This window comes from Nannobrachium achirus (genome assembly GCF_963921795.1).
Source record: "Nannobrachium achirus genome assembly, chromosome: 13".
Lineage (NCBI taxonomy): Eukaryota > Metazoa > Chordata > Actinopteri > Myctophiformes > Myctophidae > Nannobrachium > Nannobrachium achirus.
In genome coordinates, this window is record NC_137833.1 from 41073963 (window position 1) to 41218141 (window position 144179).

The 144179-nt window shown below is 42.0% G+C and overlaps 7 protein-coding genes across 8 annotated transcripts; 2 read left to right on the forward strand and 5 right to left on the reverse strand.

The window, feature by feature from the left end:
• Positions 1 to 24664: 24664 nt before the first annotated feature.
• degs1 (delta(4)-desaturase, sphingolipid 1) lies at positions 24665 to 33881 on the forward strand. Its single transcript, XM_080739743.1, has 3 exons — positions 24665 to 24883; positions 30133 to 30875; positions 31453 to 33881. The coding sequence occupies exons 1-3, from the start codon at positions 24802 to 24804 to the stop codon at positions 31597 to 31599; spliced, it is 972 nt and encodes a 323-aa protein (XP_080595869.1). The 5' UTR covers positions 24665 to 24801; the 3' UTR covers positions 31600 to 33881.
• Positions 33882 to 35285: 1404 nt separating this feature from the next.
• Positions 35286 to 61713, reverse strand: nvl (nuclear VCP like). Its single transcript, XM_080740385.1, has 24 exons — positions 61591 to 61713; positions 60809 to 60917; positions 60082 to 60152; positions 59903 to 59955; positions 56280 to 56370; positions 56093 to 56150; positions 55742 to 56002; positions 54432 to 54567; positions 54246 to 54322; positions 53947 to 54081; positions 53388 to 53489; positions 53162 to 53279; positions 52366 to 52510; positions 48314 to 48587; positions 47482 to 47703; positions 46408 to 46512; positions 45302 to 45364; positions 41924 to 42043; positions 41193 to 41292; positions 40943 to 41049; positions 40639 to 40715; positions 39712 to 39800; positions 39478 to 39575; positions 35286 to 35533 (listed from the first exon to the last, which is right to left on the reverse strand). The coding sequence occupies exons 2-24, from the start codon at positions 60875 to 60877 to the stop codon at positions 35489 to 35491; spliced, it is 2616 nt and encodes an 871-aa protein (XP_080596511.1). The 5' UTR covers positions 60878 to 60917; positions 61591 to 61713; the 3' UTR covers positions 35286 to 35488.
• Positions 61714 to 62688: 975 nt separating this feature from the next.
• On the reverse strand, positions 62689 to 70529 carry LOC308297311 (uncharacterized protein; the record flags this gene model as incomplete). Its single annotated transcript, XM_080740724.1, has 5 exons — positions 70060 to 70529; positions 66469 to 66580; positions 64522 to 64618; positions 63778 to 64040; positions 62689 to 62862 (listed from the first exon to the last, which is right to left on the reverse strand). Exons 1-5 carry the CDS (start codon positions 70092 to 70094, stop codon positions 62689 to 62691), a joined length of 681 nt encoding a protein of 226 aa, XP_080596850.1. The 5' UTR covers positions 70095 to 70529.
• On the forward strand, positions 64939 to 65211 carry LOC308297009 (barrier-to-autointegration factor-like; the record flags this gene model as incomplete). The annotated part of the gene is made up of 1 exon (XM_080740390.1): positions 64939 to 65211. The coding sequence occupies one exon, from the start codon at positions 64939 to 64941 to the stop codon at positions 65209 to 65211; it is 273 nt and encodes a 90-aa protein (XP_080596516.1).
• Positions 70530 to 73551: 3022 nt separating the features above from the next.
• LOC308296495 (uncharacterized protein) lies at positions 73552 to 81482 on the reverse strand. Of its 2 annotated transcripts, none has more exons than XM_080739781.1 (9): positions 81182 to 81482; positions 79340 to 79458; positions 78370 to 79054; positions 77982 to 78134; positions 77051 to 77636; positions 76653 to 76726; positions 76402 to 76501; positions 76174 to 76304; positions 73552 to 75855 (listed from the first exon to the last, which is right to left on the reverse strand). In XM_080739781.1, exons 1-9 carry the CDS (start codon positions 81404 to 81406, stop codon positions 75268 to 75270), a joined length of 2661 nt encoding a protein of 886 aa, XP_080595907.1. In that variant the 5' UTR covers positions 81407 to 81482; the 3' UTR covers positions 73552 to 75267. The 2 variants fall into 2 exon arrangements, with proteins under 2 accessions (XP_080595907.1, XP_080595906.1); XM_080739780.1 differs by having other exon boundaries at positions 78370 to 79084.
• Positions 81483 to 82492: 1010 nt separating this feature from the next.
• Positions 82493 to 87125, reverse strand: fam98a (family with sequence similarity 98 member A). The gene is made up of 8 exons (XM_080739976.1): positions 87031 to 87125; positions 86158 to 86306; positions 85703 to 85837; positions 85100 to 85284; positions 84878 to 84958; positions 84177 to 84293; positions 83876 to 84043; positions 82493 to 83726 (listed from the first exon to the last, which is right to left on the reverse strand). The coding sequence occupies exons 1-8, from the start codon at positions 87066 to 87068 to the stop codon at positions 82968 to 82970; spliced, it is 1632 nt and encodes a 543-aa protein (XP_080596102.1). The 5' UTR covers positions 87069 to 87125; the 3' UTR covers positions 82493 to 82967.
• A 5309-nt stretch (positions 87126 to 92434) lies between these two features.
• Positions 92435 to 123140, reverse strand: rasgrp3 (RAS guanyl releasing protein 3 (calcium and DAG-regulated); the record flags this gene model as incomplete). The annotated part of the gene is made up of 16 exons (XM_080740280.1): positions 92435 to 93686; positions 96247 to 96632; positions 97801 to 97950; positions 98967 to 99003; positions 100363 to 100510; positions 104071 to 104186; positions 104771 to 104884; positions 105525 to 105605; positions 106567 to 106845; positions 108213 to 108329; positions 111757 to 111930; positions 115853 to 116000; positions 118790 to 118921; positions 120905 to 120967; positions 121538 to 121640; positions 123068 to 123140. 16 exons carry the CDS (start codon positions 123138 to 123140, stop codon positions 93678 to 93680), a joined length of 2130 nt encoding a protein of 709 aa, XP_080596406.1. The 3' UTR covers positions 92435 to 93677.
• Between the last annotated feature and the right edge of the window lie 21039 nt (positions 123141 to 144179).

The following is a 144179-nucleotide window of genomic DNA, read 5'->3' on the forward strand; positions in this document are numbered from 1 at the left end:
GCTATGACTGCTCAGTGCTCACCTGATGACCACAGTGGTTCTCAAAAATCTTTATCTCCAGGATCCACACAATGGGCCTGATTCACCAATAAGTTCTTAACTTTTCCTCTTAAATTTCATCCTAAGTGAATTCCTGAGAGAGAGAAAGAGAGAAAGAGATTTTATACTGTAGCAGAGGGGTCTTCAACGTTTTCAGGCCAGAGACCCCCAAACTGATGGGGAGATGGAGCAGGGTGGGGTTACAACATATATTGTGCTGTATATGTGAGGGGGTGGAAGACAGCGTTATTCTTTTTTCGTTAAAATGTATTTCTTTGGAAACTCTTGTGTTTTATTATTATTTCTGTTAAGTGAATGCTATTTTATATGTTTCCCTTATTATACATTTCCTTATTTGCTTGTGTTAATAACGTTATTTCTCCCTACATGAAACTCCCCTTCTGATATATGTGTGTGTGAAGAGCCTGATAGGTTAACCAGCGGCCGCTACTCGGCCAATGAGAAGAGACTGACGTCATGCCCGGCCAATGAGAGGCTAGTGTCGGGCAGGGGGCGGCCTTTATAAGTGGGACTCTGTCACTCTGTTACTGAACGTGAAAGGAGGAGGACGTGTGTGTGAGGCAGGTGAACAGGCAGAGGTGACCAGTGTTATGAGGGACTGAGGACAGACACAGGAGGGCATGAGCAGTGAGCCCTACCTAGAACTATTGATGATGAACTTGAGTGAGCCCTACCTAGAACTATTGATGATGAACTTGAGTGAGCTCCACAGTGCAACGCAGTGAGTCAGACAACACGGTGGCCCAGCAAAACCGGTGAAGTTCCCGCGGACCATCTATCCTGACCAGGCGAGCCGAGACGAGCCGCTCCATCCGAGCTGACTAGAGGGGTCGCAGTGGTGACAGTGGTGTCGTGCGCAATACCCGCACTGGCAGCCATTGGCTGCCTCCGTGTGAGTAGAGAATCTGTGCACCATTTGTCTCTTCAAGCCACTGACCTGAGTTATGCCAATAAGTTAAAGAATACAAGGATACTGGCCTATTTTCCTTGTTCGCAGATACGAAGGCCTGAGACGTAGATGTTACTGAAGAGTTGCTGTGTCCCTCTACACGTCTTCTACTCACCCTGCTTATTATCATAATTATTATTATTATTATACCTGCCTGCGCCTATTAGTATTATATATATAACACACGTCCTATTTGAGCTAATGATTTGCAATATTCATATTATTATATATACGCCTTAAATTGCTAAGTGGCGAATATTGCACCCGCACTTTAATTGTGCGGTGGGAATTGATAAAGGGAGGAAATTACCCGGGTTGTGATCTTATTGTTGGTTGTTTTTTAGGTTTTTTAGTTAGAAGCGCTATTTAGGAGTGTTAGGGTTTTATTTGTGTTTTGAATGGTTTTATGGCGTATAGAAGCCCCTGTATTTTAGATAATAAAGAATTTGTTATACCTTTGGAAATCCTGTGTCCGGCTCCTTCTCTCCTGGGTTTATATTGCTCTGAACACCTGAAAAACGTACCTGTGTGTCTTAAAAGGGTTATTATTATATATCTCCTTTTCCTCTTTTATAGAGGTGGCGTTGTCGGAAGTCTTATAATTATATATGGAAATGCTAATGATAATACTGAAATAATACACTTGAATCAAAAGGTGTGTACTATAATTATTTATTTGCAAATCCAAGAAAGTAAGGTGTTGACAAAGAGTACCAGTTTATTCTGGCTGTTAATGTGAGTCTGGCCACTCTTACATTTGACGTGGGTCGGCAGGATCGGGTACAGAGCAATATAAAGGAGAGATTGAACAATTGTGTGTGATTTAAACTTGTGGTTCGTAATGATGATGATGCCGGTTTACCCAGGCGCCCCCTGGCTGCCAACGTTTAAAGGTACGGAGGGCGAAACGAAATATAGAGAATGGAGGGTACAGATTAGAGGGCTATTGAGCACCCAAGATGTCACAGAGGTAAAGAAAGTTGCTATCTTACTACAAACCTTAACTGATGAGGCTAGACGGCAGGTCAATGTATTGGATGACGGAGATCGAGACACAGTAGAAAAACTGTTTGCTTATTTAGACAGTGTGTATAAAGAAACGGTCCCTGTCTCAAAAGTACGCTCACAATTTTATAGTTGTACACAGCGCTCAGGGGAAAGTGTTAATGCGTTCATTCTAAGATTGAGAGAACTGTTTTGTGGGTTGCGACGATACGATGCCGCTACAGCCCCCTCCGATGCCGTTCTCCGAGATCAGTTTCTCCAGGGGTTAGCTGAGGGCCCGCTTGGCCAAGCCCTGTGCATATATGCTCGACGTCATCCCGACGAAGACTTCGCCGCACTACGACAGGAGGCCTTGACCTTGGACGTGGAACATGGAGGTACGCCAGCTACTGAAATTGTTTGTCATGCTATTAACCCAGTAACTGTCCCTGTGCCATCACAGACCTCTGCTTGGAGAGAGGAACTGAAGCGAGAAATAATGGAGGATGTCAAAACACAGATGAAGGGGTTTACGAAGGAATTGATGAACGAAATGAGACCGCTCATGCAAGCCGCCGCTCCAGCTGTGCGCCCCGCGCCGCCGCCACCACAGCCAGCCTACGTGCCACCGCCGCGCCGTTATGCACCACCACAGAGAAATGAATGGGACAGGGAAGGCAGGCCCATCTGTCGACAGTGTAACCAGCCGGGCCATATAGCTAGATGGTGTGCGAACGGCCAGCCGCCGTTAAACTGAGTTGTCCTGTCGCCGCGGTCCAGTCGACAGGAGGTGAGTCATCTGTGCTACGAACCAGGGCCAATGATGTGTTTATTGGGCAATGTCCCACGGTTAATGTGCTAATGGGGAGCGTTCGATTACAAGGGCTGCTTGATACGGGGTCACAAGTCACTTTAATGCAACAGAGTTTATTTACTGAACACTTTTCCCAAACTGATTTAGGGACGGGGCCGCTCGTTTTTAAGTTACGGGCAGCAAACGGGCTGGATATACCCTACACTAATTATGCGGTATTTGATCTAGAATTGGAGGGAGTACGAATCCCGGGGAGGGGGGTCGTCATTGTTAAAGATGAACACTGTACGCAACCGCTCATTATTGGCATGAATGTAATAAGTGCATGCTGGCGTACTCTGTTCAAATGGCCTGGGAGGGTTGCTTTTCCCCCGCGCCAAGCGAATTCTCTATGGAGAGATGCGTTTGCTGCCTGCCAGCGCATTGAAACGGTGACGAATGATGATGGCTCCTTGGGCTATGTGTGGCCTGGTCGCCGTCAGAAGATACGAGTACCTGCTCAAAGTGAAGTGGTTGTATGGGGACGCACGCGCCGGGGCCCGCAAGGAACTGACTACGAGGCGTTAGTGGAGGCCTTGACGGACAGGCACCAGCTGGGGGTGGCGCGCGCCTTGGTCACTGTGCGGGGAGGGCGGGTTCCTATTCGCCTCTGTAATCCCTTTCCCTATAGTGTCACCGTGGGACGGTACCAGAAGCTGGGGAAATTGTATCCGGTCCAGGATGCTGATGTCCGGGGGGACCGGGACCTGAGTCTGTCCATGTCTGCGGATGGCCTGGTGGAGGTCGCCCTGGTGAGTGCCACGGAGGACGGACCCGTGCGCACTCTGTCCCAGGAGCTCCAGGGGCTCGCCGATCGAACTGATCTACCCCAGGGGGAACAAGAGGAACTGCAGGCTATGCTGACGAAGTGGGAGAAGGTGTTTGCTGTACATGACGAGGATTTTGGACAGACGGAGGCAGTACAACACCAGATCCATACCGCTGACGCTGCGCCTATACGTGAGCGACACCGGCCGCTGCCGCCCGCCATGTATAAAGAGATGAAGATCTTGCTAAGTGACATGATGGACAAGGGAGTGATCACTGAGAGCTGTAGCCCGTGGGCCGCGCCGATCGTTCTGGTGAAGAAAAAAGATGGCAGCTGGAGGTTCTGTGTCGACTACCGTAAGCTGAATGCAGTAACGCACAAGGACGCGTTTCCCCTGCCGCGCATCGAAGAGACGTTGACGAGCTTGACTAAGGCCCAGTGGTTCTCGACTCTTGACTTAGCCAGTGGATATTGGCAGGTGAGCATGGATCCACGGGATCAAGAAAAAACTGCCTTTACGACCCCTTTGGGGTTATTTGAGTTTAAACGAATGCCCTTTGGGCTGTGTAATGCGCCAGCCACATTTCAGAGACTTATGCAACACTGTTTAAGTGGCCAAGTGGCCGAGTCTTTATTAGTTTATTTAGATGATATTATTATATACTCCCCTGATTTCTCTTCTCATCTACAGCACCTGGATCGCGTGTTCCAGCGGTTATGGAAACACGGGCTTAAACTGCGCCTGGACAAATGTAAGCTGCTACAACGTGAGGTGAAGTTTCTGGGCCACGTCGTGGACCGAGAAGGAGTGCGGCCGGACCCAGACAAATTAGTGGCAGTCCGGGGGTGGGCCACTCCAACGACGGTACGGGAGGTTCGTGCGTTCTTGGGCCTCGCAGGTTATTACCGCCGGTTTGTGGAGGGCTTTGCTGCCATTGCACGGCCACTAAATAACCTGTTAATTGGGATCTCCGTTGATAATAAGTCCTCACAGCAGCTGATTAGGTGGACCACTGAATGTCAAAATTCATTTAATGCGTTAAAGAGTGCCCTCACTCAAGCTCCTGTACTGGCGTATGCGGACTATGATCAACCTTTTGTGGTTTATACAGATGCGAGTAACCAAGGCCTGGGCGCTGTGTTGGCTCAAATGCAAGATGGGAGAGAACGAGTTATTGCTTATGCAAGCCGCAGTTTGCACCCCACTGAACAAAATGATGCTAATTATAGTTCCTTTAAACTAGAATTATTGGCTCTTAAATGGGCTGTCACGGAAAAGTTTAAGGATTATTTGGCTGGAGCTCATTTCACGATTTTCACAGACAATAACCCGGTGGCGCATCTCCAGACAGCTCGACTAGGAGCCATAGAGCAGCGTTGGGCGGCGCAATTGGCGTCGTTCACGTTCGATATCAAGTACCGCCCAGGAAAAAATAATGCTAACGCTGATGCCTTGTCCAGGTTCCCCGTACAGCCTACGACAGTTGCGGCGGTGGAGCTGACGCCTGCAGCCACGAACAGCCTTGGTGAGTGGCAGAGCGCGCAGAGACAGGACAAGGATATCCAAATGGTGATGCGGTGCGTAGAGAGGGGCACGCACCCCACCTTGACGGAGAAGAGGAATTGGACGAGAGGGGCGGTCCAGTTATTACGGCAGTGGACGAGGCTGCGCGTGGAAGGGGGGGTATTGTATCGTCATGTGACTGACCCTTATACCCAAGAAGAATACTTACAGATTGTTTGTCCCAATTCCAGGCAGGAGGAGACGCACGCTGGTGTGGATAGGACTCTAGCACAGCTCCGCAGGCGATTCTATTGGCACGGCATGGAGGGGGAGGCACGTCGCTATCATCAGGGGTGCGTTAATTGTGGCTTACAGAAAACTAGGATGGAGCCTAGGGCTCCTTTACAGCCGTTTGAAGTTTCCTACCCTCTAGAAGTGGTGGCGATTGATTTTCTCACGTTGGGGCGACCAGCAGACCCCTGTCAGAATATCCTTGTAGCAACTGATTTATTCACTAAATATAGTTGGGCTATTCCGACACGTGATCAAACTGCTCAGACCACTGTCCGTGCGCTATGGACCCATGTAATCCAGCCTTTCGGGTGTCCAGCTCGTTTTCACTCGGACAGGGGGGCCAACTTCGAGTCCGCCCTTATGCAACAATTATGTAATAATTATGGTATTACCAAGAGCCGTACGACGCCCTATTATCCGGCCGGAAATGGTGGCGCGGAACGATTTAATCAAACGTTACTTAATCTGTTACGTTCTTTGGATGCTGACAAGCACGGCCGATGGCCTGAGCATCTCCCCGAACTGGTTCACGCTTATAATAACACTCCCCACAGTGCCACTGGCTATGCCCCAACGTTTCTGATGTTTGGTCGCCATCTGCGACGCCCCGTAGATGTAGAGCTAGGAGTGCAAGCTCAGCAAAATAGGCTTACTGTAGGAGACTGGGTCCATGATCACAGACGGAAACTAAATGACGCTTATCGTACTGCAGGGCATAGGATGGGAGGTATGGCCGAGCAGAGAAAGCGCATGTATGACAAACGGGCGGGTATCCCACCGTTGGTACCGGGTGAGCGAGTGTGGGTGAGGAATCGGAACAGACAAGGCCAAGGGAAGCTGGCTTCATGGTGGGACCCCGAGCCGTTTGTAGTAGTGGGCACGGTAGGAGATGCGGGGGTGGTGTATAGGATTCGGCCAGAGAAGGGAGGGCGGGATCGAACGGTGCACCGAAACGCTTTGAAAGTCTGTATAGCGCCTCGGGAGCTGGGTGGAAGCGTTGAGCCGGTGTCTCAACCACCAGCGACTGGACCAGTCTGGAGGCAGTGTTATGGGTTCTTCCCCACGGCTCTGCGCCGTTCGGGGAGAGTAAATTTGGGACAGCCACCACAGCGGTATAGTCCGGGTTAAGCTATAGCTGCAGGGACTGCCAGCGATTTAAGTAGGGGGGAGTGTGAGGGGGTGGAAGACAGCGTTATTCTTTTTTCGTTAAAATGTATTTCTTTGGAAACTCTTGTGTTTTATTATTATTTCTGTTAAGTGAATGCTATTTTATATGTTTCCCTTATTATACATTTCCTTATTTGCTTGTGTTAATAACGTTATTTCTCCCTACATGAAACTCCCCTTCTGATATATGTGTGTGTGAAGAGCCTGATAGGTTAACCAGCGGCCGCTACTCGGCCAATGAGAAGAGACTGACGTCATGCCCGGCCAATGAGAGGCTAGTGTCGGGCAGGGGGCGGCCTTTATAAGTGGGACTCTGTCACTCTGTTACTGAACGTGAAAGGAGGAGGACGTGTGTGTGAGGCAGGTGAACAGGCAGAGGTGACCAGTGTTATGAGGGACTGAGGACAGACACAGGAGGGCATGAGCAGTGAGCCCTACCTAGAACTATTGATGATGAACTTGAGTGAGCCCTACCTAGAACTATTGATGATGAACTTGAGTGAGCTCCACAGTGCAACGCAGTGAGTCAGACAACACGGTGGCCCAGCAAAACCGGTGAAGTTCCCGCGGACCATCTATCCTGACCAGGCGAGCCGAGACGAGCCGCTCCATCCGAGCTGACTAGAGGGGTCGCAGTGGTGACAGTGGTGTCGTGCGCAATACCCGCACTGGCAGCCATTGGCTGCCTCCGTGTGAGTAGAGAATCTGTGCACCATTTGTCTCTTCAAGCCACTGACCTGAGTTATGCCAATAAGTTAAAGAATACAAGGATACTGGCCTATTTTCCTTGTTCGCAGATACGAAGGCCTGAGACGTAGATGTTACTGAAGAGTTGCTGTGTCCCTCTACACGTCTTCTACTCACCCTGCTTATTATCATAATTATTATTATTATTATACCTGCCTGCGCCTATTAGTATTATATATATAACACACGTCCTATTTGAGCTAATGATTTGCAATATTCATATTATTATATATACGCCTTAAATTGCTAAGTGGCGAATATTGCACCCGCACTTTAATTGTGCGGTGGGAATTGATAAAGGGAGGAAATTACCCGGGTTGTGATCTTATTGTTGGTTGTTTTTTAGGTTTTTTAGTTAGAAGCGCTATTTAGGAGTGTTAGGGTTTTATTTGTGTTTTGAATGGTTTTATGGCGTATAGAAGCCCCTGTATTTTAGATAATAAAGAATTTGTTATACCTTTGGAAATCCTGTGTCCGGCTCCTTCTCTCCTGGGTTTATATTGCTCTGAACACCTGAAAAACGTACCTGTGTGTCTTAAAAGGGTTATTATTATATATCTCCTTTTCCTCTTTTATAGAGGTGGCGTTGTCGGAAGTCTTATAATTGTGGGCTCGCCTGGAAGGCGAGCACACGTATGTTATCTTCATTATTTATAGTCAGTCAGTATCTCCTCAAAACTTTGGCGCGATTCATCTCTTAAACGCTTACACCTTTCAACACCATTCAAATTTTTATGTGTTCAGATTACTGAGGACACGTGTGCTTGTACTTTTGGTTTTGAAATGTTTTGTAGTATAAATATAAAAAAATAAAAATGTTTAACTTTAAGCACCCAATGCATTTCCAATGGGTTTAGTAGAGTGTAGAGAAGGATAATAGACCCATGTTTATGTTAAGGCGCTGTGGCTGCAGTGTTCACACTTCAGATATGCTATCTATATCATTGCGTTCACACAGGTCTGCTCTCTGATTTGATCCAAATGTCTAAGCTGTGTGATGTATAAAACTATAGTTATAGTTAAAACTATAAATAAATGTCCCTCTCCACTCTACTGATTACACAGCTGTGATCAAGAATCAAGTCCGGGCGATGGGATGTAAATCCCATAGCCATATATCCTAGAGCCCGCAGGGACAGTCAGCCATATTAGTGGTTGTTGTTGGTTGTCAGGGAGATATCAAAACCAATGCATTTCCAAGTCAGATCCACAAACACAATAAAAGCCATGCTCCACTCCTCAGTCTGGAGTGGCCACATAGAAGAACGCCTTGGTTATAGACATAGTGGAGGACAGATGTGATCTGGGATTGTTAGCCTACAGTATATGCACTCAATATACTCCACTACAGTTGGAGTCCATTTGACAGTTGCTGGTTCCCAAACACAGAATCAAAAATGTAGATCTAGAACACATAGAATATGTACAGTACAGTAAGGTTCAGTAGAGTACAGTAAAAGTACAGTAAGGTTCAGTAGAGTACAGTAAAGTACAGTAAGGTACAGAAAGGTACAGTACAGAAAGGTACAGTAGAGTACAGTACAGTAAGGTACAGTAAAGTACAATACAGTACAGTAAGGTACAGTAGAGTACAGTAAAGTACAATAAAGTACAGTAAAGTAGAATAAAGTACAGTAAGGTACAGTGGAGTACAGTAAAGTACAGTAGAGTACAGTAAAGTACAGTATAGTAAGGTACAGTAGAGTACAGTACAGTAAGGTACAGTACGGTACAGTAGAGTACAGTATAGTATAGTACAGTAAGGTACAGTACAGTACAGTAAGGTACAGTAGAGTACAGTACAGTAAGGTACAGTAGAGTACAGTAAAGTACAGTAAGTTACAGTAGAATACAGTAAAGTACAGTACAGTACAGTAGAGTACAGTAAAGTACAGTAAGTTACAGTACAGTACAGTACAGTACAGTACAGTACAGTACAGTAAGGTGCAGTACAGTATAGTAAGGTACAGTACAATACTGTAAGGTACTGTACCTTACAGTACCTTAAAGTATCCTATTTGTTGGGTTGGAATCGAGCCCACACTGTTTCGAAGGAACAGTATTTCTAGTTATATATGGAAATGCTAATGATAATACTGAAATAATACACTTGAATCAAAAGGTGTGTACTATAATTATTTATTTGCAAATCCAAGAAAGTAAGGTGTTGACAAAGAGTACCAGTTTATTCTGGCTGTTAATGTGAGTCTGGCCACTCTTACATATATGCAGCGCTGCCAACATTGGACTGTCAGAATCCAGGAGATGTATTTCTGTGCTGGTGAATTTTGCGAGTATGATACTTTTATCAGGTTACTAGCATTGGAAAATGATGGGTACAATTTTGAGCTTGTAGATCGGATTACGGATTGAAGAAAGAACACATTAACATTCATTCATGTAGGCTACACTCCTATTATTTAATGCTGGAGTATTTCAACTTAACTTTACAAACTGAAGGCAATCATACGAAAGAACGCTTGAAGAGTAAAAGACCATTGCAAATTCTCTGTATACTTGCCCGTTTAGATGGAAACAGACAGATCGCAGGTTCAAGTCCCATGCTGTCAAGGTACATGGAGGACCATTGTGTCCCTCCCCCTGTTTCCTGAGAAGTAAAGGCACTATCTGGCAGTGTGTGACATCATGTCCTATGGACTAGGCCTATTGTCGCTCTTCAGGGAAAGTATACAAATATTTAAGGTGTTTTTTTTTATTTTTTTTTATATATATAGAGGGCAATTATGATGTATCGAGGCATATTAGATCAAACTCTCAGTGCAGAGCTCTCATGTTCAAATCTCAATCCTCCTACAGATGATGGCTGTGATACTTAGTCCTTCTGTTGAGAGAGATGTTGTAGTGGTTTAAAGATCAGACTCTCAGCTCAAAGGTTTTAAGTTCAAATCCCAGTCCACCCTGAGTTAATTGCTGCAGAACTTTGACCTTTTCATGGCTAAAATACAAGAGAACAAGTCAAAGGCACCAGGAGATACTTGTTGAGGGCCTGAAGGTGCCATGGCGTCAAGGTACACAGAGGTCCATTGGTGAAGTTCAACTGGCTTTTTTCAGGTGACTGTCAATTCTTGCAATCCAGAAAAAAAGTCAGTTGAATTTCACCATTTAAAACTTCTTCCTGCAAAAGTATAGCTGGACAGAGTTCTTTCAGACATAACCCTACACCTTTACTTCTCAGGTAACAGGGGGAGGGACACCCCTCCCGATGGTCCTCTGTGTACCTTGGGCATGGGACTTGAACCTGTCTGAAACAGAGGACCGGGACAACCGATCAAGCGCACCACACCATTGAGCCAAGGCACCTTTGGCCCTCAACAGGTATCTCCTGTAGCTTTTGAATTGTTGTCTCCACCAGCCGAAGGCAGGGGGAGAGTATGTTCTCGCCCCTGTCCGTGCGTGCGTCCGTCCGTGCGTCCGTCCTCCAAGTTTGTTACCAGCTAATCTTCGGCGCCGTTGGCCCTGTCGCAAAATGAGCACACACACTCCCTGGATGCCAATTCAGAACCTCTGCCCCACATTTTTCAAATGGCCCTGTTCTAGCGCCACCAGGAGGCTAATTTGTGCAAAACTACCTTTTGGCCAGTACTCCTACAGATTTTGTCCAAAAATCACGCAAATCGGTAGACAGTATCTCTACAGTATCTGTCTGATAGTCCATATTCCATCCTGATTGGCTGAGAGTGGCTTTCAAAGTTTGTAAGATTGGTCCGTTTTGGACAAAATGCCTCAAATCACAAACTGGTCTACTGCCTGTTCATCACCGCTACAGACCTACAGTACTTCATCATGTTCTGGCGGTAAGCAGGCTCTGATATTTTTCTCAGTAATTTCATCAATAGACTAGAAAGAAGAAGTGTGGTTGCCGTGATGTGAGTCACACTTGAATTCCGCCCTTGTCGTTTTATGCCCAAAAATGTCTTATTTTTATTATTCCCAGTGTATTTTTCCACCCCAAAAAATACAATTCATTAACTTTAAGCCTTGGTTTTCATTTCTGTGATTTTCTGAGTGAGTGTGTCCGAACAGTTCTCTCCTGAAAAGGGGACTGGTGTGATGTCACACCAGGGCCCATTTCCTATTGGACCCCCTCGAGAAGGGGGCGGTACTTTTTGGGAGGCTATATTTTATTGAGACTAGTATAGGCCTATATAGTTTTCCACAGGCCCAACTCCACACCACTCCACACCACACCGCCCACTTGTGTCAGGTTTTCCACTACAAGGAACTGGGTAGAGTGGTGTGAAAGTGGTACTTAACAGGGTACTAAAACAGCTCCACTCTCGAGTGGGTCCGGCCTGGGCTAAGTGAGGCCAAATCAGTGACGTACGTATACACTCTGCTGATACTGATTGGTCAGTCTCACGGCTAAGCTGTGTCTTTCAACACAACAACTTGAGACAGATTTTAGTATGCAGTCACGGCTGCAAATCAAATATAAAGGCAAATCCTGTTTGTTTTATATATCTGTTTATAAAGAGGTCGATTAGGCAGAATTGTGTTCTCCAACCCTGCAGTTGAGATACCACGAAGCACCAAGAACATAACCAACACAAACAGTGGACATAGGCTATATCTATCGCCGCGAGTCGCAATAATCAACGTCCAATGCGTCGGCAATCCGTTATTTTATATAGATCTTAATGAGATGTCTCCTGTTTGTATTTGTAACTGCAGGTGTTGAAAAGAATCTACAGTAGCCTACATGTACTGTACTGTAGCTTAGCATGTATGCTAGCGCAACTAGCCTCTACTCTTCTTTGTGTAGTTTGGCCAATAAAGTTATTATTTGACTATGTTCACCCCGACGTTAGTCGTCGCTATAGGGTTGCCACCCGTTCCGTATAATACGGAATCGTTCCGGAACGCGGTTTGTTCCGTATTTAACCAAATGCCCCATAAAGGTCTGTCACACAAACCTCAACACAGAATTTAACAATAATGAATGAATTAAAAGTAAAACACAGGAAAAGACAGCAAAAGGAGGGAGAGGCACGAAGGACCGCCTGTGAGGCGGCTCCCCGGGCGGCTCGCAGTCGCTGCGGCTGTGGTGCGCTCTACGCTCTGCCTATAGTGGGGTTCCGTGTACATGTAATTTTTGGTTTTCATTTTAAATTTGTGTTAAAGTTTATTTTTCACTTCCAATTTGTAGATTATGATCTATAGAACAATTTTGGTTCGAGTGTCAAGACAGTAGATTGTAGACAGTAGACACTTTATAAAATAGGCTATGCTCAGGTTTAGGCTAGTGAAGCCTATTCAGCCTAAAGTAAAAATGTTCAATGTTCATAAAATAGGCTATGCTCAGGTTTAGGCTAGTGAAGCCTATTCAGCCTAAAGTAAAAATGTTCAATGTTCATTGCTAATAAAGCACTTTAAACTTTAAGTATATGACTTAATGGTTTCTTGACTACCTTCTCTTTACTGACCACCAAGTGACCCATACAAGAGCCAGGTTCAAATCATTCATACATTGCTTTATTTCATACAAAATTAACTTATTCATATTTTAGAAACAATTGGCCACTTCAAACTGCAAAACAATATAGGTTATACCATGTTGTGTGTTATAGTTATAACTATTCTATGCATTTCATGGGTTTGGGACTGCATTTTTTCGCCGGCCGGCGGCTGTGCCACGCGCACGGAACGCACGCACCGCGTGTCCGGAAGAGGTGTTCCTTATTTCAATTTCTGAAAGGTGGCAACCCTACGTCGCTATCCACGATTTTCCTACGCCCCATAGTGCATTGCGCAGAAGTTTGCGCCGATCTTCCGCCGCCGATTTACAAGCTCACAACGGGTTGCATCTGCGACGCGACGTGAGCTTGTATGTCTGCTGTTAAACCCGGAAGTTTGGTCCTGATAGTCTCCAGTAAACCCCCGGGGAAAATTGTGGATAGTTGTAAAGACTCTGTATGTTGAAAGGGGCGTCGATTTCTTTCGGGAGCGGAGGGGAGGAGGGGGAGAGGGGAGGAGGAGAGGAGGGGGGGGTACAGTAGTGGAAAACCTACATAAAAAATGCGGTGTCGTGCCGTGTCGTGTAGTGTCGGGCTAAAAACTGGTATGGAAAATGGGCTTATGAGGTGGAACCATGAGGTAAAGTGGTACTAAAATTGGAACGATACAGAGAAGATAAGTATGGTGCCATGCTAAAATTGGAACGATACAGAAAAGATTAGCATGGCGCCATAGTATCAAAGACAAATGTGGTCTAGAACCGCAAACCGTGAGCTTGCAAACCACTGACATAGGTCTGCTGCCACAGAAGCATGGAGAAGCTTTGTAAATAACTGTCACCATAGTAGATAGTCAGTAGCATGGCAGAGCACACAGGTCTATATCATTTAACTGTTGATATGTGTTCTGTATTGCTTAATGTTTGAATGCAAACTGTTAGAGAAATGTAACATTTGGCTAGTGTTGTTAAAAATCCTTGTATTATTTTGTAGCATTGTTTCAGTGTGTCCTGTTGTTTGTTAAGTTTTACTTTATTCTTGTGTTCCTTATGTTCTGTAGGCATTATCGTTCCTATTTTTCCTGTTCTACTCTGTTACTGTCTTGTCTCACCTCCCTGTGCTTGCTAGTTTTCTCCACCTGTGTCCTGTTAGTCTCTTAGCCAATCCCTGTGTTGATTGTCAGTTGTGTTCACCTGTGTCTGGTTAACCCTGTGAGTATTTAAACCCTCAGTTTCTTGAGCTCTCTGCCAGTAGTTAAATGTTTGCACAGTGTTCAGTAGCTATCTTCAATTAGATCTGCTCTGCCTCTTGACTAACACTTGAGTCACACCCTGACTAAAAGGGGTTTAGTATGTTTTATGGGAGTAATCTATGAAATATGTCACTTTACGTCATGCTAAAAAAATAATGTCATACTTTCTTGTGAGGCTAAATTGTTTGCAGTACAGCTATCAGTTGTTTGTTTAAATAATTGGTGTTTTTTGCAATAAATACATAAAATGGAAGTGGTAGTTTTCAATTTACAGCTCAAAGCAATGCAGTTCAGAGGTTTTCTCGAATAAACGTAATTTAGCTAATCAATGAAGCTATGGTTATAATACCACATTGAGAAACTAGTTGCAAACATAGTTATATTTTTTTATTCAAAAGTGAAAACTGCAAATGCACTTGATTTAACAAAAAACATTTAAAAAAATAACTTGGTTGAAACTGCTATAGTCTGTCTTGATCATCTGAATTAATAAATGTGCTTTCAATGAACGTGTAAATCTGGATGTTCTAATAAGATGGTTTTAAAGAACAACCTAAATTGCAGTTGTCATAATGAACCCTGGTCATAAGAGGGTGTATCTAGTAGATTCAGTCACTCTGTCAGGGGTAGAGGTGTTTGCTGTGGATTTTCATCTATTGACCTGTCGGCTCTCCTTTTCACTTTAAATATAACCTCCAACATGTCATTAGTGTGAAAATCCTGGTGGTGCAGTGGTAAAGCAGAGGACTCACAACCTGAAAGATGTGGGTTTGAATCTCACTACTGGAAAGTCTTCAACTTTGGTCTTTTTAAGGCGAAGAGCATGGAATCAGCCCACCGCCCTCGTCAACCCCTCTTTTAGCTCTGGTAGGAGAGGGAGGGGCCCAACCTCTTCTTCACGCCCTCTTTTAGCTCTGGTAGGAGAGGGTGGAGCATAGATAAAGCTTGCCTCCAGGGGGAGGAGTTTAGGAAATGTACATATTAATTATATAATTACATGTTTACATATTAATTATATAATTACATGTTATTGTATGATCTGTTTGAGGTGATGGTTATTGTTTAATTGTGTCTTTTCCCCATTGCAATTTTTATCTCACCTTTTATTATATTTATTATTTTATTGAGGCTTTTGAAGTTTTTTTTTTTTTTTGGCTTTGAGTTTTGTTTGAGCTTTTGAGTTGTTTTATTTGGGTTGACTTTTAGTTTTGTTTGAGCTTTGAACCTACGACGTTTGATAGATGAACCTTTGATTCATCTTTTGAGCCACGCTGGCATAGGAGGACAATCGGGAATGTTATATTTAACCCACCTTTTAGAATTCAAATAGACAGTGAAAATGTTTATCTTGAGTTTCGAACCCCAGACCTTCCATATATAAACCCTAGACTTATGTCTTGTGCCATGCTGACATGAAGAATCAATCAGGAAAGTAATATTTAACTCACCTTTTAGAATTCAAATGGACAGTGAAAATGTTTATCTTGGGTTTCGAAACCCCAGATCTTTCATATATAAACCCTAGACTTATGTCTTGTGCCATGCTGACATGAAGAAATAACCAGGAATGTAATATTTAACCGACCATTTAGAATTCAAATGGAAAGTGAAAAATTTGAAGTTGAGTTTCGAACTCCAGATCTTTCATATATAAACCCTAGACTTATGTCTTGTGCCATGCTGACATGTAGAAATTACCAGGAATGTAATATTTAACCGACCATTTAGAATTCAAATGGACAGTGAAAAATTTGAAGTTGAGTTTCAAACCACAGATCTTTTATATATAAACCCTAGACTTATGTCTTGTGCCATGCTGAATCAAATCAGGAAAGTAATATTTAACCCACCTTTTAGAATTCAAATGGACAGTGAAAATGTTTATCTTGGGTTTCGAATCCCAGATTGCCATGCTGACATGGAGAAATAACCAGGAATGTAATATTTAACCGACCATTTAGAATTCAAATGGAGAGTGAAAAATTTGAAGTTAAGTTTCAAACCCCGGATCTTTCATATATAAACCCTAGACTTATGTCTTGTGCCATGCTGTCATGGAGAAATAACCAGGAATGTAATATTTAACCGACCATTTAGAATTCAAATGGACAGTGAAAGATTTGAAGTTGAGTTTCGAACCACAGATCTTTCATATATAAACCCTAGACTTATGTCTTGTGCCATGCTGAATCAAATCAGGAAAGTAATATTTAACCCACCTTTTAGAATTCAAATGGACAGTGAAAATGTTTATCTTGGGTTTCGAACCCCAGATCTTTCATATATAAACCCTAGACTTATGTCTTGTGCTATGTTGACATGGAGAAATTACCAGGAATGTAATATTTAACCGACCATTTAGAATTCAAATGGAGAGTGAAAAATTTGAAGTTGAGTTTCGAACCCCAGCTTTCATATATAAACTCTAGACTTATGTCTTGTGCCATGCTGACATGGAGAAATAACCAGGAATGTAATATTTAACCGACCATTTAGAATTTAAATGGACAGTGAAAATGTTGAAGTTGAGTTTTGAACCCAATAACTTTCATATATAAACCCATGACTTATCTTTTGAGCCACGCTGGCTTGGAGAACCAATCAGGAATTTAATATTTAACCCACCTTTTAAAATTCAAACAGTGACAAATTTGAAGTTGGGTTTCGAACCCCAGATCTTTCATATATAAAACCCCGACTTATGTCTTGTGCCATGCTGACATGAAGAATTAAATCAGGAAAGTAATATTTAACCCACCTTTTAGAATTTGGATGGACAGTGAAAATGTAGCTTGGCGTTGCCAGCCTCCTTCACACACTTCGTCATGGGGTGGAATTCAGTTCGAGCTGGAACCCAGGCTAGTGAAAATGTTCCATCAGGAGCTTTGAACCCCAAACCTTTGAAGTACGAATATGTAATCGACAACCTAATACTTAACCCAGCTTTTGCCACACCAACCCTAACCCTCAAATGCACTTAAATAACATATTTAAAAAGAACTTGGTTGAAACTGCTATAGTTTTACTTTTGATAATCTGAAACTAAGAATTTGTGAAATATGGGTGTTCTAATAAGATGGTTTTAAACAACCTAAATTGCAGTTGTAATAATGAACCTTGGCCATGAGAGGATGTATCTAGCAGATTCATATGTTTCATTCTGTATTAATCATAGTGTATTTATATTTCATAGTGAATTTATTGAGGCATTTTTATTTTTTTCTTGTACCCCATCACACGTTTGATTTCATCAGCTATCTTACTGAGGCTTTTGAGATTTAATGTTGAGTTGCTTGGCTTGATTTTTTGTTAGTTTTGTTTGAGCCTTGAACTAATGTCCTTTGGTATTAGGCCTAATCTATCTAACCACTTTATAGAATTCAAATGATCAGCGAAAATATTTGTCACAAGATGGTGCTGACTGTGGTTCCTCAGGTTACTGACCAGGTTTGTAAAGTAGCGGACTGGCTTTTCATTTAATGGTTTTGTCTGCATCATTAACGAGCTGTGTGCTGATTGGTTTGTTACAGAACGAACTGCCAGACACCCAGGCCAAGTTCCCTGCTCTTCGCTGCCTCCATGTTCTCTGTCAGCCTGGCGTCGTACCACTGCTGGCTGGTCTGCAAGAACAGATCCACTCTGGGTACGGGTGTGTGTGTGTGTGTGTGTGTGTGTGTGTGTGTGTGTGTGTGTGTGTGTGTGTGCGTGTGCGTGCGCGTGCGCGTGCGCGTGCGCGTGCGCGTGCGTGTGTGTGTGTTACTATAGTCTACTTGTGAGGACCAAATGTCTCCACAAGTATATACAGTATAATAATTTGAGAAACAGTCTTTGTGAAGACCATTTTCCTGGTCCTCACAATTTAGGCATTTAGCAGACACTCTTAATCCAGAGCATCTGCCAGATACATTTACAACTAGAAGCAGTGCTCTTCCGAGCACAGGTCTCCACCAGGTCAGGTAGGTCCTATCGCCAAAATAAAAGTCTGGTTTTCCGAGGCTAGGTAGGTCCTGGTGGCACTAAAGGCATGTGAAAAGGGTGCCATGTCTTATTTGGCCTTTAACGGAAATGTGAACGCTGCATGCATGATTTGAGGCATTTTGAGCCAAAAATTAGTTTGGCAAAAGTCGACCTGCTGGTGGCGCTATAACAGGCCAATGTGAAAAGAGTGGCATTTTTTCCTTGAGCTAGTGGGAATGTGCGTGCAGAATTTCTCTGTACTCACAAGCTGCGTTCATGATTTAAGTCATTTTGTTCAAAATGGACCAATCCTGCAAACTTTGGAAGCCAATGTTAGCCAATTAGGATGGAATATGAAATATCGGACAGATCCATCTTGATCACATGACTATAGAGATACGGTGTACTGATTTGCATGATTTTTCGATAAAATCTCAAGGAATAATAGGAAACAATACGTTTTACAAAAGTCAGCTTCCTGGTGGCGCTATAAAAGGCAGATATGAACTAGAAGCAGTGCTCTTCCGAGCACAGGTCTCCAACAGGTCAGGTATTAACTATTGTGGCCTCCTGGTGGCGCTACATGTGAAAAGGGTGCCATGTCTTCTTTGGCCTTTAACGGTGACGATCACATGACTGTTGCGATACTGGCAATTTCATTACAATTGCACGTTGTGTTCATGATTTGAGGCATTTCGTTCGAAACGGATCAATCCGTTTTGGCCTCCAAAGTTTGGAGGCCAATCTTAGCCAATCAGGATGGAATATTTAATATGGGACAAATCCGTCTTGATCATATGACTGTAGAGATACTGTCTACTGAATTTTGTTAATTTTGGGTAAAATCTGAAGGAGTAATATCCAAAAATGTGTCTTACATAAGTCGGCCTCCTCGTGGCGCTATTAAAGGCTGATTTGAAAAATGCAAGGAAAGGGTTTTTCCTTGGCCTCTAGGGAGTGTGCTTACAAAGTTTGAAACTGATCGGTGGAGTTCACAAAATGGCCTGTTAAACGCCACCATGAGGCTGATTTAAAAAATTTGAAGTGACATTTCTTCCTCTGCCTAGTGGGAACGTGTGTGCACGATTTCATGATAATTGTCTCCACCAGCCGAAGGCATGGGGGAGAGTATGTTTTCCCCTCCGTCCGTCCGTCCGTCCGTCCGTCTGTCCGTGCGTGTGTGCGCGTGTTTTTGTTGCAACGTCGTATTTCGGCGTTTACGGGGTCTGACCAAACAGGTAAAATTAAGCTGAAGACCCTAACTTCCGTCTTCTTGCAGCGCAGAGGTCGAAACAACGTCCGTCTTCACAAAATGCAGCACAAGTACGTGGAGGCGCGCGCACACGCACACGCACACGCACACGCACACACACACACACACACACACACACACACACACACACACACACACACACACACACACACACACTAATATGATGTATTTTCTACAGACTACATACCTCTGTCCTCTACCCACCAGGTGGCGACCGACGCGCCGTCCATTCGTCATGCAAATGAGGTCGAAGTCAGACTTTCCTACCACCTATGCTTTCCACCGAGAAGGAAAGCGGTGGAAAGCATAGGTGGAAAGCCTCTGCACTGTGCCATTTCCTACTTGGTCAAGTTTTTCTTTTTTTTTTTTATAAATCTTTATTCAAAAGTCATGACATACAAGTCAATACAAAACAGACAGTGAAAGACAGAAAATACTTCTCACTGGTCCTGAACTGTCAACCTTTGGTTATCAAGGCAGAGTTCTTACCTCTGTGCTATAGAGCCATAGTAAGTCAGCAGAGGACAACAAAGTTATTAAAGGACAACTTTAGTTTTTTACAACAAGGGTTCATATTTTAGATAGTAACTAAATAATATAAAAGATGAGTGTTAAAATTATTTAATTTACTTCTTTCTATTGTTTTTGAGATTCTTATTTCAGTGTTTGGGGGCATGCGTACAAGTGGCTAAACATTTTACACAGAATAAGCCCATTCCCAAGATGCAATGCAACCTTTCATGGTTGGATGTGACTTATGGGGGCTAGAAGTGTTACTGTAAATAGCAATAAAGAAACTGCTGGCTTATTGTGTCTAAAAATACATATTTAGACACTTGTACGCATGCCCAAATGCGTACGCATGCCCCAGATTTTAGCACCTTAAACACGATAAAAAAATAGAACGAAGCAAATGAAAACATTTTAACACTCACTTTTTCTTTTCTCTAATTACAATCTAAAATATGAACCCTTGTTGTAAAACCAGTAAGACTCCCTAATCGGGAGATAAGCGACCGTTGGTCGCTTATCTCCACAAATATCACAACCTCCACCTCTCACGTCATACGGGTAGCTATAGTTACACCTGGAATGTTGAATCTCCATATATGGAGATAACCTACGCATCACACAAAGTCTGACCTCACCAGCCCATACTTGGGCATGGACGACTTATATCTCCATATACGGAGATGGCCATATATGGAGATACGATGACATCACAGAGTCCACAGCTGATGATGTGGCGTGATGTCATACAATACACAAACAAGCCCTATATAAAGGGGCAATTCTCACCAGGGAAGAGAGCATTGCCTGGAATGTTGAATCTCCATATATGGAGATAACCTACGCATCACACAAAGTCTGACCTCACCAGCCCATACTTGGGCATGGACGACTTATATCTCCATATACGGAGATGGCCATATATGGAGATACGATGACATCACAGAGTCCACAGCTGATGATGTGGCGTGATGTCATACAATAAACAAACAAGCCCTATATACTGATGCGATACGATGACATCACAGAGTCCACAGCTGATGATGTGGCGTGATGTCATTCAATAAACAAACAAGCCCTATATACTGATGCGGAGATATGAGCAGGGCAAAGGTGTGACGTGTGACGTGTGACCGACCGACGGACGGACGGCCGGTGGAGGTTTTCATAGTAAACTGCTCCCTGACGGTCGCAAAAACAAAGTTTTCCTTTAATCTCATACAATTCGGAAGCCTAAGCTTTCTTTTCATAATTTAAAAGTTTTTTTTCCATTTAGGTAGACAGTGAAAGACAGAAAATGTTCATAAAAGTGTCAAAGGACATTCATTTTTGCCATTTGTCATGAATGATGATGAAGTATTGGGTCATGGGTGATGTATTGCCAGATAGCAACTAACATAAAACACATTTTAAAGCTTGTTTTAGCTTGTATCCAAGTAGATGAGAAGAAAGAACGTGCTGTCAGTAGACCCTAACATCAACGCTGATTGGCTCCTTGGTGGAATTTCCACCGAGGAGGAATGGATGGATTTTTTCAGTATTGATAACTTGTCTTTTGTGTTTGTGTTGTTCTGTACTGTATTGTCTGTTTTGTATTGTCTTGTATTTCATGACTTTTGAATAAAGATTTATTAAAAAAAAAAAAAAAACTTGACCAAGTAAAAAAAAATCACCAAATTCTCCTCCTCTGAGGAATGGCACAGTGCAGAAGCTTTCCACCTATACTTATAGGTGGAAAGCCTCTGCAGGGGGTCAAAGGGCGGGTTCAAAGGGCACCCCATTGAATATAGAAATATCACTGCACATGCATGGTCCCAATTTACCAGGATGATTCTATCTGCTTTCTGTTCTTTAAAAAAAAAAGTTATTCTCTTTGTATTTATTCTGCCAAGGAAAGCACCCCCAAAGAACACAGTACAGGAGTTTGAACTACCATCCTCTGGATTATGCAGTACAGCATCTCAACATATTGAGATATCTGCTAGTTGCTATTTCTTTACTTTCTTATCTGGGTATCTATATTCTATCACACACTAGTTGGTGGTGCCTGCACAAACCTTAAAGTCACACTACAGATATCATACAAGTTATCCTCTGCCCCACTTTAACGGGACACTTGACTCTGCTTTCTGTTCTGTTTTTAACTTGTTCTTCTCGAAGTCAGTCTGCAAAGAAAGCTTCGCAGTAAGAAGTAGGGTGGATTTGAACCGTTGACCTGTAAATCACACAAGTGACGTCTCTACTCCCAAGACAAATCTGCGATGCCCTTATAGCCAAAAATGTTCCATATGGCATGTTCTAACTGTGTGCCAAATGTCATGCTTCTTTCATAAAGTGCACGATTTTTGCCTGAAACGCTCTTGGACGGGGATTTGAACATAATGGCAGTGAGATTGTGGTCTCAAGATCAAACTCAGTGCAGAGCGCCCATGTTCAAATCCCAGGCCTCCTACAAGTCATGGCTGTGATACTTGTATCTTTTCAAGGTTAAGATACAAAAGGTGTACTAAAAATAAACCAGGAAATATCTGCTGAGAGAGATGGTGTAGTGGTTTATAGATCAGACTCTCAACTCAGAGGTTTCAAGTTCCAATCCCCGTCCACCTTGAGTTCGTTGCTAACTTTGACAATTTCAAGTCTAAACTACAAGAGAATAAGGTATCAGATATTTCACTGGCACAGCGGGATATACCGGGCCCGAATTCAAGACAGAGGATCGCTGTCGTTTGAAATGATCACCGATCAACCCCCCGGCCACGAGTTCTGATCTTATGCAATATCTGCTTTGTGTGCGGGGGCTTTAACACATAAGTACCATGAAATACCTGTTGAAGCCCAAAGGTGCAGATTTAGACAATGGTATATATTGTAGGCTCGTCTCTTTGTTAAATCACCCTGCGGTGACATTAAATGTTGTCAAGTGTGAATTTGGGGGTTATTTTGAATCGATGCATGCCCCTGCGTGTGAGAGGCATGACACTGGTCAGAAAATATATGGGGCGGTGCATACGTGCGTGATTATTATCTGTGTGTTCATTTTCTTACATAGGCCTAGTTGTCACAGCTTATTCTCAGGCCCAAAACGATCTCAAAAGGAAGTGAAAATGACAGAACAGGATGCAGTTCCTGAACATAATTATGAAGTCCTGTTCGATATGGGCTTAATATTGATGACATCAGGGAACTCCATATATGGACATAAAAGGGTTATGTTAGTGTGACATCACAGTGAAGCCAGAGTGTGATGTCAGAGCAGCAAACCCATTCTGTTAGAGTGGTTTCTCTGACATCACAGTGACATCTGAGCATGATGTCAGAGCGACAAACCCATAGAACAATGTCAGGCGTTGTAGACAGAGATACATACGGACAAGCTGTGACCGTTCACATATTAATCTGCGACCTACGGTCGGTCGCAATGGGGCTTTTAAGCCGTGACATCATTTTGTAGGCAGAGAAGAATCTGACCCCAGAGCATTTTCTGTCCCTCGCTATTTCAAAAAACAACGACTAAAAAATAACGACTAAAGTATAATTCTAACACTTTCCTTTCAACAACAAAGAGAAGAAAAATGTGTAAATAGTAAGAATAGTAAAAAGATGGGGGCAGAAATTCTCCTCTGCCTACAAAATGATGTTATACCTAACAGCCCCATAGGACCGGTCGCAATAAGACCTCGAATCACCATGCAGAATTTAGTAGTACCTGATGAAAGCTTGGTTTTGTAGTTACTGTACTACTACTACTACTTTTTGCCAGACCCATGAAATGGGTAGGCCTACATAAGCAAATGTCGGTCTGTCTGTCCGGGTTTTCTATATAAAGGGTATATATGATGATGACATGATGATGACATACCTACAAAAGGCATGATGTCATAAATGATGATGACAGACAGGGGGTCTGGCACAACCAGGTTGACCTGGTCTAGTTTATTTACTATAGGCCCTGGCAGGAATTTCAGGGAGGCCATGAAGGCCATGGCCGTCGTTGCCCCTCAGTTTGGCCTTGTGCCCCTCCAAAAAAATAGAATGTCCTGAGACCACAGTGGCCTTAATGCCCCAGCCCAGCTGACTGTACTACTTTCTCCTCTGTCTCTGTCTATATGTAGACACCAGTGTCTTGTTGAGTCCCCATTTTGAAACCAATCCAGTATCTTTGATTTGTGCAGGGCTGAGCATCAGATTGTAAATACCCATTTATTTATTTCACAGCAGATATTCTACATGTTAAATGTAACCCTTAAATTCAATTAATTATTTCAATGGACTCAAATCTTGTTTTATTTGATGGCCTTTCTGCCCTGGCATTTGGCCTTTGTGCCCTCAAAGGATTTACAACCCCAAAGGCAGAGTGGCCTTGCCCCTAAAATGATCAAATTCCACGCCTGCTATAGGCCTATCTACTGCATAGTAGGCTAATGTGTTCTATCCGTCTGTCATTCAATGTTATATGAGATACTTCAATGGTTTCCTATGGAAATAAGCTTAGTCTTTTCTAGGATCTCCTTTTAGTTTAGCTCTGGTCCATCGCGTCATGGACCAGAGATACTTTTAGTTGACCTTGTACCAGTGAACTGTATGAAACTGTACCTTTTTCTATGCAAACTTCTAATAAAGTCTTCAATCAATCAAACTACAGTGGTCTAAAGCCCGCCTATTGTATCCGGTAATTTGCACGCGCACAGATATGCGCGCAGGCAAACCGTTTCCGTATCCGCTCTGTACCGGACCTGCCAACTACAAAGCATTCGAATGAATCATCCGAGCCTGAGGGGAGGAGCTCGACGTGAAGTGGGCGTGTTCGCTCCATCCTCCCCGTCGTCTCGTCCTCGTCGTCATCATAGAAGACTAAAGACTTGACCCAGGAACACAGAGAGAGAACGGTCAGGCCGCCGCACTATAGAGAGGCTTGTGTTAGATAACGGTCTTTCTTGGGTAACCACTAACCAGGGCGAGCGCACATTTCTCAGTTTGCTATAACGACACACAAAAGAGAACTAAAGCCATGGGAAACAGGGTCGCCCGAGAGGACTATGAATGGGTCTACACCGACCAGCCTCACGCCGACAGGAGGAAAGAGATTTTAGGTGAGCGGACGCTGTTTTTTTTTAACTGCCGTTGTAGGTAGAGGATTACAACAACGACCACCCTCGCAAAAAGCTAACGACGAGCAACACCGGCTAAAGTTGAGCCAGCTTCGGTAGACGACACTTGTGCGGTACAGTGCGATACAAAATATAGACCTATTTGGTGGTGGTGCTAGCTAGTTGGTCGAGATTGCTGCTCGTAAGATAGATCTTAAAGTGTATTTTTCTGTTTCTTGTCGTTTACTTTCAGAGAGCTAAACGTTGGCTGAAGCCGGTCTTTCTTGCAAAAAGGAAAAAAAAGATGTACAAGCTAATAACGTGTGTTACTAGCTAATAACGTGTGTTATTAGCTTGTATTTTTGTTTTGGTTTCTTTTGGCAAGAAAGCGACACACCTTGGGTCGGGACTCGAGCTTAGCTTAACGGTACAGTCAACAGACTCACAAGTCCCACGTAACGTTATTCGTCTGCGGTTTTTATGGTGTGGTTGTGGTACAGTTTTAACTTGCTTTGTCAGTGTAAAACGTATGTTTTCTCATGCCAATGAATAAAGCTCATTTGAATTGAACCAGTTTAATGGCACACAACCACGTTTTTGTATTTTTTATTTTACCAAATTGCTTTTATTCACAATAGTCAGTCACCAATGAGCCACTCCCTATACGCACACGAAAATATTTTATTGCCAGACACATTTTGCAATTTGCATGCAGTGACTTGCAGGAGCCTACTAAGCAGTAAGCTGCATTTTGCATAAGTCAAGCAGATAGCCTACTGTAGGTATTCGTTGTAACTTTGACACACACACACACACACACACACACACACACACACACACACACACACACACACACACACACACACACACACACACACACACACACACATAAACGACATCAAGCACTCTAGACTAGAGGAAGTTGTATTTCTGGGGGGGGGGGGGGGGGGGGTGACTGTACATTTAGGAGGAAGTCTTTTTAACTGGAGTAACACATTTAATAGTGTTCCTGATAGTCACATGACTGGGTGTGACTGCTGTGAGCCTGTGATATAACGGAGGATGTAGCTCACCTCTGTCTATATATGGGTATGATCAATATCCTTGGACAAGAATACAATACAATGCATGAGTTTTTGGTCTCTTTCTGCCTAAAACCCTCATTGCCATATCCACTTCTCACAAGATGAGACATTAAAGTTCAGATTCATTGCGAAATAGTGTGAGGCAGACAGGGACCCCTGTGTTGACCATCAGGTGGTCCACTGTATGCATGCAGGGTCTTGTCATGGACGACTGGTGTTGAGTAGGCTTTCTGTGAAGCCCTTGTTTTGCTAATGTATTTTTTTCACCGTTAACATAACAGACACTTAGGTTAATTGGTGAACAAAGGATCCTCCCATTGTGCTGGGACCAGCTCTATGGAGACTTATAAAGAACTCATTGACAGAGGAGCCGTCTCCTGGGCTGAATTATTCATGTCAGTGAGCCAGACTCCCTACCGAGCACAGCAGTAGCATGAGCCACTCACTGCTAGTCTCCTTATCATGTTATGTATGTGAAGTAGCCCATTTCTTTATGTTTGTGATGGGGAGTCACACATAAACTTGTTTCTATAGGTTACAATCTTTACTGTAGTACTACTAGAATCAGTAGAATGTTAAACATACTCACAAGATGAGTCTAGATTTCAACTTGGAAATCTAGACCTTGTCGGAAATGTTATGCTCAGGATGATGTTCCTTTTATTTAGGCTTGAGTTGTTCAGGTTTCTACAAAGACTTAGGCCTTTGCTGCTGCTGCCTGCCTGATTGTTTAACTTGTGTGTGTGTGATCACATGCTTCAGGCCTCTCCCACTCTAAGAAGTTCTCCCTTGTATTTAGACAAGTGGAACAATGTGGCCTACTCATTCAGGATGTGTCAGGTCTTTGCTGGGACTTGCTGCAAAGTGCTATTACAAGTTACAGCTACCGTTTGTCTCTTTCTCCAGGCCAGAGGACAGCATAGCCATATGTTTCCATTGTCCATGAACATTCAAGTTGAAGAAGTTGAGCTGGTTAAATTCTATTTTTTGTAATCTTTCTGTCTGGTCAGGTAGGGGATGCAGTAAATGCTACTTTACTCATCAACAGTACGGACTCGGGTGCCACTGCTTTTGGCAAATACTGGCGCAAGTCTGTAAACCACAAAGTGTAGCTATAATCTGCTGCTATATTACATCAGGTCCTTATCTTGCATACAATACAGTTTCTTTTTTTCCCCTTTTTTTACCACTGTGTGATGTATGGCCGGTTTTGTATCCATAAGTTATGCTATAGTGTCTTATCATTTGTCCATCTATATGTTCCTTAATCTAATCTAAAAGCTTCTGTGTGCTACAGAAGTGCTAGTGGAAAGGTCAATAATTAAGCAGTGTAGAGTAGGTGTGTAAATACAGGTATAATTAACAGTGTGCTGCTGATTGCACAGTAAGCTAGATCAGCTTGATATAGTCATAGTGAAAGTGTAACTAACGGGTTTGTAGGTGTCAGCTTGCAAAAGATGACAAGTGGGCAGAGCCTCTGCCAACTGTTTTGAGTGACAAATATGAGGCAATGGTGGTGCTTCCTCTTCCCCCTTGCATGATTTTGCGTAACAGACAGAAAACAGCAAATCCCCTTTCGGCTAAAGTTTTTGTCTACCTTACACAAAGCATTCATTTACTAGTGCTAGTTGTGTAACCGATCAGTTGTTAGACTTTTCTTTTCTGTTAAAAGAATACATTTGTCAATTAGAGGCTAGTACATTTCAAATGTGCTCTGATGCCATAACCATGTAATTACCTTAAAAACGATCTAACTTCTGCTCTGATGCCATAGCCATGTAATTCCCCTAAAAACAATGCAATGTTTCTTATCATAGGTGTTCCAAATATGTTGCTGCTGGGTTACAGGGGCAAGAATGCCTTTACCTCACGTACCCTTGCATGTTTACACATTTTTCTGTTTCATATCAGTCATGACGATAGCAGTTTCATATCAGTCATGAAGAGAACACGATAAAAAGCTCTGTCACATAGTTTAACACAGCTCAGCTGGAGTCACCAAGGCGTGACTCCCCACTGTCAGATGTTTGAAAGACAATCCAGCTGTTATTCATGAACTTTGTGGAACTTTGTCATTTTATGCCAAGCGTAACTTTGTCAACCGCGTTAAGTTAAAATACACAACACATAAGTACACATTCAGCATCTTCAAACTTGATATTGTCACTTAGATTGTTTGAGTTAACTTAATTTTGAACATTTGATCAACTTCATAACATTGTGGTAGCTGGTAGCACGCGTTATAACGTAATGTGTTTCTAGAATCAACAGTCAAAAGGTCACTTCAGTTCCCAGTGACCTGTACGAGTACAGGTCTCCTAACAAAGGCTCTATTCCTAACAAAGGCTAACCAGATAGTGCTGCCAAGTACTACAGTAGAAAAACATGGGCATGCAAAAAACTTGATGAATGCCCCTGGGCCCTGATTATGCCCAACTGATAAGGATAAGCCTCTACACCAGTGTGGTTCCCAAACTTTTCAGATCGAGACCCAAAAGAGAGATTAGACGTTTGCCAGGGACCCAAACTAGTGAAAATAGCAGATGTGCAAGCGTTGTGAGCTTGTAGATCATCTATTTTCACTACTTCTTAATTATTATTTTATTTATATATGGAATTTCTTACATTTGTTTTAAAATGTAGCCTACACAATTGTTGTATTGATACAAATATATATCTTTTGAAATATATATATTTTCATGGGCTTTTTACTCGAGTAGGGAGTTAAAGGACAACTTTGTTTTTTTACAACAAGGGTTCATATTTTAGATTGTAATTAGAGAAAAGAAAAAGTGAGTGTTAAAATGTTTTCATTTGCTTCGCTCTATTGTTTTATTGTGTTTACCGTGCTAAAATGTGGGGCATGCGTACGCATGGGGGCATGCGTACAAGTGGCTAAATATGTATTTTTAGACACAATAACCCAGCAGTTTCTTTATTGCTATTTACAGTAACACTTCTAGCCCCCATAAGTCACATCCAACCATGAAAGGTTGCGTTGTATCTTGTGAATGGGCTTATTCTGTGTAAAATGACATACTTAGCCACTTGTACGCATGCTCCCAACCACTGAAATAAGAATCTCTAAAACCCATAAATGGGTCCTGACCCACAGTTTGGGAAACAGTGCTCTACACATTCTGAACTTTACCTATAATAGAAATAAGGGTTTTGTAAATATTGGATGAAATGTCAGCATTTTCTTTTGGATGTCTTAATTCATTTCATATTTGTTTCTGTTATTTATAAAAAGGTCTATTATGACATGTCACATGAACACGGATTAAGGTTCTGTTGCCACATCTGATTTCAGTAATTTTGATTCCATAGAAGTCAGCAGCATGAAAGCAATATCATGCACATGTCACTGCTTGTAGATTGGCTACTGGTTCTTTTAAGATGAAAGAGTATTTGAAGTGGTCAAACTAGCAATAGAATACGTTCATGCGTAATATGTTCAGAAGCATCTTCCATAACAAATGGCCTCAGAAATGTCATAAAAGCAAAAGTTGAAGCCTTCTTCAACTGGTTGATTTTGCAGAACAGCAGAAGGATAATAGCTAAACATTACATTTTCAGTCATGAGATTTTATTTAGCTTCATGTGATTTACATTTGCAAAACTCTACATGCAATTGACATTTTAACATGTTGGTATTTCTACCAGAGGAATGTTGTATATACTGTATCTATGTATACACCATGTGGTATGCCAACCGCTCTTCTGGAGATAATTAGGAATTTCAGAAAAGCAGAGAAAATAATGAATAATACTTACGGTACTCATCGTTTGGTCCCTTTTCAAATAGATCTAGAGACTAGAGAGGTCAAAAACATTCATTTGTTGGATTTCATTTTAGACATATTAGGGGGCATGAAACCATAGTTCGATTTTGTAGTTTGTTTTCATGTAGATGCATTTTAAACTGCAGAAGGTTAACAGCAAGCAGACCTATGTATTGACAATATTTGTGAATAATTTCACATCAGCACCTAAATTATAACACATTGTTTTAGCTGCAGCAGCTGCGTTGTGTACACAGGAAAACAAACTACAACATTGAGGGGTTCATGGCCCAGCCTTTGACATGTAGTCCCTTGAGTGCATTGACCCTGTCCTTCTCCAATACACCCAAACTAATTTCACTTTCTGCTTTCAACTTTACAGCCAAATACCCAGAAATCAAGTCTCTGATGACACCTGACCCAAGACTGAAATGGATTGTTTGCATGATGGTGACTATCCAGTTCATAGCATTCTACCTGGTTAAAGACTTGGACTGGAAATGGGTCTTATTCTGGACGTACGCTTTTGGCAGCTGTATCAATCATTCAATGACCCTTGCCATTCATGAGATTTCCCACAACACTGCCTTTGGCAATAACAAAGCCATGTGGAACCGCTACTTTGCCATTTTTGCCAACCTCCCAATTGGGTTACCCTACTCTGCCTCCTTCAAGCGCTACCACCTAGACCATCACCGCTACTTAGGCGGTGATGGCGTGGATGTGGATATTCCCACAGAATTTGAAGGGTGGTTCTTCTGTACACGCTTCCGGAAATTTGTCTGGATCATCCTCCAGCCATTGTTCTATGCCATTCGGCCCCTCTGGATCAACCCCAAGCCAATCACCCGACTGGAGCTGGCCAACACGGCCATCCAGCTCTTGTTCAACGTGGCTCTGTACTCTCTGTGGGGGTCCAAGCCTGTGGTGTACATGTTAGCCGGCTCCATGTTGGGGATGGGCTTGCACCCCATCTCTGGCCACTTCATTGCTGAGCACTACATGTTCCTGAAGGGCCAAGAGACCTACTCCTACTACGGTTCTCTCAACCTGCTGACCTTCAATGTGGGATACCACAACGAGCACCACGACTTCCCCAGCATTCCAGGACGTAGACTACCTATGGTAAGTACAACCTGGCTGATGACCTTTAGTGCTACAAAAGAATGTCAAATGCAGTTCATTGAATCACACAAACGAACATACTGTACATAATTATTTTTTACAAGGCTGATTCATCATAAAATATTCAGTACAAGATGAATAGCACACAGACCATGGTACAGTTTAAAATGACCTGCAAGATAAGAAACAAAGATAAAGAGCTTTAATTAAGAAGAGTAATAAAACACAGATAGCAACGATAACAAACTGTACCAATGCGACTGCCTAGGAAGAATAAAACAGATGGCAACGATAACAAGCTGTAACATTTTAACTGCCTACAAATGAAATGGAGGATGCATTCTCAGTACTTTAACGACTGACTTCCAACCCGGTGGTTGGATGTGGTTAAAGGTCTGAGAACTCAAAATCTATTTTGTCGACAAAAAGACAAATGCTATGAGTAAAAACTACAATACCGGTAGCCAAACGGTTTTATGACCTAGTATAAAATTGGGCGCAAGTTCATTTGAAATTCATTTTTCTGTCTGGCCTAAACTCTGTTAACTTGGTGATCTTTTTCTTTCTTGCTACATAGGTGAAGAAAATTGCAGCAGAGTACTATGATGATCTGCCACATTACACATCATGGGTGAAGGTCCTCTATGACTTCATTATGGATGATGCACTGAGCCCATACTCCCGTGTAAAGAGGAGGCTAAAAGGAGACGTCAAACAAGAGTAAATTGCTAATTTGTATTTTTCACGTTAAGCTTTTCTGGGAAGAAATGGTGTTACCAGGCCCAGCTCATTATACTATCACTTTAATAGTTGTTGCATATTAATATACACAGCCCCTCTGAGATAAGAGTTAGAAAATTTGCTCCCACTCTTGTGAAGAGCAAATGTCCCTAGTTTATCACACACACAAATTTAGTTTCCAAACTGCAATCAATTATCAGCACAAATGTATCCCTCGCAAACAAGACTTGTCATGTTAGTTGTAACACAGGTTACAAGAATCTCTGGGTTTAACATAACATTTTCTTCAGTTTATCAAGACAGTTTTGCTGAAGTTACTCAGTTGCAGGGGTTGACACTAACGGTTGCCCGTTGCAAGTAAGTAAAATGTTTGTGCAAGTGGAGTTTGTTTTCAGGTTGCCCGACAGACAAGTGTCTTTAGTTTGCTATAAACAGAACACAAGATGTCTGTTACTTTTTGCCCAACAGGCAAGTGCCTTGAACCTTAGTGTCAACCCCCGAGTTGTGTAAAAAAAAAAAAGTCTAATCTTTCTAAAGGGTTGTCACCTTTTACAAAGGCTGTGAAGGTATATAATGATGTACATTATATTGTGCTGTATTGCATTTGTAAATATGGGTTGTTTGAAATTCTACCTACAGTAGGATTTAACCCAATTACATATGAGATCCATGTTATGAATTACATGTTCATATTTGATGTAAATGCTGTGATTTTCTTTTTCTTAAAGCTCATTTAAATCAGAATCTTTGTGCCATTTGCACTTGCACCAAAAGTTATGTTCTGCTCAGATTAAGTTGCGTTTTTGAGATTAGATCAAACATTTCCTTTGGTGTGTTTTGTCTTAGCTTTCAAATGTTGACCAAATGAGGCCTTAAATGTGTAATGCAAACAGTGCATTATATACCGTTATCTTGTTAGTGGTATACATTTAATGATCATTGGTACTTTTGAAGCATTTTCAAGTAGTATGTATTACATCAAAGGCTTGTGGTGGCATATGTGGCAAGTATACTCTCCAGTCAGCTTGTTATAAGGAGACCAAAGGTTAACTTAAACCAAATGAAATGCTATGAAGGTGCTTTGACCTTCACTTGCCCCCATTGTAACCATTTCTCTCAGTTCTGCTATGTGCTATATATGCAGTTGTGTCCTTAACATTTTAAAACAGGCAATGTGGACAGTTTCCATGATGAATCATGCCTCTTGAGTAATGAGTGAAACATCTAATAGATTCTGTGAGGTTCACTCCAGCCCTAGAGTATTTTGGTCGTACTACTGACTCTCTAGGTAAATTAATTAGTGCAATGCAGTTTGACAATATCTGCAAAATAAACTTGTTTGCTTTATTTTGTCAAAATGCCCTTTTCAGATAAATTGTCCATGCTAGTGCAATTGATTTATTTTGTTGTAAGTAGGAGTTGCGTTACACCTACATCAGTATTAAATTACTGCGGGACATAATCTTATGGAGTTGAGCTGAAAATCTAAGGCTGTATTTACACTGCAGGCCGAGTGTTAAAATCTGTATAATTTATCTAGAAGTTTGACACTGTCTCACACTACTCAATATAAGATGCATACGATTTTGTGTTCCCAGATTGTGGCTTATTGCAACTGTTTGAAGGTGTACTGATTAAACATTGGTGACTGAATTAGTAGCTACAGAAAGTTATAAAGCATGAGGACGTTGCTGGCCAGAAAGAGAAAGAACATACTTAAATGTTCTATTTTTGCATGGGGTGTAAATTAAGCTTTACGGTCTGTACACACCAGGACTGGTTTCCCTTTACATTTGTATTAATTTAAGCAGCTGTTTGTGTTATGAGTACATGTACATTGATCACGATTATAACAAGGCAATGTAATTATCTTTCAAAACAAAGTAGATTTTTCTACGTGAATCAAATAACCAATCTGTATGAGCAAATACGTTTGTGAAATAATCGCGTCAGCCTTTTTCTATCTTTTCATCGCGTCGCTCCTGGTGTGTAAAGACATTTAGGGTTTATGAGCACAAATCTGCTATGTAAGTCATCTCATTACTCATTCCACAGTGTTGGGACAGTGTTAAGATGGGTATCACATTGGGCCAGATAATCAGAGGTTTGTGGGCATGTAAATGCAGCCATAAAATAGTCTGTGGTAAAACCACAGCGATTGTCTGTAGACTTGTAAAGCACTGAGAATGGGATGTCACAGTTCTATTCTCACTGTACCATCTGCCTTTTATTTTACTGCACCAAAAAGATTGATTAAAAAATACCTTTGTCACTATTATTGTGGTTGTTCTTTTTCTTATATGTGATGACAGGATACATTTAAGTGCACAAGGTCGGTTCAACCCTTATATATGCCTTGTTACAACATATTACAGTACACATTTGTGGTTAATAATTAAGCCAAATAAAGCATTAGCTTGTAGATCAAATTCTCAAAGCAAAGCAATCATGGTTTTACTGCCTGTCTTCATTTGTAGGCAATCTAATTTGCACTTGTTCATACAATGGTTAATTTGATATAAATTAACACTTCCCGGGTACTTGTTGGTCTCTCAACACAAACTTCAGTTTGTCCCACTGCTTTTCATACATTTAAGGCACACTAGTGCAGTAAAATTCAACTACATTCACAATCCCATCCATGTACACAAACCACATTTCAACGTCCTGAAAGTAGGCACACCCTATGGTTGTTCTGCATCGGGAGCGGGATACCGCGGTACCCACAGGACCCAAAGCAAAATCTTGCAGCGTGGGGGTATTTAAACACGTGCAGTAGGGAATGGGCGGTCAAAATAAAACCAGCGGGCCCGCAAAATCCAGCAATAAACCAGATAGAGCTTATATACTTTAGCAAGATATGTCTTCTACATGCAGAGGAGAATGCATTTCTTTGCTGCAGCCTGCGGACAATGTTGCGCAGTGGAAGATGTTTCTCATTCTTTCTCATGATGCGCCATGCGCAGCTCGTCGCCGTGTCACAATATAATATATCATAGCCGGCTACCTATATACGTATGTCCCGTTGCAATATAAACACTTTCCCCTCCATCTGTGAGCAACTCCTCACAAATAAACAGCCTCTCTCGCGCACGGCAGCTCACTATCTCATTTGGTTTGGTAATGTTAATTTGGATCTCAATGGAAATATATTTAGCTGCAGGATTCCGAGACCCACGGTACTATGCGGGAGGGAGTGGGCGGTCAGAAATTAAATCATTGCGGGGACGGGCAGGAATGGTCAGAAATCTAGCTGGCAGGAGTGGGATTAAGAAAACATTCCCGGGCAGGGCCCTACCCTGAGGGCCAAGTGTTGAGATTCCCACACATTGTGATCTGGAGTCTCAGGAGAAAAACAAATTGAAATTCAAAATGGCACGGTTTTCTTCAGTGCAGTCGTTACATTTACCTGTAAACATGAGAACACTGGTTCACTGCACATGGGAACTTAATGATATCAGGGTGTGGTGAACTTCTGCAATTTAACACAGCATGTGCTAATAAGTGATAACTGTACAATCTACAGTTATCAGTTTGATATGCATTTAGTATCAAATGTATCCAATTACAGTGTACATGGATACATTTGTCATGCACACATTGCCAATATAAAACCAGAGAAAGACTCAATACCAACAACAGCTCATCTTGGTTGTATTAAAATTTAATTTCTGTGTCGATCTAGATACACCTTAATTATAACTTTAAGATGTACATGTAATCAGTATGAATTAATATTTGATTGTGAAAAACCTGAGCAGATATTTTAATAGAAAATGCCAAAAATCTGCTGTACATGTATGACATGTAAACGGTTGAACTTGCTGTCTGTGGTCTGGTCTGCCAGATTAGCCTGAGGACACGGAACAACTTCACCTGGCAAGTGACTCCTTCAACAGCTCGTACATCTGTTGGTCCTGTAGAGGAGATGGCAATGTCAATGTTCTAGTAGCTAAGGCTAGATCATTTCAATCCATTTAAACCAAAAGTTTTAGAACCACTGATATAGAAACAGAAAACTGTTAGGATTTAGAGGACATTTGTAGAATCGGGGTGGAAAAAATAACCGATTCACCAATTAATCTCGATTCGAATCGAATCACACATTTTTTTCGGGTGGAACTAATCTTCGCCTGCAGCGCCGTACCGGACCGTTTACGGTGTAACACACTGGTCTGGCACACAGCTACGCACATGCACTCACTGAATCAAAACAAACACATTAGACGACAGAAAAGATGCCGGTGTCGGGTCCAGATCTGCGCGTCTGCCATTTCTACTCTGCACATCCAGCGGTTGCAACTGACGGCACACAATATGATGTTGTGATTGGCTTTTCCTCTTCAAACCTTTATTGAACAAGTACTAACAACATCCCCTAAAGTAACTTTTAATAATAATTAACAGTACTGCATTAATTCTTATTGCCTTTAACACAAACTCTGCCATCAAAATACCCCTTTGTACCCCTTCTCTGCCATGCCCGTAGAACCCGTAAATGTAATAAAAATTAATTAAAAATCATTGTTTTATCGAAGCGCAACTAAAATAGGCCGGAACTAATGCTCCGTGATCGGTTTCTACACGGACACATTATTGAGCGGACAAATTTAACATTGGAGTCCCTGAACCGGAAGTCCGTCCTCTATTTTGGCCCAGCTTACTGTCTGAGCTCCGCGGCTTACAGATGGAGAAGTTATTGATCAATTGAAAAAGTTTCAACGGATTTGAGAAGCTGATGGAATACGCGAACACACGAGCAGTGTCCGATCACGCACGATGGGAACTGGACGAGCGCCCACGTTAACAGGTAGGACTTGGAGAAGCCGGCAGTGAAAGACATAGAGAAATTAACGGGCTTTACGGCCGTAAACTACGAATGAGTTAATAATAAATAACAGTATTGCATTAATTCTTATTGCGGAAAATTCCAAGTAACTTTTAATAATAAATAACAGTACTGAGGTACCCCCCTGAGGACCGGTGGTCTGCGAGAGACCTCAGTGTGAGTCAGCCGTCCTGCGGGGGTTTCTCACCGTCGACCACGGGGCGAGGTCCGTGACTGACCGTGAGTGGTGGTCTCCCGGTGGCCTTGAGTAGCCGCCCTGCGGGGGTCTCTCGCCGCCGACCACGGAGCCGCTGACCCCCGCACCTCTCACGGACCTCCAGCTGAGGTCCGTGAGAGGTGCGGGGGTCAGTGGCTCTGTGGTCAGCGGCGGGGGTCTCGCCGCTGACCACCGGGGCCGCTCCCGCTCGTGGTCGGCGGCGAGAGACCCCCGCAGGGCGGCTGACTCACGGCTACCGTGCAGGGATCCGTTGACCCTCCACCGGGAGACCCGATGGTCACCTCGCCTCGCCGATGACCGTCACCTCGCCTCGCCGGTGACGGTCAGCGGCTCCGTGGTCAGCGGCGGAGGTCTCGCCGCTGACCACCGGGGTGTCTCTCACCGCTGATATTTATTATTAAAAGAAACTATTCACTATATTATTAATATAGAAACTATTTACTATATTATTATTATTACTATATTAAAATAAACTATTACTATATTATTAATATAGTAAATAGTTTCTTTTAATAATAAATATTCTTAAAGAAACGTGTTATTTTCCTGTGTTCAATAAGAATTAATAATCCATGTAGCTGTAGTATTCTAAAAACGACTGGGCACCGGTGGCTGTGTTGGGTGGCGAAAACAGCCGATCTACAAGCCCACAAAGCGTTGCGCTTGCTATGCGTTTTGAGCTTGTAGGTCTGCTGTTTTCAGCAGAGCGCCGGAAGCGAGCAGAAAAGGCAGAGCGAGTGGATCTTTAACCCACACCGGAAAGACGAATTTGACCGGCTCAATCGGCATATAAAGCCTCCTCTCCTCTCCCTGCTCTCTCTCTCTCACTCACTCTACTCAGCTGTAGTAGTGCTGCTCTGACGAGCGTGTGTCGTTGAACGGGTGAAATAAATCATGCATTGGAATTGTGATAATCGATAATCGCAATTTAATCGAATCGTAATCAAATCGAAACGTCAGGTACCTGAATTGTTACACCCCTAGAATCGACCCCAGGTTTTAATGGGTTAAACCCAACATCAGCAGTTTAGATAATAGAGATCAGGAAAAGAAAGTCCCTGAAGTCAATAGCCCATTTCCTCTTAAACAATACCAGTCGTTTTTGTTCTCCATCAAAAAAGCATGGCAACATTATACAGTAGTTAATGCAATATAAACAGCCCAGCTTTATCGTTGCCAATGATGCTTTAAAAAAACGAAATGTATATATTTTCACGATATCCAGAGGCTGCCTCTCCACATGTATTCCTAGGACAGTCTAAAATTCCAAGGACACCAGTCTACATGCTTTAATGTTTGTTGATGTTTAGTAAAGCCGTCAGGAAAAACTGGTTCGCCTGGCAACGTGATATATGGAAGGAGGTTACATACTTGTCCTTAACAGTGTGGTACAATAGCCTGTTTCCCATAGATTAGCCATGTCCCCAGGCCCTATGAATCAGCCCACACAAACACTCAAAGAAAGTGTCTGGGGAACTCAGCTTCTGTCAGGGGAATCTAGCTCCTGGGGGACCATTACGGCCAAAAATAAGTCATTTCCATCCCCTAATGTACATATCATGTGTTAAATACTTGGAATGGCTGTGTGCCCATTCCAAGCACAATGAGCTTCTGCAGTGGTTACAATATTTGCTAATGGGGTCTCTTGGTTAGACATGATGATGCCATTCTACATGTAAGCATGTAGCACAGGCTACAGATATTCGAAATATGTAAAAAATGTGTCAAGGCTGTTTGCAGTGTAGCTACAGTAACTAAAATATTGATTTAATTCCACTGGTGTGAAACTTATTTAACCTTTGGAGAAAAGCATTAAAGGGCCAGTTCACCTCTGGGACAACCAGATCTTATCATCATTCATGCTGAAATACTAAAATATCTAAAAACACAGATTGAACACAAAAAACATCTCAGGATTGTGTTGATCGTGTCCGAAACAACAATAAAATAAGATCTGGTTGTCCCAGAGGTGAACTGGCCCTTTAAGCCTACTTAGTGCCACTCCTGTGGGACTGCTCCTCGGTTTTCCTCAGGTCCCTGAATTCTTGGGTAATGCGTGTCTTATTATTTTTCTTTGCGGATTTCCTCAGTAGCATCCTCACAGAAGGAGATAAAGCAGCAAACATTGCCTATACCGAAGCCAGAGCTTGAACTTTACAATTAAAGTACACTCTAAAGAGGTTCAATTGCCAATTTGTATGATAGAATGTAACCGCTGATCACATTCATAAACACCCTCACATCCCTTGACCAAGACTGATCCTACAAAAATACTCCTTCTCTGAGGTGAGCAGCTCAGATATTTATTTAGTTTTTCTTTTCGTTTGTTGTGGTTGCTGCTGTTGATTTTCTTGGTCATGTTCTGTCCTGTCTGTTTTTATATAAGTAGAAAAGAATGATTCATGGTGATGTAACAATCGTTTCTCTGTACCACCTATGTCTCACCAAAAACAAAACAAAAACAACTCTACATGTGTCTGCGGACACGCGCACACACACGCTTCCTTCCTTCCTTCCTGAAGCATTCCATTGCCTGTACTGAAGCCAAGAACTGCACACAGAAACGCTCCCTTCCTTGGCGGTTTCCCTACCGCGGCAGCCCCCAATTTGCACAGTGGGGCCCATGTCCCAAAACGTTGATACAAAAGATAGTAGTCCTGATGAGTTATGATTATGCAAAAGTAGACTGGAACAGCTTAAGGAGGCCAAAAGGCTACTCCAATACTTAAATACTACATTTTTTTATACAAGTCAGATTCACATTGGGGGAAAATGCCATTGGCTCATTATCTTACCTTTTTGGACACAGAGGGTCGTACTTTCTTAAAGGCATCCTCAAAGTTTTGTTTGCTAACCCTGATGTCTGCTACTACACCATTGGAGAACACGTGACCTGTGTGGAATGACAAACACATTGAATCCAATTAACAAAATAATTACCCCAGATCACAGCAGATGAATACACAACTGTTACGTTACTAATTCAGATAGTTATGCAAATATTAAGAGTGAAATGGAAAGTATGTTACCAGAATGTGCTGGAGTGCTTTGGGACTTCAAATGGGCTCTCAGGGCATTGACGGATGCTTCCCTCACTAAAGCAGACAGGTCAGCTCCACTGTAGCAACACAAGAAAGTTTGTTCAATTGACCAGGAATGAGTGTGTAAAAAAACAAGGACTGGGGGGATGGAACACCATTCTAACCAAAGATATCCCCTCATTTGATGTTAATAAGAGATTACTGTGTCATCAACTTTGACCTTGAAATAATGTACATTTATCTTACTGAGGGAATGTTTGGTCCGAAAAAGAATATATTCTGTTTTAACAAGGTATATTGACAGTTAATTATCGGTCGGCCAAGTACAGATTTTGGTGACTTCAGAGCTGACTTCAAGGTGAGTCACCAGCGAACAGGAACAATTTGCAGTTACAGGCAGCATTCATGTCGTTAATGTACAGGAGTAACAGAAATGTCCCTAGAATGCTTCCTTGAGGAACCCTGCAGCTCACCGGGAGGGACGATGTCAACCACTTGTATTGATCTCTTCCCTCAAGGTAGGATTTCATCCAGTTTAATGTGCAATCAAAACCAGTGGTCCAGGCACCTAGGCTGGTAATCCGGCCTGACAGTGTTGCGGGTCCGAGTCCCGATCCTGACAACCTTTGCTGCGTGTCAATCCCCCCCCCCCCCCCCCCCATCTCTCCAAATTTCCTGTCAACATACTGTATACCTAATACCTATCAATAAAGGCAGAAAAAGACCCCAAAATACCTTACAGGAAACAGGGAGAGAAACTTTAATTTGTCCCTGTCTGTATACATCTGTAATGCTTTTTTGTTCACTCTAATCATTCAGTATCCCATCCACCAAAGAGGTACTGGTGAAATCACTCACTACTAGAGAAGAGATTTATTATATTATTTCTTTATTAAAAACCTGTCCTAGACTTACGTGAAGCAGTCGCAGCGATTATCGTGGGCGATCTCTTCCAGGCTGACGTCCAGCTCAAGAGGAGGTTTGGTGCCACCCTACAAAGAGCAATACAGATTCTATGACAGCTCGCTTTGGACTTGAGCCTTTAAACAGACTTCATTCTACTTAAACTCCCTTCAATCAATCAGTGTTCCTTTTCAATTAGCAAATAATCAAGTGGTTTGTAAACAGTTTCAGCCCAAGATCCAAACATATCTTTGTGGACTGGTAAGGACAAATAGGTGCATGACCAATGTGTGAGGCCTCCTTGGTCAGCTGCTACCTTAGTGATGGTGAGCAGGATGGCGTGGCGGTCTTGTGGAGGCGGCAGCCCCACATAGAGGGTCTTATCCAGACGGCCCGGTCTCAGTACCGCAGGGTCAATGATGTCTGGGAAGACAAATCCAGATAACACAAGCTTGGGTTGATTTGGGTACTCATTTAGTTTCTTTGGTTTGCGAGCATTTGAGTGGTTTTGGCTTGATAAAGCTCGATCCTAGTTTAGGCAAAAGAGAAGTTCTGTTTTTTCCTACCTGGTCTGTTAGTGGCCGCCATGATGAAGACCTGACGCCGACACTCTAGGCCGTCCATCTCTGTGAGCAGCTGGTTGACCACACGCACACCGGCACCTGACTGAACACACAGAACGGTGTCATTGGTACAGAGGTCACTAGGGCTGTCACAATTATTACATAATCGTCTAATCGCGATTATGTCAAATAATTATAATCGTCATAATCGTTTCCATGTTGAAAAATGTTCATATATTATATATAAGTAAAAAAAAAGTAGTGGAAATAGCAGATCTACAAGCTCACAACGCGTCGCATCGCGACGCGTTGTGAGCTTGTAGATCGGCTATTTCCACTATCAATGTTCTTTTTTAAGTATAAAGTTGTCAAATATGTCAGTCATTTCTTTGTATATTTAGGTTATGTGTCGTATCTACCATGTGCAACTTCAAAGCCTAAAAGCCAAACAGAAATGTAATTCTCAAGGACAAAAACACAATTAAATCGTTAATCGCAATTATTTGAGAGAAAATTAATCGCCATGTAAAAAGTCATAATCGTGACAGCCCTAGAGGTCACATAACCTTCCATTTCACTACTTCAAAACCCATCCAAAATATTACAATTCAGTACCATCATCTTTAAAGTAAAACCATCAAACAAACAAACAAAAAAAATACTATGTCAAATTCATCAGCAGATAATATTCATGTTGGTAATAATATTGTATTTTAATACATGGCTCTTCATACCTCGTGGCCTGAACGACGAGGACACAGCGCGTCAATCTCGTCAAAGAAGATGACACAAGGAGCAGAGCTGCGTCCTCTCTGGAACACCTGCCTCACAGCCCTCTCACTCTCTCCCACGTACTGGTGACAGTAGATAATACATACAGTACATGTGTCACAGGAGTGTAACCAGCATCATCTATGTCAGGGGTCTTCAACAGGGGGTCCTCAAGAGTTACTACAAGGGGTCCTCCAAATCTTTGCGTGATAGAAAGGTTTTGTTCTCCTTTTTTATATTAACCATTTGAACCCTAGTGTCAATATTCTGAGAACTTTAGCCAAAAATAGCAGATCTAGAAGCTCACAACGCCTTGCAGCACGAGGTGTTGTGAGCATGTAGATCGGCTATTTCCGGCAAAGAGCTTTGGTGTAGAGGGGAAAAAGAGCAGACTAAGTACAGAGTGAAAGGTCAAGTTTATTAAGTATTGGAGGTTCAAGTGGTTAAATATCTGAAAACACAAATTGACATTAATCCAAAATACACTGATGATCGTACTGTCAAAAGATGCAACTATATGGAATCCATGAAAAGGTTGTGGGGGTCCCTGCTTCATCTCTCTCAACTAGGGGGTCCTTGGCCTGAAAACATTGAAGACCCCTGATCTATGTGCATGAATTTGAACAATGGCACTGCAGTTGATCGGACTTGTAAGCCCTATATGCTTATTCTAAAATGGACAGTTCCAGTCCTTGATTGTTTTGCCGTATTTGGTAAGCGTTTTAGTTTTTAGAAAACAGGCCGTGATTTTACAACAGTTAAGAGGGTTGGCACTGCCTCAAAAGATCCCTGAAGATCATTAAAGAGGCCACTCACCCCCCACAAAAGGCTGTTCTTCCCTCTAAAGTCCAAAAGGGTGAAGTGATACAAGATCCCTTGTGCGCGCACTAGCAGGCTGAGAATGATGTTTTACCCACAGACTATCAGACTGTTAAAGAACTGTTAAACGTGACTGTGCAATCAACCCTCTGTAGTATGTACTTTGCACTGTACACTTTAATTGAATGATATTCCTGCCATGTTTTTTTAATAGTTCATTGAGTGTTTTTGGTTGTTTTATCATGTTATCGTATTGTAGCTTCCGAGCATACGTTTTTCACACCCAACCAGTACATCCAAGCCTCTTAGCTGTTCCACAGTAAACCACGGCCTCTTGTGGCTTATTGCTTTAGTTGACCAGGGTCCCACTCCCACAGAGCTCTATACTAGGCCTGTTACGATTTCCCTCTGCACCTAATCTCTTCACCAACAATAACTTGTCTATAAGCTAACAACATATCGCAAACATGCATTGTGAACTTGTAGATTTGCCATTTTTGCCGAATCATGTTAACACTAAGGTTCAATGTGTGATTTTAGAATGTACAGGATCAGGTTCAGTGACAAATTATTAGGAATTTCGGGGCTTTCAACCAGGAATGAAACCTTTTGACAATCTTGAGAAAAAAAAGAAGGATATAAAAGTTTAAAATACTGTGGCAATCGAATGGAATTTCTTTTATCGTGTCTGTGGTCTTGATATAATGCACATATTTGATTATGGCATGATGGGGCGGAACATGTACAGTAGAAATGAAGAGAAATCACAACCCTGGACTCACAACACGCAGTGGTTACTTAGGTAAAAGTATCAACACACCAATGTTGAAACACATCTATTAAAATCTTTTGAAAATAGCAGATCTACAAGCTCTCAACGTGTCGCATCACGTCAAAGTTTAAATACATTAATGTGGTTATGTATGTTCTTTTCAAAGTAACTTTTCAAATGTCAACATTGTCAAATTGTAGTGGAGTAAAAGTACAATATTTGCCTGTGAGATGTAGTGGAGTAGAAGTAAAAGTATTGAAATTTGGAAATGCTCCAGTAAAGTATTGAAAATTGGAAATACTGAAGTGTAATACAGTACTTCAGTAAATGTACTTAGTTACTTTCCACCATTGCATACATGCAAATGGTTGAAGAAGAATGAAGAGCAGTCAACATTCCACTCGACATCACATTGCAACTGTTACCTCTTTGCATTTGTAATTATAGGGTATCGTGGTAGCAGTGTGGTCATAGTAACGAAACCAAAAGGTGTTAATAATGAACAAGTAGGTTGAGTTACGTCTGCACGCTGTCATGCATCTGGTAATGCTGCATTTCAATCTGGCGTCTCTATTTTGGGAGAGTCATTATAGGCAAATGGTTTTCAAAAATTGTGAAAATCGCAGATGAGAGGCATGTTTATCTTATTGCATTGCCCATTTATCATGTAAAATGTTTTCAGATACATATTTTACTGTACCGTAAACATTTGTAATGCACCCTCCAGCCGTCATCTTGAATTACATTCAGAACAAAGTAGCAGCCAAAAAATGTCTCCATAATGCTAATCAGCTGCGTGTGGAGGAGCATTTGCGCTATGGGAATCACACAGGCGAATTAAATCATGATTCATGATTATTCATAGGGGCTTGCTAATGCAATAATAGACCACTGTCCAGAGCGATGCCGTATAGCTGAAGAGTCGCTGTGACACCACGGTTATGGTTGCTGCTACGAGAAATCGGTCTATAGATAATATTTTCCAAGGATAGAGCAATGCGCCATTTCTCTGGGAGGAAATCCACCTTTAATTGAGACATCATGTGACTAAACTTCACAATATACCATGACCAAGTGAATGGTTGCTTAATTATAGTCGAGTGCTGCTGAGGCATCGCATCATTTCTGACTGACTGATGAATGCAGTGATATGGAGATTCTGGCATGTCTGAAACAATGGAGGAATTTCCATTTGGGGCTACAAAATATTATATGATTGACAGTTGTTATTAAAACATGACAGGCTTTCCGGGTGTTGCATTTGCATAGCAAATGTCTTTCACCACCATGTACACAGCGGTACACACACTCCATTGAGAAACTTAGGAATGGGACATTTACATAATAAACCAGTCTCTAAAGCATTGAGAATATTTCTGACCTTGTGCTATATCATGAACCAGACTCACTCAGGTCACCTGGGACAGGTCTACTTGTGTTCCAGTGTCCCCAGAATCAAACATTAATGTTGAGAAGCAGTGTTCAGTTTTATGCACCAAATATCTGGAAGAAACTCTCAGAAAACTGCAGGCCAGCAACAACAGTTTAGCTACTGCTCTGCACTGTAAATTACCTTTTCAATTGTGTTTAGTATTTGCTCTGGCCTGATGTCTTGAAGCTTGTTTTATGTGAAGCACTTTGAATGCTTAAATGTGCTATGCAAATAAACCTTGCCTTTCCCTGCCTCTTAGGCCTGATTACACGTAGGGCAGACAAGCAGCAGAAGGCCTGGTAAACACCAGTGACTCACCATGTTCAGCAGCTCTGGCCCCTTGACAGAGATGAAGTTTAGGCCTGACTCATTGGCCACTGCCTGCCATAAAGAGACACCAAAACAACAGCACGGAACAGGGTCACTGACACACATCCAAAACAGTCACTCTGCAGTCTGCACTCGTTCATATAGGAAGTGAAATTGTAAAAAGATTCAGAGTACATATTAGCATATTTATTTACAGACACATTGAACCTATTGAACGCACGCAATGCCACATCATCTATACTGTAAAACGAATGTACTGTAAAGGGATATACTGGTGCAGACATTCTAGGAAATGCACAGGACCAGATGTACTGTATTAGCATATGGGATATGCATTTTGAAAACAATATATACACACATATTAGCATATATTTTAAGATAAATAGAAATTCACATTTACCTAACAAAACATGAGGGTGAGGGTACAGGGTGAGTGTTTGTTTGTGTTGAGCAGTGGTTCCCAACCTTATCAGGCTGTGACCCCAAAATAAAATCATATTTGAACTGGGGACATGGAATTGTAGGAGTTCAGGCATTACCATTTTGTTTGACTCGGTTCCACATATAAAAAACAAACAAACAAAAAAATAACACAGGTGTAGAGCAGTGGTTCTCAACCTTTTCAGGCCACGACCCCCAAAATAATTATAGTTGAATTGGGGACCCCCCACTCTGACGAGCACTTGGTTGGCACTTGGCACACGGTTCTATTGTGAAAATAGCAGATCTACATGCTCACAACGCATCGTGTTGCGAGGCATTGTGAGCATGTAGAACGGCTATTTTCGCAATTTCTACCAATAACATTTGAAAATATGGAGAAAGTTTAATTAAAATGGTCTTAAAACTCCTTCAATTGTCACTTAAGAAATGTGCAGCTACCTTCTATACACTTATACTGTATGTTGGTTTGTTTACTGTTGAGTGAGAAAACAATGTTGTACATTAGGTTGTCATCTGGGTACCCCCCAAAATAATTTGGGGACCCCTCTCGGGGTCCCAAGTCCCAACCCACAGGTTGAGAACCACTGGTGTAGAGGGTGCACCTCGATTGGTGCCAGGAAAAGAAGAAGAAAAGGAAAAAAGGTTCCTACCTTGGCCAGCAGGGTTTTCCCACAGCCTGGTGGTCCGGCTAGCAGCACGCCAGCTGGAGCGTTGAGGCCCAGGGCTTTGAACTGCTCTGGGTTACGAACTGGGGCCTGGAGGACAGAGAGGAAGACAGACACACACACAGAGCTGCTTCAGTTCTGCTTGTACAATGACACCATTCATGTTTGCAATCAGCAGGGTATGGGCCATGGTGCCCGACCCAATTGTGGCCAGTGAAGAGTGGGGTAAGGTTGACTGCCTGGTCACAGATTACCATAACTCAATTTACACTGTTTATCATAGTGCGTCTGTTAAATCAGAAATATGTATACGGTAGTTCCATTGTTTCTCAACAAGGAGGTGGAGAATGAGCTCTTGCATCAACAATGGAAGCTGAGAGGCGTTATAATATTACATATTGGTTTCTCTTTACGTTCCCACGAGAGCGTTAACAGTTAGCAGATTGACCAAACTAGCCAATATAAACCTTTTTTAAACCATTACTTAGCACACATTAACTACACATCGGCATTTTTTAATAACTGTCTAGTCTACATTTTCAAATTGTTCTTCAACATTTTAAAGAGCAGCACTCACTCACACAGTTTAACTGACATTGCTTGGCACTTCTAGAACACTGATGACTACTAGATGACTATATTCCGCATTCTCCACCACCAAACAGGATTGAGTATCCAATGCCACACCTATTGTATGGCGTTAGTTATTTATTTAACACTTTCCATGTTCCATAGTAGTATCAGCAGGAAGGTTGGCTTTAAATGAGACTGGAAGAGTAAGCAGCAGGGTCAGTGGGTTTTTCCTTCGCTCATATCTATTTCCTTATTGCACTTGTGAAAATGTCCTGCCATGTTCGAGTGTTGCCTGAGGCAGTGTTTTTTTTTTCTTTTTTTTTTATCGACATACAAATTGTTGGAACCATAAAATGCATCACTAACTTTGTATCTGTGACAAATGCTGGTTGGAGTTAATGAGACCAGAACTGGAGGATGATGGGAGTGGATTTACTGAATTTGTGCAACAAGATGAACATTTGAACACTACAATGGTCACCATACCAATATAGCCATGGTCAGCTCCTCGCGGATGTCCTGCAAGGCTCCTACATCCTCCCAGGTGACATCAGGTACAGTTGCAAAGCCCTCCCGCTTGGCTGAGGGCTGGACACAGGCCAGGGACGCCTGGAAGTCTGTCATGAGGATAGACAAGCCTGCCAGCTGCTCCTCTGACACAGATTCTGTGCTCTTCAGCAACAGTAACAGGCGCGCCAGCTCCCCCTGCTGATCAAAGTAGAGCACAACGACATGAACCAGGTAGCCCAGCATTGGAAAGAAAAATCTGAAACAAGAGGCAGTTGCAGTTTACTTTAGGGGCAACTACCACAGACAGCGTGGCTCCATTTTCAAAACTGTTCACCAGGGCATTTCCTCCTGACATTTTAGCTCAATTATAGATGATTAGAGCAGGGTTTCTCAACCACTGTGCCGCAGACCTTTGTTGTGCCCTTTGAGATACTTTGGTGTGCCCTTTGAAAAAGTCATTTAATTTAAGGACTTTTAAAAACGTTTTAATACCTCAAGAAAGAAAAGAAAAAAGACCATTACTGCATCAAAAGTAATCAACAAACTATATAAAAACTGGTAAAACATTGGCCAAATTGTAAAATAATATAAGAAAGAGGCAAACATTTCGACACACACTGTATATCTAGGTGAGCCCTGGGATCTTTTGGCTATGAAAAGTGTGCCCTGGCAGAAAAAAGTTTGGGAACCAGTGGATTAGAGAAATCAAAGAGTTCAACCTATTTTGAAAGAAAGGGAAAAAAATGCATTCACAAACTACGACATCAATGGAAAAATGCTGTTTTGACTCAGTTGTCAGATTAGATACCTGTTCAGGCTCTGGTGGCGGGGGAACCAACTCCATCTCCTGTTTCACAGGAGCCGTGCAAAGAGGTTCATTTGTTTGAATATCTGTAGAGCAAGGGCTTTGGATTTGCAGTTGGCTTTGATTCTCCAGCAGAACCCTGTTGACCGCACACATGGCAGCCTCTCGGCACAGCGCCATGAGGTCAGCACCCACATAGCCAGGCGTGAGCCGTGCAAGCTGTCGATAGTCAAAGTCCTCTGGTAGCTTCAGCTTCCGACACAGGGTCTTCAGGATCCTGTAGGAAACAGAAAATATACAGTTTCAAATGAATAATAAAAATAATTATTTGGATTTCACAGGGAATCTCAATAATGTAACATGTTACTGACAGTGGCTACACAACGATTTAACGTGAAAAGGTAAAATCGCACCTCTTGCCACTGGGTCTTTTTGGATTTCCAAAACGCAACAAAAAAAATCAAACCAAGTAGATAGGACAAAGCTATATATAGGAGACCAGACCACTTTGATTGACAAAATGCACAAGTCAAAATTGGCTATTGAGAAAAAAGATAAAATCAAGTTTACTACTATAAATTAAAAACAAGAGATATTATATTTAGCAAAGCATGTTTTACATTACTATTTATAGTATAATTCTATAGTAAATGGCCCTGGGACAGACAGCGGCTGTCATGAAATGGATATCAAATTGTATTAGTTTAAAGTGAGGGTCAGGTACTGTACATCTTTATCATCCATCCTGTCAATAACTTTGAAGGTTTCAGAGTCTCTTGGTGGTGATGAGGTGCCAGTAAAAATACACAATGGGTCATGGCTTGATGTGGAAAATGTCACAAATATCATCTCTACAGCAGCAAGGACCCTGAGGACATCAGTTATGTTTGTTGTGTTGTTATCAGCAGTGCCTCTGTGACACATTGTGCTTTACACAGACAGGCCTTGGGGACAGGGGGATACAAAGGACAGGCCTTGGGGACAGGGGGATACAGAGGGAATTGGGGAATGTGCATGGGCTAGTTAGGATGGAGTGGGTGAATTTCACCTTGACCGTCTCAGCCTGTTAAAGTGCTATCTCATAGTCTACCTTGCCCCAGACTATCTGATGACCAAACTTTGATGTGGTCATCATGAAGGCCCTCAATATTTCAAAAGTTGTTAGGACTGACCTTGAATGATCATTTGTTTTCTTGTATACACTACATGACCAAAGGTCAGTGGATTAGTTGTTTCTATTAAAGTGACCTTTGTTCCAGTGAACGAACAGCTTAGATACAGCTTGTGTTCTAGTCTAGACAACTAGTCCATACAGGGGACAAATGCACCCAAACTATTTGCAGACATGAGACTGCAACTGGCAGCCTGTGACAGAAAATATTATTAACAGCTAAGATTTGAAGCAACTGTTTGGGGAAGGCTGTTTAAGATTTACTACAATTCAGAATGATGTGCCACCCACTACCCAAACCTTGTGTGAACCTGCATATCCTAAAGTGTTAAAACAAAAACTTGACCAGCAAACATTAAGGGGGCGTTCACACCAGGGTTATTTGGTCCGCTTAAAAGGGACCATGGTCCTCTTTCTCCTTTGGTCCGCTGGTGTGAACGTGCAAAGGGACCATGGTCCCTTTGTTTGGTCCGGACCATGGTCCTCTTGAAAAGGCAGGACTCGGTCCCCTTCCAAACGGACCATGGTCCGGTCCTCTGCTGGTGTGAACGGAGCCGGACTTTATAGAGGACCAAACTTATGTCTGATCAGCCTACTACATTCTGCATTGTGTGTTGTTCATTGAAAAACAATATGGAAAAAATAATAAACGACTACTCGTGAAGCAATTGTAACTTCGGCTACAAGAGACTACACTCATCAATCTTTGTTAACTGCAGTTGTGAAGCTGGATTAATAATTAGTTCTAAAAGCATGAATTTCTTACGGGAATCATTATTGATATGACCCGACCGCTGATATGTCTTCATGACCTGCAGTAGGCTACACGTTAATAATTGTATCATCTCCTCTCCCTGTGAGCAAGCGCTGCGGTGTCTTGTTAGCTACATGGAAACTGCGAGGTTACATGGAAACTGGTGACCCAGCGTGTGCGGTGACTCCAGGGGTCACTCTCCGAACACGGTGATCATTGTTTGTTTTGACACAAATACAGTCACAAATAAAAGTAAGGTCACCATCTTGTGTATAACACAGGAGGAGGAGGCGGCGCGGCGGGCGCGCTGCGCGCACAACCTCCATCCAAACGACCACAACACAAAATAAAGTCAAACTTGGCTTTTCTTTCGAGGCATTAGGATTTTCGCTATCTCGCTGTTCCCTGAGGACGGGCGTGCACGAGTCAAACTCTTCACGTTGTTGCTGGGACGGCAGTATGTCCATGTCATCGGGTGCGGTGCACAAAAATAACGGATTTAAAAGCTTACAACACTGTCCGAGTGTCTGATGCACGGCTGTTATGTTTCATGGCTAAATGAGGAGAGATGTGGGTTAGCATCCCGTTACATTAATATGTTCTTTTTAAGCATGCGCCACCGCATATAAGGTTATGGCTCATACGCATATAGATTCAACATTTGGGATTATACATTATTTTATTGTTTTTATTTAGGTTATTTATTCATTTAGCTTCACATTTCCAACCTGATAAGGATAGGAAATATCATTACGGACCCGTTGCTTCACTTGCTTGTAAAGAAAGAAAGAGACAGACAGAGAGAGATTTGATGTGGAAACGGGGATGCTTACTGTATATTATGTTCTCGCGTTCTTGCGCTATTTATTGTTAAATGAATCAAGGAGAAGGCTTTATACAGGCTATGTTTTGAGAGAGAGAGAGAGAAAGAGAGAGAGATTCCTCCACCCATCCATCGCTAATTAGTCTACTGCCTGAAATGCGGGTTTCGCTTCTTTTAAAAAAAGAGATATAGGAAGCGGCTGTGATTAATAACACAAAATTAATTGGAATAGGCAGTGAAGTAATTTTCCATAGGAATAGCCTATTCTGTCAATAGATCAACAGCCGCCTGTATGACCACGTGTCAGTTGTTTACATATTTGGTTCTTTTAACAAAAGTCCCGTGTGAACGCTAACCGGACCAAAATGCAACAATGTAAACATTTGGTCCCTGATCCGGACCTTTTAAGCGGACTTTGGGTGAGAACGTGCCCTAAGTAATCATTATTCACCTTTATGTAATTCTATTTTGAACATACAAATGTTCATAATGGTGCATTTGAAGGAGTCTTTGACTGACAGTGTTGTGAAAGAACACTCAATGCAATAAACATGGTCTTGCATATAGAGGTTAGTACGTAACATAACAGTTTCATACAGTATATAGCTGTCAGGGCCATTAGTTTAGAGGAGTTCGTGTTAAAGCATGACCAGGGGGTTAGAGTCCCCTTTAGGTTAAAGTTCCATGTGTTGCTAGAGTATAATTGCTCTTTCACAATACAATACAAATCTGATGTGTTAGAGTAAGCACCCCCACAAATAAGACATGGCCTAATTTTGCATAATTTATGGTTTCTACTTTTTACCTTTATGCTATTTAAAGGAGCTATAGTCAACTTTTTCTTGAAAAACGGATGCTAAAATAAAAATAATGTTTCGAAAATATTTTATAAAAAAATTAAATTCATATATGTGTTTCTATTCAAAAATGACCACAAAAAGCGTAAAATAATGATAAAATAATCATTTTGGCCATTGTCAGACCGACACTTTGTTTACATTCTAGTCTATAGACTAGGATGTAAACAAAGTGTCGGCCATACAATGAAAAAGTTGACTATAGCTCCTTTAATGCCTTATGTTAAGAATTGCATTTGATGATGAAACATTCTATAAATATTAACTTGCCTAACATTTCTAAAGAAAGGGATTGGGTAAAAAAAGATAGAGATGTTTGCACTCCAAACTCAAGGCTTACTAGGGCTGAACACAGAAAGGGATTGAAAACTACAGTTGTGGTTTTGCCTGTGCCATAAGCAAATTCTGCAAAACAAATGTAACCCAAATGAAGCTTTTCTAACAACCAACCTGAGACGAGCTGCTTCATCAGGGATGCCCAGGCAGATCTCTCTGTCAAAGCGTCCAGCTCGTCTGAGTGCAGGATCCAATGAATCAGGCCTGTTGGTGGCACCAATAACCAGAACCTGGGCCGTCACTGCCAGGGAGTTCAGATCTGGGGAAAGTTAAATAATGTTAAAGTTAAAAAAGTTAAAAAATGGATAACAGGGGTAACAGGGCAGAAGTGGCTCAGGAGGTAGAGCAGCCATCTTGGAATCCGAAGGTTCCAGCTTTGATTCCCAGCTCCTCCTGGCTGTGTCCTTGAGCTGGACACTGAAGCTCTAACTGCTCCCGATGAGCAGGTTGGTGCCTTGCATGGTTTCCTCCGCCAACAGTGAGTGAATGTGTGTGAATGGGTGAATGTGAAGTACATTGTAAAGCGCTTCGGAGAAAAGTTCTATATAAATGCAGTCCATTTACAGCCAACATCGATGGCATATTTCACCAACAACATAAATAGTCCAACAGAGAAAATGCATTAATTCTGGAAAAGACCAGTTTCTTCACCATTGTGTATTAACCCATTTAGACCTGAGGCCGATTCTGAAAACGCCTTCTAAAACCTAACCTAAGGTTTCTGAAAACCTTCAATTTCTTATTCCAAAAATGTAAAATAAATTATGTTGCTATATGTATAGCAAATACTGATGTGACACAGACGTAGCAGCCGGCCTTAAGGGTAATACAACGTATAGGTAGCAGCAGGTCTAAATGGGTTAAGAGGAGATCACAATTTGCTGAACTAAAATGTCATAGATGTACCCACCATCCATGCAGGTGAGAAGCTGGGCAACAATCCTCCTTTCCATGTCTTTGGAGGCCATTTCTCGTTTAGGGGTGATGGAGTCAATCTCATCAATGAACAGGATACACGGGGCATTTGTCTGCATAGGGAAATGAGTGAACAGGAGAACCCCACGCAACTCATTCTTTCACTGCTTAAACCATGTTATCTGTGTGATGAATCAGGATGAAAATAAAAAGACACTCACCACAGCCTGATCAAACAGCTCTCTGAGCTTCTGCTCGGACTCCCCAGAAACCCCAGACACCAGCTCCGGAGCAGACACCTTTAGCATGGGCAGCTCGAGCTCCTGTGAGGGACAATCACCATAATAGCTGCATTACATCATTGCAACACACCTTGCTGTATTATTTCAAGACATTGCAGATATCTTCCTTGGGTCAAAGACTTTACAGACAACAGATTTACATCCACTCCTTCACAACCATACTACTGTAGATTGAAAACAGTCAAGACAAACAAAAGGTCCAACTCTTAGCCATGCAACTGGCATGTATTATTTCTGTGCATCGTTATAATGCCTCTGTAAATAGATATTTTTCAGCAAAAAAGGGGAGCAAAGAGACTCAGTGCTCCTGCATTGTTCTCAGAGAGCAATGTGTGCAGGCCACAGGCGTATCAGCAATTGGTCCACTACAAAAACATGTCACCGTTTCAGTCAAACATTTCGTTCATTCAGAAATGTGCCTGTACTGCGACCACGCTATGTAGTGCTCCAACTCTATCGTCTGCTGGTCACCACTCACCCCAGCCACAGCCTGGGCCATCAGGGTCTTGCCACAACCAGGGGGTCCATGGAGGAGAAATCCCCTGGGGGGGACCACGCCCAGTTGACTGTACACCTCCGGATGGCGCATGTGGATCAGCAGCTTACACAATTCCTGTATGGAGAACAATGTACAAGGCAGATAATGGTTAAACGGATTTATAAACTAAAGTATTCATCATAGTTTACTGTCAGATATTCAAAATCATATACTGAATGCATTTTAGTATATAAAAAGTATAAAAATAGAGAGAAAAAACATAGGTATTGACCGCTTACCGTCAAGGTTGCATCATTGCCTCCCACATCTTCAAATTTGACGGTGGAGTATTGCAGTTCGGTTGCTTTTGTTTTTGCTGAACATTAAAAAATAAAAATTAGGAATTACAGCCCAATTCAATGACAGGTGGCAGCATTCCTATGGTATTCTATCATTTTTGGTAATGTAGTTTGGGCGTACACTACCTTTTTTATTCAAAATACTAGACTCAATATCTTCATCAACACTTCCAGTCTCTCCTTTCCGCTTCTTCGACCTTTTGAGTTTCCCTTTCTTCTTTGTGTTCTCAGGCTCTAGCATAGAAACGTCTGACTCTTCCCGCTGATGAAAAACAGAAAAGGAGTACCATCACACAAATGGCTGTCCTAATAATGTCATCAATACAAAGCTTACATAAATCACAGCAATACACAAAACTAATAATGACCACAGGTTGCATACTATAAGTATAAAACTAGTTCCAGCTTTTAGTTTATTTAGTTGGTACGGTTACTCATGAGTACAAGACTGATTTGCTATAAACCACATCCTAGCATTTGGTTGAAAATAATCGAAATCTCAAATCACAATCACTTTGTTTCATAGTACACACAAGCTCATACAAGGAATTTGACTAGGTGTAATATAATAAACAATAATAAGTAAACAAGCAGCAACTGTTTCTGTTTGTGGTTTCATCTTTAAACCTCAGGGGCGTTCTCTCATGGTTTCGGAAATAAATTACACTAAGGTTATAGACAAACTATCACACATTCAATTGACAGTCGACTGCCAAGTGCCAACATGATCAACATTGTATACTGGGAATGCTTTCAGACCACTAATCTTGCTAGAAATCCTAGTCTAGAGTTATGCCACAGTTAGTATTTAAATGATTATTTTCCACCCAGTCATTTATTATTATTATTGCCCAATGTTGGTTACAGAGGGCTATGAGAATGCCCAGGTGATCATTTGTTTAGACAAAAACAACATAACTATGTTGTCTTTGTGGTGGCCATGTTTGGCTGGAAGATTGCCTTCCACAGCCAGGTTATTGGCGATAGTTCAGCGCATGGTGACACTGAAAGCTCACACTGATTGGTCAGCTACTGCTGCATCACCCCTGACGCTGATAACAGTTATAAGCCCTCAGGCTGATACCAGTTCTCACGCTCTCTGTCATTTTTTATCACAACCCTCACTCAGGGCAGATAAAGTCTAGCTAAGCAAATAAAGGCTGGGTATGTGTCTGTGATAGTTTTCTCCTTAACAAAAACATGCTGGTGAGCCTCTCTGGGGCTGTATGGGAAAAACATATGCCTACAGGCAGTTCTGCTCTTGTTCAGGTGTAAATATGCATTGCAACACCAATCAGAGACATGGAGATAGCTCCCGGTATCGAAAGCCTTCTTTAAATTCAAATGACTTACACAACATGCAAACACACAGTGGATAATACATCGAAAGAGTTGTTAGTTGGATAAGTATGCCTAGTCATCCTCCGGCTACATACCTTTATCGCAGGACTGGCTGCATCCTCTTCACGCAGGTCGATGAGAATGCTCTGCTCAGGCCTTTTATCAATGAACCAGCCCCCTGTGGAAACTTGTGTGCCTCCAGCACTGGGGTGATGTGCTCGGGTGCGAGCCAGTGGGGTGGATACGGTGGCGGGGCTGCCTGTGGCTGACCGCTCCCCTTTAGGAGAGGAGGTGCCACTGTCAGGGTTTCCCTTCCGGTACAGAGACACTAAAGAGTTGTTCATTTGGTTGCTGGGCTGTGGAAGAAAGAGAGTACAGTATGGGGAATTTAGTCTTCAACATAAACTATTATATAAAAAATAACCATTCTGCCAACGATTACTTACCGGGTCTTCCAGAATCACTGATTCATCCGACGAGTCCTCCGAGATGCTGCTTCCCTCACTGTTGGACAGATCATTTATATTGAATAAATAATATTATTGGCAGACAATATGGCCTACTCACTTGTTATAACTATAGGCTAATTATAGTCATAATCAAAGGCGATAAGAACCGAGTTACTTTACTTACCCATTGTCATTGGCGTTCTGCTTGGCTCTCTTAGCCAAGTGCCTGTTCTCTAGGTCATTGAGACCAGACTCATTCAGAATTGCTCCATATGCTAAAGAGAAATAAATACAAAAGTGAACCGTCAAACATTAGGAACACAGTAGGAACACAGAAGGATATTTTCCCACACGTTAACCTGGGTGGGATTATTTGTCCGTTAATTACAGTTTAACAAACCATACAAACACAAGAACGACCAACATTACATTAAAGATTATATTAATGGTTGCCTGACGTTATTCCACCAAGGAAACCCATGAATGCCCAAGTAGTCATAATTTTCTCACAAATTTGATGTACTTTCGTAGGATTATTTAGATTCTGGGGACAACTTTTTGCACTTACACACAAATGTCAGTAGTGAGGGGGGTACTTGCCCTTTGTTGCCATAACTTTCATGATTTGCCCCACTGTGTTCTTGCCCATCGGAATATCGATGAACCACACGTCGTCCCGTTTGCCATGATATTTACTAAGGTAAAACCTGGTGGTGGGGTAGGTGGACTGCGGGGGTCGCCTCTTGGCGTACTCGTCGTAGAGGCGCACGGGACACAGCAGCGGGTTGTTGGGGTCCCCCCAAGCCCTGGGGGGCTCGGGGGGACGCGGCTCGATCCCGGCTCGCCCCGACAGCGTCTTCGTCGTCCGCTCGTGATACTCGATGTACTCGCGCCCGGACGCGTCCGCTTTCTTCTCGACGTCGCCCCACAGCAGGGTTGTGTGTCCCTTCTGTCCCTTGATGCCCAGGTGGACGGTGTTGACGTACCACAGGCTGTTGATCAGTGACTCAGCGCTGTAGGGCCCCAGCAGCTTCTTGTCCAGCAGAAAGCGCACCTCCTCGGCCGATATGGGTTCCGCCTTGTTGGGACGGTTGCCTTTCCCCGCGGCTTTCAGGGACTTCTTCTTGAACAGCAGACACTCGTTGGAGTACTTGAAGCGCGGGTCGGTGATGATGCTGCAGCAGTACGAGTGGCCGCGGAGGTGCCTGTCGACGCTGCGCTGTATGGCGGCCAGCGAGTCCGGCTCGTACTCGTCGCCGTTGTGGAGCTTCCTGACGTCGAGGAAGTAGGCGCCCAGCAGCTCGTCCAGGTCGGCCGGGGGAATGTTCTCGGGCCGCCGGGTCTCGCCTTTGTTGCTGCGCAGCCATTCCGAGAGCCGCCGAAGGTCGCTGGTGGTCTTGCGCTCCGTGTTGTGGTTCCCCTGCTGCGCCCAGGAGTCCGCCTCGCTCAGCGGGTTCAGCATGGTTCGGGGCTCCGCGGAGTTGACTGCAGTTATCCCGGTGTCACGTTATTATTATGACCTCTAGCACCTGACTTGCTGTATTATCTATAAACCCACGTTTTTCTTATCCAGCGTCGTCAACCCCATGGTCAAAATAGGTTAAATACAACTGGGACTTCCGGTTATCGGACTTCAAAGTAAAACATTGACCAAACGCCTTCTTTTAGACGACTCGCTGGTCCTCTTCTTCTGTTGTGGTTTATGGCGGTTGGCATCCATGTGACGCATTGCCGCCATCTACTGGATTGTAATTTGCAGCAAACTATTTACAAGTGAATCCAATTTCCCCAAGAAGTATTATTCATTCTCCCTAGTTCTAGGGTAGCCCTGAAGGGCTTGTAAGTTAGGGTGACCAGACGTCCCGTTTTACCCGGGACAGTCCCGTTTTCAAGCTGCGTGTCCCAGTGTCCTGACAAATATCTCTAAAACACTAATATGTCCCGGTTTTCAACATTCACTGCAAGATTGTCCCGGTTTTCGCCAGAATTAAAATAATAGTAGCTGTTTTCAGTGGTTGCATAGACATTCATCATGTTCTTTTCATGAAAACATCCTCACCAACCAATCAGAAAACATAAACAAATTCATTGCGTGTCTGAATTCAACACTGAGGCTGTTTGTCATTCACTCACTGCCTGTTTGCAACCCTGCGGTGTGTGTGTGCGCGTGCACGAACGTTAGAGAATGGGCACGCACGTGCACGGTAACGTGCGCATTGCTTTTAAGGTCCCGGTTTTAAGCAACAGTGGTTTGCGTCCCGGTTTGAGTGGCTGAAAATATGGTCACCCTATTGTAAGTGATTTCCGGTTGTCTGGCTAGTACGCGAGAGTAATGTAGGTGGTTGCCCCTCTAGAATAGTGGTAAAACCTCTGAGGCGCCGCTCAGGACAACCCTATCCACAACTTTCCAACATCCCATCATGCTGAGCAGAAGGCGAGCGGAATTTCCGGCGTCTTGCGACGTGAGCTTATATGTCTGCTGTTAACCGGAAGTGTCCTGCAGATAATGCTACAGTAAAGTCTTGCGCTTTTTTAAGCCTATGCTGAATTTAACACGCTCCTAATCGGGAATAAGACTCCATATTATATGCCCATGTGCATTACAGAGTACAAAACACAGATGTTGGTCTTCAAAGCAACCAAGGCATGGCGGCACCCTGGCCTGTCCCCCATACCTCAAAGACTGATCCAACGCTACAACCCCTTATCTCCTTCTTACTCAGATCAACCAACACAGGGTACCTGTGAACCTTACCTAAAACACCTGGGACAACGCTCCACACGTCCCAAACTCCACCCATCCTGGCTCCTAAACTATGGAACAAGCGTCCCATTGCAGATAGAACTGTGGATTTGGCACGACGGCACCACACTATCGCTCTGCATTTGATGTATGAGGAATTGTAAGGCACTATGGTTAAGAGGCTTATATAATAAAATCCTGGTTTAAAAGGTTGTTTCAACCCATCCATTCATCATCCAGACCTTTATAAAAAAAATGTACAATGTTCATAAGGTGAGAATTGCGGCTCCGGATCTTATAGATGCGGGACCAACTCGAGTCCTACTGTTTCAACCACTGTTTTGGTCACCAGAGCTAGATGGAGAGTGGAGACTGAAGTTCTTTCTCAATGATAAACACAAGACTGACCTGTGGTGGACATGATGGATTCCTAGTAGAAAATGAGTGAATTCTCAATGAAATAGAATGGTGGAGATGGCGCTAATGAATGTACTAAATGAGAGCACAGTGAGATGCATTATATTTGCTCCCATACTGTAATGTAACATCATCACTTGATTCACTTCTGTATGCAACCCCCGAGTTGCTGAATATCATTTGAAACATCATTAATACATAACCGCTGTGCAATGCTTGATTGCCGTTGTAGGTATCAAACAATCTGTAATGACAGTGGTTATCCAGCTGTTAGAGCCATTCTAGACCAGTTGTTTCATGCCAAGGACCCTCAAATTAATCATATTTTGTCCACAGACCCCCATCTGAAAATATTGTGCCAGATTTGCGGTACACAGTATCTCTACAGTCATGTCATCAACATGCATCTGTCCCATCTAGCGCCACCAACAGGCCGGTTTTTGCAAAACATTTTTGGACACTGCTCCAACATATTTTGCCCTAAAATCTCCCGATTAGGGAGTCTTACTGGTTTATAGCACCTTTAACAGTTTGACGGTGGATTGTGGCTGATAAGAATGATGCGATTTAGCCAAATATATCCATCAGTAGATGCAGAAAGAATGAACCTGTCTTGATGTGTTTTGCCTGGAAGGAGTGATACATACCTTTCTCAACCTGGATTCTGAATGCTGTCTTGTTTCGCCGGCCATACTCCATTCTGAGGAATGCGACACATTAATCCTTAATATTACCAGGCATGTGACTAAAATCCTACTGCTATCCAACACTGCCAATAATATGCATTTCTTAGCACTAAGAAGAATACATGATTCGTTGATCTGACCTGTACAAGCTTTGAAGCTCCAGTGCCATTGCTGCAATGTCAACATATGCACTACTGGTCGTACCAAGATACTGCAAAATACAACAAAAGAACAGCACAATGCACTGTCAAAATGATTGACAGGTTTCAATTATCAAAAGTTCAAACTCATTGACCAATTACTTGTCTATAAGAATTCCATTTTGAGCAATCAATCCAAGAGGTAACAAGTCTGTTTGCCCTAATGTTTTTCGCCGACCGCTCAGTGGGGTAGTTTTTGTATTTGTTTTACTGAGGATAAGATTATGAATAGGGTTAGGTTTTGGCACCGTTTTACTGAGGTTAAGGTTAGGAATAAGGTTAGGTTTAACCATTTTATCAAGGTTACATTTAAGAATACCAGGCAAAGGCTGTGTACCGTTCCCCCGGATAGACGCCCGAGGCGAAAAGGATTTTGGGCGAACGGACTGGTATTCATCCAAAACAACGGTATCATTCATATTTTATGAAAAGAAAATTAGACACATTCAGGTCCTGGTATGCAGTTCACCCTAGACTACTACACAACAAAGAAACGTAAACAGAAGACAGGTGTACACACTATATACAAACCCTCATTTAGAGCTACCCATAAATAATTAGTACTATGAGAGCATTTTACTTCAGAAGGGCCACACTTTACTAAACGTAACCTCTCTCTTGCCCCGTTATTAGATTTTAGATAACTCAAGTTAAACAATGCCAGTACCTGTTCCACCCTTTGTTTGAGCCGGGTGTCCAGAAATCCTCCACCACCACCTCCGCTTCGGTTCTTCATGTCTTTGAGGTCTTATGGTATACAGTGTCGATGCAGGAACCTAAACATAATGGACATCTCTATGTTAAATTGGATATTGTTTCCAGAAAAATAAATGTATGCTTTGGAAAATGGTCGGAAATAATGTAAAGCACACAGATTTAACCATGCAAAGCTTCTTGTTTATGCCCATAATTTAGATGACTATCCACAGATTTGTAACAATTTGTATAAACATTGATTACAATTTCAATAAAAATGTTAAAATAAAATACATTGTTATAACAATGGTACCCAGAATCGCAGGTGCCCGACTACCGGTATACATAGTCTTAGCTCAAGAAAGACTATAATAGAGATGTAGCCTATTTTATCACATATCAGACTCGATAAAATACAATTACGAGTCTTCTTGTATGAACTAAAGCATGCGCCTGGCCGCACCAGTGGCATCGTTTTGTTGAATACCAACCGTTTTGTTTTAAACCGCCCGTCCGTGGACTCAAACGGGAAACCCTCACCCTTCATTCACCACCAGGTAGACTATATTAACCTACTAATAATGTCGTTTTTTAGGACACAACGTAGAATGGGCCAGTGAGGTGAGGTTCAAGCTGAGCTGACACAATAACACGTACGCTGCAGTTCAGCTAAATTAATCGCACACACTTTAGGTCAAGATATTTCAGCTCAGCAAGTTTATTTCAGCAACATACAGGACAGCAGATACATACCTCACGCAAAATGCTCTTGCATACCCACACAATTTGACACGTTACTGCTGTTATTAGTGGACAGCACAAGGTTTATCAGAATTTGTTTTGGTAATCCGCGTGTTTTCAAGGAGCCATAACAACCCAGGCAACAAAACCTTTTTACATCCGGGTGACGTTCTCCAAATTTCAAAATAAGGTTCCCGCAAGAACTTTTCATTTGTTGTCAGACTTTACGCATCGGTGGCGCCCTCTTCGTTTGGAGGACATCAATGTCCCATCCCATGCTTATTCATATTCACAGCTTACAACCTCCTGGTACAGTCTGGTTATTTCCACCAGTGGTTCTCAAAACTTTTCATGTTGAGGACTCTCAAATTTAAGTATGCACAGTACAGATCTATCTAAAATATATATAGAATAGGCCTATAAAAAACACTGCAGATGCCCTGGCACCCCAAATCATAACTGACTGCGGAAACTTACCACTGGAATTCAAGCAACTCTGATTTCAGGTTGACATTTCTCTATTATAAATCCTTGTTTTGAGAGGTCTTGTGTAATATTGTAATATTTTTAAATATGGACCTTTTATATTCATGAACTGTATGCCATAAAAAAATCTAAATTTTAACAAAAAAGGTTTGGAATAATTCACTGAATGTCCATTGTATCTAGAATATATGAAAGTTTCAAGAAATATATTAAAGTTAAAGGAAATTTTACTTTTACACAATACATACGCATGGATCTGTATGTATCTGATTCCCATCCGATTCATTTGGCAGGGACAAAACATTGTCCCACAATGTTTAGGTGCCCACTCGACCTGTTATAATGTGGTTTCTCATGCGAGAGACCTTAGTAAATAATGGCTAATAATAATAATTACAGTATGACACATTGGATACTCATTGGATTTGGCAAAATATCAAGTAAACATTAAGGGAATTTAAATGATATTCAATATTGCCTCAAAATACAAGTATTTCATTTTGAACTTACATAGGACTACCCTCTCCTCACATCAAATAGTTATAAAAGCAGGAATTTGAAAAGAAAAATATATATATTTATTTAACATAATAATAATTTAAACAACACATTTGAATCAGAATGTCAATTGAAACAGGAAGAAGTCGACATGGCCCCCGCAAACTGCCAGTGAATGCCTGGATTCTGAGAGTTAAGGAACTCGAGTCCATTGGGGGTCCCAGTGGTATAGAGGGAACCACTGCGTTGGTTGTAGACCACCATAAGGACCTCGCAGTTACTGGCCTGAAGTTTTTGGATCTGTAAAAAAGAAATAAAGGAAACGGGTGTTGCCACAAACATTATTATTATGGTTATTAATTATGGTGGTCCATTCTGTTATCAAAACACCATGAGGTCAACTACAGATTTCACTACGATCACAGATTTACTGATCCTGAAATGAGATTCCTTGTAAGCGTTTACAAGGAAGTAAAGCATAACTTTATGTAAAAAAGAAAAAAAGCTCTTCTAACACTGTGACTGAATTAATTTAAAACTCTGTTGCACCATTTCTTTACAACTGCAAACAAGTATGTTCATAAAACCTAGTAGTCATCAAAGATACTGTAAGCAAAATAGTAACACTTGTAACATTCAGCTAAATCAATATAGATTATCGATAAAATACATAAATCTTATTTCTAAACACAGGATGTATTCAATTCTCCTTTTAGATGGATTATTCATGTTTTTTATTAAATATATTGAATTAAATGCTTTAAAAGATAAAATAAATAACTTTTTATATAAATATATTTCAATTGATTACAATGACAGTTCATTAAGACAATTGGCATCTCTGTATGCTCAATATTGCACCTAGCTACTGTACATGAACGAGTCCCTTTTCTCCACACACACTCAGTCTGGTAAAGAAACTGAATTCAACCTAATTTAAACTAACAACAATAAACCAATAAAATAATCCAGTCAATAGAACTTTGTTCTAGCGAATCAACAATGTTAGAAGTGACTATGGCAGACCCTGGTTAATTTTATTTTGTATTTTTTTATTTGTGTGCTGTTTTGTGTCATGTTTCTAAAGTTGTGCTGTCTTTGTGTCTTGTTTAGGTAGTTCAAAAGCTATGGGGGAATACACATTGGTTTCTTTCGCACCTAAAGTTCCACTGTGCTTATGAAATGTACGTTTTAAAAACAGACTTTATTACTCACCTTTTCCTCAACACTCTGTATGAGCTGAGATGCTGCATCTGGTTGCTGTTCTTTGCCATCAAGAGGCAGGTCCATTATTGCCCTGCTTGTCTCTTCCTCAAATGATGCTTCCTCCTCAAATGCTTCTTCCTCCTCCAGCTCAGTCTGTTCCTGGCTGGCCTGGCTTGCCTCTTCAGTAGCCTGCTGACCTTTGGCTTCTTCAGTAGCCTGCTGCCCTTTGGGTTCTTCAGTAACCTGGTGACCTTTGGGCTCTGCATCGCTGTCTGTGGAAGTTCATATGAAGATGGTTGTAGACAACATTTCAGCAAAAATATATATTTCATCGTCTTCCCCAGAAAAAGGAGTCTTGTTTAAGACTATTGATTCCCAATTTTCTCCAAACGTGTAGTCCCTGTCACTGCTGACCAGTTGGTCATATGGGATGGGAGCATGTCTCCTTTGATACACATGAAGTGGCCAGCAACCATCTTTTCATCTGACAGAGAGGAGCTTTACTAGGAGTGCATAACGTAAAAAGAGGAACATGCTATCCAACCTGAGTTTACAAATGGAACCAATGGGCCTGTAAGGGTCCATTTGCACACTCTCAGAGTTACAGGCCTGTCCATTTTTGACCCATGGTGGTCCCCGTACCTGACATTGAGAACCAGTGACAAGGAACTGTCCAACACCAACTATGTGAACAGAAGAGAGAAGTGGGAGCCTGAAATCAGGTAAGCCAAGGTTAGCATACAATAGGCCTACCTTTGACAGAACAGCTTGCTTTGGAGGCAGTCAACCGCTTCCTCTTCGTCTGATCTCCTTCAACCTTCTTTCTTCGGTTCCTGTTGTATATCCAAACCTTTACCAGGGAAAATACAGATATTTGGATAATGACAAAATGTTTGGCCCCCTAAGATCTAGGTATGATGGTGTTTGGCTTGTACACACTGCCAGTAAGGCAACAAAATCAATATTTTTCACGTTGTGTGAATATCTTCCTTTGTGTGAATGTTTGTCACATTTTGTGAATACATAATCTGCGATCCTTCATCCAAATATGGAGTTGTATGGAATTCCGTATTTGTGCAGGATTTACATCATTATGACATCACCAGTACGTCCATTTGAGAATAAATTGATAGCAGCTGAACAAGTCACGACTCACTAGAGAAAGAAGCCATGTCGTCTACATCTCAGAAACATAGGGATTTTGTAGCAGAGCCCATGGGGGACAAGTCTGTCATGGCACTAGCGGGTATTGGAGATGCACTTGGGAAAAGACTGGAGGAGAAGCACTTTGACAGGGCATATGTTGTCCTTGGACAGTTCCTGGTGTTAAAGAAAGATGAGGAAAGCTTTCGAGAGTGGCTGAAACACACCTGTGGGGCAAATGCCAAACAGCAAGTTGACTGCTACGGCTGTCTTCAGGAATGGTGTGACTCCTTCCTGTAAACATATTCTGACTGTCTGTCTGCAGCTAAAGTCGCAAACCAAGAGAACCATTCATCATCAAATTGCTTGCTGCCAAGGAAGTATATTCCAAAATATTGTTTCACATTTTGTGAATATTTGTACCGGGGGGGCTCTAGGAGGGCGAGCCATCTAGAAACCTGTCTGTCTGCAGTTAGTCTCTGGATCTATCAATACCAAATGCCTCGTGGATGCTACAGTAGGCCAGGGAAGTACGCATGTTTTTTTTAACAGGTTTTATATTTGAAACTTTAATTTCACTTCAAGTCGATAGCAGTCAGGTCCAACACAGGAGCCAAAAGCATTTCATTCAGATCCAGAGGGTGACACCAAGGGTCCCTTTTTTTCTTTCCCTTTCTCCCCTTCACTAAATTAGATACATGATCTTGTCATGTAACAATGTTTTCCAAAATGAAGAAAAAAAAAAAGAAGAAAAGAAAAAAACAGATCATCCATTCAACCCCATGTTGAGGGGCCTCTATAGAGCGTACCTCCAAAAGCGCTTTCACTTCCCTTAGGGGACACAAAAAAATGTGAAACATTGATGTAGAAACTGTATTCCCCCCGCAGATTCCCTGGGCCCTGATGGCTGCAACCCAAAATGAGTGGGAGGAGACCATCTTAAAAAAAGAAGGAAATAAATCCAATCAACACCATGTTGAGGGGCCTCTATAGAGCGTACCTCCAAACGCGCTTTCAGTTCCCATAGGGGACACAAGAAATTTGATACATTGATGTAGAAACTGTATCCCCCCTGCACATTCCCTAGGCCCGGACGGCTGCAACCCATGACTAAAGCCCAATTCTCACTGGGAACGATAACTCTATTGTGCACCATTGAATTATTTTTTTAAGTCAGTCACGACTTTTTAAACTCTACTTTTATGGTTATAATTATGGTGCTCAGTGTGAATGGCATTCACATCGTCCTGTGTCTTATTCTAGCTGGCTGTCCTGTCTGTCCATCTCATCTGTACCTGTGTAATATTTGTATTAACATTTTAACATTCCTGATTTTTTAAGCATTAAATGTCAGTAAATTATTTGAATATTTAAGTTATTTGACACAACATGTGCCATTCTGCCATCAGAAATTACATGATTCATGTTCATATGTTCAATGCCAAAAGCATGATAAAATCGTTGATCGCAAAATTTGAGTGAGTGACAATATTAATCAACTTAAATGTGTATTTATGACAGCCCTATTAATTAGATCTATAAAAATCAATATAATACCTTTATTCGCTCTTCCACAAGGCCTGTGGCTTCCGCCACCTGCTGGACTTTATGTCTGTTCCCATCAGAGCTGTAGCTCTGCACTCCTTCTGCCCACATGGACTCAAGGATTCTGTAAGTAGTAACATGAATGGGAGATTAAAACGAAGGCGTTATAACTTGTATGAGATCAGATCACTAAGCAATAGTAAGTCTATCCTCAGTCCATCCTGAAGAAACATTTTGAATGGTTTAGTGCAGTCAGTATTTTTCCATTTATGGGACAAGATAAGCTTGACTTCAGTCATACATAGACAGTATACCCAGGGGGCAAACCAGCCTTTTTTTTAGGAAACCTGCATTTGCCCCGACATAAAAAGTTGTCCACCAGAAATATTATCTATGACCCAGTAGGATCACAACCTATATGGACAACCCGGTCAATTTGTACAACAAAGTCCAATATGGCCGCCTCAATATTAGCCCCTATTAGTTTTAATGGGGGGTGAATAGGGCAAAATTTTAAACTGAGGGATATTTCCACGAAACTTCACAGGTTGATCAATGGTATACATATGAACATTTTTTGTACTGCAAGTTTCCATGAAATCCAATATGGCCGCCACAATATGGCCGCCATAATGTAAGGACCCAGAAAATAGGTTTTGCCTCTAACTTCTGAACCAGATGAGCTAGAAACGCAAACTTGGTGTCTATTTCATGGTGTCTGACCATGGGAGACTCAATGGAATAGCTAATTTTATTATTGGGTGTGTCTGGACCTTTATTGTGCATATTTGCAAGATGGTGGACTCCCAAAATAGAGCTTTAACATAATTTCTACCATGATTGTTGACTGCTTTTGCAAATACAAGCAATATGAATCCATTTGCTAAGATTTATGGCACAGAAGGGACTATTCTTGAGTTTGCATGTTGTCAAAATGGCTGTAAACGAGATATTATATTTCCTGTCCGATTCTACTGTATGTAGTTGTAGCAATGACTTCAGATAAAATCAGAGACCAAAACAATGTATCTTAGAAATTATTTTTTTATTTAAAAAAAATAAAAAAAAGAGAGAGAGTATCTCAATAAAATGAATGCAACTGCCTTTTTGGGTCTTTCACACATAGACATGCACATGCTTTCCAACAACTACAGCTTCAGGGAAATTATAATGAACACATGATTAAAACAGGCTGCATTATAATGCAAATAATTGCTAGTCACTATCACTGTCATGTGTACCTACCTATCCTGCTGCATCTTGTCTCCAGTCCTTGGCAACGACACCCCAAGTAGCATGCAATTCCCTTCTTCGCACATGAACAGTTTTTCTGGCAGCCTTTGATACAGCTACATGATATTGCCTTGTCCATTGATATAGGCCAGGCTGGCTCTGTAGATGGACAGGGGACTGCCTTCCCATGGCGGCAGCATGATATAGGCATCTATATCATGCTGCCACCCACCTCCTAGACCTTCCAGAGCTGTGGGTGAGAACAGAGCAGGATGCATATCTTCCTATCCATCACATGGTCTCAGCCCTTGGACTCGCACAGTGTCGTGCCCTGCCCTTTATTCACAGCCTGAGTGGCAGAGATACCACCAGCTATCCCTTTTTCACTGGAAAGAAGGCATGGTTCAAGACCAGCATGGGTCTAGATCTCCCTGCACTTCAGGAGTTTGGTGAAAATTCCTCTTATTCCCTCTCAGAGGATGTCAAGAATCAGGCTAGAGACCTCACAATAGCTGTATATGCATCAAATATGACCATTCGGAGGACTTTGACCTGGCAAAGCTGAGAGTGTACAAGTTCCTAAATAACCGATCAACCCTGTTGAAGCTGCTGCCACCTACAGAAAATGCCTTTGGCCTGCACCTGAAAAGAGCTGCAGCCATAATAGATAAAACTGCACACATCGCGAATCCAGACATCCCTTGCTTCACTGAATATGGATGGTCTCTCAGTGATGGGAAGGCAGTCCCCTGTACATCTACAGAGCCAGCCTGGCCTATATCAATGGACAAGGCAATATCATGTAGCTGTATCAAAGGCTGCCAGAAAAACTGTTCATGTGCCATCCATCCATCCATCCATCTTCAACCGCTTATCCGGAATCGGGTCGCGGGGGTAACAGTTCCAACTGAGACTTCCAGATTTCCTTATCCTGCGCAACTTCCTCCACTCCCTCTGGGAGTATACCGAGGCGTTCCCAGGCCAGTCTGGAGATATAATCCTTCCATCTGGTCTTAGGTCTGCCACGGGGTCTCCTCCCAGTGGGACGTGCATCGAGGACCTTCCTAGGAAGGCGCTCGGGGGGCATCCGTACTAGATGCCCGAACCACCTAAGCTGACTCCTTTCCAAGTGAAGGAGCAGCGGTTCTACTCCAAGTCTCTCTCGGGTGATTGAACTTCGTGTGCGAAGAAGGGAATTGCATGCTACTTGGGGTGTCGTTGCCAAGGACTGGAGACAAGATGCAGCAGGATAGGTACACATGACAGTGATAGTGACTAGCAATTATTTGCATTATAATGCAGCCTGTTTTAATCATGTGTTCATTATAATTTCCCTGAAGCTGAAGTTGTTGGAAAGCATGTGCATGTCTATGTGTGAAAGACCCAAAAAGGCAGTTGCATGCATTTCATTGAGATAATCTCTCTCTTTTTTTTTTTTAAATAAAAAAATAATTTCTAAGATACATTGTTTTGGTCTCTGATTTTATCTGAAGTCATTGCTACAACTACATACAGTAGAATCGGACAGGAAATATAATATCTCGTTTACAGCCATTTTGACAACATGCAAACTCAAGAATAATACAGCTATAAGTCCCTTCTGTGCCATAAATCTTAGCAAATGGATTCATATTGCTTGTATTTGCAAAAGCAGTCAACAATCATGGTAGAAATTATGTTAAAGCTCTATTTTGGGAGTCCACCATCTTGCAAATATGCACAATAAAGGTCCAGACACACCCAATAATAAAATTAGCTATTCCATTGAGTCTCCCATGGTCAGACACCATGAAATAGACACCAAGTTTGCGTTTCTAGCTCATCTGGTTCAGAAGTTAGAGGCAAAACCTATTTTCTGGGTCCTTACATTATGGCGGCCATATTGTGGCGGCCATATTGATTCCATGGAAACTTGCAATACAAAAAATGTTCATATGTATACCATTGATCAACCTGTGAAGTTTCGTGGAAATATCCCTCAGTTTAAAATTTTGCCCTATTCACCCCCCATTAAAACTAATAGGGGCTAATATTGAGGCGGCCATATTGGACTTTGTTGTACAAATTGACCGGGTTGTCCATATAGGTTGTGATCCTACTGGGTCATAGATAATATTTCTGGTGGACAACCTTTTATGTCGGGGCAAATGCAGCACACCTTCCTTTGCCCCCTGGGTAGTACTGAGTATATCGTTTTCATATCGTCTTGCTGCACAGGTAACTGACAGTTCATCCTTTTATTTTGAAAACAAACCGGAACATCATGTCCAGCGAGCTTGGAGATTAGAAACGGCGCATTGCATACATGTTTGTTGCACGATTTTACAGACATAGGCGACCAGAAAATGATATATACATGGTTGTACTTACTGTAATGTCTCCCGACTGAGAGCGGATTTCGGCATGGTGTAACTTTATTTACAACCGGCGGTAACGGCATACCGCAGCAGCTCTAGCCAGGCTAGCCTACCGATACTCACTGCAGCAGTCGCCCACTGCCTTCAGCACAAGTGGGCGGGGCTTCACTTCACTGAACCCTAATGAAATAAATGAAGAGGTCTGTCACCACTCGGGGAAAAATAAATTGTAAAATAGATGTTTTGAATAGAGAAGTATTATATAAATAGGTTAATTAATGTATGTTTTGTAATTATCAAAATCTTCATTATAAAAAAAAACTTCAAATAATTATAGAGGAATAAAAAGTACAGTTGTTGCCGAAACTTCAAATCTTTCTCTTCAGTTTCTTACAGAATGTTTAGTTGCCAAAATCAGCATGAAATTGATGCATTCAACTATCCTTAAAGTTTTAACACAGGCCACATTTAATGTAAGATAGACTATTTTTACAAGTACCACAATGGCTATTTGACAAGACACACAAAAAAACACAATGGCACCTTGTACTCCACCCCCTTAAAATGTGATGAGGAAGGTACATGACTTACCAAGGCAAAAGAGGACAGCCTGGGAAATATGTTTCCAATTATGCCAATTAAGGCACAAATATCTCCATAAATTACGCAAATCCCCAAAGGAAAGGAATGCAGTGTCTATAATGTCAACTTAAGTCGTCGGATCAGCGGTTATCCAAAAATCAAACCTCGGTTCGAAGTGAAGCGGTGAACTTTTATTCTATGTGTTCTAGAGTTATGAACTCTGTGATCTATACATTCTTTATATTCTGAATGAATTAATGATTTTATCTGGAGGGCCGAATTGTCATGTGAAGCTTGACCAATCCTCAAAGTATCCAATCATCAGACCGGGACGGACTACACACATACGTACGGACGGACGGACGTACGGGACAGATAAAACCTATTCATTCATTGAATAGGTTTTATGAATAAAACCTATTCATAAAACCTATTCATTCTGAACTGAAATGGACATATATGGACATGGGACACACATTTTGCTTTTTGAAAAAGCCTATTCATTCTGGACTGATATTCTGGACGTACGGGACAGAAAAAACCTGTTCATTCTGGACTGGAGTGACCATATATGGACATGAGGTGACATACATTTTGTTTTTGAAAAAGCCCGTTCATTCTGGACTGAGATGACCATATATGGACATGAAACACACATTTTGTTTTTGAAAAAACCTGTTCATTCTGGACTGAAATGACCATATATGGGCGTGGGACACACAAAGCCACTCATTGGAAGCGGTTTTCTCCGCTTCAAATCTATACATTAATCCACAGATCCCCATATTAGGAGATGTCTGTTGTCATCAACATGATGTCATATTACTGATGTGACAGACTGGCCCCAAGTGATGACGTCACTCTGTACACGGACAACGGTTACAATGGGTAATGCATAACCTGTTTGGGCTTGGCACTAGCTCAGATTTAATCTTTTATCCAATATGTAGTGGGGTCCCTGCTTCATCTATCTCTCAGCTAAGGGGTCCTTGGTCTGAAAAACCTTGAAGCACTAGTTAATGTGATTAGCTGTCAGAGGCGTAGAAAAGAACATTTGGAACTACAGCGGCTCAGTGACAAAACGGCTGTCTTGGAATCGGAAGGTTCCTGGTTCGAACCCGGCTCCTCCTGCCTGTGTTAAACTATAAGTGAACTTAACCAGTAAGACTCCCTAATCGGGAGATAAGCTTCGTGATTTTAAGCCAAAATGTGTAGGAGCAGTGTCCAAAAATGTGTTCGAAAAAAATCTGCCTGATGGTGGCGCTATATGGGACAGATCCATCTTGATGAGATGAGTGTAGACATACTGTGTACTGATTTGCGTGATTTTAGGCAAAATCTGTAGGAGCAGTGTCCAAAAATGTGTTTGAAAAAATCGGCCTGATGGTGGCGCTATATGGGACAGATCCATGTTGATGACATGTGTGTAGACATACTGTGTAGCGATTTGCGTGATTTTAGGGCAACATCTCTAGCAGTAGTGTCCAAAAATGTGTTTTGCAAGAATCGGCCTCATGGTGGCGCTAGAAGAGGGCCATGTGAGAATTGATGGGATGGGTTGTGGTTTGGCAGGCAAGGAGTGTGTGTGCAAAATTTGGCATGGATGGGGGCAACGGTTACGGAGATATGAGCAGGGCAAAAGTGTGACGTGTGACTGACTGACTGACGGACGGACAGCCGGTGGAGGTTTTGATAGTAAATGCGACCCGACGGTCGCAATCAGGATACTTAACCACTAACTGCTGTTGGAGAAATGCACCATTTATTCACCAGCATTAACTTTAAACTCTAATCAGTAAGTAGTCCCATGGGCCATTTTTAATACACAACAAGAATATGGATTTTAATTGATGAGGTACTGTAAATTGTGTATATAGTCCTAATTTCAATGTTCAAAATAATCCTGGATTGAGGTTTATAGCTATCACAGAACTGAATATTGTTCTTAACAGCAAAACAGTGTTCATTTGCCTGAACAATATAGATGTTATGCACATGATCAATTCAGAACAATGTACACAGAATGCAAATAAACATTTGTTTATTTACCGTACATTCTGTGATTGTTATTTGCTAGTGAAAAAGGACTTGTGCACAGTGCAGACTGCACACCCAGTCAGTTTCAGAGAAGGTCCATAGGCGACAAACAGCAGATGAGATCAATCTTGGAGAGATTAACCCACACAATGCCACTTGCACGTTCAAGGTTGTTTTTTTACATTTTTTGAGGAAGGTCAACACGACTGTGTGGGTAATGTGTGTGTCTCCCTCCAAGATTGATCTCACCAAATGTTTTGTGAAATACTCATGCTTAAAGGATGACTTCGCCCATTTCCAACCCATCTTCATATAATTGGTCCTCACAATTGCTCATGTTAATATGGTACCATTGTCTAGTTGGTCTGTCCCTCAGAGGACAGTTCAAATCCGCCCGTGACATAATCAATGGGGAATCCAAGCTAATAGAAACTGCAGGTGGGGGGGGGGGGGGGGGGGGGGGGTTACAATTTTATCATGAGCATTAGTGAAGACAAATTCTATGAAGACAGGTTGAAAATGGGTGAAGTCGTCCTTAAATTACTTTTCTCTTTCTTCAATGTAAAATCTAAGCAGAAGTGCATTACGGTTCATATTTGAAAAGCATTATTATTGCTGTCAGGCAGAAACCTTGGATCTCCATATTTCAACTTTGTACATTTGTTTTCCATATATTAATGCCCTATTTCTGTGTACAAGAGTGGTAGTAGCAAAAATAGAAGATCTACAAGCTTTTTTTTCCCATTTGAAAAGTAACAAATCTTTGCATATACAAAGTTTTCGCCCAACAGCAACAATACAGTTTAGTTGAACCTTATGACCTAATCTGTCAGCACCACGGCCTCTGCACAACAAAAGAGGTAGTGCCCCCAAATCCTACTGGGTTTCCAGATTGACTCGATCCTAAATAAAGTTTAACTAGTTTTGTTCTCCTAAATTAAAATGTTGATTGAATTAAATTGCATGAACTGTAAAGAATAAGACAAATACAATCATATTAAGGCCTAGGCTGTTTCAGAGCACTGAAACACGATTCTCAGCGCTGAGAATTGGAGCACTCCAGCATGCCTTTTACCAAAGAAATGCATGGCAGAAAGGCAGTGGCAGCTCAAAAAAACGCTTCTGTGGATACGGCGCCTTAACCGACAGTGATGCCGAGTGATGCTGGCGGCGGTAACGGGGAAATCGCGCTCTTTCGAAGGACCATCATTTCGACCGGAGGGTTAGCGACTCACTCCACGGAGGTTAGGGTTAGGGTGAGGGTTAGAGTCGGGTGTCGAAAAGATGACATGTGGTAACAGCGACACGCTCCCGGCGGTAACATCAGTGCAACACGAAGTTCTTCACAGCAAACAAATCAATACAGGCTTTGAAAAGCTTGGCAAGAAAGCGTGTCCAGGGTCATCGTCAAAATGATCACCGATCTGCAGCTGATCTCTGTGAGGGGAAGATGATGGCTTATCGTTTGTCAACTGGATACAATACAGAGCCAAAAAAATAACCGCAAGAATTGACAAAGTTGTACTGTGAATACAGCAAATGAAAATAAATGTAGTTGAACTTCCATTAAAATCTCTTGTTGCACATATTTAAGCAGGGGTCATACCATCCTTGGGTTTCTTCTGGAAACCATAACATGATTAACTTGCAGTTGTTATAAGTATTTTGTATGTGCAACCTATTTCTGTACCGTTTATGTGAAAACATTACAGAACACAAATATTTGTGTTCTGGTTTTATTCATTATTAGGGTTGAAAATGGAAGTTGGGGAAATGAGAATGCAATTGAACTGTAAAAATACACTGTAACACTACACTGCTGGTCAAAGTGATATACAATGTTGACTTTAGGGCCAAAAGTTAGCATATTGATACATAACAAAGCAACACTAACAAGCAGAAATGGTAAACAAAATGATGACAACAAAACAGTCTCTGAATTTAAAATTAAACAGTAAATTGAAGGTATGGGGCATACTCAAGACTTGCAGTAAAAGATACCTAATCGAGAGAAAGTTACAATCCATACGTTTTATGTCCGTTGTGCCTCCTGACAGGTAGAGATTGAAATAAAACAACGTCCAAACACTGCAAATGAGCTGGTTAAATTGTGTTATCATAATCTTTCCGGTACAGGTTGGTTAAAATAATGATTTGATAATTTTAAAATAAGTCCCGGATTGTAGTTTTAAGGCCAAAAACGACATCAGGCACTCATTTAACAAAATGATCCATCGATACAAGCACAGGGGTTTTATCTGGGTTTAAAGTAAATAGAAAATCCTCTGGAAAAGATTTAACAAATGAAAGGAGAACAGGTCCAAGTTCGTCAAGTTGAGAAATGTCAGCTGCCTCAAACGCCAAACACATCACAGAGCGCAACTCAAACATGGAGATGGGGCGGGATGCACTGCCAAGTGACCATAATTATGCTCCTTGTGATTCGGGAGGACTAGAGTTCCAATCCGACTCCCACCCTGTCCTCACGTCTCCCTGCTCACGGTCCATGGTTTCCCGTCTCTCTACTCTAATATCTAAATAAAGAATAAAAGAAATGTAAAAAAAAATAACATGGAGATGGGGTCAATGCTTTGTGCACAACTTAGTTCTTCCTGTCCTTTTCTTTCTTCTTATCCTTTTTCTTATCCTTTTTCTTTTCCTTCTTCTTCTTCTTCTTTTTGGGTGACTTTCCTGATGATTTTGCTTTCTCGTCATCGCTGCTATCACTACTGTCATCAGACTCTTGTGTATTACTCTCTTTCGTGGAGGATTTACCCTTGCCGTCTAGGCTGTGCTTTCCAGAAGCTTGCCCTTTGTCGATCTCGTCTTTTATGCCAGGCCTGGGAGGCGACTGTCCACGGGACACCGTTATCAGCAATCTCTCTTTCATCATTCCCTCCCTCACAGCGATCTTTTCCCGATCGTGTCTGTGGCCCCGGGGGTCGCTGTCGTGTTTGTGTTTTGGGTCGGTGTCGTGCTTGTGTTTGAGGTCCGAGCCTCTGTGATCTCTCTCATCCCTCTGGTTTCCATGGTGATCTCGACGGTCCTTGCGGTCTACTGAATCTCTGTGGTAACTGGAGTCTCTCTGGTCCTTCCTGTCAGAATGGTGGGGGTGTCTGCTACCGCTGCTACTGTGAGTGAGCGAGTGTCCTCTGTCCTTCGTCTCAACCACCTTGTCCGCATGCTGCTTCTGAAGAGACATCAACAGCATGAACAGTATGTATAGACGTAAGTATGCATGTTGTAGCATAATGTATATGGAGACAAAGGGAAATCTAAAAACTGTTGAACAAGGAATAGTCCGTGCCACATTAAACATGAATAAAATGATCAAAACAAAGATAATACGCCTGTAACAAATCTATAAGCAACCTCAGGTAAGAGTGTTTCAATGACTTCAAAATCTTAATTTGTCGCTCAAAACGCATGTCTACTGCGAGCGACACAATCATGTGACAAAGATAGCAAGTAATTTTGTCTTGCACAGGAACGCATAGCGGATACTCACAACGCTAGTTGTAGCTTTAAGGTCTTTATGGGAGTGAGTTGACGCATGGCTTTCAGCTGTAGTCAGATCTCCAATGAACTCCTCACATTTCTGGCAGTAAAACCCAATCACTGGAACCATGAAATCTGTTCCTGCAAATGCACAGAAGAGGGATCTGTGATACCAAAACAAAAAAATAATCCAATAGGTTCTGGAGGCAACTGTGTGCCATGGAGGAAAACACTATACCATTATCTTTTAGCAGTTCTTCCAGGTCTTTCAACATGGTCTCGATCTTCTTCATTCTGGCTTGTTTCTCTCTTTTGAACCGTTCCTCCTCACCAGGATCCTGAAGGATTCAAACGGAAGATATTGGAAATGCTGAGTTCTCTCTACCTTTGAACATAGTATTTGATTGGGCAATTCAATAATTATTTATAGGGAAATGGAATATGTAAATGTAAATGTAAATGTAATGATTAAATATTGCCAAATGTTACCCTCTGTTTGACAGTAGTTTTCGGAGAGTCGCTTCTGCCATGAGGGTCACCTTTTACCCGTTTCTCCTTTGTTGCTGAAGGAACAAAAGGAACAAAAGGCAGAACAGTATGATCATACATACCATAATCCTAGTTTCTATGTGAAAAGCATCCAACCATAGAGAAAAATAAATCGGCATCAAAAAGTGGCTGCCTTCGAACAATGGTGTAAACATCTTGGATCAGTTCTCACATTTGCATAAGTTTATCCTTGATGATTGGGAGAGAAACAAACGGGGACAAAATCAGCTTCAACATTTGCTTATATTTCTGAACAGCAAGGCCAGGACACAATAAAACAAGTAAAGGAGCAGTTTATACATTCAGCTTTCACACCCGGTTCAAGACATGAGCCTTACCTTTTATCAAACATTGTAGAGACTCGAGTGCATGCCGTACACCTGTGTGCCCCATTGCTGCTGTGGCGAAGCCCAACCCTGTCTGTGCTGTCCCACAACCAGTAGGTTGAGGAGGGGGAGAAGGCTGCTTAACCTCCTTCTTTTGGTCTTGTATCTTTGTCATCATTGTGCCGATGTCTGCTATGCCCATATTCAGACCAAAGTTCTTCAGCAAGCCCTGGATCTTCTCATACTCCTTGTCATCTGGGACACTGGGCGGCAACTCTTGCTTAAGTCTATGGTCTGTCTTGGTGGTGTTCTGGCTAGGTGAAGCACTACTAACGGGCTGCTTCACATCCAGTAGATCCCCTAGATTATTGAACATGGGCTTGTGTTGGCTAAGATAATATGTCTGGCTACTCTGTGTATGCTGGGGGGTGGTGTGCTGCTGGGGGGTGGTGTGCTGCCGCGATTGAGCAACGGATGCAAACGGTACAGAAGTGTGAGTGTACGGTCGTTTCCCTCCGTCTTCATGCCCATAGAGGAATTCTTCGTCATCAAGGTCATCATCTTTTTGGACAGCTGCAGAGACTTCTTGATTACTTGCCTGGATAAATAGCACACAAAAAAATACATATATTTTTTTGATATACAATTGAGGAGTATATTTTCACGTACGTAAGTCAGCCAGAGTAATTATTTAAGAACAGATAAAAGGGGTGGGAGTTTTACTTCATCTCACTTTTTTTTTTATATGTTGAGATTAATTTTATCTACTTTTTTGCTATATTTATTCTATATTCAGTTTAAGTTTTTTCTTTGTGATTTTGAAGAAAGTGCAAAAAAAATGTTTTGTTTTTATAAATATTTTCTAAATAAACATGACTAAAAAGAAAGAAAAAATTACTTGCCTGGACTGGAGCCAAGAAAAGTTAATAAAATAATAACTTGCCTGGAGCCAAGAAAAGTCGATGCCCGATCTCTCATGAGGGAGGAGCATACTGTCGCTTTCCACTGGTCTAGCATTTGTCGAAGTGTTGTTCAAGGTCTCCGTTTCTGGATCGCTCTCCACCTTAATGTCCTTCTTTTGTTCTTCTTTTGAGGCCTGTGAAATAGAGGCGATCTTAGGAAACACTTTAACAAATGAATAGCTGATGGCATCATCTTTTTTTCAGCATTTTTGAGCAACATTTTGATAAAAATGACAATTGAGCATTACTACTAATGAGGTTTCTCCTTTCTAACGAACTCACTGAGTGTTGATGTTTTGTAGATAACATTCTACAATTTCATGGTGATTTTCCAAGAGACATTCAATGAAAAACAGAGATAAGCGTTACCTTTATAGTGCGGATAGCATCCTTGAGGGCAGGCAGTCCCATTTCCAGATCTTTGCTGTTCATTACTCGTTGCAGGCCCTGGAATAGACTCTCATTGCCTGTGGATGTATTACTATTACTAACGTTGCCGCCACTGGAGTAGGAGTTATGGCTCTGGTTGTTTCCGTTCCGGTACTCCTTCTCCTTCTCCTTGGCACTGCTCTTCCCATGACTGTGACTACGACTTCTACTCCTGGCCCTGCTCTTGGCCCTGGCTCGGCTCTTGCTCCGTGCCCGTTTTTTGGTCGGACTGCGGCTCCTACCCCTGCTCTTACTTCTTGCCCGACTCTTACCCCGACTGCGGCTTGGAGCACGACTTTTACTTCTGGGCCTGCTCTTAGCTCGGCTTCGACTGGTACTCCGTGCTTTGCTTCGACCCCGGCTTCTGCTGCGCACCCTACTCTTACTACGGGCACGGCTTTTTGCGCGGCTTCTGCCACGGCTTCTGTCATGGCTTCTGCTCCGGCTTTTGCTCTTGCTCTTGATTATATGCTTCTGGAACTCGGGGTCAGTTGAAACTGCTACCTTCAATGCATTTGCTGATTGTAATGCATCAGCTAGGTTGTATGACATGTTCCCTTTCAGATAGTCTGGGAATGGTTGGTTAGTTGCAAGACATCTGAGGAATTCTTCACCAGCCCTCTCGCTGTAAACAGAATACACAGCTTTCAAAATACTGTGTGCCATCAGTAAATGAAAATGTTTAATAATTAACCTGGTTCACCAACCTGGCACCATGACAAATCAACAGCATCTTAACACCCACATTCTGTACTTGCTTATAACGTTAGCATCCATTATAAACCTAAAATATCAGCTGAACCTTGTTTCCAAAGAACCATACTGTAATACAAATAAAAGTCAGATATCTTGAAGGTCGGGTTCAATTAAACAAATATCACTCCCACTACCAGCACACAGACACACACACCTGTTATCCTTCTGATGTTGCTCCAGTGTTCCACTGTGATTCCACTGTGGGATCTGTTGGCTGCCCAAGGCCATCCCTGTACTATGGCCTATGGAGAAGCTGCTATGGTGGGGTTGAGTCTGGAGTAGGAGTATTCAGCATTCATGTTACAAGTGATTTACACAATTGCATTGCATAACTTTTTACAATTTTAAATGTTTGTGATATACAGCTGGAACCTACCGTATGTTTAAGGGCCATTTCACTATAACCTTGTTTGCCTGCTAAGAAATGTCTCTATGGTGCATGATAAATCAGGTTGAGAAAACAAAAACAAGTTGCTGTGCCTTATTATGCTTTGAATTAATGAATGAAGCTTGATTCAATCATTAAGTGCCCATAAAATGCAAATGTTTGCATAGGTGGAGTTAAATTCAACTAAGCTTTTCCACCAAGAGTACCGTAAATAAACAGTGAATAAACAACACACTGACTTGAATTGAACACTATTTAATTTGCTAATGAAAAGGCTAGTATAATGCCAAATTTTCTACAGAAAAAACGTTAATTGAACCCATGGATGCATTAAGTTGCAATGCCTTTGCAGCAATAGCTACATAGTCTTTCACAATGCAGACTAGCTGCTTCACTTCAGTGAGTTTTCAAGCATCAACTGCTTGTTTCAGGTCTTGACTCCTCACACATCTAATTCTAATTCTAATTATGGCTTGAGCTTTGAGATTTGGATTTAGAAAAAATAATCAAAATGTGCAAATATTGCCGCTCAATTTGGTTGAGAATGAGAAATATACTTTTGAAGCTCGCAAATATGGGTCATCATAATGTTTGCAGAGAAAGTTTTAGAACAGTGGTTCACTAACAAATATGTTATGAGGGTCTCTGGCCCAAAATATTTTCAACTGGAGATCCACTTTGTGACATGAACAGTTTTGAGAACCACTAGTTTAGATCAAGGGTTCCAAAACCTTTCAGGCCTCTAACCAAAATAATCATATTTGAACACACTGACAAGCACTTGGAATTGTAGGCATTACATTTAGTTTGACTTGATTCCACAGATACAGGTATTGTGAAAATAGAACTACAGGCTCACATCAAGGCATTGTGAGCTTGTGGAACGGCTTTTTCACAATGTTAGCCTCTTTCTTATGTAATATTTGACAATTTGGCCACTTTGGTATTAAAAAGGTAATAAAAGTCAGTCACTGTAGAAATTTCTTATGTAATATTTGACAGTTTGGCCACTTTGGTATTAAAAAGGTAATAAAAGTCAGTCACAGTAGAAATGAGCATTTACCCTGTATACCCTTATAGCCTACTGTGTGTATGTTGGTTTGTTTACATTTGAGTCAGAAAACAATGTTGCACATTAAGCATCATCACTCATGTGGATGACTTGTGTCATCCATCAGTTATAGTTGAAATGCAGTAAATTTCCAGGAGGAGGAAGCATCATGCACGTCATTATATGCACGTATACGGAACATTTACGGTAAATTCATAATCAGAAATGATCAAAACCGCACACTCCTTACTCATATTTTTCAGTTATACTGCCTTAACCTAACCAGTGTAACAAAGTTTGAATGCAAAGTTCTATCGTTTTGCCATTTCCTTTATATATGGAAATAAATAACAAAACGATAGAACTTGCACAAAAACAAATTCCACACACTTTTATACTTCTGTAAACCTGTGATGACAATAAAGCTAATTCTGTAGGTTGCTATGCTTCAATGGATAACACTAGCTAGGTTGTGCTAGCACGTGATGCTAGCTAGAGAGAACTAGTTCAATTGTACAGCAATGCAACGTTCACGATCGGCTGTTCCAGATACATACGTTGTGCCTGTTGTGAAGGTAATTACTGTCCGGTCCAGGGGGCAAAACAGGTCCACACGATGCGGGGTTCAAATGTCCGTGAGGCGGCATGTTCGGCGGCGGACCCGGGCCGAAAGGCCCTCCGTAGTAGGGGTGAGCTCCGCGGGCTGGCGGCTGGCCGGTGGGCGCAGGGCCCCGCGGTGGAAGTACTCCTGGGTTTGGAAAGCCACGGTACATTCTATCCATCAAATGAACATCCCTAGCGAGGAAATTGAAGATATGGAACTACTTAACGATATAATGTAACGACAACAAATCCTCCCTCCAGCATTACAGTGCCTTGCAAGTTGCAAGTGATGCGAGCTGCATTCTCGGAAGCAACGTCATACACCAGACAGGACACGGCTTCAGATTTAATTCAAAATAAGAGCTTACAAACAGTATCCTACTGACAGTACAGCAGACTCTGTTGTATTTTGCACTGTTTCACAAAAAAAAAAAAAAAAGTGTCAGGGTCTCGGGACCTGTTCGTGGGTCCCGAGGTCACGACCCATACAAATACAAATTTATTTTCCTAAAAAAAAAAAAAAAAAATCCACTTCCAACAAAAATCATTTTATTTTTAGGGGGAAAAAATAGATGTAACTTTTCAAAAAAAGAAACACATCTATTAAATTCCATGAATAAAATATAATAATAAAGGAGAAGCAACACGTTGTGAGCTTGTAGATCTGCTATTTTCACTAATTTGGGTCCAGACAGAACACCATGCGAAGGTGTAATTTCTCTTTTGGGTCATGGGAAAAAAGTTTAGGAACGACTGCTAAAGAGAACTTGTACATATTGTCTAATAATAAAATAACATTTATACAGCGCATATTTGAGTAATCAAAGTGGCTTTACAAAATACAACAAAATAAAAACAACTTGGTCTGGCTGCACAAATAGCATTTCCAAGATTACAATTAGCAATACATTAAATAGATGTTGACCAGTGTTGCATCATTTCCAAGTTTATTGCTCATCTCATTCACACACCCAAACAGTCTTTCTAACATCCAAAAAACTAAGTACACAGTTTTCCATGAGCAGCAAAAGATGGCATTGTTTAAATAAGTAACAGAACTGAAAAGGTGGGGGGGAAAAAAGAAAACAGGCCTCTGATTTGACCCATCTCTCGAGCCATTGTAAACTTTTAACAAAAGGACTCAATACATAAAGCTGTATTATTTTCAAGTATTCGTCAAATTCCAATAAAATTATAGGAAGGACTGCAATAAATTGACAGATGAGGTCTACATTTTATGTCAGTTATACATTAGGGTGCAAGAACACTGAAATGTCAGGACTTTTCTCCTTCAAATAATCTCCAAGATAAGGCTAATTTGTTGTCAAAATGAAGCCAAGACAGCAGAGTTCACAATGCTGCCCCAGCTAACCATTTGTGGCAGTCAAAAATGTTTTCTTTAACTTTCATGTCAAGGTGGCTGAGCGCAACAAACATGAATTAGAACACCTGGGTCTGTGATGTGTTTCCTGGATCCAGACCACATTAGAACAGTCTTTTCTTTTGCATTATAGCAATAATCCACGACGGCGTGACGTAGTGTAATGTATTGTAGTACATGGTTAGCATGCATGTAAGCAGACCCCCCTTTCTTTTCTTTTTTTTTTTCTCTTTTTTTTTATCCATGCTATAGATGTTTTCCTTTCACATTTAAATGAGGTGTTGAATTCCAAATCAATCACATCTCAATAGTGACCCTCTGTGACTGTGAACGCTGCTGTAATGCCTTACATGATGTCTTCAACTAGTGTAATTTCTCCCCTGACCAAAGCCTGCCTGATTGTACTGCTGCCCGCCTTGTTGGAAGTACTGTTCAAACTGTCCACCTTGGTTAAAATTCTGACCCCCTCTCGCTCCCCCTCCCCAGCCTCCCCCTTGTCCACCTCCACGCTCCCCTCCACGCTCTCCTCCACCTCCTCTGCCTCTTCCCCTTCCCCCACGACCACCTCGGCCCCCACCACCACCCCTATCCTGATACCGACCCCCGTCTTGGTGGTAATTGTCATGGTGACCACCCCCACCCCCACCTCCTCCTCCTCCTCCTCCTTGGTGTCCTCCTCCTCCAGCGTAGCTAGGTTCCTGGAAGCCTCCTTGGTAGCTTCCACCTCCTCCATAACCACCTCCTCCTCTTCCTCCTCCCCCATCTTGGTAGTTACCCTGAGTGTAGCCTCCACCCCTCCCTCCTCCTCCTCCTCCTCCTCCTCCTCCATCTGACCAGCCTCCCTGCACCTTACCCCCTCTTCCACCTCCTCCTCTACCCCCCCTGTCTCCATAACTCCCCCTATCTCCTCCTCTCTCGTATCCTCCACGGCCACCCTGGGAGTACTGATCGTAGCCCCCCCGACCACCTCCTCCACCTCCCCCTCCACGTCCGCCCCCGCCGTAGCTCCCTCCGCCGGTAGGACCGTCCTTCCGCTGCTGCCACGAGGGCATCTCTGGAGGAGGCGGCTCGATCTCGCAGGGTCGTCCACCCCTGTCTGGTACGCGGCCCATCAGAACCTACGAAAAAAACAACGATTAAATCGTGGCTATAAAGCTATACATCTTGAATTTATCCGCAGTCCATGGATAACATGCACAGTAGATGTAAATTTGTTTAAGTAAAAACAAATCTGTTTCAAGTTGTCTGAACAAATATGCTGAGTAACCTTGTTGATGGCACAACTAGTTTTCTCTCTTATCCTGCCGCTGCTTGTGCGTAGAATCTTGGACAGGTCATCTCTTGCAGCAAAAAGGTGGGCAACAGTGATTTTGCTTTTTGTTCCAAGGACAGCGCGCAAAGGGTGGTAGACTTTTGTCATTTTTTCAGCATGTTTCTAATAAAACGGAGAAGAAAAGTGGACAATTTGAACACATCTTAGTAAGGCCATCAGTTACAGTAACCAGTGATAATGATATTATCATGAATAATAGTCATATATAGCCAACTGGAATAAGTTGTTTTCATACCTTAGCTCTGTCAGACCAACCAAAGGACTGAATTGTCACATCTAGACGTTTCAACAGCATCTTTCTTCTGACTTCATATTCATTCACAAGTGCTTGGTTGATAGCTTCAATTTTTTCCTAATAAAGTTAAAAAACATTAATTTAAAATCTCGTTCTATAAAATGTTCTTTGATGTAATTTTCTAAATCAATTGCCGTCTTATTGCTGATAGATCGAAAACTCCCTCCCACCACTCCATACCCAGCACTCACATCCAACATCAATGGGTACTGTAAAACGTTTTATCTCGTATCCAGTGCCTAGTTGCTTTTGCCAGTATGCCTCTGTGAAGCCCAGCACAGCTCCACAAAACTGGTGGCCACTCTGGTAAGCTGCACTCTTGATTTTAGGTCAATCAAACGTATCAAATCGTTATGAGCTGTAGGGAATATTGCGCATGTAATTTTTGCAATGGGGTTTTAATTATCGGTAATGAAAAAGTAATCTAACAAGTTTTATCTTTCTAACAACACATATTTTCAAAAAGGTTTAAGGGGGAAATCTGTTTACGGACCAACTGTAAACTAAAGTCAATTTCACAGAGTATCTGAGTTTTTGTTTGCAGGTAAACATTGAATATTAATATGCATTCCAAAATAAGTGAAAGACATTTTCATATGATCAAATCCTGAAAGTGAGGACCCCTGCATCAGATTACTTACCCAGTGCACAGGTCCAAGTGGCTTTTTCATCAGAGGTTCTCCAACATGGGTCGCTGACACTCTTGTCATGGCTTCTTTCAGCTATGGAAAAGGAAAAGTTTCAAAAGATACAATGTGAATAAAAATAAAAATCTGCTTTCACATCACGGCAAATATACTGTAGCACTTTTCACACATGGACGTTGTCAAACAATGGACCTTTACACGACAGAACCAGCTCACCTTCTTCTCAATCCCACTAAAGAACTGGAACATGGTGATGTTGGCTGGAGGCTTGGACATGCCCAGGGCCAAGCAGATGCCTTTGAGCTCAACAAAAGCTGGAGTACCCCCAGACTCCTGGGCCTTCTTCTGCGGCTTGTTGACCAGGATCATCCTGGATGCCTCCAGTTCAGACACCAGAAAGGCTGCAATAAAATATAAAATAGTAATCTGATCCCCGCTGAACACCAATCCTGTGTGATGCCCACATCAAACAATGACATAAAGACAATATTTTCATTTTAATAACAGCTAATTGAAACCCACTAAATGTGTAGTTAATGTTTAAACCAGGGGTCTTCAACAGGGTCTGGGACCCCTAGGACATCCTCAGAGTTATTACACAGGGTCTGCCAAATCTTTGTGTGATGAGGAACATTAGCTGAAAAATAACAGATCTACAAGCTGTGAAATGTATGAAAACATTTTATCTGCAAGACAATGTTATACAATATGTTGTGGGGGTCCATGCTTCATCTCTCTCTTAGCTGAGGGTCCATGGCCTGAAAAACATTGATGTTTAAAGCCTGGTTTAAAGTATGGCATGTAGTGTTGTGGTCCTACTGAGGAGCAGTAAGCAGTTGGTCCTGTTGGTTAGCCTCTGGGTGACATCTCCAGTGGTGAGGACAGAGTAAGGACATGCCAGCTCTGTCAACAGACCACTCATCTCCAACTGAAAACTATCTGCCTCGCTGGGACCTGTGATAGATGGATAAGACAGACCACAAATTAACATCAATTTGGAAACTATATTTCAATTTCAGTCAAAGAAAAATAGAGTTGTGTCCAATCGACCCATAAGGGTCTATTTGGTACCATTTGTACACTCTCAAGAGTTACTGTAGGGGTCCATTTGGAACCCTAAAGGATCCCAGAGAGTCCCTGGACTCCCCACTTTGAGAACCACTGTCCTAGAGTCTTTTTAAATGACACACGGGTATCGTATCTGTACTCGATAAGCATCTCTAAAGAAAAACCAAGAAGCAAAATAAATCAAAGCTGTGATTGAAGCAACGTACAATTAGTGGCGTGGACATTCTCCTCAAGCTTGCAGTAGAGTTTGAGTTCTGACACCAACCACGAAACAAGCTTAGTAAACTCAGGTGAAGCTGCTCCGCCAGTCGCGGCGCCATCCAGTGCACCGTCTTCCAGGAGAGGGCCTTGGTACCTGCAGCAGAACACGGGCAAATAAAATGACCACATTTGGAAAGTTATATTTAGCCCGAGTGAAGCCAAGCCTTTTCCCTTTACCGTGCATGTGGTGCTGATACCCTTATCACTAGAACATGGCAGCGATGATTAAGTAAGAGGTGACTGAGGTCAGATATGTGTAGGACAGGTATAATGACATACATTTACTCAAGAGCGAGACTTACAATATTTACTCAAGTCAAGAGTGAGACTTCAGGTTCTAGTTTTCTTTGCTTTGTTAAGGCTTAAATGTCAGCTACTACTGAGCCACCTAACAAACTTGTTTCACAGCATTGTGTTTTCTGCTAAATCCATTGACTTCAGCATGCTAAATTCATTCCCATCACTCAACATTAATGGACCATGACGTGTTCAGTATATTGGTGCCTTAGCTGACAGCCTGGCCACGTACATACGGCACATCATGACCAACGACACAGTGAGTTACAAATTACAATTCATCTTATTCTTAGTTCACATAAGAAAAGAAAATAAATAACCCATGTAATACTAAGAGACAGAATGTAACCCGGTTCATACAACTCCTTACGTTGTGTGGATTTAAATATTGTTCATATAAGAGGTTAGCGGTTGGGTTAGCCGACCTGATCTGGATTTCATACCCGGCACAATCTGCCAAACGTTCACGTCACCCACAGAGGACCCGGTGCGCCGACACACACAGAGACAGACACACTCACCCTAGATCTTCAAGGGAGACGAGGATGTCATTCTCCATTCCAATAACCGATATCCCGACTTGTCAAACCGCTCAATTTAAAGGTGAAATGGGTTGGTTTTGTGCAAACAGTAGAGGTTTAATTTCTGCTCAGCTGAGAGATCACTGCTGCTCGGCTGGCATGCTGGGGTCCTCACTGTGTGTTTTTCTTTTTTTCTTTTTAGATGACGGCGGTGCGTGGGCTGGCCGCGAGTATGCCTTGATTCAATCTTTTAAAGTTTGTCCGGAATCATCAGCCATCGCCCTAGTACAGTCATTGTTGTACCATAATGTTCTATATAAAATATGAATTAATAAACACGAACATTACATAATAATTATAAAATATTCAAGACGGCGGTGAAATACTGTAATCTCTTTCTATCACCACTAGATGGTAGCGTTCGGCTTCAGACCCCGCTGAGAATGATATTCACTATTATGCAGTGTGCTGTGCGTGTGTACATTTATTCAAGTACTGTAGCGTACACTTTTTAGGCAGTTTTACTTTTACAATTTGCAATACTTTTACTTTTACAATTATTTGAAAACGTTTACTTACTTTGTAGATTTTGATTATCAAAAAAAACATACATTGAACACTTCAGCCCTATAGGCCTAATAGGCTACTTTGTCTATTTTCAAAAGAGCCTAGACCTACTTTTGGTACTTCAAGTACATTTTGATACTTTATACTTTTACTCAAGTCAATTTTGAATTGAAACTGTCATGAAACTGAACCTTTTCCTATGCAAACTTCTAATAAAGTCTTCAATCAATCAATCAATCAAATTCCGGACTTTTACTTCAGAGTGCTTCTACATTGCAGTATTGCTACTTTTACAAAAGTAAAACATTTTACTTTTTCCACCACTGCTATGAACAAAATAAAAATCAAACCCAGTTTGAAGTGAGCGGTGGATTTTGGACCCCTGTGTGTGTGTGTGTGTGTGTGTGTGTGTGTGTGTGTGTGTGTGTGTGTGTGTGTGTGTGTGTGTGTGTGTGTGTGTGTGTGTGTGTGTGTGTGTGTGCATGCGCGCACGCCTGGGCTGCTCAATAGCGCCACTTGGTCACCATGACTCGTGACAAGGACCGGAGGCGCGGTCCCTGTGGAGCCTGAGGTCCATAGTGCGTGTGGGTAAAGGCGGTGGAGTACCGTGGGCCAGAGGCGCCCTGGCCGTGGAAACTTGTTAAGCCTCGATCAGAGTCTGCGGTGAAGGGCTATCCACCGCAAATTTTAGGTGGAAAGCTTTCCACCTCAAGTCAGAAAATAAGTGAAGGCCATCATAGTCAGTCACAGTGAAGTCCTATTCACCATGACTCACTGGTCCAGGTCGACCAATCAGTGAACGGGGTGAAGAGCCTATCTGTCTGAAAGTAAAAACAGAGAGATGTGTCGGGACTCGCGGTGGAAAGCTCTTCACCGCGAGGAATGACGTAACGTTGTAGTTTCATGACTCAAAAAGACTACACCGTGGTGGATAGCCTTCCACCGCGGAGCCGACTCTGATCGAGGCTTTACGTGGACCGGAGGCGCTGACGCTGTGGAGGTCCGTGGTGTACACGGGCCAAGACGGCGGAGGAGACGCTGTACCGAGGCTCCAAACAGACGATTGCTACACGCACACAATACTAACATATTGTTCCAAACTTCCATCCCGTGCCATCCAAATGACTTTCCCCCATCCTTCTTGGGATTGCGGAGAGGGGTATCCATCTGCGTTATTTTTATTTTTTCTTTGTTGTGACTCGACACTGGTCACTGCTTTTTTTGCACAGACTTTTGGACACTTTTATTTTTCTCTGCACCTTTATTTCTTCTAAGCATTATTATTATTGTCTTGGTGCAGACACTTATAGCCTACTGTATATATGTGTATATTATTTTGATACTGTGTTGATAAGTAGTTCCTAATGTTTGAATGAATGGACCATTGTAAGTTCTTTGAGTTTGCAATATGCTTAGAAAAGTCCCTAAAAATTGCAATCCATTATAGAAACGTTAAGTACTACTATTTTATTGTTGTGTTGTGTTTTTTAACTGTTCTCGACTCTTTTTTTTATTTATTTTTTACTTAATTGCTCTGTATGGTTGATTCTTCTTTCTTGTTAGTTTTTTTGTGCTCGGCTGTACACAACAGTCCTTTTTCTTTTTCTTACTGTCCTGTATCCTGTAACCTTAACTGCTGTGTGACTCTGGGTGACTGAATTTCCCCCTTGGGATAATAAAGGTATCTATCTATCTATCACCAGCGGTATTGCAGCTCATGCTACGGACAAACAGACAAAGTGACATACAAAGTTACCTACACACGCAGTCACGCATAGGAGACGGTGTGCCAAACGATCAAAAATGTAACCTTGAGAAGGAGCGGACAGAAAACTTTAATTAAACCAGTAGTACAGCACAACAAATATCAGTAAAAAAATTAAAGAAAACTCTGTAAAGAAAATACCCTACATGGCTGATGCAGAATAACACAGACATTTCTTTTAAAGAATGATTATGAACAACTTTATAAATATGGAATTTCTATTTATTTATGTTTTACCCCGAATACACTTTCTTCTTTGTTTAAAAAAATACGCAATATGATTTTAAATACCATAAAATAACCTGTCAACACAAGATATCTTCCATACCTATCATAGGTAATTACATAAATAAAGCAGGGTCAATTAGATCAATCGTAACTGTACATCTGTCAAAGTCTATTGTGTGAAAAGTTTCAGTTCAGATATACATACCGTACATATTACCGTTTAATAATTCAGCTATAACATTAAAAAACGTTAGTTTCACTTTCATGCCAGCAATGATTTGGCACAGAACACGTAAAAAAGAAAAAAAAACATTTGACATGATAAATACTTCATTTTGAAATGAAAGTCTTCACTTCATATTTTACTAATCTTATAAAATGATTTCCCTTATCAAAGAATATACCTATACACAAATACATGTGGGATGTCTTCTAGCTCAATGTATCTAATTATACTTCAGCAAGTCCAGGAGACCAGGACAAACACATACATTTATAAAATTGAAAGTCAACCGTCTTTCTTTCTTGACATTTGACAATTGTGTTCATGTATACGAGTTGACATGCAAAATAGCGGACTTTAGCCTTTTACAAACAAAATAGTGTGATCTGCTGAGTCAACTGTGAAATTCCAAAATAAAAACATGATTCACATGATTAAAGACCTTCAGCCACAGACAATGCTACAAAATGCTTTTCATAAATTAGAATACCGCATATAATGAATGAGAAACAAGCAAATGAACAGCACATTTTGCTCAAGTAGACCAGTTCATTTCAAATAATAATAAAGATAATAGGATCACTCATAAGTCAACATCAATGTGACAGAAATACATGTAATGTTACAAAGTGATAAAATGTGTATGATTCAGTGTCATCAAATCCCTTGGAAGAGCAGGCCTAACACAAGTCAACAATGGCATCAAGTGGTATCCCTTATCATCATCAGTTATCCACAAAGATTTTGTCCCATTTGCAAACGATCTCTTATAGGGTAAATATTGGCCCATGTACATTTTCATAGAAAGCAATTGAAGGCTTAACTGGAAAATTATAATGTTATTTTTGAATCCCATACTATTGCCTCAAAACACTGCACAAGTATTATTAGTATAGGATACTCATTGACATTTACCGCAAAAAAAGAAGAGAAAATACTACTCAAGTGTCTTTCGGCTGTTTGCTGAATAGGCAGTGGCACCATGATAAACAGTCAAATCAGCCAATTACAAATGATCAACGTACAACAGGATATGCTGAAAGGCGGTAACACTTTGGGAGGAAAAGTACAGAATCTTATCAACCCCTATGAAATGAATAGCCTAATTTTTTTTACATGAGTCATTTTCTCGGGAATGCTCTGACTCAGAGAACTCAGCTTTTGTTTAATTTCCACTTGATACCTCAGGCATAGATTCCAAGTAGAAGACAACTCTTTCTTTTACAGAGAAACCCTCCATGTCACAGTGTGTGTACTGTATGTATGTGTGTGTGTGTGTGTGTGTGCGTGCGTGCGTGCGTGCGTGCGTGCGTGCGTGCGTGCGTGCGTGCGTGCGTGCGTGCGTGCGTGTGTGTGCCTGCGTGCGTGTGTGCGCCTGTGGAGGTTCATTGTGTTTTTACCCTCTACAAATTAAAATAAACAACTTTCCTTGCGTAATTTATTGTATCCATAGCAACAGTGTACTGACCAACTCTGGCACCCGGCAACCATCACAGAATAAATCACCTGGTCTAAAATGTTGCTAACTATATGCAATTGTCCATTCAAAGCATTACTAATTGTCTAGCTACTAGTTGGACGAGTGACTATCTGGTGACTAGATGGTTAGGAGGCTGAGTTGTTATGGTGGCCTAATGTTAGTCCCCTTACTAAGTAAAAGGTGAAAAGTCAAAAGGTGGCTTTTGTAGGGTTTCGGTGGGATTAGTCCAGCAACAGACAGTAATAAATAAACAGGTGACCATGCAAATGAGTGTTACATGTTTGAAACAACCAGACTGTTCCCAATATATTTCTACAGTGCATACATGTATTTCATAGTTACTTTTACTCAGAAGAATGTTGTACTGTACAGCAAGGTCCAGCCCGTGGATATTAGGTCTCAAAGATGCCATGTTTTGATTTCTGTAAACAAACAAATTAGAAATGCGAGTTCAGGCAGACCAGCTGCTAATATCAACTGCGTAGCCATTGATGCCTAAACGAAATGCATCTGAGCAGTATTACCTGCCTCGTCTGACCAAACTTGCTTGTGTCAACTTCCTCTCATATTTTTTACTTTGTGATTATTAATAAAATGTACTGCTGACACATTCAAAAGTAATAATTGATCTTAAATTTAGTTGCGTTACCCAGATTATGACCTAATTAAGACCTTTCCCTGACTGACATGATCAGGGTAAGGAGCAATCGCGATAGCCATAATAAACAGGATTAGATAGGATTACAGCATGTAATGTAAACATATCCAATGAGGGATCCAACTATGAGGGGATTAAACCCGCCTAGGCCACTTTTAGGAGTTTGCTAAAGGTCAGCCACATCGCTTCTTTCCTATTGGTTTGAAATTCACCAATGCTGAACTCCATGCTTCAGGCACATTGAAAGCATTGACGCTTCTGACCATGCCCTTAGAAGCCACAAGAATGGTGCAGTGTGTGTGTGTGTGTGTGTGTGTGTGTGTGTGTGTGTGTGTGTGTGTGTGTGTGTGTGTGTGTGTGTGTGTGTGTGTGTGTGTGTGTGTGAGTTCTTGTCTGTGACTAAGCTAATGTGTACAAATCATGTGTACAACAAAATGAAGTTCCCCACTAGAATGAATGACTTCTATTCTATCATATCTTAGGCAAGACCAACAGCTTCCACCCGGCTACGATCAGACTGTTCAACAATGGAACACTTTCTTTGAGGGACTGCTTTCCTATATTGGAATTGCGTCATGTGGATAGTTCCCCTATGACGAGAACTACTTTTCCTTGTGGATCTGCAATGTGGATTGTAAAAATTGTTGATTATATCTTCTTTTGTGGTCCTGCCTACCATTGTGCTACTCCCTCTTATGTCCGACCTCATGTACTTATCTCCTGATATGTGGACCTACCGAAGCATTGCCACTCTTTTGCACTTTATGTCTAACCTCATGTACATACCTGCTAACACCTGTACACCTGTAAAAACGGATTCACTGATTGATTCACTTCTGTATGACCTGTCACAGAACGTACCTTTTCTTGGATTCTGGAGTCAAACATAGTGACACAAAACTGTCACATAAGCCATCGTTAGAAGATTATTATGTTGAGTAACTGAGGACCTATCTGTCCATATATCCACAACACCAAATACACTACTCTTTGTTTCCCTTCATATCCACGTTCATTGTCCATCACTTTGTTTGCAACTCCACAAACAACTCAAAATCCTCTCCCATCATCTTTTTTCCACACATTTGATCAATACTCTTTCACCAAATGAACCATTAAAACATTCTTTGTGTCCATAAAACTCCTTCCATCCAAACCACAACTCAGTTACTCTAGAACAAAATGTTCCAAGATGATCAATAGTAGCGAGCACATCAACAAATGCACATTCCACAATTCAAACAGAGCTCACTTACAGTACATGTTGAGAGCCTCAGTCACACATTCTCCATTCAGCTAATTTGATTTCAGACAAATGCTGATAGTTATTCAAATAAAAAAACAAACGAGTCACCATGTGGCAATCTACTACAGTATACAATGACTACTATCCTCGTGACAATGCAGAGGTGGTGAGGATGGAAACACAGTCCAAGACGTTCGTTCACACAGGGCCATCTTCTGTTTTCCGCCTATGTTATCTCCTCAATCTCTGTAACCCTTCCATAGGATCACACGGCTCTCTGTGAAGCCACAATGTCCACATGTAGCTAACAGTAGCTCTGCCTGCGTCCATGTGTTCCAGAGAGGCTGGGATGTACTTCTACAGGTCTCCAAACGGGGGCTTCAAACAGCGGAGAACCTCCCCCAGGGACGAGAGCTTCTTGGTTCGAGTCCCCATGGGCCTTTTGGAAGTCTGGGTCTGGCCCTCACCACCGTGACCAAGTCAGCTGTCCTGTAAGACAAGAGTGGTGGAAGTCAGCAAATTACCACTCCTTTTCATACGATATCCCAGTCTGTTCTGTGGTTGTCACCGTGATAGTGTCACAAACGTGCAAGATGCCATAATGAAACCATACAGGTAGTTCATATGTGAAGGTCGAGTTGGAAGATGCGTTTGGTCCAAGGGTGTAGGGAGTCAAAAGTTAGGCTACTGGCTGTCTGATACCATTCATTTCCATTAGCGTTGCGGTTGCTACAACATAACAAGCTTCCAGTAGACATTTCTCTGTAATTGTAGTGCTGCCACTCTTAGCTTTTTCATCTTCAATCAAGCAGTATTTCATCAAAAACAATTACATTGATTTACATGCAATACAAACATTACCCTACTAACTTTATAACCATAATTAATCAAATCCTAACCCTTGAAGAAAATTCAGGGGACATTAGTCCCAATTCCCAAATCAACTGGTTTGACGTCTAAAATGTGTCCCAAAATGTGTCAGAAACACACACATTTTGCATATAATTGTAATATGAACCAGTAAGACTCCCTAATCGGGAGATAAGCGACCGTCAGGTCGCAGCGTGATTTTAGGCCAAAATGTGTAGAAGTGTGGAAAAATTTGTATTTAAAAATCAGCCTGAGGGTGGCGCTATATGGGACAGATGCATGTTGATGAGATGAGTGTAGCCATACTGTGTACCGATTTGCGTGATTTTAGGTCAAAATCTGTAGGAGCAGTGTCCAAAAATGTGTTTGAAAAAATCTGCCTGATGGTGGCGCTATATGGGACAGATCCATTTTGATGACATGAGTGCAGAGATGCTGTGTAGCGATTTGCGTGATTTTAGGGCAAAATCTATAGGAGCAGTGTCCAAAAATGTGTTTTAAAAAATCGTGCTGAAGGTGGCACTAAATGGGACAGATCCATGTTGATGACATCAGTGTAGAGCAAGTGTGTACCGATTTGCGTGATTTTCGGGCAAGATTTGTAGGAGCAGTGTCCAAAAATGTGTTTTAAAAAATCGGCCTGAAGGTGGCGCTAAATGGGACATATCCATGTTGATGAGATGAGTGTAGACATACTGTGTACCGATTTGTGTGATTTTAGGGCAAAAATTGTAGGAGCAGTGTCCAAAAATGTGTTTTTCAAGAATTGGCCTCATGGTGGCGCTAGAAGAGGGCCATGTGAGAATTGATGGGTGGAGGTTGTGGTTTGGCAGGCAAGGAGTATGTGTGCAAAATTTGGCATGGATCGCCGGGGCAACGGTTGCGGAGATATGAGCAGGGCAAAAGTGTGACGTGTGACGTGTGACGGAGGGACAGACGGACGGACAGACAGCCGGTGGAGGTTTTGGTAGTAAGTGCGACCTGACGGTCGCAATTAGAATGTATAGCTTTGTCTAACAAAATTACCAGTAAGACTCCCTAATATCTCCACAAATAGGGCAAAAATTTGTTTTTCCAAAATCTTCCTGATGGTGGCGTTAGATGGGACAGATGCGTTTTGATTACATGACAGTAGAGATACTGTGCGATTTGCGTGATTTTAGGGCAAAATCTGTTGGAGCAAAAATGTTTTTGAAAAAATCGGCCTGATGGTGGCGCTATATGGGACAGATCCATGTTGATGACATGAGTGTAGACATACTGTGTAGTGATTTTCGTGATTTTAGGGCAAAATCTGTAGGAGCAGTGTCCAAAAATGTGTTTTTAAAAATCGGCCTGAAGGTGGCGCTATATGGGACAGATTCATATTGATGAGATGAGTGTAGACATACTGTGTACCGATTAGCGTGATTTTAGGGCAAAAATTGTAGGAGCAGTGTCCAAAAATGTGTTTTGCAAGAATCGGCCTCATGGTGGCGCTATAAGAGGGCCATGTGAGAAATGAGGGGTGGGGTCTCCGCGCCGCCTTGGCGGACGAATAGGTACCGGCCCCGGCTCTCCCGGACGCTCCTAGCCCGAGTTACGGCATTTTATGTGAGCTGCAGTGGAGGGGGTCCTCCACTGGGGGCGTCACCACTTTTGCATTTTTTACACCTGGGGGTCCCCCAGGGACCTGGGGGTCCCTGGAGCTCCGGCTCCTTGGAGGTTGTAGTTTGGCAGGTAAGGAGTGTGTGTGCAAAATTTGGCATGGATCGGGGCAACGGTTGCGGAGATATGAGCAGGGCAAAAGTGTGACGTGTGACGTGTGACAGACTGAGGGAAGGACGGACGGACTGACAGCCGGTGGAGGTTTGGATAGTATAGGAGTGCAAGTAACTGCGACCTACGGTCGCAACAAACGTCTTCGTGTATCACAGATAATATGAAATCCAATGTAGCCTATTTCATAAAATGTTTAAGGCCCCACTTTGAGAACCCTCAGCAAAATTGGTTCATATGGCATCGCAATCATTTTAACCATATTTTCTACTTTGGCAATTCAAAAATAACAGATCTAAAAGCTCATAGGTCATTTTGTGCCGTGCTATGAGCTTATAGAGCTATTTTAGAAAGATCTTGAAGATTCATGCAAATCTTTACTTCTGGGCGTCCCTGGAACAAACTCTGTTCTATAGCCTACCTTCCCTCTGTGTGAGGTATTCCCATTCTGCAGGATGCCTCCTGGTCCCTCCGTCTGTTCCTGGGAGTCCCTCCTGCCACGGGCTGGCACACCCTGCTGCTTCCCCGTCTCGTGGTTCTCCCAGCGGGCAAAGCCTTTGTTCTTGGAGGCCTTCCGGTGGGGTCGATACCTCATCTTGGGGAAGGTGTGGGAGCCGCTGTCCGTGGACCCCCAGCTGTGCTGCTCCGACCACAGGGGAGACTCGGTCTGCGTGGCCTGGCTGGTGGTGGCCCTCTGCAGGCGTACAGATATCCGCTGGGCCGAGCCCGTCATCAGGGTGATGGACTGGCCGTCCCGCGTGGGGCCCACGGGCGCCACTGCCGGGAACTCAAATACCTCGTCCTCATCTGGCAGGAAAAGGGAGACGGAAACAGTGGGTGGATTAATATAACAACGCGTTGTGGTTATTTTCAATTCTTTTCAACGTTTTCGTTGGGAATTTTATTGGGTTGCCATTATAATGGATGATGATAAAACAAGGGATGGGGTCGTCCCTCAAGCTTGTAAGAGTATGTGATTTGCGTTATTGTGGTGATAAACAGCAGGGATAATCATGATTATATAATTATACAATTGTTCAAATGATTTGTTATAATAGTGACGTTTAGTAGTTAGGGTACAGCCTTATTGTGCGTAAACTGTTAACATTTATATAAGAAAAGGGTCACACTCAGAATCCATTGTACACATAAAATGTGTCTTTTGGTTCAATCCAGAAGTCACACAAACGTTCACATGCACCCTGTCACTCCATGTTGTTCAGTTTGTTTACCGTATTTTATTTCCTACACTGTTGTTACATTCAATCATACTTTTAGATTCAAGTCGATTTATGCAAGCTATTTTTATACAACTTTCCATCATAGCATTGTATCTTATCTTTTACATTCTCTCAGAATGTAATGTAGTTCAAGCTCATTAGTCTTGGTTGTCAATTGTCATGTTATTTGCTTACATCATGTGCACAATTTATTAATTGGGTTACAAAGTACACATTTTCACAACTTTGGTTATTATGTTCTACCATTGCGAATGTTAAACTGTGTTAAGCAGTGTCACCATTTGGTATCACCTCAGCCTACTTGGAACCCCGACGGGGGAGCCACCGAAAAAGTACCAGGGACCAGGTACTTTGGCCTAATGGAAAAGCAAAGAAAGGAGGGTAGAGCTGTGGGTGGGACGAGCTGATACTATGCGAAGGGAAAGCGGCATAACACAAGTGATTTATATCAGGGGTCTTCAACAGGGGGTCCGGGACCCCTAGGGGGTCCTCAGAGTTACTACAGGGGGTCCTCCAAATCTTTGTGTAATAGAGGCTTTTTTTTTAGATGAACCCAAAATACACTAATGATTGTGATGTCAAACGATGAAACTAAACTATTATATACTACTATGGTATCTATGGGTTGTGGGGGGTCCCTGCTTCATCTATCTCTCGACTAAGGGGTCCTTGGCCTGAAAACGTTGAAGACCCCTGGTTTATATTATGATTGATGATGTACAGCTGGAACACACCTTTACAGGTGGGCAATGCAGGACTACTGGGTAACGAGCAGTGGGTGAGAACTCCTTGGGAAACGCTTCCTAACGAGGTGGAGTGGAGCAGCTTCCGACAGGCCAGCACCAACAGCTCCCGACACTGTTTATGGCAGTTCACTCCACAGTCTGCAATGCAAAGGAAAGATACGCCAATTAGCACATTTTCCATTAATGTCGTTGCTTACACATACAGTAGTTTAGCATGAAGACCAACAAAGACCAGATTTGGGTAATTTCCCATGTACATTGTTTGGAGTCCAAATGTTTTGTGTCCTACTTTGGGCTTAGCCAACACACTTAATGGCACAATAGATTATGTAGGTAATAGTTTTAGAACACAAATAATTTATAATCCATTGTGTGATGGAAAAAAAATAGATCTACAAGCTTAGAGCTTGCGTAAAGTTAGGTGTATACCAGTAGTTCATTCAGATAACTTACGATATGATTAACAATGTTTATTATTGATGAGTATAACAAGTGTATATGTAACATTTTGACTTGGCGTCGGCTCTGCTTCCCCCTGCTCAGCGCAGCCCAGAAGAACATCATTAACCATTGGGAGCAGGGGGATCTAAATATATAAATATATAAACACCCCCCATGGGGAACAGAATTAGCAGAGCCTACTGGTGGAGCTGGGGAGGCGGTGGGGGCAAGCAAGCGCATAGCACAGCAGACCTGGAAGGCAGCAGCAAGAGAATGACAGCCTGAGGGGGTTACATAGCTTGGCAAGAGATCAGCTGACTGCCGCAGGCAGCAGCCTGCCACGTCGCCTGTGACGTAGGACTGGCGTAATAGTGTAGTAACAGACTTAAAGCAACATAGTGCGCAGTGACCCCTCAAGTGTATCTAAATGAACTAACTCCGCTGGCTACATACATTTGTTGTATGAACCGGCCATTATTATAGACCTAAAAAAAAAGAATGTATAAATCTATCTTGAGAGATTATTAAGAACCTAATATAGCACATATGGATTAATTTATCACAGTGCTGGCTAATGAAATTACACCAGCAGAGCGCGCAAGTAATGCGTTTGGTGATTTTAGTCGTGGCGTATCTGTTTGTGTTTACGCTTGTAGCCAATCAGGGACCAGCATTCTTGGTGATGTCACCATTAACAGCCAATGAAAGCATACCTTTGCACTTGTAGCCCTGTTTGATGATTCCCCAGAGCTGCAGGAGCATGGTCCAATATGTGGTGAAGGGAGGGGGGAGGGAGGGGTGGGAATGGTTGGTAAAACAAAAGAATGTTAGAATATGAAATGGAGGAAGTATGTTCACACTACAAATTTGTGGGCAGGCCACTGGGCCATAAACAGGATACAATCCCTCACAACACCCTTCCTGTAACCCTATGAAAATGTGCGTGTGTGTGTGTGTGTGTGTGTGTGTGTGTGTGTGTGTGTGTATGTGTGTGTGTGTGTGTGTGTGTGTGTGTGTGTGTGTGTGTGTGTGTGTGTGTGTGTGTGTGTGTGTGTGTGTGTGAGAGAGAGTCACACGCCTGGATATGTGCACGTGTGGGTGTATAGTGGGAGAGGTATGGGGTTGTATGTGTTTGTGAGAACAAGAACATTTCCATGGCCTACCAAATGTAAGTCACTATCACTATAGGAACCAGGTACATAATGTAACTGTCAGGTGGATTGAATCAGCTTTACGTATATGATACATGGGAAATAGGTTGAGCCTGTATGAATAATGTGGCAGCGAGGCAGTGAACAGAGTCAGACTAAGTTGTTTTATCTGACTCATTTATCAACATACAATGTAATCTAGTCTACCTAAGACCAGTGGTTCTCAAACATTCTAATGTCAAGGACCCCCAAATAGATGTATTTGGCCAGTTGAAAAGATTCTGAGACAAAGAGTCATAAGAGAACATTAATTTGTCAAAATATGTCAGCAGAAATAAAATAGGGCTTAAGGCTTTAAATCATAATATGTAGTGGGGCCCTGCTTCCTTTCTCTCTCATCTAAGTGGTCTTTGGCCTGAAAAACATTGAAGACCTGTGGTTCAAACTGTTGGTCATTATTTTGGTGGAGACCCCCTTGAACCCTCTCAGGGATCCCTGGGAACCTGGATCCCGGTTTGAGATCCAGTGACCAAGACCTACAGGACTTTAACCCATTTAGGCCTGGGCATATTGAATGCTTTAACATTTGAAAAATAGCAGATATACAAGCTCACAGCGCGGCACCGAGTGCCGCGCTGCGAGCTTGTAGATCTGCTATTTTTTAACAGTATAGACAGGTTTTCCTGGTGGCAAAAGGGGGGACATGGATTCCTACTGGCCAAGGTAATAAAACAACTTAATGGTACTTCTAGAGACAGATATTTAGAGAGGGCTGTTGTACACAGAGAATAGATCATGCATGTTGCAAGTGACAACTTGACAGTTGACACTTAAATGTGACATTTCACTGGAATGTGTCTTTCTTCTATTCAGCACGCACACCATGGTTGAGTCACTTTCAATAGTATAGCAATAGCAGATACATAATACATGGATGGATACTTCTTCAGAAACTTACAAATCCAGCACAGTGTTCACAGAAGGTAGGCTTCAGGTAGGTCATCTCCTGGAAATTGTGGATGAAGCCAGGGCCCATCTTACACTGGAGCAACGGGTTGGCACGCAGAAAATATGCCATCATCTCATCCTTACTGATTAATCCATCTCTGAGAGAGAGAGAGAGAGAGAGAGAGAGAGAGAGAGAGAGAGAGAGAGAGAGAGACAGAGAGAGAGAGAGAGAAATAGAAATATATATGAGTTCAAATCTGATTCCTGGCATGTCTCCTTTCTCTCCTGTCTTTCTTCTACACTACTATCCAATGAAGCAACAGGAGTAACTGAAACAGGTGCTATCTAATCTTCATTTCAACCACTAGGGTGTACTGTTTCAATGCAGAAGATATACAGTATATCTGCCTTCACATTGAAGTAATACAATTTGATCCACATTTCCACCATATTGATGACTCTTCATGTCTGACACAGAATGACAAATCCATACTCTCCCAGAACTAGTCATGCAGCCATGGTGTACACTGCTCTTTAACATTCCTCTAAATTAAGTGGATCCTTAAACTTTCTGACATAACTTGCAAAACGCAAAAAAGAAAATCCCCAAATAATCATCCTGGGCGTTGATTATTATTGTCATGTGACAGACGGTTAGCACATGGTAGCCCCCCTAATTATTTTATTGAATCACCGCCTTGCCACCCTGGCTCCTCTCCAAAACAAAAGCCACGTGTGCTGGGAGGCAGGGGACTAGCAGTGTCATCAGGCAAGCACAGGGAGGAGAAGTGGAAAGTAACTAAGTACATTTGCTATACTGTACAATTGTTAGGTATTTTTTTACTTTACTGGAGTATATCAACATTTCAGTTCTTTTACTTCTACTCCACTACATCTCAGAGGCAAATATTATACTTTTACTCCAGTCTACAATTAATTAAAAGCTTCAAAACTGATTCCTAGAATGTCTCCTTTCTGCCTGACCTTGGTTTCCTGTAATACTTTTAGATTCTGGACTTTACACCGCACTTTTATTCAACCAATGCATTTGAGCATTTCAATGGGAATGGAGTGGTTTGCTGAGAGACTGCTGTTTTTTCCTTTTCTTTGACTATGGGTTCCCAGATTGCTCTTGTATGAACACACCTACTATACAGGCTTCACCGTCCTGCAGGTCTGGGTCCTCCTTGTACTCCTGACCTGTGGTTTCCCTAGTCTGGGCCACAGGCCAATATTTTATTTTCATACAACCATATTTTGCACATAGGCTCAACATGGGATTTGGAATAGTTTCAGTAGATGAAGCAAATAGGACAGAGAGGACAGAGTGGCATGCGTGTGTGTGTGTGCGTGCGTGTGTGCGTGTGCGTGTGTGTGTGCGTGCGTGCGCGAGTATGTCAATGTGTGCTTGGATGTGAGAGGAAGGAGAACAGAACCATGCAGGCAACTTAAATGTGTGAAAGGCAAAGCTAAATGTGTGAAGGTCCATGAAGAAATGTGTTACAGTGCAGTTAGAGAATGTGTTTGCATGAGGGTTTATGTGATATGTGATGGAGTCATGAAAGACCACTCCCTCTAGGGTAGTCCATGGCCTGAAAAGACATGTCTGCATGGAGAGAAGGTGAGAAACTATACAGGAATGAGATAGCAAGAGAGCCCCCCTCAGTAGGTTTCCTTTGTTGATCTTCCTATTGCATGGAAACGTGAATGTTATGCACAGTTTATATACACCACGCGACACGTTGTGAGCTTGTAGATCGGCTATTTTCGACTCGGAAGAACACGGTCGTATGACTAAATCTGTCTATAAGTGAGATGGTAGGGTAGCAAATAATTTCCCCATCGGGGTATAGACCATATTCACAGGGCAGCCATGTTTGCATTTTGCATTGAAAAACTGGGGTGGAAACGGGGTGACATTTCATTACCTTAATGGCAAGATGGCCGGCAATGTGAATGTTGTCTAGCTGTATATGTAGGGGCGACCCTATAGGCATAGGGCATAGCAGTGCTGGCCACTTTGTAGTTTCCCTGAACCAGAGCCCATTCATTTCCAAAAATATTTATATAAATTAATTTAAGCGAATGAATCATGACCATAAAACATTTGATTCATGTGAAAAAGAAAATGTATAGGCCTCTATAAATTTAATAACAAGTACCCTTCACATGTTGAATGTTTTATAGTCATGATTCACCAGGAGCCTGGATGGATCTTGTCCTTACCACTCAAATCAGTAGATTTGTGAAGTGGGAAGAGCATGGCATTAACATTAGAAGGGTTATAGGGGTTCCATTCTCTTTGCAGTCCATCATTGGGCTAATCCTGCCACTGCCTGCAGTAAGTGATTTAACAGATATACAAGCTCACAGCGCTGCACTGCGAGCTTGTATATCTGCTATTTTTGAAAAGTTGTGAAAATGTGTGCAAATATTTTAATATATGTATTTTGTAAGCGAACATTTGTAACTCCAGAATTTTGCTTCTGGGGGGTCACTGGAACTAAATATTTTGAGATGGGGGTCCGTGGCCAAATACATCATTTTGGAGGTCCTTCACATGAAAAGGTTTGAGCACCACTGACATAGAAACATTGGTTTTTCAAAAAAACCTTGGATTTAAAATATTCAAATTCACGATTTTTCAAAAATAGCAGATCTGCTGTGAGCTTGTATATCTGCTATTATTCAATAGTTAAAGCACAAAAGAATGCGTAATAATGCGTTCCCATTATAAATGAGTTAAACCCCCTCATGGGGGGCTCGCATGTGAATCCTTGTACCCAGGGCCCAGAAATTGGTGCCATGACAGAGATGGCATGCTATAATTTGTGCCGTCAAGGAGAGTGTCCCTTGATTCCAAGCTCAGCAAACCCCACCCTTAGTGTGGAGACACCTCTTGGTAGCCAACTGCTCAGGATTATGCAGTGTAAATGTCTATGGCTAGGAATTTATCTACAAACTTACTGACCAGGGCAACCTAGAGCTTTGCATAGTTGTAAAACTATACATTTCCACATTAAATTACAGTACAGCATTTATCTTATGTCATCTTCAAAACCAGCCAATAGCTATTGCTTGAGACACGCTTTCAAATTAACCCATTTAGAACGGGTACACGTTATAGTGTATTATTATTTTATGCTTTAACTATTGACAAATAGCAGATATACAAGCTCACAGCACGGTACGAGTGTCGCGCTGCAAGCTTGTAGATCTGCTATTTTTTTTAAATCGTGAAAATTAGAATTTTGACACGATTCTATAAGTGTCTTTTGAATCCTTCTTAAGGTTTTTGGAAAAACCCTATGTTTCTATGTCACAATCTGGCTAGCCATCGTCAAAGAAAAGGTCCTTTTCACTTAACTGGAGCTCAGTTAGTCTGTTCTTGAGAGATGTCAGTGGTTCTCAAACCTTTTCATGTGAAGGACCCCCGAAAATATATGTATTTGGCCACAGACCCCCATCTCAAAATATTTAGTTCCAGGGACCCACCAGAAGCAAAATTTGAGTTACAAACGTTCGCTTTAAAAATACATACAGTATGTTCAAAGATTTGCACACATTTTCACAACTTTTTTCAAAAATAGCAGATCTACAAGCTTGCTGTGAGCTTGTATATCTGCTATTTTTAAAAACACCTGAGTACTATTTAGTAAAAACACCTGAGTACTTTTTCCATCACTGACAGGGGGGACTTGTGAAGTCACACACTTACTGGTCTTTGTCCAGAACACAGAAGGAGTCCAGGAAGGGAAAGTTGGCAGCAATGCTCTCAAAATCCTCTTGAGAGATGTAGCCATCATGGTCATGGTCATAATTCCTGAATACAGACTTCCCAGAATCAGAAAGAATAAATAAAAATAAAGTACATTACTTTAATAATGGCGCACATAACGGTACGACAGACTATCGGTAATTGCTTCAGGGCGTATTGTTAGGGGGAACAATTGCTTGGAAATGATGAATTATGACATTGAAAGGAAAGTGTGGAAAATGTGTTGCTAAATATTTGTTACGGCTGTTGTATTCCCCATGCCCTCTCTTATTACAAACTTTCCAATATTTTCATCATTGTGTACTCACAGTCTATGCATAATGCCATACTTATCAGGATTATATTTCTCTTCTGTGAGCATTCACAGTGGTGGAAAGTAGCTAATTCACCCAAGTACTGTATTTAAATACGATTTTGAGGTAGTTTTACTTAACTTTCAGGAGTATTTCCGATTTTTCAATACTTTTACTTCTACTCCACACCATTGGTGCGGTGCAGTGTGACAGTGCCCAAACAGAGTATTTCAATATTTGCAGTATTGATACTTTTACTTAAGTAAAATTAAATTAAAAAAAAGTACTTGTTCCACCACTGTTCAAAAGGGCTGGTGTCTATTGAGCGTAAAAGGATGCCCACTCACATCGACCACCTTCCTGATGTGCTTGTTGACCACAGAGGGGTCTGGCTTGGTGGTCACACCTGAGGCCCAGTCCAGTGGAGCAAGGGGCTTGTTGGGGGTTGTTGGAGAGGTAGGCTGTGGAGATGGAACACACGCACGCACACACGCACGCACGCACGCGCACACACACACACACACACACACACACACACACACACACACACACACACACAATATATATATATATTTACATCACTTGTGGGGACATTACATAGACTTCCATTCATTTTCATGCAAGTCCTGTGGCCTTACCCTAACCTCTATCCCTAAACCTAACCCCTAACCCCTAACCCTAACCGTTGTGGGGACCTACTATTTTGTCCCCACACTGTCAGAGGTCCCCTGCAGGTGACTGTGTGAACATGCGTTTAGTCCCCATAAGTATAGCTAGACAAACTCTCACTCACTCACTCACACACTCACACACACACACACTCACACACACACACACACACACACACACACACACACACACACACACACACACACACATTATTTGGGAGGGGGGTACCCAGTTCAAATATCATTAATTTTGGGAACATTAACCCATTACTTATCTACAAAGGCCTTCCAAATAAGTAGTTCTCACACTTTCAAGATCTTTCCAATATGTTAAAAATTAGCTCCATTTACATCAAGTGAATTAATTACACAAAATGAATGCCCCCACTGTGTAATGGCATTTAGTAACTTAGCACTATGCTTCACAACTTACCAAAGATTTGGGGTTTCGTGGTTCCCTTAGCAATGATAGCTCATAAATCTCATCTTCTGTGTAGTAGAGGTCTAAAGAAAGCTGCAAAGTGGACAGATTCATAAGTTATACTTGTGGAAAAATAAATCTGTGGACAAAAGGGTGTGGAATTGTAAAAGCATGCATTTACTGTACTAGACTAGGCAGTGATCTCCATTCAAATCTCTATTCAAATGAACATTCACAGATCAGTCATTCCGATGATGATGACCCTTTGAGATCCCTCTCTGCACTCTAGGCCTGACACTTATTACATAATCTCCTAATCGCAATTATTTTGCATAATCATCATAATTGTAAAAAATTGTGGAAAGAAATTGTGTAAATATCAGATTGAGATTGGCTATTTCCCCATTAGTGTTTATTTGAAAGTATAAAATTATTAAATATGTCAGTCATAATAGAGTATTTGTCATATCTGGCCTGTGCCTTAAAGCCAAACAGAAATGTAATTTATGTTCCATATGTAATGTTCCAGTGTTCAACAACACAAAAACGTAATTAAATCGTTAATTAATGGTGTGACAATTAATCATCACGTAAAATCAAATGTCATAACTGTGACAGCCCTACTGCCCTATAATGCTTACAGCTTTCAAGACAATCATGCCTTCGCCGCTCAACGTTAGGGCTGTCAGAATTATTACATAATCGTCTAATCGCGATTATTTGACATAATCGTGATTATTTTTCATAATCGTCATAATCGTTTCCATGTCAAAAATAGTGGAAATAGCAGATCTACAAGCTCACAACGCGTCACATCGCGACGCGTTGTGAGCTTGTAGATCGGCTATTTCCACTATCAATGTTCTTTTTTATGCATGAAGTTGTCAAATATGTCAGTAATTTCTTTGTATATTTAGGTTATGTGTCATATCTACCATGTGCAACTTCAAAACCTAAAAGCCAAACAGAAATGTAATTGTCAACGTTAATCGCAATTATTTAAGTGACAATCAATCGTCATGTAAAATGTCATAATCGCGACAGCCCTACTCACCGTCAACAGATAGATGAGGTCCATGTTGGGTTCCACGTGGCCCGCGGCGCTCTGAAGTGACACCAACTCGTTGAAGGTGACGTACAGCTGCTGCATCTTCACCAGGTTCACCTTGCTGCCCCCGTCCACCCAGTCAGGGAAGACCACGTGCAGCGCAATGAGGTCCTTGAGGTGCACCCCCAGGATGGGCACCTTGAAGCCCTGGCACTCACTGAACGCCTTGCGGTAACCAGAGTAGTTGGCATTGGAGGAGACCAACTCCGTCATCTCACTCCAGATCTGGCGGGTTTGTTTGTGTGTGAATGAGAAAGAGAAAAAGAAAAGAGTGGAGTTACTTAACTGGGACCCCACCCTGACAAGCACTTGGAATTGTAGGCATTACATTTAATGTGACTCGATTCCACAGATAAATATCGTGAAAATAGCCGATCTTGAGGCGTCGTGAGCATGTAGATGGGCTATTTTCCCAATGTTCGCATCTTGCTTACTTAATGTTTGACCGTTTGGCCAGTTTGGTATTAAAACGGTCTTGAAAGTCTTTAAATTTTCACTTTAAAAATGTGCAGATACCATGTATATGTTACAGTCAGTTTAGGTAACTCAGTGAGATTGGGGTAAGAGCGCTCGTTTTGTTGTTCACCACACACCCCTAACACCACCTGGATCAATTCACATTAGTAGTCTCTTATCAGCGCACCTGTGTAATTCTGCGTATTGAGATGGCGACAACAGCCATTCACTTGTGTAGTCGCTAACCCTAACCCTAACATTAACCTCTGTAAAACTATGCCTAACCCTAACCCTAACCACCGTGGGGTGAGGCGCTATCATTCCTGCCGATGCTACGTTGTCGTTGTCTTTGTTGTGGATCAAAGCGACCGCTTGTTCCGCCCCGAGCCGCACGACGAGCGCTCCTGTTCTCAATTTCACTGAAACTCAAAAAAACTGTGACATATGTTATACACTTATACTGTGTGTTAGTTTGTTTACCATTGAGTGAGAAACAAAATGACATTAAGCTAAATCATCTGGGGACCCCACAAAAGGTTGAGAACCACTGGATTGGAAGATCAATAGAGGATTAGAACAGAATCAATATTAGTTAACGGTCACTCGTTTTAAGCTTTACATCGTGCCTTTCACTCATCATTTTAACTAACTTAAACCATTCTATTGTTAGTCATGCACCATTTTGCAGAGATACGAAGCGCCTTTCTTTTGAAGATCTTCAAAGCTGAATCAAATTCAAGTCTTCAAACATTAATTTCATAGCAACATAATATCCCCTCTCCAAAAAGGGCTCCCTTTCTATTTTGCTCACTGACAGTATGACACTTTTCTTAAACATGTAGTTAACATTGTATGGCCTTAAAACAGCTTTTTGGGATGCAGAACATATGTGGATTAATAATAATGTTGTAGACCATAATAATCCCTCTGATTTATTTACATTCTGGTTATGTTTTTACCCGCTTTCACCCTGGCATCCTTATTTTGGGCATCAATATTACAAGTATCTCTCCAGCACACATGAATTGCTAGTTAAAATGTTACTAATAGTGAACTTTTATATACTATAAGCAATTTATGAAATTAATGAAAGTAAATACACCTCAGTCTCAATCCTAACATACACACTGACTGACCTTTGTGACCTCTGGGGTCAGGTGGGAGTGAGTCTCCTTCAGTCGAGAGATGGAGCTGTGACTCAGACCACCAACCACCGCCATCAGAGTGTTGAAGTTCTGCAACTGGAGCAATTTCTAAATGAGGGAGAGATGTGTGTTAAACCTTTTCAGGCCAATTAAGGACCCCTTAGTTGAGAGAGAGATGAAGCAGGGACCCCCACAACCTTTTCATAGATTCCATATAGTTTCATTGTTTGACAGCACGATCATCAGTGTATTTTGGATTCATGTCATTTTGTGTTTCCAGATATTTAACCACCTGAACCGTCAACTTCATGAACTTGACCTTTCACTCTGTACTTAGTCTGCTCTTTTTCCCCTTTACACCAAACCTCTATGACGAAAATAGCCGATCTACAAGCTCACAACGCCTCGCAGCGCGAGGCGCTGTGAGCTTGTAGATCTGCTATTTCTGGTTCTCAGAATATGGATGCTAGGGTTCAAATGGTTAATATAAAAAAGGAGAAAAAAAGGTTTCTATCACACAAAGATATGGAGGACCCCCTGTAGTAACTCTGAGGACCCCCTAGGGGTCCCGGACCCCCTGTCGAAGACCCTTGTGTTAAGAGAAAGAATTAAAATGCGCAACCTAGCCCTCGCCGGGCTATAAAAAAAACCCACATAACAACAGAGGGCGAACAAGAGAGACAGGGGAGGATGATATAAAGTGTTCTAATAACTTTAATAGTGTTTGGGGTTTATAGGGCATTGGAAAGGAGAAGATGTCAGCGATGACAGGAGACCAGCGACAGTGGAATATAATGGTGTCTAATGTCATTAAAGGTGATACACCATGAAATTTCACTTTAACTATTTTAAAACCTTTTTTTTGGGGTCCCATTGGCACCTTCTATCCTCACAAAGTCCCATTTCTGACCGTTGTGTCTTTCTCTGGTTTTGAGAAGGCGAAGGTTAAAAGTATCCCACGGGTTCTCAAAACAGGCTGTGCCGATTGTGACGTCATCTGCCGATTGTGACGTCATCATAAAAAATAAAAAAAACTTTTTTTTTTTATTAAAAAAAAAAATGTTTTCAAAAAGATTTGGGGGGGGGGGGGGGGGGTGGCGCAGTTCAGGCCAAAGGTGGTACTGCAGCTGAAATGCTCTGAGAGCCATTCAAAAATGAGAGAGGCTCTCTATTCAGGAGTGGTAATTTAGCCTCAAACCTTTTGAAAAACGTTTTTGGGACATAAACAATATGACATAAATACTTTTTAAATGCATGGTGTATCACCTTTAAACAGTCAAACGGTACCACAAGAAAGTGTAACAAAATTCAGTGCTGCAGACATGCGCCTTCAATCAATATAGTGCCGTGGTTTAAGTGCTCGAATTCCCATCACCGCCCCCTCCTCCAACCTTCCAACCTCGCTAATAGGAATTGAGTGGCCATCGTGCGCAAGGGTAGACTGTTATGCATTAGGATGGGAGACCGTCTGCACTAATGAAGGAGATCAGGCCGGCCATGAGATGTTGTTATTACTGGTAGGTTGTACCGAGTCATGCCTTTCACGACAACACTGATCGAGGAGTAATGGGAAAGCATGGCACTACTAAATGCCTTGCGCAGTTTGCGCACGAGTAGGCAATTTGACAGTTAAGTGCAGCTGAAGATAATAACATTACGTTGTTGTCGGTTGGAAACCTTGTATCTCCAAGTTTCAAATGTGTACGTTCTTTCGCGAAGTAAAGCCCTGCTTCATCATACAAGGCTGTCGCAAAAAAGTAGTGAAAAACAGCCGATCTACAAGCACACAACGCCTCGCCGCGTTGTGTGCTTTAAAGATGATTAGTTTGAATCATCTTTAAATGATAAATGCAAAACGAACGGTTTTGGACATACAAGGTTTTCACCCGACAACGACGATTATTTGATTGAGGCTTATTTGTAAAATGTGAAGTGGCATTACAGTATGTGCGTGCACAATTTCCAAAATTGCACGCCGTGTTTATGATTTGAGGCATGTTGTTCAAAACGGAGCAATCCTGCAAACTTTGCTGGTAACAGACGGACAGACAGACACACAGACGGACGGACGGACGGACGGACGGACGGACGGACGGACGGACAGACCTTCGGCCTGGTGGAGACAATGAAATAGAAATAACACACACAAGTGCACAAACTCGCTCGCAGCCTCGCACACACACACACACACACACACACACACACACACACACACACACACACACACACACACACACACACACACACACACACACACACACACACACACACACACACAATTAATGTTATCAGTTATAACAATTTTATTATGTTATTAATGTCAGCTGTGTTTACTCATCAAAAGGGTCCATTGCCCCCCCCCCCCCCCCCCCCCCCAGTGTACACAAAACAACCACCTACACACAGAACAATTATAAGCCCAGCACAACACAACATCAATAGTGATGAGACAGCATTAATGCTTGAGGAATACAAGCATTGCCCCAAGCATTTATATTCACGCTTGATAGTGGTCCACATAAAAATGAATCTTGGAGAACTTTACTTGTAATAGAGTATTTCTATATTGTGGTGATGCTACCTTTACTTAACCATCAAATTCTGTGGATAAATTCTGTCATTTTAGATTTTAGCATTGGCAATTCAAAGATAGCAGATATACAAGCTCACAGGGCGTCACTTCATGCCACAATGCAAGCTCGTACAACTGAAACTTTTTAACATTTTAGAAAAATCTTGAAAGTGTTTGAACATTTTTGAGTAACAAAAACGTTAAAGATGTTTGTTTGGTGTTGACGGTTCAAGTGGTTAAATATCTGGAAACACAAATTGACATGAATCCAAAATACACTGATGATCGTGCTGTCAAACAATGAAACGATATGGAATCTATGATAAGGTTGTGGGGGTCCCTGCTTCATCTCTCTCTCAGCTAAGGGGTCCTTGGCCTAAAAACGTTGAAGACCCATCATTATTATTGTAACCAAATGGAACGGTTCCACTTGGTTTGGAGGACGGTTGAACAGTGGCGTCAGTTCAGAAAAAGGTAAGGTATGGCAACATGACTGGTGTCTTGCACGCGCGCGACACCAGTCATGTTGCCATACCTTAGCAACAGGCATGATACATTTATTTTAAGAAGTACATTCTATTTTTCCCCCCAAATTTCTATGGTTTCTTGGGCTGCAATGGCAGTCTGGAACAGTTGTTCAAGTGCAGCTAAACTTGACATAATATAGTAAACGTGCCACAATTAACAATAATGAATTGCACCTGTGCAGCTGACCTGCGGAACCTGGGAATATACCATTCTGTCAAGATGGGGAGAATAAAAGTGTGGAGAATATAATTATAATACTGTTGAATTTAGCATTTGTAGTTATTTTAATGTAATTTAACAACATAACCAGCACAGATAGATTCATGGATTTATATTTTAAAAGTAAAATAGTTGTATTCTCCCCCCTGGACCCAGGGTATGGCAGCTGCATACCCCTGCCATACCCAATTGACGCCCCTGCGGTTGAATTCTTACCTGGGCCACGTGGATGTACTTAGTGATGACCTCTGCGCGATGCTGAGGCGTCAGCTTGCTGAGCACCATGAGCTGGACCCACTGGGACACACCGTTGAAGAGGGCGATGGAGCGCTCCAAGGTGGGGTTGTCTACCAGGCAGCCATGGATCACGTAGCTGCGGTAGTCAGTGAACTGAGAACACGTTCAGAGAACCAGTTTAGGCACTTTGATGATGGCTGACATTCTCATTCAGAGCGACTTCAAACTGTACAACAACAGTAGGAAAGGTCAATGCCTCTGGATTCCACGGTCACAACAAGAGACGAGTTCAAGCAAATTCGATGGTCATTATACCACAGTTGGAAATTTGTAAATAATAATAATAATAATAATAAGATAATAATTGGAAATTCGTTATGTGAAAGTCCTATTTGTAGGTTTGATAGAACCAGCCACACAGATATGGGCTGACTTGGCCATATATGGATTCTGTTAATGTGGTATGTGTGATGTGGCCTCCATATATGGGCAACTGGTCCGATATACATCAACGGCCAGATAGCCAAGAATTTAGGGTGAGGTCGCATGTCGCCCTGAGGCGTTTTACTAGGAATAATAGTATATAAATGTATCTGGGCAGAGGCTTATCCATCCTTCTTTTAGACCAAGATTATTCAATTAAGTCAGCAACTACAAACATTTTACGTTCAAGCAACCAGGCATAAGTGGGATTTTGGATACACAAGACCAGGATACACAAGACCAATGAAATGAATCAAGATGTTAAATTCCAGGTGATAAAAGCTTGTTAGCATGTATTTGAATACATTGTGTAAAGAACAAACAAAAATGTTAAAATTCCCCACATTCAGTGGAGCGTGAACACAGCGTTTTTCTTTTTCTTTTTTTAACTGACGTTTCGCTAATGCGTGCAAACATTTGCTATAAATCGCTGGAACCTGGGGCGCCTGGTGGCCTAGTGGACCAGGTGCATACCATATAGGCATTGCCATTTCGGCATCAATGCCTGTCACGTCGCCGGTTCGATTCTCGATCCGGGCGACCTTTGCCGCATGTCACTCCCTGTCTCTCCCCATTTCCTGTCAGTCTACTGTCCTATCCGATAAAAGCAAAAAGCCCAAAAAACAAATCTTAAAAAAAAAAAAAAATCGCTGGAACCGAAACAAAGCGAACACAAACATTACACATGTTCCATGATGCAAAAATAGAAAGCACACATGGCGCGTTGGGCACCAGTCCGGAATCCTTTACTATTCTTATCACAGGAGCAACCTGAAAACATTCTTTATCTCCTGGCTGTCTGGTCAGTGGAAAGAAGGCAGTTCACACAGGGGCCAACCTGCCCCACATCAAAGCTCCAGCACATGTGCGTCTTCTCTCATGACATCATAGTACGTACCAGTGGCGTCAGTTCAGCAAAAGCTAGGGTATGGCAAAAGATGGGAGTCCTCGTGGATAAGAGGCATTTCATTTTGTATGACACGGTTCTATTGTGAAAATAGCAGATCTACATGCTCACAACGCCTCGCGCTGCGAGGCGTTGTGAGCATGTAGATCGGCTATTTTCACAATGTCTGAAAAAAAAATTATTTTTCAGTTTTTTTACACAGGTTTCTACGGTTTCTTGGGCTGGATATGGCAGCCTGGAATGGTTGTTCAAGTGCAGCTAAACTTAGAATTTTAGTAAACGTGCCACAATTAACAATAATGCATTGCACCTGTGCAGTTGACCTGCGGAACCTGGGAATATACCAACATTTTTGTCAAGTGTGAAGAATATAATTATAATACCTTGTTAAAGTGACCATTTTGTTAAATTTTGCATTTGTAGTTATTTTACTGTAATTTAACAACATAATAACCAGCGCAGATAGACAAAGAGACATTCATGGATTTATATTTAAAAGTAACTTTTATTTTCCCCCCTGGACCCATGGTATGGCAGCTGCATACCCCTGCCATACCCAATTGACGCCCCTGGTACGTACTGTATGTCTCTGTGCTCCATTCAATCTACGGTGGACTTTTATACAACATTCAATTACAAAATGCCAGACACGTCATGATCTAACCTATTCGAAATAAAGGGGGATGAATGCTCTCTTATGAGCAATGATTCTGATGTATTGAAAAATGTATTGAACGTGCCCCGCCCCGGCTGCTCATTGCTACTGCTCATTGCTACTATACAATACACAATACTATACTATACTATACTATACACAATATTCAACCACTGGCCCTTAATGTAGTGTTTGTGACCAAAATAAGGAGATTGAAATCAACAGGCCTATCTATTCTACATAGCAGAGGGTAGAGTTTTTTTTTTACAGCCAGACCGATAATGTAATAACGCCACATGTTGTAGATCTGCAATTTTGTAAAACTCGAAAATCACATCAACTGCATAAATGCATGCAGATCAGTCAAAAAATTGTTTTTCCACTAATTGATATCCTTCCCTTGATATCACCTGGCATCATGTGGAATCTTTTCTCAGTCAGTAGGCATATTGCACTACATGTGGAACACTTGTTTTATTTGAACAAGGGAAAGTAAACCAGATACTTATTTGGCTTCATGAAAACCACAGACACCACAGTATTCATCTAATCAAAACGTGTGGTCAACAAACAAAGCTGTATACAAATAATATTAATAATGTCAGTGAGTGGACCACTTGCTATCACCTCAACTACTTACGGAGCTTGTAGAGCTGCTATTTTTGTTATTTTTGAAAATCTTTGAAAATCTGCATGTGAAATGTTTCATCTACTGTATAACAAGCGACATGCCCAAAATAGGAATGCCAGGGTGAACGTGTGTAAAATCACTACAAAGAAAAAGACAGAAATGGAAAGTGGCTCAGTGATGTCAAAACAAAACAAAAACAATAAAAGACAAAACCGTGGGCAGACAAACACTATAGTGGATGGCAGGGACGTGCAGAGAATGTTAGAGAGGCAGGGGCTGAAATTTCTAATAAGGGCCTTTTCGTGAAAGTATCGCAGCGCGTCGCGTTGTGAGCTTGGAGGTCGGCTATTTTCGATGCAAGATACCACACTGAAGTAAGGAGTGCATCTCTCCACTCCGACATGTCTCCTTTCCGACATGTCTCCATTCCGACACTAACCTTATCTCTAACCCTAACCCTAAACCTTAGGCCCATGGGAGTGTCGCCACTCCGACAATAAGAAGTCAATTTCGGAGTGGCGACATGTCGGAATGGAGAGAGCCTCCCTGAAGTAAGCACAATCAAGTCAACACTGGAGATGTGGTGTTAACGGCATGGATTTCTACACAGAGAGGGCAATTCTTTGAACATAAGATGCTGCATTCAAGTTCAGGAGAGTTTGTACAAGGCAATTCTCTTAAATGCTGCCTTCAGGTATGGCATGGAAAAGGGGACATTTGCATTTCTTTCACCATAGTAAAAACTGCATTCATGGTCTGGAGAGGGCACTTTTTTACGGAAGGATAAAAGGGCAGGGGCTCAAGCCCCCTTTGATGTCTATAGCCCCTTTTCGACTGCAGCTTTAGCACCACACTACACCACACCACACCGCACCACATAAAACAATCTATATTTTCCATTACACAAAAGTACCCCATCGGTAAGAAACAAATTGACCCTTTTAACTGTGATTATAATACAATACAAATTTGTATTACAACTATCCTAAATTATAATACACTATAATGGATTATAACAGTGATTATAATACTATATAAAGTATTAATGTATTACTATGATAATTATAATACACTATAATAGATTATAAAAGTGGTTATGACACAATAGAATCTATTATCATGTATTACAACTATATCCTGGTGGTCTAAATGAAAAGTCAGTGAGTGATCAGTCATTATGAAGCGTTTAGCCCTGTTTGGCCTAGCTCAGACCTACTCTGGATTGGATACTTTTTAGTACCACGTTTAGTACCACCTTCACACCACTCTACCCAGGTCCTTGTAGTGGAAAACCTGGCACAAGTGGGCGGTGTGGTGTGGAGTGGTATGGTGTTGGGCCTGTGGAAAAGGGGCTTATGTGTGCACATGCCTGGTGAACGGACTCGGCATACAAACTCACAGATATCCTCCTGATGGACTTGAACTCCAGGAAGGTGAGGTGCTCGGCCAGCTCCATGGGCTCCAGATGGTCAAAGAGCAGAGAGGCTTTGCCCTTCTTGGTGTGCTTCTTCCTCTGTGTGACTTTACGCATCCAGTCATATGATGGACTGTACAAGGACACGCAGGGAGAAACAACAGTGGCGTCAGTTCAGCTAAAGCTAGGGTATGGCAAAGATGGGAGTCCTCATGGAAAAGAGGCATTACATTTTGTATAATACGTTTCTATTGTGAAAATAGCAGATCTACATGCTCACAACGCCTCGCGCTGCGAGGCGTTGTGAGCATGTAGATCGGCCTTTTTCACAATGTCTAAAAAAAACTAGTTTTGTCAGTTTTTTACACAGGTTTCTACGGTTTCTTGGGCTGGATATGGCAGCCTGGAACAGTTGTTCAAGTGCAGCTAAACTTGGCATGTTAGTAAACGTGCCACAATTAACAATAATGCATTGCACCTGTGCAGCTGACCTGTGGAACCTGGGAATATACCATTTTGTCAAGATGAATAAAAATGTGGAGAATATAATTATAATACCTTGCTGAAGTGGTCATTTTGTAAAATTTTGCATTTGTAGTTATTTTACTGTATTTTAACAACACAATAACCATCACAGAGAGACATTCATGCATTTATATTTAAAAGTAACTTTTATTTTCCCCCCTGGACCCAGGGTATGGCAGCTGCATACCCATACCCAGCTGCCATACCCAATTGATGCCCCTGCGCGCAGCGTCAGCCAGCAGTACATCTGCCCCTCATGTGGCAAACCATGCGGATGCATCGCATCAGTGGTGTAAAGTAACTAAGTGGATTTACTTAAGTACTGTACATAAGTACAGTTTTGAGGTATTTGTACTTTACTTTAGTATTTCCAATACGTTTACTTCTACTCCACTACATCTCAGATCCAAATATTGTACTTTTACTCCACTACATTTATTTGAAAAGTTACTCGTTACTTTGCAGATGTAAATGATTATGTTATAAAACATACATTAATGCACTTTTGTGTCGCATCGCGACGCGTTGTGAGCTTGTAGATCTGCTATTTTCAAACATTTCAAACACTTTTACTTTTGGTACTTTAAATACATTTTGATGCCAATACTTTCGTACTTTTACTCAAGTACATTTTGAATTCTGGACTTTTACTTGTAAGGGTGCCCTCACACCAAAATACCTATGAGAGTGGAATCCGCGTTCCGCCAATGCATTTCAATGAGAGTGAAGCGGTTTCATGCCAGCAGAGGATTTCTGCAAAAAACGCTTCACTCTCATTGAAATACATTGGCGGAACGCAGATTCCACTCTCACAGGTATTTTGGTCTGAGGGCACCCTAACAGAGTATTTCTACATTGCAGTATTGATACTTATACTTAAGTAAAACATTTGAGTACTTTTTCCACCACTGCAGGTGCATCGCGTTGTCCTGCACAGTCACATCAGCAGTGTAAAGTAACTAAGAATATTTACTCAAGTACTGTAATTAAGTACTGTACCAGGGACATGCTGGGCCCCTGATTCAGCCCAGGTAAAAGAGTTGGAGAGGCCCTCATTGCACGCTATAGAGAGAGATCTCTCTCTATAGCGCTGCTGCTACTCAAAGATTTGCCATTTCAGATCATGACAAGTGACAAGTCAGTAGGCCAATTACATGAGTTATATTTCGTCGTTGTCGGGTGGAAATCTTGTATGTCCAAAACCGTTTGTTTTGTATTTATCATTTTAAAAATGATTTAAACTAGTGAAAACAGCCGATCTACAAGCACACAACGCCTCGCACCGCGAGGCGTTGTGTGCTTGTAGATCAGCTGTTTTCACTACTTTTGTGCAAACAGTTTAATTTTTACTTTTGTGCAAACAGTTTATTTTTTTCCTAATGGCCGGCCCGGACCGGTTAGGAATGAACCGGCCGTTCGGGAGTTGTCCCGCTTTTCCCAATGGCCAGCACGTCCCTGTACTGTACTTTTTTTTTTTTTTCTTCTTCTTCTTTTCTTTTTCTTTTACTTTACTGGAGTATTTCCAGTTTTCAGTAGGCTACTTACTTCTACTCACGGCCCTACATCTAAGAGGCAAATATTGTACAGTTATTTGAAAGTAGTTACTGTAGTTACTTTGTAGAATTATACTTACAAAACATACAGCAACCACTTCAGCCCCATATGCATTTCAGCCATTTGAAAATAGGCAATTTACAAGCTGTGAGCTTGTAGATCTGCTATTTTCAAAAGATATTTATACATTTGAAAACTTGTGAAATGTGACATTCTGCATAATGAGTACTTTCTATTTTTGGTACTTTAAAGGAGTAGTTCACCCCCAAAATGACTTTCTTTCTATTGATTAGTCACACCATGGAGACTAGAGTTCAATAATATTTTTAGTTTTTTGGGGTGAACTACTCCTTTAAGTAAATTTTGATACCGATACTTTTACTTCTATAACAGGGTATTTCTACATTGCAGTATGGATACTTTTACTTTTACTCATTAAAATGTGAGTACTTTTTCCACCACTGAGTGAGTCACATGCAATGGCACGAACACAGCGCCCGACAGTAACCCGTTCCAAGTGGAGCAACATCATCATCGCAATCAATTGGCAGCAATAAGCAAGCATGTGTCAATGTGTGGTGTGTGTGTGTGTGTACGCGCGCGCGCGTGCGTGCGTGCGTGCGTGCGTGCGTGCGTGCGTGCGTGCGTGCGTGCGTGCGTGCGTGCGTGTGTGTGCGCGCGCGCGCGCGCGCGCGCGCGCGCGCGCGCGCGCGTGTGTGTGTGTGTGTGTGTGTGTGTGTGTGTGTGTGTGTGTGTGTGTGTGTGTGTGTGTGTGTGTGTGTGTGTGTGTGTGTGTGTGTGTGTGTGTGTGTGTGTGTGTGTGTGTGTGTGTTCGTTCCTTACATAGTGGAGATGTCGATGAGCTTGAAGTGCTGCTCACAGCCCAGCTCTGCTGCTATTTCTCTGAACTCCTCCGTCATGCGGATCAGACCCAGGTCTAAGTTGAACTCTGCAGGAAACGTCACTATCCAGTACCTGGATACACAACGCACGCACACACACGCACACGCACGCACACACACACACACACACACACACACACACACACACACACACACACACACACACACACAGTGGAATTACAATACGTCAAAGGACATCATCAACATTTTAGGACAGTAATTTCAGATGAACAATTAAAGGGAGCCTCTGCACACACGCAAAATGTTTTTTTTTAATATATATATAGTAAGCTCTTGTCATACATATGGTTCTTAAACTTTGAATTGTGAAGATCTTCCCTTAACTTTGGAATGGAATGAAACCAATTTGGTCCCATTAGTACACTGTCAAAGTTACAGACTTGTAAGGATCAATTTAGACCCCCATAAAGGAACCAAGAGAGTCCCTGAAATCCACTTTGAGAACCACTGATATACATGTACTTACTTCAGGACAGTCATTTCATGAATGCCATTTTAACTCAATCGCTACAGTCTGAGTTGTACTCAGTTGGGTACCATTTGTCTCCGGTATGACCCGGCGGCCCCCCAACCTCCCAGTCTCAGGGCAGACACTCTAAACACAACGCTAGAGTGTAAAAAACCTCTTAGCAGCAAAGCAATGGTGCATGTGCAGAATTGGGGGGGGGGGGGGGAGGATGACAGAATGCATGGCAAGGCAAGAGAACAAGATGATTTGATAACATACTATATCGTCACTGTCGGTCAGAAACCTCGTATCTCCACGTTTCAAATGTGTACGTCTTTTGGTAAAGCAAAGCCCTGCTTCATCATACAAGACTGTCGCACAAAACTAGTGAAAACAGCCGATCTACAAGCACACAACGCCTCGCGATGCGAGGCGTTGTGTGTTGTAGATCTGCTGTTTTCACTAGGTTGTCCACCCGACAACGACGATATCATTGTACAGTGATGTCTTAAAGATTCATCAAGTGTGCATTATGCCTGAGCAGACATCCACTGCTGAATGGGAATGTGATGTATTGCCTGAAGCAGCAGTGTGGGATTCAAAGTGATCTCATAGATGACGAACCAGAGGAATGCGCCGAGGCAGAAAAAGGGGGTCACACTGGCAGCTGTTTGCTCATATGTGATAACACGTGGACAAGGTGAAGAGAGCCGAGTGTTTAAAACATGGCATGAGCGTAAGTGAACGCTGCAAAGCCATTTGGGACCACAGCATTTACAGAGTGACTTTGGCCAAAAGCACTACACAGTAAATCCTCATGTGTTAATGTGTGGTTCCATTTTTCCATTAGTTTTTTTGTACATTTGTTCATAAAATAAATGATTTTTACAGTGTAGTTTTTGGGCAAAGACCACAGCAGAATGTGTGCCTTCTTAGCACATGGTTGTTACATTAAGTAATAGACATTTTCGAGGCACTTAGTGAAACTAGTCCGACCCACACTTGTCATAAATTATATGTCCTGTATCCTATTAAATTATGTTCTGTAAGGACAACCAAAGAACATCCTGTTAATAGTATATTGCCTTATGATAAAGCAGAGATGTGCAGAGAAATTGCGTACATAGGACAAACAATCATGCATATACACCAACTGGGTCATTAAACTTTGGTAAGTCATTCTGCAGAAAGCCTGAGGCCTTCTCTGTATAAAATAATGAATCACAAGATCACTGAATCATACAACATGTTCAATTCCTTTCAATGGTCCATAAGTAATATCTATCTTCTGGTGCCTTGGCAAGCGTCCCATGTCCCATCAGGAGTCAGGACACAGCTACTATAACTGACTGTCACATTAAATTACGTCACTTCTTGGGCCCCAGTTGCATCTGCTTACCCGTGTCATGGGATTATTCAATAAGACAATTCTCTTTTCTGCAATGTATTCACTAAAACCCTATTAAAATGTATTAAGACAATTATGGCAGTAATAACAAAAATAGAGTTGTTGCTGCATTCAGAGAGTGCTTGAGCAGAGTGGTTACCTGTACATGTTGGGGTGATGGGAACATGAGGATCTCTTACCTCATGAAATAACAAATCTTCGACCGGGTTCTTTGGCAGTTGTCACCATGGCAGTCACGATACGTGGGGTTGGGTTAAGGCAAACTTGTTTTTAGAATTGATATGAGAGGACGCCCGCTGGCCTGCTGGTCCAGGCGCATACCACTTAGGCATTGCCACATAGACATGGACGCCTGGCGGCTGTGCCGGTTCAATTCCCGATCCGGACGACCTTTGCCGTCCGGATCGGGACGGCATCCGGACGACCTTTGCCGTCCGGATCGGTCACTCCCCATCGCTCCCCCCATTTCGTGTCAGTCTACTGTCCTATCAATAAAAGCCCCAAAAACCAAATCTTTAGAATTGATATATGACATCAAAGCATGCAATCTAACTTTTCGACAATAGTTGTACAAGTCCAAATAATCAGCTCTGTGGCTGCTCATCCTCAGGGGACCAACATCTCTTATTGTACCTCTCTCTTTTCCTTATGACATTTTGACCATGACAATACTTAATCATCTCTTCTGGGCAATCACAAACAGATCTGCCACAATCTTTGGACATACTACTGTATGAGGTTTTTCCGTCCCGACAGTGACGGTATGAACTGTTGTGGGCTCAGAGCGGCGGGGCTTCCGCCTGGAAGGATATATCATCAGCAGCTTCCCGGCCAGCTCAGTGGACGTGACATACCAGCGGTGCATCAACAGCAGGGTGCGAGGAAGCAGGCTGGACTGCAGCTCCCCATTGTCATCTGTGGAAGAGAGGCAAAACAATGTCATTGTCATCTGTCTGTGTGGAAGAAGAGAGGCAGCCCAATGTCACCCATATGTTGAATTCCTCCACACCCCGACTACCACAAGATGCAAACGGAGTGTCAAGTACACAGTGATGAGTCAGCGACTGTTGTTGTCAACAATGTAAATTAAAATTACCACTACCAAATGACCAAATTACAACTTGCTAAGTGTCTTATTTGTGTCTACTGGGGTGGGGTTTGGCTATTTTGAGGATTCATGTGGATGTGTGGTAAATAGAATAAGGAATACTTTCCTGAACTCAGTCTAGAGACATTAAAGTCCTCAGTGCTCATTTAAAATTTACAAGAGTAAAAAAAGGGACCAAATGAAACTCATTACATGTGTACACCCTCTGAGTTACAACTGGATACATTTAGCAGAAAGGGGCCCAAAAATATCTTAAAAATCACACCCAGTGAAGTGAGCCGTGCCTTTATATGCATGCTCAGAACATCCCGTGAAGGTTGGCCAATGCCAAGCTATGCGGGACATACGGACATACAGACAGATGGGCAAAGCCAGACAAGCCAGATGAGCGGTTAGCACCGCTCAAAAGATAATCACACCCACTGTGTGAACTGTGCAGTGAAGTTTATTTCACTAAACGTCCCTTGAGGTTTGACCAATGCCCAGCTTTGCGGGGCGGACACACGGACGGACGGACAGACACACAAAGCCGCGACCTTTCGTTTGCCAATGGGTCCGAGCTGCATGTATCTATTCTGCATCTAGCTTAAGGCAAAACCCAAATTCAGAGTGAACATTTTTAAAGATTTTATTTTTTGGGGGGGGGCTTTTATTTTAGGACAGTAGACTGACAGGAAATGGGGAGTGACACCCAGCAAAGGTCGTCCGGATCGGGAATCGAACCAGTGCCACCAGGCATCCATGCCTATAGTGGCAATGCCTAAATGGTATGCGCCTGGACCAGTAGGCCAGCGGGCTCCCCCAGAGTGAAAATCTTTTACACAAATCTTTGCTTCTGGGGTCCCTGGAACAAAATATTTTAAGATGGGGGTCTGCGGTCAAATACATTCATTCTGGGGGTCCTTGACATGATAAAATTGGAGAACCACTGATATAAGCCAATTCTACAAATGTCTTCTAAATCCTAAAGGTTTTCTAAAAAAAACTATGTTGCTACTGTACATCAGTGGTTCTCAAACTTTGTCATGTCAAGGACCCCCAAAACGATATGTATTTGGCTGCGGACCCCCAGAAGCAAAGAGTTAAGCCCTAAGCTAGATGCAGAACATCTATTCTGCATCTAGCTTAGGGCCTCAGACCCCGTTGGCAAAAACGAGCATGTCACAAAGCCAGATGTAGGAGCGGTTAGCAGTAGTACCGCTCAGAAATACATGTTTCTGATTGGCCAACGCACCAAAAGCTTGGACGCATTCCCCCAGGAGGACGTCAAAGGGAGCTGCCTTTCCCAGGGTGGAGGACGAGCCCATTGTGCCACGTGGGACGACAGGGGGGGTTGGGGGGGAGGGGCACCTTCTGGCAGCACGGACCCACAGCTTCACGCCCCCTGCTGGGCAGGTGAACACATGGCACACCTCCACAGCTAGCCTGGAGGTCACAGGTCGTCAATGCGTCTCTGCTCACCACTCTGGACCAATCATGGAGTCCCTTTGGAGAAGGACAGAAGAGAAACATAAGCCGTCAGTGATTAAGTGTGATATTATTTTGCAAATGTATATTCAACTTCTTGTGCTTCATGCATAGCAGGGGTCTTCAATGTTTTCAGGCCAAGGACCTCTTAGTTGAGAGAGAGATGAAGCAGGGAACCCCACAACTTTTTCCAGAGATTCCATATAGTTTCGTTGTTTGACAGCACAATCATCAGTGTATGTACTGTTAAGGGAAAGAAATCTATAAAAACTATCAGGGAAAAGAATACTGAGGAGGAAAATGGATGAGGACAGAAGGACGGTCTGACAGACAGCGCTTTGTTATTGTTATTTTATACTAAGATAAAAAATGTGTTGTGAAAATGTAAGCCATTTACCATGAGAGGGAGTGGGTTGTTGGCTGATTTACCACTGTTTCAGGGTTGTGGCACGAGGCGAAGCAAGTCACACAGTTGTAACTTGCAAGGTTATTTAGTTATACCAGTAAGACTCCCTAATCGGGAGATAAGCGACCGTAGGTCGCTTATCTCCACAAATAGGGCAAAAATGTGTTTTTCCAAAATATTCCTGATCCATGTTGATGACATGAGTGTAGACATACTGTGTAGTGATTTTCGTGATTTTAGGGCAAAATCTGTAGGAGCAGTGTCCAAAAATGTGTTTATAAAAATCGGCCTGAAGGTGGCGCTAGAAGAGGGGCATGTGAGAAATGAGGGGTGGGGTCTCCGCGTTGCCTTGGCGGACGAATAGGTACCGGCCCCAGCTCTCCCGGACGCTCCTAGCCCGAGTTGCGGCATTTTATGTGAGCTGCAGTGGAGGGGGTCCTCCACTGGGGGCGTCACCACTTTTGCATCCGTTCTGGAGCACCAGGAGTGGGTGGTCCCCAGGAATTCCCCGTGAGCAGCCCCGTTGGGGTGGTCATTTGGTCATTTTTGCACATTTGGTCATTTTTTACACCTGGGGGTCCCCCAGGGACCTGGGGGTCCCTGAAGCTCCGGGGGTCCTTGGAGGTTGTAGTTTGGCAGGTAAGGAGTGTGTGTGCAAAATGTGGCATGGATCGGGGCAACGGTTGTGGAGATATGAGCAGGGCAAAAGTGTGACGTGTGACGTGTGACGGACTCACTGACTCACTCACAGACAGCCGGTGGAGGTTTTGGTAGTAAATGCGACCTGACGGTCGCAACAAGTTAACTGCAACACAACATGGGCGGGGTCCATGAGCCAACTCAAGGTTGTTGAATGATTTACCACTGTTTTAAGCCAATCAGAATCCAGTATCTGAACATGTGACCACAAAAAGTGGTAGAAAAAGGCTTTTGCCAGCGATGTGAGTGAGTGACTGAGACAAGCCTGAGAAAACATTATTGATGAGCTTGTTCAGGGATCTCTCTCCATGTGTACACATGTGACCTCATGCACACTGTGACTGGCTGCCTCTCTCTGAGAACACCTGTGGCCGCTCATCAATTCTTAACGGCGTTCCAATATCATCGGTGCATGATTTCATCAAAACAGCTGATGATTACAGACACATCCTCTTCTGGACCAGTGAACTGGACAGTGATGCACCAAACCACTAGTAGCCCTGTCAATATCCTGGGCCCTGCTGAACACTGCAAGGCTTTATGCAACCAGAACACACTGTGACTGTGGACTAAAGCAGGGGTCTTCAACGTTTTCAGGCCAAGGAACCCTTAGTTGAGAGAGAGAGATGAAGCAAGCTGCCACAACCTGTTCATAGATTCCATATAGTTGCATCTTTTGACAGCACAATGACAGCACAATCATCAACGTATTTTTGATTCTTGAACCGTCAATACTTAATAAACTTGACCTTTCACTCTGTACTTAGTCTGCTCTTTTTCCCCTCTACACCAAAGATCTTTGCTGAAAATAGCCGATCTACAAGCTCACAACGCCTCGCGCTGCTATTTTCGTCTAAAGCTCACAGAATATGGACGCTTGGTTTCAAGTGGTTAATATAAAAAAGGATAAAAAAAAGTTTCTATCACACAAAGATTTGGAGGACCCCCTGTAGTAACTCTGAGGACCCCCTAGGGGTCCCGGACCCCCTGTTGAACACCCTTGGACTAAAGAAATATATGAAAATGTTGAAAGTCAATTATTTTAACCACATCTGAAAATAGCGGAAATAGCGGTGATTGCCGCAATTTTGAATTGTTGCCTATAATTTGGCAAAATTGGGATGTGGGGTTGAATGTGGTTATTAACAAATGTTCAATACAAAGACAAGTATCCACTCACTCACAGCCCCCACCCAGCCTCTATCTATCCTATATCCAAAATGTCAACCCTTGCATTGTCCTGGGCACCACACAAAGCAATAATTAAAATGTAATGAGAATGATAATAATGAGAATTACAATTTACAATTTAGGCATTTAGCAGACCCTTTTAATCAAAGCAAATTGTCTAGGACGAGTAGATTTTGAATGAGAATGAGAATGAAAAGTTAATTTTTTGAACTAATCTCTACGAAATATCTGAAACTATTTTGTTATAAGTCACCAATTACCTGCACCTCAGATGCAATCAATTAGCATACTTTTTAAAACCATCAAACCGACTTAAAATCTACACAGTAGAATGATCCACGTATATTGTAGCAATTAAAATGCTTCCAACATTTTTCAAATGTAGTTCATAAAAAAGAAAAAAAAGAAAAGTTTAAGAAATAGTGAAAAAGGCATATCTACAGATCTTGTACCTGCTATTTTCACTAGTTTGGGTACCGGGCAAACATCTAATTTGGGTCTTGTGCCCAAAACGTTTGGGAACCACTGGTAACCACACAAATAATGTCATGTTGGGGCCATGGCAGGGTTCCACAGATAAATATTGTGAGCTATTTTCAAAATGTTAGCGTCTTTTTTTAGTTTATTAGACAATATGGCCAATGTTTAACCAGTTTTTATGTTATAGTTTGTACTTAAAAGTCATTGAATTGTCACTTTACTGTCCGCTGGCGAACCCCCCGATCGACCCACAGGTTGAGAACCACTGCCCTATAGTGATTTAGAGCTTGTCAGTAGCTTTGTGTGTAGTTAGTCACCATAACCTTGGCGAGGGACGGGTGATGTCACCAGCCAACCTTTTCATTTATTTTGTGACACTTAAGTCAATTTCAACAAATGAGGTGGGTTTCAATTGTGTGTTTGCATGAGTGCATGCATGTTCGATCGCCTGTGTGTCTTTGTATGCAATCACTCTGAATGAATTAAGCCATTGTTCCTGGACTCCAGACAGAGACATGGTTGACCATGGCACACGTTTGAATTAAGCCTTGATATTCTTTAACTTGTTTAAGGCTTAAATCAGTGGTGGAATAAGTATAGGCTACTGAAAATGTTTACTTAAGTAAAAGTATCAATACCTCAATACTCAGTAAAAGTAAATAAGTCAAAACCTCAATACAAGTAAAAATCTGGTATTTCATATTTAAACTACTTGAGTAAAAGTACAAAAGTATTGGCATCAACATATACTTAAAGGACCAAAAGTAAAAGTACTCATTATGTACACGGTCCCATTTCATGTATAGGCCTACAAATCTTTTGAAATGAGCAGAACAAGCTCACAACGTATATATAAGTAATATATATGGCCAAAGTGGTTTTGTAATAATAAAGTAACTAGTAACTTAGTTTTCAAATAATACGTTTTCAAATAATTATAGGAGTAAAAGTACAATATTTGCCTCTGAGATGTAGTGGAGTAGAAGTAAAAGTATTGACAATTGGAAATAGTCCAGTAAAGTAAAAAAAAAAATACCTCGGTAAGTAAGTAAGTACTTGAGGTATAGTACTTGAGTATATGTACTTAGTTACTTTCCACCACTGGTTTAAATACAATGATGTCTGCCAGGGTCCCCAGATGTCAATCAACGTAACGTGACCATTAAAGGTATATTCAGTGATTGTATTTCATTCAAATAAAAATATAATTGGTACATTTTCCATTCATTCTCATCACTAGAATGTGTGCTGACCATATAAGGACTTCCACCATGGCCCGTGTTGCGTGCATAGCTAGATTCGGTTTTCAGAGGTGGTCCTCGACCTGGATGGTCAAAATAAAAGTTTTGAGAACCACAGTTGCTCTGAATTAAGAACGTCTGCTAAATGCCTAAATGATTGTAAACTACTGAACTCATAAAATGCCACAGTCTCGTAGTAAATCAGTATTATACATATCCTGAAGCTGGAGACGTAGGCCTACCGATATTCAGTGATTGGGTCTAATGATCAAAACGAGAACATTATAATGGTGTAAAGTTATTGTTATCACATTTTTGTCTTAGGAATGCGACAAAAAACTAAAAAATATTATTGAACTCTACTCTCCATGGCATGAGTAATCAATAGTAAAAAAGTCATTTTGGGGGTGAACTACTCCTTTAATGAACGCTCATAGATATACACATGATATGCACCTGCAGGGGCGTCACAAGGGTGGAAAAGTGGGACTGAGTTATAGGGCCCAAGGTGGGGCCTTAATTATTTTATACTTTAGCTATTGAAAAATAGCAGGTATACAAGCTCATGGCGTGGCACCGAGTGCCGCGCTGTGAGGTTGTAGATCTGCTATTTTCGAAAAGTCGTGAAAATGTGTACAACTTTTGTAAATCAAATTTAGCTTAGAAATATTTTGAGATGAGGGTCCGTGGCCAAATACATATAATTTTGGGGGTCCTTCACATGAAAAGGTTTGAGCACCACTGACATAGAAACATAGTTTTTTCAAAAAACCTTAGAAGGATTTGAAATATTCAAAGATTTTCCCAATTTAAAAAAAATTAGCAGATCTAAAAGCTCACAGCGCGGCACTCCTTGTCACGCTGTGAGCTTGTCTGCTATAATGCATAATAATTAATGCGTTATCCCCTATGAAGAACATTCATGGGGGCCCGCAGTGAATCATTGTACCCAGGGCCCAGAATTTGGTGCGACACCCCTGTGCACATGCCATGTATACTTGACAGGAGGAGCCAATGGATTGTTGCTGTTCAAAGCAATGGCAGTGATGCACTATGTCACATAATATTCCAGTCATAACAAGGTACTGATCCGCTGATGCAGCTGATGCAGTGCTGGCAGAGATGACAGAAACACCATGGTAGGTATGCTGCACATGCTTGTTTAGGTCATAGCATTGAGAACAGTGGTAAACATCATGAGGACATTAAGCAATTGACTCAGATGCAAGCTTTTAATCACATGAGTTCAAGCATCCCTATTCTGGGGGTGGCAAAAATAGCCAATCACAAGGCTGTGAGCTTGTAGATCAGCTTTTTTCAGTGAAGAGATGGTGTTGATCGGGGGAAAGAATAGCGGAACTAGTATAGAGTCATGGGGGACCCCGTAAGCGTAAGGTTGTTAAAGGAGTAAAAGGACCATACCGGTGGTCTGGCATGTTTAGACCTTTGACACAGATGGTATGCATGACATTACTGACATTTTCCAAAGTTTGATTTCCCATCAATGTCAGGATTGTACGAATTACAAAAAACGAATTACAGAGAGACCTGTGGATAAGAAATCCAAACACAGCACAACATCTAAAGATAGTCATTAATTGTAAATGGTCTATATGGACAATATGCCTGTCAATTGATAAATGTCATGGGGTATTTACTATGCAGAAAAGGTAATTATTCTATGAAAGTCAGCAGTAGTCAATAGACCAGGGGTCTTCAACAGGGGGTCCGGGACACCTAGGGGGTCCTCAGAGTTACTACAGGGGGTCCTCCAAATCTTTGTGTGACTTTTTTTCTCCTTTTTTATATTAACCACTTGAACCCTAGGATCCATATTCTGAGAACTTTAGCCAAAAGTAGCAGATCTTGTAGATCGGCTATTTTCCGCAAAGAGGTTAAACTTAGGTGTACAGGGGAAAAAGAGCAGACATAGTACAGAGTGAAAGGTCAAGTTTATTAGCCCTAAGTATTGACGGTTTAAATATCTGAAAACAAAAACAAAATACACTAATGATTGTGCTGTCAGTCAAACGATGAAAAAATATGGACTCTATGAAAAGGTTGTGGGTGTCCCTGCTTCATCTCTCTATCAACTAAGGGGTCCTTGGCCTGAAAACATTGAAGACCCCTGCGATAGACCTTTTTCCAAAAACAAATGCACTGCTAGTGTTCCACATAGTATGATATATAATATGACATACATTTAAAATCATGAATTACTTAGGCCCATATATTTCATTAACCAGAGTCCACCAGGGGTCTATTTCCCCCCTCTACTCCAAATGTACTTTACAGAGTTTTGTAGATCGGCAATTTATTTGGCAGAATGTCCCCCCCTCCACCCAGAAAAGGGACTCTATGTTTCAAGTGGTCAAACAAAGTCAGCAGTAGAAGCCTGTGTTCCTTTTAGACACAGAGATTATCTCTGTTCCATATTTCTGCAAATATTAAAAGAAGACCTATTTCTGGACCAGCTCACACACATCACACAACTAAAACCTTATCACCTACAGCATGGAAACTGTGGCTCGCCATCTGTTTGTCCAAGGTAACTGCTAGCGTAGATACGCAATCTTGTTACATTCACAAACGTGGAGGAGGAGGTGGAGTGGAGTGCACTCAACATAAATATCTCAGAACTACTTAAAAAATCATCTAGTCGAGTCTTTTATCCATTCTCAAAGTGGATTCCATGGACTCTCGTCTGGGTTTCTTTAGGAGGGTCTAAATAGACAGTATACAAGTGGAACCTAACGGGTCCATTTGGTTCAAGGAGTAGTTCACCCAAAAGAAATATTAATTATTATAATTATCTATCAATTACACACCCCACGAAGCCTTGCATTTAAGGAGATTGTTTCGTTTTTGTTGTATTCTTAAACCAATAGTTTTATGATGATGTCCCCGGTAGGAGACTCCGCAAGTCATCAAAGTATTGGCTTAGGAATGTGACCAAAAATCTCCATGAATTCAAAGCTTCATGGGGAGTGTATAATTGATAGATAACAAGTCTTTTTTTTTTAGGTGAACTACTCCTTTAAAGGACAACTTTGTTTTTTTACAGCAAGGGTTCAAATTTTAGATAGACATTAGAGAAAAGAAAAATGTTTTCATTTACTTCTTTCTATCATTTTAGTGATTTTGATTATTTTGATTTGCATGCATGATGACCCCAGGTTGGGGGCATGCATGCAAGTGGCTAAATATGTATTTTTAGACACAATAAGCCCATTCCCAAGATACACCACAATCTTTCAGGGGCAGATGTGACTTATGGGGGCTGGTGTAAATAGTAACAAAGGAAATTGTCAGCTTATAGTGTCTAAAAAGACATATTTAGCCACTTGTACGCATGCCAACCACTGAGATCAAAATACTAAAATGGCTAAAAGGATAGAAAGCAGTAAATGAAAACATTTTAACACTCATCTTTAATTTTCTCCAATTACAATCTAAAATATGAACCCTTGTTGTAAAAAAAACTAAAGTTGTCCTTTAAGGGGAAACCTTGAAACGTATAAGTTGGAGAACCGTTGCATGCACATTGTCTCAGTCTCTCTGTTTGTTCCATGCAGCCTGATAATCAAGTCTGCACTGGGGGCTGCAGAGACAGAGACTTACGTCACGTGTTAACCTCACAGGTCCCTGCGCAATAAACTGAGAAGCACACAACTCAATTAGCAGCCCGAGTCCCTGGAGATGGCAGTCAAACAACGTCATCCATCGGAAACAACCAAATCTGTCAGGAACACAGCAGTATGGTCAAGTGAGTCAATATAGACAACACTGGAGGGCATTTCCAATTTTTTATATTTTTTGAAAATAAGCTTTAAATCAGGGGTCTTCAACGTTTTAAGGCCAAGGACCCCTTAGCTGACAGGGAGATGAAGCAGTGACCCCCACTACATATTGTATACAATTGTGTTCAGATTTTCATAGATAGATTCATAGAAGTGTTTGACAGCACTGTCATCAGTCTATGTTGGATCTGTGTTTGATGTGTTTTTTCCCCAGACATTTAACCACTTAAATCGTCCATACTTAGTAAATTTGACCTTTCACTCCATACCTATTTGCCAAAAATAGCTGATCTACAAGCTCTCAACGCCTCGCGCTGCGAGGCGTTGAGAGCTTGTAGATCTGCTATTTTTGGCTTAAGAATAGGGATAAGAGGGTTCAAGTTGTTCATTTAAAATAACTAGAAGCGTCTAGTCGGCGACCTGACCAACTCGGAACAATGTAAATAGGGAATGAATGCCCCGCCCTTTAATGCAAACCCCATTATACCTGTTTTCATAGGACCCGTTTTGACCATCTGTCTGCCTGTGTCCATTTATGCCCATATATGGAGATATCTGTATCTGTCTGTCTGTCTGTCAGCGTCCATTTTATGTCCATATTTGGAGATCACTGCAGTTATAGTTCTGGGTCCATTTTATGCCCATATATGGAGATATCTGTCTATCTGCGTCCATTTTATGCCCATATATGGAGTATCTGTCTGTGCCTCCAACTGTGTTGCAGACACAGTGCCGGTTCCCCCTTTAATGCAAACCTCATTATACCTGTTGTCATAGGACCCGTTTTGAACATCTGTTTGCCTGTGTCCATTTTATGCCCATATATGGAGATCTTTGACCATCTGTTTGCCTCTGTCCATTTATGTCCATATATGGAGATATCTGTATCTGTCTGTCTGCAATCCATTTTATGCCCATATATGGGGGCATTCATTTTATGCCCATATATGGAGAACGCGCGTGCCCGTGGGACGAACGGTTCTCGAGATACGCGGATTACATACATACATACACACTCAGAGATTTTTTGTTGACTCATGTGGCGTACGCCGTACGTGATGTCAGAGCCTTTTATGAAGTGATGTCACAATGAGTCAGAGCTTTCGCAGATTTCCTCCGGAACAGCCTGATGTCAACAATCAACCCCGCATAAGGAGATTCCGAACGTTTCGCGCCGGTTCGGGAAAACCGCGCGTCGGGTCGGGTCGAGACCCGGCACTGCACTCCGTGCCGCGGCGGGGAACGCGCGTGCCGAATCTGAAGCCGGTGGGACGAACGGTTCTCGAGATACGCGGATTACAGACAGACACACAGACAGACAGACAGACAGACACGCAGAGACTTCTCGCATTTATAGATAGATTATGCTATTACAAAAAGATTTGGAGGACCCCCTGTAGTAACTCTGAGGACCCCCTAGGGGTCCTGGACCCCCTGTTGAGGACCCCTGCTTTAAATAGTTCTATATTCTGAATTATTGCTATAGTGTTTGTTCAGTAACAGGGATCTCCATGCATGTCTACCAATTCTATTCAATCAGGATAGAGGATACAGATTAAACAGGTGAAATAGGAGGTAATGAAATAGGAGGTAATGACACAAAGAAATGAGCAGAGAAATGTGTAACCGGGTAAATGGGTGCTCTCCCCTGATTGGCTGAAATTTTGCAACCCACCTGTAAATGGATTTTCTGTTAAAGAGATTAAGGAGCTGGAGAGACAGGGAGACTCATGTTACAAAGAACACCACTTACCCTATCATGTAAACCCTATACTTTGCTGTATGTCAAATAGTGAAAATAGCCCTTATACAATTTAAGATTCAACTTTATTGTCAAATCACAGCTCTACAGGTACTTTTACACCTGTGTGTCTTTGTTGTACAAGCCCCCATCAGTTGCAGTTTCAGCAAGGAGGTTGGTTAAGGAATACAGAAAGATATGCAATATGTGTGTTCCAAGCGAGTCGCCTTTGTTTTTGACTATTTGCAACATGGTAAAACCGGTTTCACTGATGTGCGGGGGAGGGGTAAGGTGGTCCGCGTAAGGGGGCCAAGCCACCTCATGCGGACTCCCCCCGTGCCGTAGGGCCTGAATATCATATATAGTGCAAAGTATAAAAAATGCTATAAAACAGCAATGAAATACAATTTAAATGACAGTAGAAAAAAATCTCCAAAAGCTCGCTATTTGTGCAGAATGTTCACTGCCATGTTTTCACCGGACCTTTGCCTATTTTCGCAGAATGTTTTCCTGTTTTGCAGAGTGCTCATTAAGACATGGCCAGAATAGACCAGAATGTTTGTCAAGCAGTACTTCCGGGTAGTATGTGTATGAAGATTTACACAATATAAACTGAAGTGTCCAGAACATTAGCTATGTCTATAGTCAACCTGTGGATATTTAGATCAAAATAATGTTTCTAATTCTCAGTGGCGTCAGTACTCAGTATTCTCAGTAACTAAGTACATTTACTCAAGTACTGTACTTAAGTAAAATTTTGAGGTATTTGTACTTTACTGTAGTATTTCCAATACTTTTACTTCTACTCCACTACATCTCAGATCCAAATATTGTACTTTTACTCCATTACAATTATTTGAACATTTTAGTTAAGTTACTTTGCACATATAAATTATAATATTATAAAACATACCGGTACATAAACCACTTTACCCTATTTTATACCATGCCTATTTGAAAAGGGTTAGTACTACAAGCACACAACGCTTTGCATCATATCTGCTATTTTCAAACATTTTGTACTTTTTCTTTTGGTACTTTAAGTACATTTTGATGCCAACATTTTCATACTTTTACTCAAGTACATTTTGAACATTTTACACATTTGGACATTTACTTGTAGAGTATTTCTACATAGTATTGATACTTTTACTTAAAGGAGCTATAGTCAACTTTTTCTTGAAAAACGGATGCTAAAATAAAAATAATGTTTCGAAAATATTTTATAAAAAAATAAGCTTCATATATGTGTTTCAATTAAAAAATGACCACAAAAAGCAGAAAAATAATGATAAAATAATCATTTTGGCCCTTTGTTTACATTTACGGGCCCTGTAAATGTAAACAAAGGACCAAAATGATTATTTTATCATTATTTTTCCGCTTTTTGTGGTCATTTTTTAATTGAAACACATATATGAAGCTTATTTTTTTATAAAATATTTTTGAAACATTATTTTTATTTTAGCATCCGTTTTTCAAGAAAAAGTTGACTATAGCTCCTTTAAGTAAAACATTTGAGTACTTTTTACACCACTGCTAAGTGCTAATACTCAATAACAATATCAAGTGTCATGGTCTCACAGAAACAAGGTTCATGAATAATACGTCTCCAATGCGACGCTACAGGCGTTATCTATACCCGCAAATACCTTTCTGGTTGTGGTGATGTCATGATGACTTGGTCTATATTAGGGATGCTGGCAGGGACGTGCTGGCCATTGGGAAAGGCGGGACAACTCCCGAACGGCCGGTTCATTCCCGGCCGGTCCAGGCCGGCCATTAGGAAAAAATTAAAAATAAAATGTCGGCCTTCGTTCCATTTTGGGGGCTGGGCGGCCAACAAAGTAAATCGTCACTGTCGGGCAGAAACCTCGTATCTCCAAGTTTCAAATTTATATTTTTTTTCGCAAAGCAAAGCCCTGCTTCATCATATAAGGCCGTTGCACAAAAGTAGTGAAAACAGACGATCTACAAGCACACAACGCCTCGCAATGCGAGGCGTTGTGTGCTTGTAGATCGGCTGTTTTCACTAGTTTAAATCATTTTTAAAATGATAAATACAAAACAAACGGTTTTGGACATATAAGGTTTCCACCCGACAACGACGAAATATAACTAAAAAAAAAGAAAAATGAGGGCCTCTCCAACTCTTTTTCCCGGGCTGAATCAGGGGCCCAGCACGTCCCTGTTAACTCCCCTATTCATCAGACCAAACTGTAACTGTACTGTGCTGCTGCAAAACTCCCATTAAAAATGATTAATGTCTATGCCTTCAATCCAGTCAGATGTGGAAACAAACAAGTGCTGCAACAGCAGAGTTGAGAACCAGGTCACAAGAGCCCATACAAAACTCACTTCAGGTCAGAGACATTTTGTTGTCCTAAAAAAACAGAAGGTGATTAGCAATAGCTTGTGTTTTCAATTTATGCTGAAGTCTTAACATTTAAGCCTAATTAACATTTGTTGAACAAAGCATGTGAATCATCGTGAGCCTTTGTTTACTGCTGAGATTATTTTCTAAATTTATCAGAAACCCCAACGCAAGAATTCCATTGGAGATCTGTGGTGGGAACCACAGATCACACCAAATTCTGGGCCCTGGGTACAAGGATTCACTGCTGGCCCCCCATGAATGTTCTTCATAGGGGGAGGGGGTTTAACCCATTTAGACTGGGAACGCATTATTACCCATTATTTTGTGCTTTAACTATTGAAAAAAAAAAAGAAAAAGCTATGTTTCCATGTCGGTGGTGCTCAAACATTTTCATGTGAAGGACCCCCAAAATGATATGTATTTGGCCACGGACCCGCATCTCAAAATATTTAGTTCCAGGGACCCCCCCCAGAAACTCAAATTTTAGTTACAAATGTTCGCTTAAAAAATACATAGCCCATATTCAAAGATTTGCACACATTTTCACGACTTTTCAAAAATAGATCTACAAGCTCGCAGCGTGAGCGTGGCACTGTGAGCTTGTATATCTGCTATTTTTCAATAGTATAAAATAATTAAGGCCCCTCCGCCCTCAGTCCCACTTCCCCTTCCCACATTTTTCAGGCACCCTAACTACATATTGTATAAAATTGAGTTGCAGATTAAACCTTTTCCTAGATTTCATATAATTATTTGACGACACTATCAAAACCCAATCCCAACATAATTTGATGGTGTTAGTTGGGTGGAAGGCCCCTTTAACAGAATCACTACTGTACCATACTGTATAGGCTAACGTTTAGCGTTTTCTCAACAACAAAGGATCTAAAAAGAAAAAGAAAAAGGTTCAATGTGGCAGTAGATTCCTGTATTTAACTGCCAGGTTCAATACAAGAAATCAACTGCTGTGCTTTTGTTTATTATACCACTTGAGAATAGATTCTCACCCACATGTTTATTTTCTGTGTAGATCAGTGCCCCAGGATCAGTTAATATGCTGACCTTGATAGCTGCTATGTGTGGGATTCATAGACACACACAACTGGAGAAATAATGCCTTGCTCGGGGGCATTAACTTCATTTCCATTTTTGTGCGAATAGATTTTGGTTCTCAAACTTTGACATTTGACCAGTTAGGGTCCATTTGGTTCCATTTGACAGTGTACTGTACAAATGGAACCAAATGAGTTACAGACTTGTAAGGGTCAATTTAGACCCCCATAAAGGAACCTAGAGAGTCCCTGAAATCCACTTTGAGAACCACTGGCCTATAGTATACGATATTTCAACTCTCTATTAATGGGTGCGTTGTGAGCTTGTAGATCAACTATTTTCACTATACTTTTATAAACAAATAGTAATAAAAAAAGAACTGTTTAGGACATTTTCACCCGACAGCAAGGATCAGCACCAACCAGCTGTTCACACAATCACATCTACATAACCATTAAGGCCGTCACACGTCCTAGCTTCCTCCTGCTCGTGACGCAGCATTAACGCACAAACAACAAACAGGCTATTCTGAAAACTTTTAATGACGACCCTGTTTTGACGTTGCTGTTCCACTAAGGCACACCCGTCTTATCTTCATCAGAAAGTCAAGCGCTTAAATGGATTACACCTCAATATTACAGGAAAAAGGACAGACACTGACACACACTCTTGTGTGTCGCTCTTCCCCTTTCGCTGAATTTCTCGCCTTAGTCGTGCACGTTGGGGTCAGCTGTGCCCTTTAGCACGACTTGTGCTTTCTACTTTCACAATGGGTCACTGTGTCTCTGCCTGTGGCTGGTTGCATCAAAGTCTGAGTGTGCGTACTCACACACTCGAGTGATATAATACTGTTTGTGGATTTATGCACACACGCGCAGACACACACACACACACAAACACACACGCGCTCACAGACAAGGGTACACTGCTACACATGCACACATAATCACACACAAATGTCACACCCCTACACTTCCAGCGCCGGGACGTGTCCCTAAATATATAGTATTACATACACACACATCCCACGTGTTGAAGCACAGTCTCTTGGAGTTGTTCCACGCTGGCCTCCAATCCTCTACTAAAATGAAATAAAAACAAAACACAAGATCTGAGAGCCTTGCATGCAGACAAAGAGAATAAACAGCCAAAGACATACTAGACAGACAGACACACAGACAGACACCAGACTGACGGGTCACCAGATTGACGTACGGGAAGATTGACAGATAGATGGACACTGAGATGGGGCAGAGGGACAGGAATAGACATACATAGTACCAAGTACATGATAGACAGAGAGAGAGAGAGAGAGAGAGAACTATTAACATACTATATCCTGTGTCTTACTGCATTGACCTCAGGTTCACACTCATACTATCAGCCAAACAGACGAGAAACAATGACACACACACAGAAGAGTGCAAGACCAAGAAAACACCTCCCTGACTAACCTTGAAGGTCTCAGTCAACCTCTCAGCGAGGGACCGTACACCACTTCTTAAACAGCAGCAGCACCCAAAGATAGTAAACAGCAAGGACAAAGTCCACACGCGCGCACACACACACACACACACACACACACACACACACACACACACACACACACACACACACACACACACACACACACACACACACACACACACACACACACACACACACACACACACACACACACACACACACACACACACACACACACACACACACACACACACACACACACACACACACAGTATATATAAAACCCACCTACTGTATTTCAGCAGCACTATTAAACTTCCCCTATAAAAAGGGCATTAGCATCCATGCAGGACAAAGATCAATATTCCTCCCAGGGAGCCAGCCTACTGTGTAGTGTGTGTGTGTGTGTGTGTATATATAGGACAGAAGACCCGGCTGCGAGATACAGCAGGCTGCAACTGGCTACTGACGTGAGAAACTCCCATGATAGAGTACACGCTATGCTCCGCTGTCCCCTCCTCCTCTCCTCTCCTCTCCTTTCCTCCTCCTCCTGTTGGTAAACACAGCAGCCTGCTGCCTGGAGCAGAGGCAGCAGCAATGGAGCAACCATGACATGTGACCTCTCATTCCCCAAACACACACACACACACACACACACATCCTCAGAAGGACATGCACACATGCACGCACGCACACACTCACACTCACACTCACACTCACACACACACAGTGTAATGTAGGAATATGCATGATGACCAGAGCTGACCACCAGACAACACGTTGGGAAGGAACACAACACCGGTCAGACCTGTACGCTGACAGCTGGCGGGCTTCTTGGTGTGTGTGTGTGTGTGTGTGTGTGTGTGTGTGTGTGTGTGTGTGTGTGTGTGTGTGTGTGTGTGTGTGTGTGTGTGTGTGTGTGTGCATACTCCACGTTAACAACAACCTTACTATGGGGCACACATAGGCAAAAATAGCAGATCTACAAGCTCACAACCTTTCACAACATGACTGACTCATTTGTGAGAAAACAAATTGTGAACTGTATAGAGTCAGCCTAGCATAGAGCCCTGGGAGACCCTGGAACTATACTGTATATAGGGTTTAAGTGGTTAATTGCCTCATGTTTTAACTAACTTTGATATGGAATTCAGCAGGCTTGCTCCAAAAGTCTTCTGGCAGACGATTACATTTTGTATCTAAATCAGAGTCATCAAAGTCACCAAAAGTAATGTCATCATAATGTCCATGGAAAGGCAGCAAGCAGCTCATGGGATAATTAATTGTGGTGCTGAGGAGCCATATATCACAACTAAGTGATATACTACAACCTAATTATCCTGTACTGGTGATTCAAGTTGTCAAAGTGTTGGCCATTGCCATGTCACGCGTGGCCGGATGTCAACTCAAGCAGTTTGACTCAAGAGCTTCAGAACAGTCTTGGACTGGACTCTTTTACAAGAGTTGCAAATTCAAGCCTCATTTGTACTTTGCTGTACAACCGCATTGCTACCAGAAACAACGGTCACATAACGAAGTACGCTGTAAGCACAGTAAGCTTACAGGAACTGCTGTCAAGAAAACGAAGGAAAGAGGTTGATTGTTCTGCATCATTGGAATAATGAACTACAACTACAACCAACTGAAACTAGAACTACAATGGGGAAATCTAGCTCTTTCAAACGACCATCATTTCAAAAACGGAGCGTCGGGAGGGTTAGCGACTCACCCCACGGAGGTTAGGGTTAGGTTTGGGTGTCGAAAAGATGACACATAGAAACAGCGAAACGCTCCCAACTACAATACCCACAGATGATAGACAAATGGAAAAGATCCTTTGTAGCTCATAATATAGAGGTTGCTACTATAAGCTGTAAGATTTAAGTGTTAATAATATCTCAGATTTAATTTAGTTAATTTAATGAGTTTACAACAACCAAATGTAACCAAAAGCATTAGCTGCCTATTGTATGCACTCATGATATAAGGCCCTTTGAATACAATCGTCTAACAAATAGCATAGTGTTCATCCTACTTTGTACTGTATACTCCTTTTGTGTAAAATAACAAAGAAATTGAATTTCTCACAGCTATTTTTGTATTAGAGAGAGAAAAAGGTAAAAGCACATTATCACTTAGACATAGAGGACTGGACGGTGTGTAATTCATATCATAATGCATAATGCTACGACCTTGTATTGTTATGTTGCCTCTGATGTGTTCTATAATTCAACTGATTTGTCCATGGATGCACATGTACTGTATGTCCCAGCTCTAGATAGAAGGGATGGGTTGGTTGGTAGAAGATCAGTAAGAATAGCTATATTTATATTCTTTTCCTGTTATCTAAGTGACTGTATATATTAGAGACAGATCTTTGGGTTGGCCAATCCAAATGCACAGATGTTGGAGGGTCCCAGACCAACGCTTACCGATGTTTTGACCGATATTTTGTAATAGCCTACATAAATTAATTATGATTTCATGATTTGTGGCATTTCTATCTCCGCCGAAACGCCTGAGACCAGGTTTTTGTCCCTGTATGTCTGTGTGTCTGTCTGTCTGTCCGTCCGTCCGTCCATCCATCCGGAAAACAAAGCCAAAACAGCTAACCAAAGCTGGACAGGCACCAGCCGCACCACAGAACACTCCACACCACTGTTTCTATATCAGTGGTTTCATGTCAAGGACCCCCTAGAATTAAATGTATCTGACCGCAGACCCTCATCTCAAAATATTTAGTTCCAGGGACCAAGAGAAAGAAAGCTTTGCGTTACAAATGTTTGCTTTAAACTAGTCCTTGTGCCCGGGGTGTGCACGGTATGTAGGAGTCTCAGAAGTAATATTGGAGTGCCCGTTGGGCAGATCTTTATGCCCATATATGGTGTTCCGTGATCTCCAAATTTGGGCATTGTTTCTGCATGCGGCTGTTATCATGGCGGTGACCGACGCATGCGCAGTACAGGCAGTGGTATCAGTGATGTCAGTTATGTCCAAATTTGGGCACTGTCAGGTAACTGGTTTAAATAACTTGCAACCCACCCATGGTGAGCATGTCAGAGAGCTGATCAACACCAGGTTGTCACGTGCCATAGAACAGTGGTTCTCCAGGGCTGTATTAATCATTGGGCCAGTGGGGCCGTTGCCAGGGGCCCTTGGCTCTTAGGGGCCCTTGGGGGAACTGGGCCATTAACAATTTACTCAAGTTAAATGTATAGGTTAATTAAAAATCAAATGTGTGGGGCCCTCCTCTGTTAAATGGTAAATGGTGCATTTATATAGCGCTTTTATCCAAAGCGCTTTACAGAGATTGTGCATTACATTCACCCATTCACGCACACATTCATACACCGGTGGTGGAGGAAACCATGCAAGGCACCAAGCTGCTCACCGGGAGCAATGTGGGGTTCAGAGTCTTGCCCAAGGACCCTTCGACATTAACTCAGGGGGAGCCCGGATTCGAACTGGGAACCCTTCGGGAAGCCTTCGTGCTCTAATAACGGTTTCTCTACCCCTGAGCTATGCCGCCCCTCTGTTGTCTACAGGTGCTTTCTTTGCCCACAGATGATCATCATGGCTTAAAATCTGAGCTGGGTAGTGCGAGTCGGAAGGGAGGGGGGGTTATAGTGGAGGGTCGAGGGGGCCCTAAAAAATTATAGGCCAGGGGCCCTCACTGGGGTTAATCCGTCCCTGTGGTTCTCAACCTGTGGGTCAGTACCCCCAGGCCCCAGCGCGGCCCCACATGATTTTAGGAGGGTCCCTAGACGACAGTGAAATGACAATTTCACTGTCGTTTATATGCTACCTAAAAAGCAATTACTGCATCAAAAGTAATCAACAAACTATACTACAAAACTGGTCACACATTGGACAAATTGTCAGATACTCCTATATGAGCACTCATCCTGGACAAAAAGCAGATCTACAAACCCAACACGTGTGCCCATAGTGATTTGACCATTAATTAAGTTGTGACCCTTTGAACTTCAGCTGAATTCTCACAATTTACATACTCATTATAAACTATCTTAAGTTGGACACATTAAGTTGGAGCATAACAGACTCACGTTGTGGGTTTATGAGAATCATAGCACCCAGAGTAAAAAGCATCTTCACAGCATCTTCAGTGCATCACTGCAGTTTTGTGTGTTGTATGTTCGCTTGCTTGTTTCCATGGTTTACAGTTTGTGTGCGTGTGCATACTGTATGTCCTTCCTGCCATGTGTGTTTGTGTAACCCAGTTACAGATACATACTGTACATGTATCTGCACAGGAAAACCCGGTGTTAAACGGATAGTTCACTCCCAAAATGATTTTTCTTCCTATCGATTAGCTAGAGGAGACCCTGCCGGTCATCAAATCATTGGCTTAGGAATGCGACAAAAACGACAGAATCTCCATGAATTCAAGGCTCCATGGGGCGTGTAATTGATAGATTATTTTGGTTGAACTATCCCTTTAATGTAACTCCGATACTATAAAAAATTACCCAAAAGGACCTGTAAGGGTTAAGGCAAGGGTCTTCAACAGGGGGTCCGGGACCCTCAGGGGGTCCCCAGAGTTACTACAGGGGGTCCTCCAAATCTTTGTGTGATAGAAGCTTTTTTCCTCCCTTTATTTATACTAGAAGCTCGGGCGGCCCAGCGTCTAGTCGGCGACCTGGCCAACTCGGAACAATGTAAATAGGGAATGAATGCCCCGCCCTTTAATGCAAACCCCATTATACCTGTTTTCATAGGACCCGTTTTGACCATTTGTCTGCCTGTGTCCATTTATGCCCATATATGGAGATATCTGTATCTGTCTGTCTGTCGGTGTCCATTTTATGTCCATATATGGAGATCACTGCAGTTATAGTTCTGGGTCCATTTTATGCCCATATATGCCCATATATGGAGATATCTGTCTATCTGCGTCCATTTTATGCCCATATATGGAGATCTCTGTATCTGTCTGTCTGTGTCCCTTTTATGCCCGTATATGGAGATCTTTGTGATTCTGCATCCATTGTATGCCCATATATGCCATATATGGAGATATCTGTTTATCTGCGTCCATTTTATGCCCATATATGAGATTTCTGTCGCTTTTTCAAACAGATGGTCAAAACGGGTCCTATGACAACAGGTATAATAAGGTTTGCATTAAAGGGGGAACCGGCACTGTGTCTGCAACACAGTCGGAGGCACAGACAGATACAGAGATCTCCATAATGGGAATAAAGGGACACAGACAAACAGATGGAGGAGGAGACAAACTTAATGCAAACCCCATTATACCTGTTGTCATAGGACCCGTTTTGACCATCTGTTTGCCTGTGTCCATTTATGCCCATATATGGAGATATCTGTATCTGTCTGTCTGCGTCCACGTTATGCCCATATATGGAGATCTTTGACCATCTGTTTGCCTGTGTCCATTTATGCCCATATATGGAGATATCTGTATTTGTCTGTCTGCATCCATTTTATGCCCATATATGGAGATCTATGCAGACACAGTGCCAGTTCCGGAAAATCCTGATGTCAGACATCAGAATCCGAACCTTTCGTGCTGGTTCCAGAAAATCGTGTATCGGGTCGGGTCGAGGCCGAGCACTGCACTACCTGCTGCGGTGGGGAACGCACGTGCCGAATTTGAAATAGGGAATGAATGCCCCACCCTTTAATGCAAACCCCATGAATGCCCCACCCTTTAATGCAAACCCCAATATACCTGTTGTCATAGGACACGTTTTGACCATCTGTTTGTCTTTGTCCACTTATGCCCATATATGAAGATCTCTGCACACACAGTACCGGTTGCAGAAAACTCTGATGTCAGACTTTATGCCCATATCTGGAGAACGCGCGTGCCGGTGGGAAGAAGGGTTCTCGAGATACGCGGATTACATACATACATACACATTCACAGAGATTTTGTGTTGACTCATGTGGCGTACGTGATGTCAGAGCCTTTTATGGAAATATCTGTTTATCTGCGTCCATTTTATGCCCATATATGAGATTTCTGTCGCTTTTTCAAACAGATGGTCAAAACGGGTCCTATGACAACAGGTATAATAAGGTTTGCATTAAAGGGGGAACCGGCACTGTGTCTGCAACACAGTCGGAGGCACAGACAGATACAGAGATCTCCATAATGGGAATAAAGGGACACAGACAAACAGATGGAGGAGGAGACAAACTTAATGCAAACCCCATTATACCTGTTGTCATAGGACCCGTTTTGACCATCTGTTTGCCTGTGTCCATTTATGCCCATATATGGAGATATCTGTATCTGTCTGTCTGCGTCCACGTTATGCCCATATATGGAGATCTTTGACCATCTGTTTGCCTGTGTCCATTTATGCCCATATATGGAGATATCTGTATTTGTCTGTCTGCATCCATTTTATGCCCATATATGGAGATCTATGCA

Coding starts and splice junctions, on each gene's coding strand:
- degs1 (XM_080739743.1), top strand. CDS start 24,802: ATGGGAAACAGGGTCGCCCGAGAGGACTATGAATGGGTCTACACCGAC. Junction 24,884..30,132: donor CAGGAGGAAAGAGATTTTAG/GTGAGCGGACGC, acceptor TCAACTTTACAG/CCAAATACCCAGAAATCAAG. Junction 30,876..31,452: donor CAGGACGTAGACTACCTATG/GTAAGTACAACC, acceptor CTTGCTACATAG/GTGAAGAAAATTGCAGCAGA.
- nvl (XM_080740385.1), bottom strand. CDS start 60,877: ATGAAGAACCGAAGCGGAGGTGGTGGTGGAGGATTTCTGGACACCCGG. Junction 56,003..56,092: donor CAGTGATTCTGGAAGACCCG/GTAAGTAATCGT, acceptor TTTCTTCCACAG/CCCAGCAACCAAATGAACAA. Junction 54,082..54,245: donor GCAATGATGCAACCTTGACG/GTAAGCGGTCAA, acceptor TTCTCCATACAG/GAATTGTGTAAGCTGCTGAT.
- LOC308296495 (XM_080739780.1), bottom strand. CDS start 81,406: ATGGATAGAATGTACCGTGGCTTTCCAAACCCAGGAGTACTTCCACCG. Junction 76,305..76,401: donor AGAACTGCTAAAAGATAATG/GTATAGTGTTTT, acceptor GTGCATTTGCAG/GAACAGATTTCATGGTTCCA. Junction 75,856..76,173: donor TTAAAGCTACAACTAGCGTT/GTGAGTATCCGC, acceptor ATGTCTCTTCAG/AAGCAGCATGCGGACAAGGT.
- fam98a (XM_080739976.1), bottom strand. CDS start 87,068: ATGGAGAATGACATCCTCGTCTCCCTTGAAGATCTAGG. Junction 84,959..85,099: donor TTAGTGGGATTGAGAAGAAG/GTGAGCTGGTTC, acceptor CCTTTTCCATAG/CTGAAAGAAGCCATGACAAG. Junction 84,044..84,176: donor GTTGGTCTGACAGAGCTAAG/GTATGAAAACAA, acceptor CCGTTTTATTAG/AAACATGCTGAAAAAATGAC.